General features: G+C 50.2%; 2 protein-coding genes across 4 annotated transcripts in view; one reads left to right on the top strand and one right to left on the bottom strand.

Annotated features, from left to right (window-relative positions):
- Positions 1-23,112, top strand: part of CNTRL (centriolin) — a 171,328-nt gene extending 148,216 nt beyond the window's left edge. For 2 of the 3 annotated variants that reach the window (XM_068249053.1, XM_068249055.1), the window contains 7 exons: positions 5,314-5,519; positions 7,789-7,929; positions 10,292-10,570; positions 17,195-17,257; positions 18,945-19,208; positions 21,359-21,463; positions 22,756-23,112. In XM_068249053.1, the coding sequence (XP_068105154.1) occupies positions 5,314-5,519; positions 7,789-7,929; positions 10,292-10,570; positions 17,195-17,257; positions 18,945-19,208; positions 21,359-21,463 (1,058 nt within the window). In that variant the 3' untranslated portion in view covers positions 22,756-23,112. The remainder of the gene's footprint in view (positions 1-5,313; positions 5,520-7,788; positions 7,930-10,291; positions 10,571-17,194; positions 17,258-18,944; positions 19,209-21,358; positions 21,464-22,755) is intronic. The other variant, XM_068249054.1, reaches the window with a different exon arrangement.
- Positions 23,113-34,383: 11,271 nt separating this feature from the next.
- RAB14 (RAB14, member RAS oncogene family) lies at positions 34,384-95,244 on the bottom strand. Its single transcript, XM_068249052.1, has 9 exons — positions 95,034-95,244; positions 62,990-63,046; positions 58,176-58,234; positions 56,366-56,419; positions 53,232-53,409; positions 52,154-52,220; positions 47,512-47,599; positions 47,394-47,424; positions 34,384-36,230 (listed from the first exon to the last, which is right to left on the bottom strand). The coding sequence occupies exons 3-9, from the start codon at positions 58,225-58,227 to the stop codon at positions 36,053-36,055; spliced, it is 648 nt and encodes a 215-aa protein (XP_068105153.1). The 5' UTR covers positions 58,228-58,234; positions 62,990-63,046; positions 95,034-95,244; the 3' UTR covers positions 34,384-36,052.
- Positions 95,245-144,179: the final 48,935 nt, after the last annotated feature.

Here is a 144,179-nt window from a genome sequence, read left to right as displayed (position 1 = left end):
AAGCCGGTAACTCAGAAGATATACCGTAAGGTTTGGAAGGTATATACAGCTTGATGTGAATCGCGTTCAAGAAGTCAGACTTTGACTAGTTCTGTCCTGGAGTTCCTCCAGGATGGATTCGATATGAAACTAGCACCTAGTACCCTTAAGGTTCAGTGTTCAGCCTTATCCATTCTTCTAGATAGACACCTTGCACAGGAAGAATTAGTAAAGAATTTCTTTAAAGCCCTACAGAGATCTTCTCCACTTCCACATAAGATTTTTCCCCAATGGGACTTATCTTTAGTTCTCAACGGCCTAATCAAAGCTCCTTTCGAACCAATTCAGGAAATCGATATAAAGTTTTTAACGTACAAATTAGCATTTCTGATCGCCATAACGTCGGCTAGACGTTTAAGCGATCTACAAGCCTTATCTATCAAGGACCCGTTTTTGGTAATTTGTCCGGATAGCGTAAGGCTTAGATTAGATCCTGCTTATCTGCCGAAGGTAGCTTCTACCTTTCACAGATCGCAGGAAATTGTCCTTCCTTCCTTCTGTTCCAAACCTTCGGGACCAAAGGAAGAAAGTTATCACTGTCTAGATGTCAGAAGAATCATATTAGTCTATCTCTCTAGAACTAGGGAATTCAGGAAATCAAATAATCTGTTAGTATTATTTGCAGGAAAGAATAGGGGGCAGCAAGCTTCCAGACATACTATTGCTAGATGGATCAGATTAACCATAGGGACAGCTTATGAGGGGAGTAACTGTACGGTACCATCTAACATCACGGCTCATTCTACCCGTTCCTTATCGACTTCTTGGGCAGAGAGAGCGGGAGCCACCATTCAGCAAATTTGTCAAGCGGCAACTTGGTCCAGCGCATCTACCTTTATCAAACACTACAGAGTGGATGTATTATCACAGCAGGATCAGTCGTTTGGCAGAAAGGTGCTTCAGGCAGTGGTCCCTCCCTAGGTGAGTCTTTTTTGGTTCAAAAAGACTTCTTGACTATCTCTCAGGTTGTCCCGGATGATAATTAGAGAAAGACTCCTATTAGACCTACCGGTAATGGAGTTTCTGATTGTCATCCGGGACAACGCCTATAACCCTTTCCCTTCGCCTGTTGCGCACCTATCTTGTAATATACAGGTCACTGGGGGTTTTTTTTTATTAGTCACAAGGACGTTCCTCTCTACATCTTGGTGTTTCTGGGCTTGTTTACTTTCAGACGCACTGAGGAGTATGGGAGGGCGGGGGCTTTTAATCTTCTTGGTTGATTGTGTTTCCACAGATCCAGGGCGGGACCGGATCTCAGGTTGTCCCGGATGACAATCAGAAACTCCATTACCGGTAGGTCTAATAGGAGTCTTTTCTGTTTGAAGTACAATGGGGGTTTGTTTGTGGTCAATTAAGTCTAATGAGGTGATTTCTTATCTGTGTTCCACCATCTCCTGCTCAGCAACTGCAGGTTGTCCTTTACGGAAGGACAAAGTGGCTATTTTAACCCTTAGATGTAAAAAAATGAGGTAAAATGAAAGTTTTTTTAAATAATAAACTACATTTTTAGAATGCATTTTTAATTTGCTATAGAGCTGCCCTGGGTGTTAAAAATGATGCTCTGTTCACTTTAAGCAGCTTCCGTCATGCTCCGATAGTCACCCCCTTGCATTCCCCCCCTCTTCCCACCCCAAATGTCCATTTATATTCCCCCCAGTGACATCACATGGGCGTTCCTCTCGGGTCCCCGATGTCTTCTGGGTAACTCATCACTAAGTTGCCTTCCCCACCTTTCTTCTCTTCTATCCAGCCATGTAAAAAGATCCTGCAGGTCACAGAAGCCTGCTAGTAACTCCAGTGTGATCCATACACAAACTTGCCTAATCCAGACAGCACGAGTCATCAGATGGGGGAGATGAGGCTGATAAGATGGCAAGTTCATCTTTCTATTCAGAATCTATTAAAGAGTTTTTGGGCAAGACTCCCTAACACTGCTAGTGCTCTAGTGGCTGCCTCGCCTTTGTGTGCTCTAGTGCCTGCCTTTGAGTCCTACAGGAGAAAATCGCTATACGAATATAGAAACTATTAGTCACTTTAAAATGCAGTTTTCACGCGGCTGGATATCACAGAAGAACATCTGATTTGGATAAGAAACAGCATTTGTGTTTGTATTTATAATGGCTGCATCTTTCGCCACTATGCTGCTATTATGCTGAGACGTTTGTACATAATTAAGCTACCTTGTTTGTGATACACTCTGTCTGCTCGATAGCACTTTATTTTGCACCCCTAACGAAGCCTCCATTTAGGAGACAAAACATGTAGGGATTTTCTTTGGTTGAGGGTTATAGTTATATAGCATGAGTAAGTGAAGGGTCCAGTCCTAATGTACCGTATATACTCGCAAGCAAGCCGACCCGCATGTAAGCCGACCCCCCCACTTTTACCCCAAAAAACAGGTAAAAATGATTGACCCTCATGTAAGCCGGGGGTAGGAAACGCTGGCCGCGTGATCCCCCCAGTATGTCCCAGTATAGCTAGTATAGTGCCCAGTATAGGTAGGCAGTGCTCAGTATAGCAAGTAAAATGCCCCAGTATAGCTAGTATAGTGCTCAGTATAGCTAGTATAGTGCTCATTATAGCTAGTATAGTGCTCATTATAGCTAGTGAAGTGCCCCAGTTTAGCTAGTATAGTGCTCAGTATAGGTAGGTAGTGCTCAGTATAGCTAGTAAAATGCCCCAGTATAGTGCTCAGTATAGCTAGTATAGTGCTCAGTATAGCTAGTGAAGTGCCCCAGTTTAGCTAGTATAGTGCTCAGTATAGTGCCCCATTATAGCTAGTATAGTGCCCCATTATAGCTAGTATAGTGCCCCCAGTATAGCTAGTATAGTGCCCCCAGTATAGCTAGTATAGTGCCCCATTATAGCTAGTATAGTGCCCCCAGTATAGCTAGTATAGTGCCCCCAGTATAGCTAGTATAGTGCCCCCAGTATAGCTAGTATAGTGCCCCCAGTATAGCTAGTATAGTGCCCCCAGTATAGCTAGTATAGTGCCCCCAGTATAGCTAGTATAGTGCCCCCAGTATAGCTAGTATAGTGCCCCATTATAGCTAGTATAGTGCCCCATATAGCTAGCATAATGCCCCAGTATGGGTGGGTAGGTGCTGTCCCTCCCCGCTCCCCCTGCGGCCGCCGCTGCTGCTATTACCTCAGGCGGCGCCGCTTCCTCTATCCCCGTCCTCCTCCGGTAGTAACTCATTCACAGCAGCGCGCCTCTCGCTGCTGTGATGACGAGGAAACCATAGAGAGCGGCTTCCTGTAGCGCGATGCCGTTACTATGGGAACCGCTCTCTATGGTTTCCTCCGTCATCACAGCAGCGAGCGGCGCGCTGCTGTGAATGAGTTACCGGAGGAGGACGGGGATAGAGGCAGCGGCGCCGCCTAAGGTAATAGCAGCGGTGGCCGCGGGGGGAGCGGGGAGGGACAGCACCTATCCACCCACCCACCCACACATGACTCGCAAGCAAGCCGACCCCCCAACTTTTGGCCCACTTTTGGGGGGTCAAAAATTCGGCTTGCTTGCGAGTATATACGGTAAGTTCCCTATAGGGCTCCTCTTCCATGCTAATTATATTGTGTGTCACTAGAATTGTCTGCCCCTACCTACTTTTTCCGAGATTTTTGATTACAAGTTACATTTTAGCTCTGTCCTCCTCTAAGGTTCCCTTTAGTGTGTCTCACTAACGTACTTCATTCCTATTCTGTTTACTTCCATTCAGGTTACTGTGTTTTTATATGGCTGGATAAAACAGAAGAAAATCTGTTTAGGTTAAAGAGAACCCGAGATGTATCTTCGGGGTGCAGATGGGGACACAGAGGCATGTTCTCTGCCTAATAACATGGCTCTGTGTCCCACAACTGCCTTACTCTGCCCCACCTCCCCCCACCCCCCACTGCCGTGCTATGATCCCCCGAGTTTAGCGACAAGATTTGTTGCTAACTCGGAGGTAAACACAGCGGAGAGATATTCCCTGTTCAAAACACCTGCGGGGGGCGTTCCTGCAGGGTTTCCAGAGCTGCCATTGGGCAGCTCTCTCTCTTTGGCCGCTCCCCCGCCTGCACGCTATGAGAAACACACAGTCTCTCCGTGCAGCGTCGTAACCCAGAAGTCACGGAACTGAAAGTGGGCCATTGCGGCCCACAGGAGCGGCGGTTTTTGTGGCTACCTGATCCGCTTAGCCCCGCAGATCAGGTAGCCTATTTTTTTTTTTTTTCATTTTTTGAACCCACCTCTTTAAAGTGACACTTAAGCCCCCCCCCCCCCCCCCCCAAAAAAAAAGAGTTTGACTCACCTGGGGCTTCCCTCAGCCCCCTGCAGCTGATCGGTGCCCTCGCCGTGTCCCTCCGATCCTCCTTACCCCGCCGGCGGCTACGTTCGGTTTCGCCTTCAGGACCCGTCAGGCTGGGAACACGAGTGATTCTTCGTGTTCCCAGCCACAGTGTCGCCCCCTATACTGCTATTGCGGCAAGGAAGGCCGCAATAGCAGCATAGGGGGCAATATTGTGGCTGGGAACGCGAAGAATCACTCACGTTCCCAGCCTGACGGTTGGTGACGGCGAAACCGGAAGTAGCCGCCGGCGGGGTAAGGAGGATCGGAGGGACACGGCGAAGGCACCGATCAGCTGCAGGGGGCTGAGGAAAGCCCCAGGTGAGTAAAACTTTTTTTTTTTTTTTTTTTTTTGGGATTAAGGTTCACTTTAAAGGACTCACGAGGCGACATGTGACATTATGAGATAGACATGGATATGTACAGTGCCAAGCACACAAATAACTATGCTGTGTTCCTTTTTTTCTTTCTCTGCCTGAAAAAGTTAAAAATCAGGTATGTAAGTGGCAGGTTCTGTCTGGGTCGGGACTGGGTCGGACTCTAGTGTAACCCTCACTGATGAGGAATTGCAGCCATAAAACACTTTTGTGGCAGTAAATGGCTTCTAAGAGCAGGAAAGAGATAAAAAGATCAATAGTTCATATATTTTAGCCCTGGCATACTTCAACTAATGTTTCATTGAGAAAAGGCCATGAAACAGTAAAAGCTTAAAAAGTTGATTTAAATATAAAATAAAACTGTGGGATGACTTTAAATGTCCTTTTTAGAAGGAGGAGGACAGATACAATTATTTATCTCAGTTTTTTTTTTCGCCTCGGATGTCCTTTAAGAAACATTATTTGAGCTTTTATTAAACACTTTTGTCTCTGGACATAGCGGTAGATTTGTAAACACGGACTGACTACACGTGGTCACGTTAGTGGATTTTGCTTTGTCTTTCCAGGACACCTCCTCTCAGAGCGGGAGGAGCAGTTACGGGATAAGACCAATGAGATTTTGGCGTTGCACAAAGAGGCGGAGCTTTATAAGGACGAGATGGGCAGCCTGAGAGATCAGCTCTCGTCAGAGAGGAAGAGGGACGAGAAGAGGATATCGATGCTGAAAGACGCCATCACCAACCAGCGGCTGCAGCTGGAGCGAGCGATTGAGGTATGATGGTCTCAGAAACCACAAGACGTACATTTGTTTGGCCAATTCCAAGCCGATAGAAGGGTGGGGAGACGGGGCCCAAAATATATGGGTGTTAAAGAGGAACTCCAGTGAAAATAACATAATAAAAAAAATGCTTCATGTTTACAATTATTATTTATAAATGGTTTAGTCAGTGTTCGCCAATTGTAAAATCTTTCCTCTCCCTGATTTACATTCTGACATTTACCACATGGTGACATCTTTACTGCTGGCAAGTGATGTCAGTGGAAGGAGATGCTGCTTGCTTTTTTAGCAGTTGGAAACAGCTGTTATTTCCCACAATGCAACAAGGCTCCCACAGTGTGATGTCAGGACCTTAGAGCTGGGAGGCGCTGACATCATACTGTGGGAGGGGTCTCACCACAAAATCAGCCATACAGCGCCCCCTGATGATCCGTTTGAGAAAAGGTAAAGATTTCCCATGGGAAAGGGGGTATCAGCTACTGATTGTGTTGAAGTTCAATCCTTGGCTACGGTTTTTCTTTAAAACAAAATGTGTAAACGGGAGGGAATCGCTTACCTCGCGAGAAGAGAAGATACAGACACCAGTTCAACGGGAAAAATATTTATTCAAACAATTGACAAGGCGTTTCGCAGGTCATGGCCTGCTTCCTCTGGTCAATACAGAAATTGCCTTAGCAGCATAAAGAGTGTAGGCATCCCTTCAAGAAACATCAAACCCCTTCTGCTCAGTAATCCCGGACATCCTCAATTCACATGCGTATGGAGAGGTGTAACGGGAAGGACTCAAGAGTGAGGAAAACAGGCCACATATGGGACAGTTTGTGTCATCTGCTGCACAGTTCTAGTGTTGCTTAGAGCTGAAACTTCTGCAATATGTAACAGTGCAGTCAGGTGACCTTTTCTTACACTGGTACAGCTATACAGTATCACTGGAACAAGGGGACATAAAAAGGCGCTCACAGTGTGTATGTAAAGTAGCCGCTAGGCAGGTGGACAGGTCTTACCCCGGTATTCATGGGCTTTTGGAGGAAGAAATCTCCAGTCTACGCATGTCCCACTTCAGGTCTGGAACCAGGCTCAAACAATCTGTGGATCGGGACAATATAGGATGTAGCTGCTGGCATCTTACAGCTCTAAAATGTCATTTCCTGTCACTGCACTTCTGCTTGTATACCAAGGATGTCAGCATGCAGGTGCTAATAAGCCACTAGGCAGTGGGGGATAATGTAGCTTGCGGTTTATTTATACGCATATCGCAACACGTTTCCCCGGGGCACTTTCCGGCTTCATCAGGACTGATATTGGTATACAAGCAGGAGTGCAGTAGCTGGAAACTCCATCTCAGAGCTGAAAGATGCAGAGAGCTAGATTCCATATCCCCCCAACCCCCCCCCCCCCCCCCTATCCCCTATCCCTTATAGCTTGAGCCTGGTCCCCGTCCTGAAGTGGGACAAGGTGCAGACTGGCTGTTTGTTACGCCACCAGCCCACGAATACCAGGTGAGATATGCGCCTAGTGGCAACTTTACACAGGAGCGGAATTACCACAAATCAGGTGGCAAAATCTATGGGGCGGAGTTTGAAGAAACCGTTTGGGCCACCCTGGCGCCTTCCTTCTGCTCTCCCGCCCGCCTTCTCGGTACACCACTACCCTCCTCATCCACGCAGCCCCGTGTCAATATATGCCTCTTATTGAGGCATGCTATGGTAAAAGCCTATCAACGCCAATACATTACCATGGCCAGACAGAGGGGAAGCTTTGGCACGCAACCAATCAGGCAGGGGTGCTGGCACCAGACCGGCCAATCACAGCCACCCGCTATTCGTTTTGCTAACTGGTGCCGATGGTCTCGCAGGTGGGAACACGGCACTGTCATTGATCAGTAGCAGTGAAATCTGATAGGTCACCTGTGATTAACCTGCCTGGTAACAGCACCCTGGTCTGATTGGCTGTGTGCCTCCTCCAAAGTTTGCTTCAGGCAACAGAAAGTCTAGAACCGGCCCTGACTTTACATACATGTACAGACAGGACTGGTAGGGGAAGGGCAATGAGACACTAATCATTTTCTGCTAATGTATGCAGCTTGAAAATGGACCAATCAGACGCAGCCTCCACCTCGTCATTCTATTGGTGCATTTCCAAGTTACTTGAAATGTGCAGCATTATTGGCATCTCCTTGAGGGCTTCTACTGATGGAGCTCTTATTCCTTATAGTATTTCCAAATGACGGATGCAAAATATTCACTTCCTGTTTGTAACGCAGGAGCTGCGGCTGGAGAACTGCGATGTGAAGAAACAGCTGCTGGCCGTGGAACAAGCTGCGTACGACAACCACGAGCGAGCGAAACGCCTCCTGAGAGAGCTGAAGAAACTGCAGGCGGAGCACGCCGTCCTCCGAACACAGGTGCGGCATCAACCGCCGGAATAAAGAAGCGTGATTCTGATGGGATCGCGGCATCTCTTAAAATAGGATTCCACTTCTCTCCTATAACCACTTCAGCCTACAGTGTTGTTTCACCTTATGCATCTGAGCAACTTTCACCTCCCATTCATTCGCCAATAACTTTATCACTACTTATCACACTGAAATGATCTATATCTTGTTTTTTTTCCCTACCATTTAGGCTTTCTTTGGGTGGTACATTTTGCTAAGAATTATTTTATTCTAAATCCATTTTAACAGGAAAGTTACGAAAGAAATGGAAAAAATCATTATTTCTTAGTTTTCGGCCATTATAGCTTTAAAATAATACATGCTACCTAATTAAAACCTATGTATTTTATTTGCCCAGTTGTCCCAGTTATTACACTATTTCAATTATGTACCTATCACAATGTATGGCGCTAATATTTTATTTGGAAATAAAGGTGCATTTTTTCAGTTTTGCATCCATCACTATGGACAAGCTTATAATTTAAAAAAAATTCGCAATATACCCTCTTCACATGCATATTAAACAAGTTCAGACCCTTAGGTAACTATTTATGGTTTTGTTTTTTTTTCATTAAAAATTTGGCAAATTTTTGGTGTGGGAGGTAAACAGTTAATTTTAAATGTATTAATGTGGGTTTATTTGATCAAAAGATGTATGTAGATGTAGTTTTACTATTTGGCCACAAGATGGCCACAGTGAATTTTTTTTTTTTTTTTTGCCCTGCTTGCTTCCAGGAAGCATATAGAGGACGGGAACCTTTTTGTTATCAAAAAGACCGTGGCCTCTGATAAGAAGCCGTCAGTTTTTCTGCCGCGGACTTAGAACAATGAATGGGAACAATGTACCCATTCATTGATCTCGGGGCTAACAGAAGGCGGCGGGAGCATGCGCTATCACGCACCCGGCGCAGCGGCAGCTGGGCAGGCTATCTGGACGGATACTGAATAGAGTACTGGTTAAGGGCTCTGCCTTTGACATTGGAGACCAGGGTTCGAATCCTGGCTAGGGTCAGTACCTATTCAGTAAGGAGTTCAAGGCAAGACTCCCTAACACTGCAGGGTGGCCTCCTGAGCGCGCCCTTAGTGGCTGCAGCTCTTGAGCGCTTTGAGTCCGACAGGAGAAAAGCGCTATATAAATGTTCGGATTATTATATTATTATTATTATTATAAATCCGTTCAGATAGACCAAAGTGGTTAAACGTAATCTTCTAGTTCAGAGCTTTTTATTACAGCAATTTTATCAAACAGTAAAGCACACCTGAAGTAAGAGGGATATGGAGGCCATATTTATTTCCTTTTAAAGAATGCAGATTGCCTGGCTCCCCTGCTGACTCTCTACCTCTAATACTTTTAGCCATAGACCCTGAATAAGTATGCAGGGCGGATGTTTGACTTAAAGAGACTCTGTAACAAAATGTTCAGCCTTATTTCTTCTATCCTATAAGTTCCTATACCTGTTCTAATGTGCACTGGCTTACTGCAGCTTTTCCTAGTTGCACAGTGGCTGTGTTATCTCTGTTATATAATCTTATCTTCTTTCCTCTGTTGGCTCTGTCTCAGGCTGGAATATGCTAGTCTGCTTGTGATAGGATAAAAGCTATACACACCCTCTCCAGGCCCCCTCCAAGCTCTGTATGACTCACACACTGAGCTACTCTCAGCCTATCACATGCTGTTAGCAGCCATGTCTTTTGTTTGTAAACACTGCCTAAAACTGGCAATTACAAGCCAGGATCCCAGCAGGGAGTAGCAGAAACAGCACAGAGGGGCCCAGGAGAACATAATGAATATAATGGTATGCTTTTTATTGTAAGAATTTTAGAGTACAGATTCTCTTTAAAGAGGGAATGTAGTAAAAAATTAAATGAATAAAATTGCTGATTTTTTTACAATGTTTATTTATAGATCCATTGTAAAATCTTTCCTCTCCCTGATTTACTTTCTGACATTTATTACTGGGTGGTGACATCTTTAGTCCTGCCAGGTGATCTGTACGGATTGTTCATTACTGAGAGTTCTATGCACAGAGGGAGATGCTGCTTGTTTGGCAGTTGGAAAAAGACGTTATTTTCCCACAATGCAACGAGGTTCACAGACAGCAAACTGTGAGGACCATGGTCATGACATCACACTGTGGGAGGGGTTTCACCACAATATCAGCCACACAGACCCCTTTAATGATCTATTAGAAAAAAGGGAAATATTTCTCCTGGGAAAGGGGGTATCAGCTACTGATTGGGATGAAGTTCAATCCTCGGTTTAAGTTCCTTTCGCCTGATACTCCTCCCACCCCGCACCTCCCATCTCACTGACACTTTCTTCTCCTTGTAGCTGAAGAGTCAGGAGGATCTGGACAGGCGGCAGCAGGACGTGAATGAGGCGGTGAAGGAACTGAAGGCACAAGTGAAGAGGGAGATCCAGACCACCCTGCAGGACCTGCACTTTACTGCGGAGGATGGGCTGGTGGAGGATGTGGAGGCCGTCCTGGAACACAACCCAAGTCTCCGGTCCCAGCTGGAGAGTCTGAGGGAGACCTTCCCCTTCACAGGAAACTCCGCCTCCCATCCGGCCCCCGGGGACAAGCTGGGCAGCAGCCAGAGTCACCTGACGGTGAGGAAACGGATACGTGGGGTACAAAGGGGGTTCCGGGGGAGGGGCTGCCAGTGACACTCCTACCCCTGATTGGGCATGTGTGGCTGAGTCACTGATGAAGATTCCCTCGGTTCTGCATCAGCTGATCAGGGGTGTATCAGGAGAATGATTCATTGTGTTGATAATTTAACCATTTCAGCCCACGGGTTGTTTTCACCTTATGGATGAGAGGAATTTTTACATTTCAGCGCTCCTCCCTTTCATTCTCCAATACCTTTATCATTACTTATCACAACGAAATGATCTATAACTTGTTTTTTCGCCACCAATTAGGCTTTCTTTGGGTGGAACTTTTTGCTTATAATTATTTTATCCTAAATGCATTTTAATAGGAAAAATAAGAAAAAAAAACTGGAAAAATCCTTATTTCTCAGCTTTCGGCCATTATAGTTTTAAAGTAAAATGTTCTACGGTGGATAAAAGCCACACGTTTTATTTGCCCATTTGTCCCGGTTATTGCAACATTTAAAATATATCCCTAGTACAATGTATGGCGACAATATTTTATTTTGAAAAAAAGATGCATTTTTTCAGTTTTACGTCCATCACTAATTACAAGAACATAATTTACCAGTAATATACCCTCTTGACATACATATTAAAAAAAAATGTCTGTTCCTAATGTATGTAGGTGTAATTGTACTATTTGGCCACAAGATGTCCTTGCGCATTATTTCCTATTAGTACGCAAATCGGAAGTAATGCGTGGCTGTCTAAGGATCAGCGGCGGGGGTGGCGCGGTGGTACGATCGTTCCTACACCTGAGATTGATCTTGGTTTTTGAACAAAAACAGTTATCATTCTCGGCGGCCATGCACGGAATGGCTCAGGGGACTTCTGTCCCTGTTACCAATCCCCCCTGTCTGTATGACCATTGTGATCGCAGCCTTCCGCCCGCACGATCGCGCATGCAGTCCCATCAGAAAGATCCCCTTCTGATTAAATATGATCCACCAATGTTTAAATGTCTTAGCGCTTCAGCCTGCTGGTCCTACAGATCTCAGATAGAGCTTACAGGAGATTATTATTTTCCTCCCTTCGTCCTCCAGGACGGCCCCTCTGAGATTGTGTAAGTCCCCCCTCCCAAATCGGAAACACCTTAAGAGAATTAAAATAATTAATTGATGCAGTATAAATCCCACCTCCTCACAATCTCCCACAGTTTTTTGTTTGTTTCCCAGACCTCACCACGGAAGCACCAGGGAAGGTTGTTCCTTTCAGTAGGGGAGCCTGTTGGCACCTGCTGCACCATTTTTATTGTTTTTTCTTTGTTTTTTTATTTTTTTTGTAAAGTATAATTTAGGCTTGTTACTGGTGTGCGGCCTAGAATAGGAAGCTAAGCAGGAGGTTACCTGTTTTTTTCCTATTTTGAATGAAGGGGACTGGAGAGGTTCCCTCTCTTCATTATACTTTCTGCTGGCATGGCGGCGGTAAGCAGAGATGCCGGATTTTCCGCATGCCCGAATATGACGCAAGTTTGCATGATAGGTCGCATGTATGCATCATTGGATACGCGTGAGCGCGTGGTGCGTACTGCGTCATGCATAAAACGTCATGCGTACTGATCGTGTTAGACGGCTGAAAGTGCGAGTTTTGTAAACCGCCATGGCCACGCTATACACGCAGACGCTACAGCTCTGAGGGGGTCATGGTGCAGTCAAGTGGGCCCACCACAGAAGCTCAGGAGAGTGCTGCAACTGGTGAGACTGAGCAGTCAGGTCACATCCACCGGTAAGCAAACACATTGCAGTGTTTATTGCAGACTCCTGTCATATTGTTAATGGGTACATGTTAGTAAGACTCTTGGTGTTTGAGTTGTTTTGTACTACAGAAACTCAAAAGCACTTCAAAGTCTAGCTGATGTACTAAATGTGGTTGCAAGTTGCCTGAAGGAACCTCTAAGACTTTGTTTGGTCTGTTATATCAAGTCTAAGTCTTATGCTCCTGGACCTGAAAGTACCACAGTAGCTTTATTTGACCTGATGAAACCCATGAAACAGGAAATGGCTACAACTTTCTCAGCTTTCAGGGCAGCTTTACCCTCTTGCCCTATGCAGGCTACACCTTTTTGTGCTGGCAATTCCCTCAAATTCAAGCGTTCATACCACAGGGGAGCAGCCATATACATAATCAATTGCTTGATTGTTGGAATCATTTAAATCTGGGTCTCAAAGTAGATTTTTCCACAATCAGGATTTGTGCATTTTGATTGAAGCATGGCTGATTACAATGAATGGCTGTGGTGCGGATTATGCAAATACATGCATACATATTTTGGTTGGCCATAATATTCTGAAAGCAGTTATACTTTCATGTAATGATTTGTGCACAAATGTTATAACAAGTTTGGGTTTTCTGTTAATGATTTGTGTGCATACATTTTCAGACAATTATATGCATGCTTACTTTATCTGCCAGCAGGTGTGCTTTACAGATCCTGAATGCAATGCTACTTATCAGATAAGAATTATGTTCAGGGTTTAGCACATGGATATTCTGAATGCAATGGTGCATTTCAGATAGGAGTTATGTTCAGGGATTGGCAAATGTTCTGAATGCAATGCAGAATTACATGCAAAAAATATGCACAGAAACCTTCAGTTTGCAAAGCTAATTTTCAGATAACAATGGTGTGTAATAATTATACACAGACATTCTGTTTGCAATAGCAAGTGCTCTTTTCAGATAGTGATGCTGGTAGCAGGTGTGCTTTCAGAAGATAATTTTGTGCAGGGAATATGCACAGGAGTCAAGCTATTAGCAGATGTGTTTTTACTTATGTGCAGGGATTCTGCACATAGACATTTGAATTGCAACACTGTTTTTTTTGCATATAAATAGATGCAAGGTTGATGCATAAGTTATTCTGATGGCAAGTTTGTTTAAAAAAAAAAAAAAAAATTAAAGGGACAGTGGCTAGTGTGGTGGTTAAGGGCTCTACCTCTGACACTGGGGACTGGGATTAGTACCTTAGCTCTCCCTGTTCAGAAAGCCTACACCTGTTCGGTAAGGAGTCCTTGGGCGAGGCTCTTTGGAACTGCTACTGCCTACTGAGCGTACCTTAATGGCTGCAGCTCAGACGCCTTCCGTCCGTCGGGACAGAAGCGCAACATAAATGCTGAGGCAGCAATTCAGGATTCAATCCCAAGTCTTTTTCATTGCAGTCCTGAGTACTTCCTTGATGGGTTACAAGTGTTCCCAGGATCTTTATGAAAGAACATGATTTTAATAGCAGCAATCTGAGTATACAGAAGATATTTTCTAGCTTTACCTAGCTGTGAAAATGAAGGAAGACCTAAGATAATATGCAGGTTATTTTACAACTGTAGAGTATTTAGGATGGATCTGCAGAAAGGATTGGATCAAAAACACTCTGATAGTTTTTCAGAGCAAAGGTGGTCACAGACAAGCTATGTCTTTCATTTTGCCTGTATTCCAGTTGTTGCTTATGCACAAACTGTCTACAAAATATTTAAAACAGCAATTCTATGTTAGTGGTTGGATAGAGAAATCGATCTGGATGTCAGATCCAGTGACTCTCCCTAAAAATGGACTTCTCAACCAAATCTGCAATTGAATGGATTATAAAATCCATTCGTTATTACGACAGATGCAAGACTATGGAGTTGTACAGGGCATCGGAATCTCAATTAAATGCATGACAGGTATGCTTCACTGGAGAAAATATTCTCTTTAATCTACTGGCAGTCTGGAGTACTCTGCAGAAATGAGAGAATCGGTTGGAAAACAGATTCGTGAATCTTCACACTGGGAATTACACTTGTGACTCAATTTAAACTAACAAGTGGGACTTATAGTCCACCCATAATCTTAAACTTTCTATGCTCAGACATTCTGCTGGGCAGTGAACAAGGTGCTTCCTTGAGATCAGCTTATCTCAAAGGAAGGGATATTATTCTAGCATGTAGGTTGAGTTGCAAACAACCATCTCAGAACTGGCATCCGAACAAATATGTTTGACAATTTGCAGCTACCTGGTTTCTGCTTGGAACAATGTTGTTCGTTTTTTCTCCAGAGAGTGTGAACACTTTTGTTGCGGCACTGGGGGGAGCATACGTTTGTTTTTTCCCCCTTGAAGGGTACTTCGAAAAGGGATGTAGGATCAGACCACAGGTATTCTTTTTGCATCAGACTGACCAAAACAGGTTTGGCACCTGCTGTAGCCCTACCTTTGGTAAAGGTGCCATTGTTCTTGCAGATCTTGGATGATCTTTGTGAGCATGGTCAGGCCATTTTATAGTGGCCTCTCGATATCTGAAGGCATGGTCTGTGTAAGAATTTATATGCTGGTTGCCATTGGCAACAGCACCACACACCTTTTGCTCCGGCACCAGAAACTCATCAGCATACAGGGGATAGAGCGGAGACGGCCTTCTTCACCTTTCAAAGGGCTTTATTAAGCATTCTTGTGTTGGCATGGGCATGTGACCCACCTCATTAATAAGCCATTGCTTTATAACCTAGTTACAAAGAATGCAATGTTTTGTAAATATAGGCTTTGTTTATGGTGTCCGTCTAACTGTCGGGGGGCAGTTAGACCTGATAACCCATTATGTGGCCTTCCAAGAGGGACATGTTCCTGGTACATGACTGTATCATTTCTCTCCGAGAAACTCTGCTTAAAGAGACCCTGTATCTCAAGTCTTTACTAGACTTCAGTACCTGAGACTAGAATGCAAGTATACTTACATTCCAACAGTCTGCTCATCCTAAAGTGAGGCTGCCATTCGTCTGAATTAGTAAGGCTATCACTATACAGACTTAGTCCTTAGATGTTTGTTGGTGGTGACAGCGGTGGCCAGGTGTATTGGAGAAATACAGGCCCTATACATTTAACCACCATCCATGTCTGTCCTGAAGAATAGAATTGATTTCAGGTTACCGCTCTTATTTCTACGAAACTTAGGTCTGATTTCCACAAGGATCAGAGAATCTTTATCTTTTCCTTAAGTGCTAATTTCTCAATTAAAATAGAGGTAAATTAAGCTCACTGGATATGAGGGTGAAGCTACCGCATGGGCCTCTTATGTCACATTCATAAAGCTCTATCGTTTTGGATCTACCAAGAAATCAATCCTTGGAGTGGTCCTATCCTGAGAAGAGGTTCTATTCTAACTCTCATTGGTCACCTATGGTGGAGGCAAGCAGAAGCCAAAAAGTATGGTTACCGGTAATTAGTTTTCCACGTAGCCTCCACAACAAATGGATATACCCACCTAAATCCATTGCTAAATCTCCTACTGATTCAAGGTAATATTCAATGCACTCAGGATAGGTAGAATGAGGTGGTACTTATATTGCATCTTAGACTTCATGTCCCATTGGGAAGAACCAAGGACTGGAGAAATTCAGCTAACCTTCTGATAGCTTTCGGAGGTTCTAGAACAGGAGTTCAGGTTTCTAGAGCTACGGTGTCTAGATGGATTAAGGAGGTTATTACTCTTGCTTACTCAGAAGCTCAGGTAATAGCACCTGCTCATATTACAGCACACTCGACCAGATCTTTATCGACGTCATGGGCAGAAAGGTCAGGAGTCTCTTTGGAACAGATTGTCGGGCTGCGACATGGTCCAGGCATTCGACATTCGTTAAGCATTACGGAGTTAAACTCCTCTCCATTCAAGACCAATCTTTTGGTCGTAAAGTTCTGCAAGCAGTCATCCCACCCTAGGGTAAATTTCTCGCTAAATCTCAGAGGGGCCGTCCTGGAGGACGAAGGGAGGAAGTGCCGGCTGCTTACCTGGTAGCAGTGTTCCGGCGAGTCCTCCAGGACGGCCGCCTAGTTCCCAACCCTGACTTTTAACTTTTATTTATAAGGGGAGTGTGGTTCGTTATTCTTCTCTTTGCATAAACTGTGGGAGATTGTGAGGAGGTGGGATTTATACTGCATCAATTAATTATTTTAATTCTCTTAAGGTGTTTTCGATTTGGGAGGGGGGACTTACACAATCTCAGGGGGGCCGTCCTGGAGGACTCGCCGGAACACTGCTACCAGGTAAGCAGCCGGCACTATTGTATTTATAAAGTGTATTTATAAACATATTACCCAGCACTGGACAATAAATACATCCAATGATACAAAGGATGACAGACATAGGACAAAGCTATACAAGGCAAGCCGGGTACAATATACATGATCATGTGATTTGGGCTGGTTAGGTAGGTCCAGTAATACAAGTACGAGGCTGTCATAGGAAAGGAGCACACAATCATGTAGAATACAATGGGGAAGGGAGGACCCTGCCAAAGGATTACAATCTAAGAAGGGAGATGGACACATTAGGTAGGGCTGCAGAATTCAGTAGAGTTATTGTGTGGTAGGGGGTGGGTAGGCTATATGAAAGAGGTGGGTTTTGAGGGCTTGCTTTAATGTGTTGAAGGAGGGGGCAGGTCTGATGGGCGGGGGAAGGGAATTCCAGAGGGGGAGGGCGGCTCTTGAGAAATCCTGGAGGCACAAATGGGAATGGAAAATGCACAGGGCAGTTAGGCAAAGGTCGTTGGAGGACCGGAGGAGATGAATTGGGTATATCGTTCACAGTGGTGTTTCTGTGTCTTTTGCAGGATGAACATCTGCGTGGGGAGGCTCTGAGGGAGAAGCTCCGGCAGCAGGAGGATCGGCTGAAGGTGAGTTTATGTAACAGGAGCTGCAGCAGTAAGCGAGCCTCTGGGCCCATCTCTGCTGGTGCTTCTATCATGTGCTCACCTGCATCTCTAATGGCGTCAATTCACCAGAGGTTACCAACCTATTTATCTCTTGGGAGGTAATTTACCTCCTGTGATATCTCCAAATAGCAATTCTCCAGAAGTATAGGGGAAAATATCGACAGAGAGAAATGCAAGAGATAAATGTGAGATAAGTATGAGATAAATAAGTGATAGTTAGTAGTTAGTTTTTCTCCAAATCACAATTCACCAGGGAAGAAAGGGGGTGTGGCCATTCGTTATTTTTTCATCTCTTTATCCCCTGAATGAACCTGGAGATATCGTGGTTTTCACACAGCAACTGCTGCTGTGGAAGATGGAGCCTTTTGAGCTTACTCTGTTAGGCCTGGGGCACACCAAAAACCGCTAGCAGATCCGCAAAATGCTAGCAGATTTTGAAACGCTTTTTCTTCTTTTTCTGTAGCGTTTCAGCTAGCATTTTGCGGTTTTGTGAAGCGGTTTTGGTGTAGTAGATTTTATGTATTGTTACAGTAAAGCTGTTACTGAACAGCTACTGTAACAAAAAACGCCTGGCAAACCGCTCTGAAGTGCTGTTTTTCAGAGTGGTTTGCGTTTTTCCTATACTTAACATTGAGGCAGAAACACCTCCGCAATCCAAAATCTGCAGCAGCCCGGGAGTAAGCGTTTCTGCAAAACGCCTCCTGCTCTGGTGTGCACCAGCCCATTGAAATACATTACCCAAGCGTATCCGCAGCCGCAAGCGGATCGCAAAACGCAGCCGAACTGCTCTGGTGTGCACTAGGCATTAGAGCTTGCTTCTATTATGAGGAGACGAAGGCGCAGGAGGAGGGTCTGTTTAATCGCTCCTCGTATTTTTCGTGAGAGAACAGTTCTTGATAATTTTACTGAGACAGAGGTGGTGAAGTAGTTCAGACTCACTCGTGATATGATTTATGATATGATCCAGCAGTAAAAGGCGGGAATACTCTGGTCAGGTAGTGGTAAAACTCCGCCTCCTACCCACAATGCTTCACTTTCAAGCTTACAGAGAGGAAAAGTATCCCATGTAAATCATTAATACCGATTACCTAACTCTCTGCTTTCTCACACTTTCCTCATGCATATCTCTCCATTATCCCCTGCTATCTAACATTTTTCTCTCTGTCCTCTCACACTGGTGAATTGACTCCAGAGTGTTAAAATACCTCATGAGATAAACTACCTACCTTTTTTCTCTTAGTAAATCCTCTCTGGTGAATTGACGCCAAAGTGATCGGCAGAGAGGCAATAGGTCCAGTAAATGGGATATGATCGTTATCTGTCAGTTATAGAGTCTTATTAGGCAGAGAGCACACTTTTGTTCTGTGTTCTGATTGGTTGGCGGAGCTGATGTTCTGATTGGTGGCTGTGATGCTCTGTGCTCGGATTGGTGGCTGTGATGCTCTGTGCTTAGATTGATGGTTGTGATGTTCTGTGCTCTGATTGGTTGTTGTGATGTTTTAATTGGCTGGTGGATCTGATCTGATTAGTGGCTGTGATGCTCTGTGTTGTGATTGGTGTTTGCATTGTTCTGTGTTCTGATTGGTAGGCGGAGCTCTACCAGTGAAGCTGATGTTCTGATTGGTAGCTGCAATGTTTTGTTTTCTAGAGCTCCACTAGCGGATCTGAGGTTCTGATTGGTGGTTGCGATGTTCTGTGTTCTGATTGGCAGGCGGAGCTCCACCAGCGGATGTGCTCTCAGGCAGACGTGCTCAGCAGGGGCCGGCAGCAGACGGAGGGGAGTTTGCATAGTCTCCGCAGACAGGTGGATGCTCTGGACGAGCTGGTCAGTAATATATCAGCAGATTCTCCATTCCACTCCCAGAATTCCTCTGGTGCGGCTCCTTCACTCAGCGCAGAGAGCGGCAGCCTGGTGAGTGCAGCACGAGGTACACTGGCAGCTCAGCTGTGTCTAATGGCAACACTGAATGTAGGGAAAGAGCTAATCAAGCAGTAATAGCCTTCATCGGTATCTGTTACTCACAGACCCTCTCCTACTCCCATCAACTCTTCCTTGGCTCCAATGTGTGCCAGACACGGCCACTTCCCTGCCCCCGCTGTGTGCCAGACACGGCCACTTCCCTGCCCCCGCTGTGTGCCAGACACGGCCACTTCCCTGCCCCCGCTGTGTGCCAGACACGGCCACTTCCCTGCCCCCGCTGTGTGCCAGACACGGCCACTTCCCTGCCCCCGCTGTGTGCCAGACACGCCTCTTCCCTGCCCCCGCTGTGTGCCAGACACGCCTCTTCCCTGCCCCCGCTGTGTGCCAGACACGCCTCTTCCCTGCCCCCGCTGTGTGCCAGACACGCCTCTTCCCTGCCCCCGCTGTGTGCCAGACACGCCTCTTCCCTGCCCCCGCTGTGTGCCAGACACGCCTCTTCCCTGCCCCCGCTGTGTGCCAGACACGCCTCTTCCCTGCCCCCGCTGTGTGCCAGACCGAGCCTCTTCCCTGCCCCCGCTGTGTGCCAGACCGAGCCTCTTCCCTGCCCCCGCTGTGTGCCAGACCGAGCCTCTTCCCTGCCCCCGCTGTGTGCCAGACCGAGCCTCTTCCCTGCCCCCGCTGTGTGCCAGACCGACCCTCTTCCCTGCCCCCGCTGTGTGCCAGACCGAGCCTCTTCCCTGCCCCCGCTGTGTGCCAGACCGAGCCTCTTACCTGCCCCCGCCATATTGGTCAGTTAAAGTCTACCAGAGATGTTGAAAAGTAACGATTTCACACTTACCTGTGGCTTCCTCCCGTCCCATAAACACATTTATGTCTCACGCCGTCCTCCCGCGGTCTGCTGTTCAGCCGTGATCAGCCCCAGTAACTGGCTCAGTCGGGTCCAGTCTGGGTCTCCTGCGCATGCGTGGACCTCCCTCATACCTTCCCCACAGAAGCAAAAGACCCAGACTGACTGGACTGAAGCAATTACTGGAGCTGATCGTGGCTAAATGGCAGGAGGACGGCGTGGGGCTCAGACGTGTTTATGGAGCGGGAGGAAGCCCCGGGTAAGTATCAAATCTTTACTCTTCAACATCTCTTTAAGCCATCAGTCAAATCAGAGGCCCAGTAGAGAACCTTCAAGGGTTGGGGCTCAATAGGGGGTGGACAATGAGATGTTCAGAATTCCTAGCTTGATGGTTTTATGTGGCTTAGAAATGGTAGGTCTGTTTCCAAGGTACGTAAATGTGCATATTATTTCCACCAACTTGTAGTTATCTCATTGTGACCTTCCCTAGTTGGGACACACCTGAGCATACTGGAGATTTCCATCTGAGATGATCATGACTAATTGCGGAGCGACAAAGATCTTCCATGTGTACATAACTTAAGATACCTCAACTGGCATGTGACATAAGGAGATAAACCTATACTGTAGTATTAGTCCTGCTAAGAATTTGTCTAAAGTCCCTTTTTGGTGTTAAATTTCACCTATCCAGTCAAACAGAAAGTGGAATTAAGCCAGACGTTCTGAAATGTAAATAAAAGGCAAAACACATTCATCTAGCTAAGGAAACGTTGCTGATAAGGTTTTAGTGATGACAAATTGAAAGGCTCAATACTTCGGTTTGTTTTGGCTTGAAAATTCAAATCTTAAACTGAAAATTGAAATAACTCTTTGCTACTAATGTTCTATTTACTATTCATACTACTCATACACAGTTAATTATCTCGTGAGTGTATTTTTAGTTCAGGTTTGTTTTAGGTACAGTATATGTATTTGAGGAATGATAAATGTAGGGCTATGTTTATACTTTCCAGAGGCCATACAATCTGTGGTGCCATCTTGTTTTGGGGAAGTCTGTCACATGACTGTAATTAACTTAACATGTATAGAATTCATGGAGAAGCATGTGATCAGTTTAGTCAGGTGATAGATATGCAAGTCTCAGAACTTTGATCAGCTGATTAATTTGAAAACAAATCACATGCTTCTCCAGGAATTCTCCTAGACCACCACTACTGAGAGATAAAATAACACCTTTACCCTCATCAGATGTTTCTCGCATGGATGTTGCTCATGGTATGTTTGTTCTTTTCAGAATTTCAGAGCGAATGGTACCCTGTCCCCTGTGACCAATCCTGCTGGGGCTCAGCGGCCGTTCACTAGTGGGTATACAGCAGCAGTCTGCTCTGCCAGGAAATAGGTAAATGGCACCCTGTCAAATGTGTTTAATGCCCTGCTTTCAGTCAATGCAGAAAAAATGCATTTTGCATGAAAGAAATTGCAATTTTATTCAATTAATTGGATACATTTTCAAGTAAATTAAATTCATTGATGTTTATGGTCTGTACACAGTTTAGTTATTTGTTTCCTATAAAAATAACCGAATAATCGCTAACAGAAATGTGTGCGTGCGGTAAAATTGCATGTTTAAAGGAATTGTCAGGCAAAAAAAAAAGTTTCACTTACCTGGGGCTTCTACCAGCCCCCTGCAGCCATCATGTGCCCTCGTAGTCACTCACTGCTGCTCCAGTCCCCCGCCGCCAGCTAGTTCTGCTTCTACCAGCCCCATGTAGCCATCCTGTGCCCTCGTAGTCACTCAGTGCTGCTCCAGTCCCCCGCCACCAGCTAGTTCTGCTTTTACCAGCCCCATGCAGCCATCCTGTGCCCTCGTAGTCACTCAGTACTGCTCCAGTCCCCCGCCGCCAGCTAGTTCTGCTTCTACCAGCCCCATGTAGCCATCCTGTGCCCTCGTAGTCACTCACTGCTGCTCCAGTCCCCCGCCGCCAGCTAGTGTCGTTTTTGCCGACCTCGGGGTCGGCGGGCCGCATGGCGTACAATTTTACGCATTCCCGCTGGTGCAGGAATATTAACACATACATTTTTTAGCAGTGCAACGGCACAAAAAATTTTGAAGCGAAAAAAAAATTATAAGATTTGTATAGTATAGCTAAGAAATATAACATTAGGAGCAGAGATTTTAGTCTAATATTGTTTCCAGTACAGGAAGTTAAGAAACTCCAGTTATCTATACAACAAGCCATAGAGCTCCATGACTTTCAAAGTCACAGAGAGCTCTGTCTTCTGAAGCTTGTTATCTCAACTGTCAGTTACTGTATTTTCTTTTTCTCTCCAGAGGATAGGCTAATAGTTCACTGGCCTGCTCTGTAAAAACCATTTAGAATGCTTAGTAGTGTGTAATTAGAGAATGATGCAATGTTATAAAAAAAAAATCATTATATAACTGAAAATAAAAATGAGAATATTTTCTTTACCACTAATGTTCTAGTAATTATCCGTACTACACAACCAATTCATTATATTTGTTTCGCTTTAGTGCCTCTTTAAATCGCTGTGACAACTGTAAACTGCCCCAATAAACCTCTTTATTGACCAGCCCCAAACTACAGAATATCTGTGCCTGGCCTGAAACTTGTGCGCATGCTACAATCCTGTTTCTCCTCTAATGCGTTTAATATTTCATTTGGATTCTAGGAGGAAGACTGGAAGCAGTGAGGATCTCTTTCTGTGGCCTGGACATGTAGGGTCAGACAAACTGGGGAAAAGTTACCGTGTTGTTTGTGGCAGTCTCGGTCATGTGACTGACTTGTTGCCGCCTCCTGCACTAAGTCATGTGACTAATCACTTTCTACCTCTCCTGCTCAGGACCAAATCCTAGAAGTGCCATTATGAGCCGTATTGCCTTGCTATGTCTCCCAACACTCCCTTCGTCATCCTGCACTGATGTCTATAGAATAAGTTATGTTTTTGATTCGCACAAATGATTATTTTTATACATGGAGACTGAATGTACAGCTTTATACAAATTTTTAATAAATCCTTTGTACAGTGTTTCTCTCTCTGCTACTTATGACAAAAAAGTGTCTCAGAGGGGATGGGAAAGAGTTATGGCTGAGGGGAGGCATGTATGTATGTTTAATTTCACGCCCTGATCTGATTTACTTTGCACGCTATTAATCACACCTGCTCTCAGGATGAACGATCGCCTGAAGCTCTGTTCAATGGGGAGAGTGTTGAAAGGGGGTGTTTTGCTGTCCTATGTGGTGTTCCATCACTTCCTGCCCAGACAGGAAGTGCATACATTTGGAAACCACAAGTAGATCCCCAGAGGCTTTCCATGTCCTCCTCCACACCACCGCTTGACACTGGGACCCGCTTTAAGTTTGTGTCAGTGCGCCCGTCCGTAAACAAGTGTAGCACTGCACAGCATACCTCGCAGCTGGAGCATGGAGCTTCTTGGGCTCTGCTTATTCTGCTGAGCAGCTCCATGCTATTGCACAGGCATAAGGCCCACACTTGTCAATGACCGCACGCACTATCTCACAAGGAATATAGCAAAAAAAAGTGGGGGATGGGTTCTAGCCCTGGATAGAGCAGGGATGTCACACTCAAATACAAAGTGGGCCTACCTTAATGTCTATTGGCCACCTGATAAAGTTCTCTGGTGTCTAATGGCCCACCTCCAACCCCTATACAGTTCCTTAGTGTTTATTGCTTTACCCAACCTCCCCCATGTGGCTTCCCTGGTGGTCTAGGGCTTCACCTCCAATATGACTTCCCTGGTGATCTATAGTGGGCCAAACATAATGCTAAGTGGGGAAACCACTTGGCCAAATGTAATAGCCCTGAGGGCCGGAGTTTGACACACATGATCTAGAGGTTTCCCTCTGAGGTTTGCACCCACTTAGTGCACTTTTTTTTCTTCTTCAGGTTTCCTTTAATACAGTTTTGCTTTAGGCATAAACTATGAAGCCGAGGTTTGAGGCCCATGTAGGGTTTCTCTATCATGGCAAATAGGAGTCAAAAGACAAATCTGTCAGCAGAGGGTGAGAAGCATCTGAAGAACACTCGGTAGACAGCCACGTGCGGAGGGTGAGAAGCACCTGAAGAACACTCCGCAGACAGCCACGTGCGGAGGGTGAGAAGCACCTGAAGGACACTCCGTATACAGCCACGTGCGGAGGGTGAGAAGCACCTGAAGGACACTCCGTATACAGCCACGTGCGGAGGGTGAGAAGCACCTGAAGGACACTCTGTATACAGCCACGTGCGGAGGGTGAGAAGCACCTGAAGGACACTCCGTATACAGCCACGTGCGGAGGGTGAGAAGCACCTGAAGGACACTCCGTATACAGCCACGTGCGGAGGGTGAGAAGCACCTGAAGGACACTCCGTATACAGCCACGTGCGGAGGGTGAGAAGCACCTGAAGAACACTCCGTATACAGCCACGTGCGGAGGGTGAGAAGCACCTGAAGAACACTCCGTATACAGCCACGTGCGGAGGGCGAGAAGCACCTGAAGAACACTCCGTATACAGCCACGTGCGGAGGGCGAGAAGCACCTGAAGAACACTCCGTATACAGCCACGTGCGGAGGGCGAGAAGCACCTGAAGAACACTCCGTATACAGCCACGTGCGGAGGGCGAGAAGCACCTGAAGAACACTCCGTATACAGCCACGTGCGGAGGGCGAGAAGCACCTGAAGAACACTCCGTATACAGCCACGTGCGGAGGGCGAGAAGCACCTGAAGAACACTCCGTATACAGCCACGTGCGGAGGGCGAGAAGCACCTGAAGAACACTCCGTATACAGCCACGTGCGGAGGTGAGAAGCACCTGAAGAACACTCCGTATACAGCCACGTGCGGAGGTGAGAAGCACCTGAAGAACACTCCGTATACAGCCACGTGCGGAGGTGAGAAGCACCTGAAGAACACTCCGTATACAGCCACGTGCGGAGGTGAGAAGCACCTGAAGAACACTCCGTATACAGCCACGTGCGGAGGGCGAGAAGCACCTGAAGAACACTCCGTATACAGCCACGTGCGGAGGGCGAGAAGCACCTGAAGAACACTCCGTATACAGCCACGTGCGGAGGGTGAGAAGCACCTGAAGAAAACTCCGTATACAGCCCCGTGCGGAGGGTGAGAAGCACCTGAAGAACACTCCGTATACAGCCACGTGCGGAGGGTGAGAAGCACCTGAAGAACACTCCGTATACAGCCACGTGCGGAGGGTGAGAAGCACCTGAAGAACACTCCGTATACAGCCATGTGCAGAGGGCGAGCTACCGCTGCAGAATGAGATAATAGTCCAATCGTGCAGAAACTACCTCTGGATCATCATAAGATCTGCAGCAATTATTTTTTATCTTATATTGCCCTCCCGATCAATGACACGCTTAATTCCAAAATGCTTATTTTAGTTTAATTGGATTACTTAATTTTTTTCCTTATTTGTTTGGCCCGTTTTCTATCTAACAGGATAACAGTGCCATATGGCTCCAATCCAGTCCTGTATCAATGCTGCAAGAACGTGTACAAATATTGCAGAGAAATCTTGTACAGTTAGTCAGGTATCACCTCAACAACTTTCCCTGTTAGGTCTCTGCATGTGCTCAGGTGTAATTTATGGAGAGAATCCAATTGGCTTTTCCATTTGCAAAGTGCATACAATTTACATGAGCCAGAATTATTTGCATGTCACTGACCATCTCCACTGGTAAACAGATCAGAAAAAACCACCAGGCGGAAGAACACCTTCTTTCCCCAGGCCGTTCGGTCACTGAACTCTGACTTTCCCCAGTCCGGCCTGCACTCATAATTGCCGGGTCGACAGCTGGTCCCCGTCGCTGCCTCCTCTGTATATCTGATTACTGCATTTCAAATTGTATGTGCTGTTGTATCTGTCTATGCCATGTGTACCACAAATAATTCCGATTATGGCTCTTGCTGTACTTGGCGAAATAAAACTGATTCTGATTCTGATAATCCCAACTGATGTGAAAATTCTGGTTGAAGAGGCATTTGAGATACAACTCCCCGGCAGGACTAGTCAATAGGGAGAGGCTTTCAAATTTGGACTGACATTCAGAATTCAGCACAGAACCTTTACATGTGTGGACTGCGGTAGGTGAGGTTACACACCTTTTTGCCACCTCTGTGTTCCATCCATCTAATACTTCCTCCTCAGAACACCGGCTACAAGCCAGCCTTACAAACTCCCTATGCAAATTACCTCAATCAGTGATGCAAGATCTGGACTCTAAAGGCTCATACACACATCAGACTATGGTCTTTGGAAAATGAAAGATCACAGACCAATCTTACCACCCTTCATGTAGTATGAGAGCCATACTCTACACAGTCTTTTCTATGGAGCTGAACTCCACATAAGAAAAAAAGCTTTGCAAGATGCTGCACACACAGATGCTGTACAGACACAAAAGATCAGTATCTGCAAAAGATCTGTTCCGGATAAAAAATCCATTCCTGCAAATTGCAATGATAGTATATGAGATCTGCAGATCATCATACACACATGATTTAACTGACATGCAGCATATTGCGAGGATTTTTTTCTGATGTGGAGTTCAGCTCCATAGAATAGACTGTGTAGGTGTGGCTCTCATACTACATGGAAGGGGGTAAGATTTCTGTCTGATGGGGAGTGCAGCTCCATAGAATAGACTGTGTAGGTGTGGCTCTCATACTACATGGAAGGGGGTAAGATTTCTATCTGATGGGGAGTGCAGCTCCATAGAATAGACTGTGTAGGTGTGGCTCTCATACTACATGGAAGGAGGTAAGATTTCTGTCTGATGGGGAGTGCAGCTCCATAGAATAGACTGTGTAGGTATGGCTCTCATACTACATGGAAGGGGGTAAGATTTCTGTCTGATGGGGAGTGCAGCTCCATAGAATAGACTGTGTAGGTGTGGCTCTCATACTACATGGAAGGGGGTAAGATTTCTGTCTGATGGGGAGTGCAGCTCCATAGAATAGACTGTGTAGGTGTGGCTCTCATACTACATGGAAGGGGGTAAGATTTCTGTCTGATGGGGAGTGCAGCTCCATAGAATAGACTGTGTAGAGTATGGCTCTCATACTACATGGAAGGGGGTAAGATTTCTGTCTGACGGGGAGTGCAGCTCCATAGAATAGACTGTGTAGGTGTGGCTCTCATACTACATGGAAGGGGGTAAGATTTCTGTCTGATGGGGAGTGCAGCTCCATAGAATAGACTGTGTAGGTGTGGCTCTCATACTACATGGAAGGGGGTAAGATTTCTGTCTGATGTGGAGTTCAGCTCTATAGAATAGACTGTGTAGGTGTGGCTCTCATACTACATGGAAGGGGGTAAGATTTCTGTCTGATGGGGAGTGCAGCTCCATAGAATAGACTGTGTAGAGTATGGCTCTCATACTACATGGAAGGGGGTAAGATTTCTGTCTGACGGGGAGTGCAGCTCCATAGAATAGACTGTGTAGGTGTGGCTCTCATACTACATGGAAGGGGGTAAGATTTCTGTCTGATGGGGAGTGCAGCTCCATAGAATAGACTGTGTAGGTGTGGCTCTCATACTACATGGAAGGGGGTAAGATTTCTGTCTGATGTGGAGTTCAGCTCTATAGAATAGACTGTGTAGAGTATGGCTCTCATACTACATGGAAGGGGGTAAGATTTCTGTCTGATGGGGAGTTCAGCTCTATAGAATAGACTGTGTAGAGTATGGCTCTCATACTACATGGAAGGGGGTAAGATTTCTTTCTGATGGGGAGTGCAGCTCCATAGAATAGACTGTGTAGGCGTGGCTCTCATACTACATGGAAGGAGGTAAGATTTCTATCTGATGGGGAGTTCAGCTCCATAGAATAGACTGTGTAGAGTAGGGCTCTCATACTACATGGAAGGGGGTAAGATTGGTCTGTGATCTTTAATTTTCAAAAGACTATGGTCTGATGTGTGGCCTAAGTGCCACCCATGATAAATATATAGGTGCCCACTAACAGAACGATTGACCATGCATTCAATCTAACACCTTTAATGGTACCGATTGAATAACAGTGGATTGGATCTTCTATCAGCCATTTCTATGTTGTTTTATTTGTTTAAATCACCTTTTCCCTCCATTGTTGGTCATTTTCAAATGATTGCAATAACTGGATCAGTCATTTGGGAAATTGGATAGTTAATGGGCACCTTTTAGATGTGGGTGAACAGATAACTATAGTGATTGCTAGCCCTGCATCCCATTCCTAAACGTGTGAAGGAGAGCGGTTTGTATCACACTATTACTAATCAGAGATTACAACTTCCCTACTCTTGCAATGATCCTGTGCTGGGATACAGCAGACTCCATCTTCCTCAAGATGCTAACAGCAGAGGCTGCATAGTGACCAAGGCTCAGAGGAGATCATAGCTAACCTGACTAGAAACATCAATACAGGCATCGTTTGTACCCAGGTCTCTCTATATTTACAGAGTTCCCCAACTCTGTCCTCAAGGCCCACCAACAGTACATGTTTTGCAGAAATCCACAAACAATCACAGGTGGGGTAATTAGTGTCTCAGCAGAGCTGATTAACTACCTCTGGATTTTCACAAAACATGCACTGTTGGTGGGCCTTGAGGACAGGGTTGGGGAACACTGCTCTATAAGGGAGAAATACACCATACTGCTTAAAGAGACTCTGTAACAAATTGTTTATCTTTATTTCTTCTATGCTATAAGTTCCTATGCCTTTTCTAATGTGGTCTGGCTTACTGCAGCTTTTCCTAATTGCACAGTAGCTGTGTTATCTCTGTTATATGATCTAATCTTCTCTCTATAGTCGGCACAGTCAGGCTGAGGCAGTCAGACTGGAATGTGCAGGGCTGCTTGTGATTAGCTAGAAGCTGTACACACCCCCTGCAGGCTCTGTGTGACTAACACACTCTGCTTAGCTGAGCCTATTAGAAGCTGGTTAGTTTGTTTGTAAACACTGCCTAAAACTGGCAATTACAAGCCAGGTTTGCAGCAGAGAATGGCAGAAACAGCACAGAGGGGACCAGGAGCACATAATGAATAGAATGGTATGCTTTTTATTGTAAGAATTTCAGAGTACAGATTCTCTTTAAGTAAATGTTTGCAGAGACTCCTAAGGGCACTGCCTCTGACACAGGAGACCAGGTTCAAATCTTTGCTCTTCCTATTTAGTAAGAAGTCCTTGGGCAAGACTAACTCTGCAAGTTAAAGAGACTGAAGTTTTTTTTACCTTCTTTGGTTTAACTATCTACTTCAGCTTTAATGACAGAGTTAAATTCCCACAGCCGAGGAGTGATTTATTATTAGAGATAAGCCCTGCAGGGCTTCACTTCCTAGAAGAGGCAGAGCTTTGCGCTGTAGCTCTGCCTTCTCCACAGTCAATCTCTGCAGAACTCCGCCTCTCCCCACCCCTCTTTCACTGAGAGGGGCGTGGAGGAGGCAGAGAACTGCAGAGATTGATTGCGGAGAGGCTGAGCTACAGCTCAAAGCTCTGCCTCTCCAGGAAGAGAAGCCCTGCGTGTCAGGGCAGCATGATCTGCGACCTGCAAAGTCATACAACTTTGCAGTTCCTTTACTAGGTCATAAATCACTCCTCTGCCGTGGGGATGCGGCTATTTAACTCTGGCATTAAAGCTGAAGAGGAATGTTAAACAAAAGAAGGTAAAAAAAAGACTTTAGAGTCTCTAATTCCAAATGTTGGAATTATAACAACCAGATTCACCAATGGAATCGGGTTGATAGCTAATAAAATGTAACTACAGCCTACTAGTAGCAGCCAATGAGAGGTCTGCTCTAAAGTGCTATGGCAAACCAGAATACATTATAGGGATAGTCAAGGATATGCAAATAGCTTTAAGTTCACACAGGATTATGCAAATATAAGCCGCTTAAGAATTGAGAGATATGGAGGCTGCTATATTTTTTTCCTTTTTGGACAATACCAGTTGCCTGGCAGCCCTGACTATTTGGCTGCGGGACTGTAAAAGTGGAAGCTAAAGAGGTTAAAAAAATTCACTGACCTGGGGCTTCTGTCAGCCCCCTGCAGCTGACCTGTCAACCCTAGTCATGTGCCCACGAAGCTGACAGGATTCCCCCGCCACTGCTCACTTTTGCCAGTCGATGGCCACTGCGCCTGTGTGAGCCTGGCCGCGCACAACCTCACGTCACCTGGAGGGTACTGTGCAGGACGCTTTTGGCTACAGAAGGATGTGTGAGGATGTGTCTGGCCAGGGCCATGCAGGCGCAGTGGACCTCGGCGGTTCCGAAAGTCAGCCGCAGCAGGATAGTTTGGAGACAACGTGGGCACAGGAAGACTACGGGGGGCTGGCAGAAGCCCCAGGTAAGTGAAACTTTTCTTTTACAATCTTCAGGTACCCTTTAAGACTTACTTGATTAGCTGTAGGCTTGTTTCAAGTGTGCGATTCAGTCAGAAACTTCTAATCGGCATGCTTGTTCAGGGTCTATGGCTAAAAGTATCAGAGGCAGAGGATCAGCAGGACAGCAAGGCATGGTTTAACCTCCTAAGCGTTACGCCGCTCAGGAGGTTTTGTTACTTTTTGCCCTATTGTTTAAAGAGACTCCGTAACAAAAATTGCATCCTGTTTTTTATCATCCTACAAGTTCCAAAAGCTATTCTAATGTGTTCTGGCTTACTGCAGCACGTTCTACTATCACCATCTCTGTAATAAATCAATGTATCTTTCCCTTGTCAGACTTGTCAGCCTGTGGAAGGAAGGCTGCCAAGTTCTTCAGTGTTGTGGTTCTGCTAAGCACTCCCCCCTCAGGGGGGAAAGAAACACACAAATGATCTCTTGAGATTCAAAAGGAATGCTGTATACAGCCTGCTTGTGTATGGATGTATTTTCTATGTGTGGACATACAGTACATCAACCTACTTCCTGTTTTGGTGGCCATTTTGTTTGTTTATAAACAAACTTTTTAAAACTGTTTTTAACCACTTTTAATGCGGCGGGGAGCGGCGAAATTGTGACAGAGGGTAATAGGAGATGTCCCCTAACGCACTGGTATGTTTACTTTTGTGCGATTTTAACAATACAGATTCTCTTTAAGTGCCAAATGTCTGTAAATCCTCTAGCTATCACTAGGCTAGCTAGAAGAAATCTCCGACACCCCCTGATCGCTGCCGCTCCCATTTATACATTACCCAGCATGGATCCAGCTATCGGCGCAGCCTCCCAGGACAGCTCCGGTCTTCACTGTGGGGAGGATCACAGATGACGTCATGAGCAAACCCAATCCTCCCCACAGAGAGAACGGAGCTGTGCCGGGACGCTGCACAATCGCTGGATCCAGGGGGGGGGGGGGGGGGGGTCCAAGGGTGCCGGACACTCTTACCAGCTAGCCTAGTGCTAGCTAGAGGATTTACAGACATTTGGCACTTATTTATGGGGGACTCCTGGGGCCACAGAGCAGTATGCCAGACCACTTTGCATCCAGACCTTGTTTCCTACTTATGGACCAGAGCAGTTTTTACATTTTAGCTATGTCCTTATTTAATCAATTTTTATCCCTACTTATGACACAGAAATTGAATGTATATAATTTTTATCAAGACAAACTAGACTTATTGTATGGCATTTTTTCCCCTTGAACAATTTTGTTTTCTATGTATTTTAAAGGAAAAAGAGGGGAAAAAAAATAGAACTCAATTTTACCAATTCTAGTTTAAAAATAAGAGCTACTGTAGATAAATTGTTTGGCTTTTTCTACTGTTTATCATAAAAAACGTTTGTGATATGGTCCTGTCACAATTTATGTTGAAGATATTTGATTTTGGAATAATGCTACAGGGTTCATTTTCACTATGATTTGAGAAAATGAATATTTTTAATAGTAAAGATCAATCTTATTGGTTAAGGGAACATATATTCCCTTTCACCTATTAGTGCTGTATCAGTGCCAGAGGTGTGCACAGGAGCAAGCCCAATCGTGCACAACTGAGCTTCTGCTACAAAACGTACAGTGATGTGAAAAACTATTTGCCCCCTTCCTGATTTCTTATTCTTTTGCATGTTTGTCACACTTAAATGTTTCTGCTCATCAAAAACCATTAACTTTTAGTCAAAGATAACATAATTGAACACAAAATGCAGTTTTAAATTATGGTTTTTATTATTTAGTGAGAAAAAAAAAAAAGACTCAATCTACATGGCCCTGTGTGAAAAAGTGATTGCCCCCCTTGTTAAAAAAAATAACGTAACTGTGGTTTATTACACCTGAGTTCAATTTCTGTAGTCACCCCCAGGCCTGATTACTGCAACACCTGTTTCAATCAAGAAACCACTTAAATAGGAGCTATCTGACACAGAGACGTAGACCAAAAGCACCTCAAAAGCTAGACACCATGCCAAGATCCAAAGAAATTCAGGAACAAATGAGAACAAAGTACTGTAATTGAGATCTATCAGTCTGGTAAAGGTTATAAAGCCATTTCTAAAGCTTTGGGACTCCAGCGAACCACAGTGAGAGCCATTATCCACAAATGGCAAAAACATGGAACAGTGATGAACCTCCCCAGGAGTGGCCGGCCGACCAAACTTACCCCAAGAGCGCAGAGAAAACACATCCGAGAGGCCACAAAAGACCCCAGGACAACATCTAAAGAACTGCAGGCCTCTTGCCTCAATTAAGGTCAGTGTTCACGACTCCACCATAAGAAAGACTGGGCAAAAACGGCCTGCATGGCAGATATCCAAGGCACAAACCACTTTTAAGCAAAAAGAACATTAAGGCTCGTCTCAATTTTGCTAAAAAACATCTCAATGATTGCTAAGACTTTTGGGAAAATACCTTGTGGACCAACGAGACAAAAGTTGAACTTTTTGGAAGGTGCGTGTCCCGTTACACCTGACGTAGAAGTAACACAGCATTTCAGAAAAAGAACATCATACCAACTGTAAAATATGGTGATGGTAGTGTGATGGTCTGGGGTTGTTTTGCTACTTCAGGACCTGGAAGGCATGCTGTGATAGATGGAACCATGAATTCTACTGTCTGCCAAAAAATCCTGAAGGAGAATGTCCGACCATCTGTTCGTCAACTCAAGCTGAAGCGATCTTGGGTGCTGCAGCAGGACAATGACCCAAAACACACCAGCAAATCCACATTTGAATGGCTGAAGAAAAACAAAATGAAGACTTTGGAGTGGCCTAGTCAAAGTCCTGACCTGAATCCTATTGAGATGTTGTGGCATGACCTTAAAAAGGTGGTTTATGCTAGAAAACCCTCAAATAAAGCTGAATTACAACAATTCTGCAAAGATGAGTGGGCCAAAATTCCTCCAGAGCGCTGTAAAAGACTCATTGCAAGTTATCACAAACGCTTGATTGCAGTTATTGCTGCTAAGGGTGGCTCAACCAGTTATTAGGTTCAGGGGGCAATTTCTTTTTCACACAGGACCATGTAGGTTTTGAGGGTGTTTTTCTCACTAAATAAAAACCATCATTTAAAACTGCATTTTGTGTTCAATTATGTTATCTTTGACTAATAGTTAACAGTTTTTGATGAGCAGAAACATTTAAGTGTGACAAACATGCAAAAGAATAAGAAATCAGGAAGGGGGCAAATAGTTTTTCACATCACTGTACATCTTCATCCTTGTGGCTCAGATGAAGTCACAGAGGAAGTAGATATACTGTAGTGGTGGATAAAGTGGTTAAAGGGAAGGTTCAGGGAGGGTGGGTAAAAAATCAAAATCAATTTCCACTTACCTGGGGCTTCCTCCAGCCCGTGGCAGGCAGGAGGTGCCCTCGCCGCCGCTCCGCAGGCTCCCGGTGGTCTCTGGTGGCGCGCCCGACCTGGCCGGGCTCTTCTGCGCTCCAAGGCCCGGAACTTCTGCGCCCCACACCGGCGCTCTGACGTCACCGGACGTCCTCCGGGCTCTACTGCGCATGCGCAGTAGTTCTGCGCCTGCGCAGTAGAGCCCGGAGGACGTCCGATGACGTCAGAGCGCCGGCGTGGGACGCAGAAGTTCCGGGCCTTGGAGCGCAGAAGAGCCCGACCTGGCAGCCGGCCTGGCCAGGTCGGGTCAGCCACCGGAGACCACCGGGAGCCTGCGGAGCGGCGACGAGGGCACCTCCTGCCTGCCACGGGCTGGAGGAAGCCCCAGGTAAGTGGAAATTGATTTTGATTTTTTACCCACCCTCCCTGAACCTTTCCTTTAAAGGGTATATAAGTATGGCTGCCTCTATTCTTCTCACTTAAAGTTCCCTTTAAAAAAAACCAAGGTGATCAAAAATACTACATAAGCTGAAATAAGGAGGCCACATATAAATTATCTAGATACAGGAACTTTATTTACAAATATTTAGATTAATAGCATTTAGTTACATCAAGGGAGAAGTACAGCAGTCCAGAGTGCTCCTTCAGTCACAGAACCCGGCAGACGACATCCTGGAACAGGAGGAGAGATTGGGGGAGGGGTTTGGGGGGCGGGGCGGACGTGGCGCTGTGTTGCAATGATAAATTTGTGGTCCCTGCACAGTGATCTGCTTCTCTGATGGCAAAAAAAGCACCCACCCTCCAGAGCGGCAAACGCTTCAAAAACCATCCCAGGGGTAGAAAGGGGGGGGGGGGGGGGGAACAAAAACCCATTATTGTATAGATTTATATCAGATTATTATGCAAGCAAAGGTGACATTCCAGTTCTCGCCTCTCCGATTGTGGCTGATCGTCTAGGATTGACACAGGAGGGACGCTGGTGCCACCCTCCCCTCTGTGCGCGAGGACGGGATGGGCGGCCCCTAACCATAGCTTTCGTAATGTAGCAGGCGAATGTTCAGAAATCTCACATGAAGCCGTCGATCGCGGCGGAAGTAATGCTAAAAAAAATGGAGAATTTATTTACCTCTTAAAAACCGTCCCACTGTAGTGTTAAAAACGCACAAAAAAGTTAATCCTAAAAAGCAGCAAAAAAAAAACTTTAATCCAGACTTCGAAACAAAAAAATTAAAAAGAAAAAAATAACGCATTGTAATATGTGCAATAGATAACCAGCCTTCTCTTTTTTAAATCTCTATACATCGTAAGGCAGGCGTTACAGAGCGGTTACGCAAAAGATCGACAGAGAAGAAGAAAAAAAAAACACATCAGCACACTGCTCATTCCACAACGGGGGGTTTAAAATCGCTTTGTATAAGCCACAGTGCAAAAATGGGAGTCAAAAAAGAGGGAGGAGCCAAGCGTCGTCTAAAGAGAATTTACATCTACTGCGCTACGAGGAGGGGGGGAGGGAGAAGGTTATGTGGTCGCATTATGTACAAACTGATATCTTCCCGGCAGACGACCGCCAGGATCCAGACGTATAATCTTCATTATACACAGAATGCATCTCATTTATATATTTTTTTTTTCCCGTTTTTTGTTTTGTTTTTTTTAGTTTTGTTTTTTCTAAATTTATTACGCATTAAACGTGATAAGGGAAGAAGAAAAAAAACCACGAAGAAAGCTATCGACAATCGGGGACAGCAGACAGAAACACGAAGTTAAGACGGAATTTGATGTAAAAAAAAATACACGAACGGTTAAGACAATGAGAGGTTGCCCTGACAAGATGTTTTGCACAGAAGACGATGAGCCTATTCTCTACTGGAAGGACGGCAGAGCTCGGTCTACACAAAACCAGAGATTGCCAAAATCACAAAGACGACTTAGGAGCAGAAGAAGAAAAAAAAAAAAGTTCTCTATTTTTTAGACCATGCAGGAGATCGGGTTTTGTTTTCGTGTGTTTATTACTCGACTTGCCTCGGATAACCTGAATACATCTAGAATTACGTAGCTGTTTAGTATTGTGTTAAACTGTCGCCTCAGCGGCGTCCCCCACCTTTTCGTGACACCGGAATGATGGACAGAAGATATCGATTTGGGGCAGCAAAAAAAATACTGCTTGAGACAGACAAGGAGGGGGAGGGTCAGAACGACGGCGGCCCTGGCAGACGAGGTCACTAGCAGCCGCAGCCTTCTCTCTGAGGTTGGGGTTCGCTGGTTAGCCGGCCTCCTTGGGGCGCCGACGGTTTGTGCTGTACCCCGGACTCTGCGGCGTTCAGGTCTAGGCTTCCATCTTGGATATTTTGGTAGATTTTCTTGGCGGCCTCCAGAAAGGCATCTTCCACGTTTTCTCCCCTGTGTAGGAAACAGAGGGGGACATTTAACAACAGTGTCGGAGATAAATTAGGTTTTTAGAAATTGGTGCAGAACTGTCTCAGGCATCTTAAATCACTAGATAGTGCAGATTCCTTCTTAAAGTGTATCTGAGGCGACATGTGACATGATGAGATAAACAGGTGTATGTATAGTACTAAACCTGTTAAAAATTAACCTCTTTCAGGCAACAAAACAAAACACCCTGGTTATTAAAGGGAAGGTTCAGGGAGGGTGGTTAAAAAATAAAAATCAATTTCCACTTACCTGGGGCTTCCTCCAGCCCGTGGCAGGCAGGAGGTGCCCTCGCCGCCGCTCCGTCATCGGACGTCCGCCGGGCTGTACTGCGCAGGCTCAGAACTACTGCGCCTGCGCAGTACAGCCCGGAGGACGTCCGATGACGTCAGCGCGCCGGCATGGGACGCAGAAGTGCCGGGCCTTGGAGCGCAGAAGAGCCCGACCTGGCAGCCGGCCTGGCCAGGTCGGCCACCGGGAGCCTGCGGAGCAGCGGCGAGGGCACCTCCTGCCTGCCACGGGCTGGAGGAAGCCCCAGGTAAGTGGAAATTGATTTTTATTTTTTTAACCACCCTCCCTGAACCTTCCCTTTAAGGATGGAAATGACAGCTTCTGTCTTGTCAGTACCTTGTCAGGAACATATAAATAATCACTGATAAGCAAATTACAGCCATAAAAGTTTTCCTGGCAGAATACATTTTTCTACATATTTCTGAGAGCAGAGGGACAGAGAAAAAGGATCAATATAGTTCATGTATTTTCATTTAGGGACACTTAATAGACTGAAACTGAGCAGAGACAAAAAAAACACTCAATCTACTTTCTAAATGTTTAACCACCCTGGCGTTCTATTAACTGCACCAGGGTGGCGGCGCAGCAGTTTGAAAAAAAAAAAAGTTTTTAAAATCATGTAGCTAGCCTAGCGCTAGCTACATGATGCCCCCCCTCCCTGCGGCGTCTGGCGCGTACCTTCGATTGCCGCCGGCGCATACCCTCCTACGGAAATCCCGTTCTGAACGGGATTTCCTTTAGGGCTTCCCCCATCGCCACGACGATCGCGATGGCGTCATCGATGTTGTGACGTCAGACGGAGTCCCAATCCACCCCTCAGTGCTCCCTGGCACTGATTGGCCAGGCTGTGCACGGGTCTCGGTGTGGGGGGGGGGGGTTCGTTACGTGGCGGGTAGCGGAGCATCAGCGGCGATCGGGACCAGCACGCAGCAAGCAAAGTGCTTGCTGTGTGGTTTTTTTTAAAAAAAATTGTGAAAATCGGCCCAGCGTGGCCTGAGCAGCGCCCTTCGGCGGTCATGGACGAGCTGAGCTCATCCATACCGCCAAGGAGGTTAAATATAAAATAAAAACCTGGGATGTCTCATTTTTAGGAGTAGGAGGATAAATATAATGGTTTATCTCAGTTTATTTTCACATCGGTTTCACTTTAAACTGTAGTAAAATAAGGAGTTAGGAAGGTCTCTCAGACAGTGCAGTGTGAGGGGGGAATTGCTGTTGCTGAGGTAACCAATACATCTGCTGTATTGATAGCAGCAGGCTCTGAGGAGGAATTCAGCAGGGGGGAGGAGCACAACACAAATCATGTCTAGTTTGCCCTCTGCACTATAGTACGGCTATGAAGCACTTAATCTGCAGCAGTTTAGGGATGAATTTGCACTTTTCTTAACTGTAGTGAAGCTCTTGAAATTCACACTAAACTACCACTATTACGTAGGAGTTAAGAAGGATCTTATCATGCAGAACAGTTTCTCTGCTGGTTAGAACAATTTAACCTCCCTGGCGGTAAGCCCGTGCTGAGCACGGGCTATGCCGCCGGGAGGCACCGCTCAGGCCCCGCTGGGCCGATTTGCATAATTTTTTTTTTGCTGCACGCAGCTAGCACTTTGCTAGCTGCGTGCAGTGCCCGATCGCCGCCGCTACCCGCCGATCCGCCGCTATACGCGTCGCCGCAGCCGCCCCCCCCCAGACCCCGTGCGCTGCCTGGCCAATCAGTGCCAGGCAGCGCCGTGGGGTGGATCGGAGTCCCCTTTGACGTCACGACGTCGATGACGTCCGTGACGTCATCCCGCCCCGTCGCCATGGCGACGGAGGAAGCCCTCCAGGAGATCCCGTTCTTTGAACGGGATCTCCTGATCTCCGATCGCCAGCGGCTGAACAGCGGCTATCATGTAGCGAGACCTCGTCTCGCTACATGAAAAAAAAAAAAAATTTAAAAAAAAAAATGTATTTGCTGCCCCCTGGCGGATTTTGCCAAACCGCCAGGAGGGTTAAGAAAAAAACTGTCGGTAAAGCTTTGATAAATCTGGCCCACAGATAGTCAGTTGTACAAGGGGCGGGCCAATGACACACGCCTTTATACTAACCATTAGGGATGGTCAATGACATGCAAATAATTTTAAGTTGATGCAGGATTATGCAAATTTATGCATCTTGAAAATATACCAAATTTTACCTCAGCAGTATTTGATTGGTTTGTTTTCAAGCTGCATAATTTTGCATACAAAATTTGCATACTGCTGTATCAACTTGAAATTATTTGCATCTTACTGACCATCCCTGCTAAGTGCTAACCATAAGGTCATAAACGCTGAACAAGCATGCTTTCTGACTGAAGTGACACTGGATTAGCAGCATGCTTGTTTCAGGTGTGTGATTCAGACAATACTGATGCATGAAAGATCAGCAGGGCTGCCAGGCAACTGGCATTGTTTAAAAGAAAAACGAGGGACCACCAGGGCAGGCTGCAGCCACCCTAGTCTACACCCAAGCACACTGATTCCCCCCCCCCACCCCCTGATCGCCCACAGCACCCCTCAGACGTCCCCCCACCCCCACCCCCCAGACCACTGTTTACACTCAGTCACCCCCCTAATCACCCATCATTCACTCCCTGTCGCTATCTGTCAACGCTATTTTTTTTTATGCCCTAAACTGCCCCCTGCTCCCTCCTGATCACCCCCCCCTCCCCCCCCACCCCTCAGATTCTCCCCAGAACCCCCCCCCCCCCATGTACTGTATGCATCTATCCCCCTGATCACCCATCAATCACCCCCTGTCACTGCCACCCATCAATCAGCCCCTAACCTGCCCCTTGCGGGCAATCTGATCACCCACCCACACCAATAGATCGCCCGCAGATCCGACGTCAGATCACCTCCCAAGTGAATTGTTTACATCTGTTCTCTACCCTAAACACCCACTAATTACCCATCAATCACCCCCTGTCACTGCTACCCATCAGATCAGACCCTAATCTGCCCCTTGCGGGCACCCAATCACCCGCCTACACACTCAGATTGCCCTCAGACACCCCCCCCTTATCAATTCGCCAGTACAATATTTACATCTGTTCTTCCCTGTAATAACCCACTGATCACCTGTCAATCACCCATCAATCACCGCCTGTCACTGCCACCCATCAATCACCCCCTGTCACTGCCACCCATCAATCAATCAGCCCCTAACCTGCCACTTGCGGGCAATCTGATCACCCACACCAATAGATCGCCCGCAGATCCGACATCAGATCACCTCCCAAGTGCATTGTTTACATCTGTTCTCTACCCTAAACACCCACTAATTACCAATCAATCACCCCCTGTCACTGCTACCCATCAGATTAGACCCCTATCTGCCCCTAGGGCACTCAATCACTAGCCCACACCCTCAGAACGCCCTCAGACCCCAGCCCTGATCACCTCGCCAGTGCATTGCTTGCATCTATTCCCCCCTCTAACCACCCCGAGACACCTATCAATCGCCTCCTGTCACCTCCCTAGCACTCCTATCCATCAGATCAGGCCCAATACAACCTGTCATCTAAAAGGCCACCCTGCTTATGGTTCCACAAAATTCGCCCCCTCATAGACCACCTGTCATCAAAATTTGCAGATGCTTATACCACTGAACAGTCATTTTGAGACATTTGGTTTCCAGACTACTCCTCACGGTTTAGGGCCCCTAAAATGCCAGGGCAGTATAGGAACCCCACAAGTGACCCCATTTTAGAAAAAAAGACACCCCAAGGTATTCTGTTAGGTGTATGACGAGTTCATAGAAGATTTTATTTTTTGTCAAAAGTTAGCGGAAATTGATTTGTATTGTTTTTTCACAAAGTGTCATTTTTCACTAACTTGTGACAAAAAATAAAATCTATGAACTCACCATACACCTAACGGAATACCTTTGAGTGTCTTCTTTCTAAAATGGGGTCACTTGTGGGGTTCCTATACTGCCCTGGCATTTTACGGGCCCAAAACCGTGAGTAGTCTAGAAAACAAATGCCTCAAAATGACCCGTGAATAGGACGTTGGGCCCCTTAGCGCACCTAGGCTGCAAAAAAGTGTCACATGTAGTATCGCTGTACTCAGGAGAAGTAGTATAATGTGTTTTGGGGTGTATTTTTACACATAGCCATGCTGGGTGGGAGAAATCTCTCTGTAAATGGACAATTGTGTGTAAAAAAAAAAAAAAAAAAAAATCAAACAATTGTCATTTAGGGTACGTTTCCACTTGTGCGGCGCGATTTACTCGCGGAAAACGCGCCAACGAATCCGCATACGGTTGCGGATTCGTTGACGTTTTCATGCGGATTTTCACGTGGAATCGTTCGCGATTTTAGCAACGCGATTTTAACCATATCAATGCCGGAAAGCATTGACATGGGTTTTTTCACGATATCGCGCGCGGAACCGCCGGGAAAACCGCGTGACTCAAGTGCTTGCGGTTTTCCTATTTAGTTACATGACCGACGATTCGCGTGCGGGTGTGCGGCGTGCGAATTCTGACGGCTCTGCTGTGCATATTTTTTCTGCAGAGCGAGCCGCACAGAATTCCTGACAAGTGGAAACGGAGCCATCCACTTGTATTGGTTGAGCGAATCTGCATGCAGGAAACGCATGCAGATTCGCTGTAGTGGAAACGAGCCCTAACAGAGAGATTTCTCCCACCCAGCATGGGTATGTGTAAAAATACACCCCAAATCACATTATACTACTTCTTCTAAGTACGGCGGTACCACATGTGTGGCACTTTTTTACACCCTAACTGCACTAAGGGGCCCAAAGTCCAATGAGTACCTTTAGGATTTCACAGGTCATTTTGCGACATTTGGTTTCAAGACGACTACTCACGGTTTAGGGCCCCTAAAATGCCAGGGCAGTATAGGAACCCCACAAATGACCACATTCTAGAAAGAAGACACCCAAAGGTATTCCGTTAGGAGTATGGTGAGTTCATAGAAGATTTTATTTTTTGTCACAAGTTAGTGGAAAATGACACTTTGTGAAAAAAAAATAAAAAAATCAATTTCCGCTAACTTGTGATAAAAAATAAAATCTATGAACTCACCATACTCCTAACGGAACACCTTGGGGTGTCTTCTTTCTAAAATGGGGTAATTAGTGGGGTTCCTATACTGCCCTGGCATTTTAGGGGCCCTAAACCGTGAGGAGTAGTCTTGAAACTCCTCACGGTTTAGGGCCTCCCCAGTGCATTGATTGCATCTATTTTCCCCTCTAACTGCCCCCTGAGACACCCATCAATCACCTCCTGTCACCCCCCTAGCACTCCTATCCATCAGATCAGGCCCAATACATCCTGTCATCTAAGAGGCCACCCTGCTTATGACCGGTTCCACAAAATTTGCCCCCTCATAGACCACCTGTCATCAAAATTTGCAGATGCTTATACCCCTGAACAATCATTTTGAGAAATTTGGTTTCCAGACTACTCACAGTTTTGGGCCCGTAAAATGCCAGGGCGGTATAGGAACCCCACAAGTGACCCCATTTTAGAAAGAAGACACCCCAAGGTATTCTGTTAGGTGTATGATGAGTTCATAGAAGATTTTATTTTTTGTCACAAGTTAGCGGAAATTGATATGTATTGTTTTTTTTTTCACAAAGTGTCATTTTCCGCCAACTTGTGACAAAAGAAAAAATCTATGAACTCACCATACTCCTAACAGAATACCTTGGGGTGTCTTCTTTCTAAAATGGGGTCACTTGTGGGGTTCCTATACTGCCCTGGCATTTTAGGGGCCCTAAACCGTGAGTAGTCTAGAAAACAAATGCCTTAAAATGACCTGTGAATAGGACGTTGGGCCCCTTAGCGCACCTAGGCTGCAAAAAAGTGTCACACATGTGGTATCGCCGTACTCAGAAGAAGTAGTATAATGTGTTTTGAGGTGTATTTTTATACATACCCATGCTGGGTGGGAGAAATCTCTCTGTAAATGGACAATTGTGTGTAAAAAAAAAAAATCAAATAATTGTCATTTACAGAGATATTTCTCCCACCCAGCATCTGTATGTGTAAAAATACACCCCAAAACACATTATACTACTTCTCCTGAGTACGGCGATACCACATGTGTGGCACTTTTTTGCACCCTAACTGCGCTAAGGGGCCCAAAGTCCAATGAGTACCTTTAGGATTTCACAGGTCATTTTGCGACATTTGGTTTCAAGACTACTCCTCACGGTTTTGGGCCCGTAAAATGCCAGGGCAGTATAGGAACCCCACAAATGATCCCATTTTAGAAAGAAGACACCCCAGGGTATTCCGTTAGTAGTACGGTGAGTTCATAGAAGATTTTATTTTTTGTCACAAGTTAGCGGAAAATGACACTTTGTGAAAAAAAACAATTAAAATCAATTTCCGCTAACTTGTGACAAAAAAAAATAAAAAATCTTCTATGAACTCACCATACTCCTAACAGAATACCTTGGGGGGTCTTCTTTCTAAAATGGGGTAATTTGTGGGGTTCCTATACTGTCCTGGCATTTTAGGGGCCCTAAACCGTGAGGAGTAGTCTTGAAACCAAATTTCTCAAAATGACCTGTGAAATCCTAAAGGTACTCATTGGACTTTGGGCCCCTTAGCGCAGTTAGGGTGCAAAAAAGTGCCACACATGTGGTATCGCCGTACTCAGGAGAAGTAGTATAATGTGTTTTGGGGTGTATTTTTACACATACCCATGCTGAGTGGGAGAAATATCTCTGTAAATGGACAATTGTGTGTGTAAAAAAATAAAAAAATAAATTAATAATAAAAAAAAAAAATTGTCATTTGCAGAGATTTCTCCCACCCAGCATGTGTATGTGTAAAAATACACCCCAAAACACATTATACTACTTCTCCTGAGTACGGCAATACCACATGTGTGGCACTTTTTTGCAGCCTAACTGCGCTAAGGGGCCCAAAGTCCAATGAGCACCTTTAGGCTTTACAAGGGTGCTTACAATTAGGCACCCCCCAAAATGCCAGGACAGTAAACACACCCCACAAATTACCCCATTTTGGAAATTAGACACTTCAAGGTATTCAGAGAGGAGCATAGTGAGTCCGTGGCAGATTTCATTTTTTTTTTTTTACGCAAGTTAGATGAAATGGAAACCTTTTTTTTGTCACAAAGTGTCATTTTCTGCTAACTTGTGACAAAAAAATAATATCTTCTATGAACTCACAATGCCTCTCAGTGAATACTTTGGGATGTCTTCTTTCCAAAATGGGGTCATTTGGGGGGTATTTATACTATCCTGGAATTTTAGCCCCTCATGAAACATGACAGGTGCGCAGAAAAGTCAGAGATAGTTTGTAAACACTATAACTTTTACCCAAACCAATCAATATAGGCTGAATTGACAACTAAAGGACAACTGAAGCAAGAGGGATATGGAGGCTGCCATATTTAATTTTAACTTGTCGGCGACCACATCATGCCGATGGGCGTGGACACGGCGCCAGCCCCGCCCAACGCAGATCGTCGTAAAGCCCTGGGGGCGTGTGTTGCAAGAGATTGCACGGCCAATGCGCGCGCATCTCGGCTTAGATGACGGAGCTCTGCTCCGCCATCAGTCTCCCAGCGGCGTCTATTCACTAGATACAGCGCTGCGATCTATGGAAGCGCTGTACTAGGGACAGCAGAGTGATCTGCACTCACAGGCTGAAGCTTATGACAGCCGATCACGCTGATTGGCTGGCTTTGGGGGGGAATAAAATATTTAAAAAATACAATAAATGTGTAAAAAAAATTCCTGGCAGCAATCAAAGCCCACCAACAGAACAGAGAGCTCTGTTGGTGGGCAGAAAAGGAGAGGGGGGGGGGGGAATCAATTGTGTGCCGAGTTGTGCGGCCCTGCAGTGAGGCCTTAAAGCTGCAGTGGCCTATTTTGTTAAAATTAGCCTGGTCTTTAGGAGGGTTTAACCACTTAAGGACCAGGGGATTTTCTTCTGATCGGTGCTGCGTGGACTCTCCAGCCCGCAGCACCGATCATGAAATAGCCAGGGCGATCAGACTTCCCCACTTTTTTTCCCACTTGCTGCTCTTTGCGGGGACGGGGGGGGGGGGCTCTTCAAAGCCCCCCTTCGCAGCGTTTTCTGCGCTCCCTCCCTCTCCCCCCCTACCTCTTCCTCCATGTATTGCGCAGGACGGATATCCGTCCTGCGCATTGTAGGATAGGCTTCAGCCTATCATATGCCGGCGATCCCCGGCCAATCAGAGGCAGGGGATCGCCGATCAGCGGATTTCTTCCCCGCGTGTTTACATTACGTGTGCGAACCGCGATCGGCGGCTCGCACACTGTTCACGGAGACACCCTCCGTAAACTGGCATGGAAAGGCCGCTCTAAAGTTTCCATGCTATACCACTAACAACCTGCCGACTCCTATCGGCGTTAGGCGGTCGTTAAGTGGTTAAGCCCATGGTCCTTAAGTGGTTAACCACTTCACCCCCAAGGGTTTTTACCCTAATGCAGAGTTCCCCAACCTTGTCCCGAAGGCCCACCAACAGTACATGTTTTGCAGGAAACCACAAGCATGCACAGGTGAGGTAATTAGTGTCTCAGCAGAGCTGATTAACTGCCTCTGTGGATTTCCACAAAACATGCTCTGTTGGTGGGCCCTGAAGACAGGGTTGGGAACACTGCAAAAGGGACCAGAACAATTTTCACTTGAACTGGAAAAATGCCTCAATTACAACCCCATATATGCAAATATAGTTATATACCCTCTCATGTGTTTTTTTTTTTTTTTTAAATGCCGTCTTTTTTACAAGTGTTTTTGGCAACTATGCAGAGCGGGTTCAGGTAGGAGGAGGATGTATTAATTTATTTTTCTTTAATTTCATAAATGTAAAATGTAGTGTGAATTTTTTTACATGTATTTTTGTTTGACCACTAGATGTCCTCACATTCTGTCTGAGACAGAGGGTGTTGTAAGAGCAAATCTCATTGGCTTCTTGTTGAAGCCATATTTTTGGTTACTAGCACTCGGATTAGTTCAGGACTCTTCCCTTTCTCCAACCACAGCCCTGCGGGTCCTGGCGGTAAGCATACGCGGTCGCGAATAGTATCAAGGGCGACCAACAGGATGTTTTAAAACAGCGGGTGGGCGGTAGTGGTTGAAGGAAACCCGAGATGACCCCTATTTATACTTACCTCTGGCTTCCTCCAACACAGTTCGTTTACAATCTTCACTGGTAAAACGGCTCTGGTAACATCAGCCCAGCTGCAGTGCGCATGTGCGACCTGGCCAAGCGCCCCATCATGAGTGTTCTGCCCCGCGCAGTAGTAACCGCGAAGGAACAGACCACTCCTGCCAACGGGAGGGTGATGGGCACTGCAGTCTAACTGATGCGACAAGCCCTTTTACCAGTAAAGATTGTAAACTAACAGAGTAGCTGCAGAGGACAGCGAGGAAGCCCCAGGTAAGTATAAAATCTACCATAGGGATCGTCTCAGATACACTTTAAAAGGAAATACAAATTTCAGCTTTCAGTCATTTAAAATATGCCCTCAGTTGAAGTTCTCTTTTATTTTAAACAATACCAGAGTCTGTGCATAAAGGTCATTGCATAAAAAAGTCCTGGCAACTCCAGTCCTACCCAACCACTATCTTCATCACCCTCAGCACTTGGGAAAGATGCTTCTGCACTGCAGCTGCTGCATAAGCCACCAGCACAAGGTACATCTGGTGTGACAGGTGGTGTGAAGGGGGTACTGCCTGGGCTTCCTTATCTACTGGCACAGCCATTACCTACCCTCATCTGCCTCCCCTCACTTTTACCCCTCATTCCACCCCACAGCCCCTTTACCCTCCTCTCCACACTCACTTCACCCTTTCCTCCTCTCTACACCCACTTCACACTAACCTTCTCCCCACACTCACTTTTACCCTTCCATTCTAGCTCACCTCCAGACTAAACTCCGTGGCTGGCAAGAGATCAGAGCATCCCAGTCATCCTCACTGCTGCCACCTGGTGTCCGTGCAGACAGAAAGCATGACGCATTACAGTGACACTTCTCTCTGCACTGTGATGACAGAGGGCACTGCCCAGCTCAGAGCAGCCTGCGTCTGGCAGTGGGCCATGGCGCGGGGGTTGGGGACCCCTGCCATACAGCATACAATGAAGGTTAGAGCAACACAATCCTCCAGCTTGTGAAAGTAGGTGGCCCCTCGCAAAAACGGGTGGGCGGCCCGCCCCCCCCCCCCCCCCCCACGACGCCGCCACACGAGTAGGCGGCCCACCCCACGACGCCATCACACATGGCTGGTGATCACTGGATTTCCTTTTCTAAAGACATCATCTGCTTCCATTCTATTCTCCAGTCTTATCCAGCTATACTCTATGCCTCCCTCACCTGTCTTACACTCTCTATTACAATCTCATTGACAAGACCTGCAGTTACTAGTACAGTGCCATTCTTGTAAGCACCTATACTGTCTACACTGGCAACTGTTCCCAAGAAACAGCAGCTACTCTCTCATGGTGACAGCACCAGGGCTGTGGAGTTGAAGTCAGAGTAATTTTGGGTACCCGGAGTTGGAGGTTTCATAAACTGAGGAGTCGGATGATTTGTGTACAAAATCCACAGCCCTGGTAAGTATTATACTAAGGAGTCGGAGCCATTTGAGGTACCCGGAGTCGGAGTGGGCGATTTCATAAACTGAGTTGTCGGAAGATTTTTGTACCGACTCCACAGCCCTGGACAGCACCCAACACTAGCGCAGAGCTCACAGGCCAGCCCAGCAGGCAAAAAACACTCTGCAATAATGCAGCAGGGGGCGCTGTTTTGGAATGGACACAAGAGACACACGTTTCTTCCAGCCACTTACGTCTTAGCGCTTGCTTCCAGGAACAGGAGGCCTGAGGGAGACGAGAGACATTGGGTTATTAGCGGATCACAGTATGGCCACACAGGCATGACAGGCGGGGGATCATGTGATCACTTACCGTTCTCCTCGGCAAACTGCTTAGCCTCCTCATATGTGACATCACGCTGTGCCTCCAAGTCTGCTTTATTGCCTATTAGAATGATGACCTGCAGAGGGCGACATAACAGAGCATTGCTGATAGCAGCATACAGAGAAACACAACCAGTCACACTTCAAGCATGTCTGAAGCGATTTTTACAATAAAAAAAACAGAAACTCACCTAAGGAAAGGGAAGGCTCTGGGTCCTATAAAGCCTTCCGTCTCCTTGTTCCCTTCACAGGTTCCTCCATTTCACACTCCCGCCACGGGAGACTTCGGAAACACTCGGGCTCCAGAAGACTGGCGTCACTGTACTGCGCGTGTGCGCGAGAGGGCGCTCGCGTATAGTACAGAGCAGCCAGTCTTCAGAAGCCCAAGTGCTTCCGAAGCCTTAGGGCTGCACGGTTTTGCGGTTTAAAACCGAAACCGTGATTCACATGCAGACGATCTTGAGATAGTCAGTAGCTTCGGGTTTTTGTGCTACTAGCTGCTCAGCTACCTTCCGCCGGCCGCCGCTAATCCCTGGCTTCTATGCCGCCCCACTCTGTCTGCACTGCATCTCCCAGAGATAGCGTATCTGCGACCTCACAGCCCCTGCGACGGGGGAGGGGCGCTGTGCACAACTTATGTTGGGAGACTCAGGAGAGTGTGGCCCCTCAAGCAGAGCTGTTTCTGCTGCATCCGCTGCTTTCTCCCTCCCTGAAAAGGATGACAGGGAACAGCTCTATGGAGAGAACAGGCAGCTCCAGCCGAGAGAGTGTGGGATGCTCTCCCCCCTCCTTCTTCCAGGAAACTTCAAAGGCTGCCCGTGAAGTAACTTTTTTTTTTCAGCTGTGTGATTGCAGGGAGGTGGGGGTGGGGAGATGAGTGTACAGTGTTTGCCTGTGTGTGTACCAGTGCGTGCGTCCGTCTGTCAGAGCGTGCGCCTGTCAGAGCGTGCGCCTGTCAGAGCGTGCGCCTGTCAGAGCGTGCGCCTGTGTGTCAGAGCGTGTGTTAGGGCTGCACGGTTTTGCGGTTTAAAACCGAAACCGCTGCCCGGCTCAAGCACTCAGCAATACGCTGCACATTGTTAACCGCCCCCAGCCCAGCGTCCTCACAGAAGGCCCCACCTGCATATATGTGCAAGTTTGTGCTAAAGCTTGCTTTGAAAAAAAAAAAAAAAAAAAAAAATCGTGAAAAAAAAAATCGAAATCACAATTTGAGTGAAAAATCGCAATTTCAATTTTTCCCTAAAATCGTGCAGCTCTACGAAGCCTACACAACGCAGAAGAGAGCAGTCCACAACTGCTCGCACTGTTTCCCCTCTGTTCCTCTCTCTCTGCTCCCTCTGTGTCCCCCCTCTCCGGGGCTGTGGAGTCGGAGTCGGGCAATTTTGGGTGCCTGGAGTCGGAGTCGAGAAAAAATGCACTGACTCCTAATGAATTTGTAACTAATTAAAATAGAAAATATGATAAAATGTTCTATTTCTCAAATAATAGTCATTAAAAATAATGTATATATACAGTATATATACAGTAATAGCTGTGCTTAGTCCACAAAAATGAAATAAACCAATAAAAATTAGTTACTTGTGCTGCTTCAATAAAGCAGTCACCGTATTTTTAAGGTCAGATATACACATCTGATTGTGACTGTATATATGATGTGTGCACAGGAATCTCTTATATATGTTACGGCCAGAACCCGAAGTTTGGCCAGAACTAGAAGTGGCCGGCCACTTCGGGTTCTGGCCGGCCAATGCGCGAACTGGCCGCTGCGCTGCGGCCAATGTGAGAAATGAAACAATTCCTGTAAGGTTTAATGTGATGTTGTGGCCGCAGCGCAGCGGGGGGCAAAAAATGTATCACACATCTTTACTTTATTCAATGGCATTAAGCCGCCCGGCTTTTTCCTCTGCCTCTCTCTCCTCCCCCCCCCCCCGCCTCTCTCTCCCCCCTTCTCTTATGGGCACAGCCGGGCGGGGACACGCGTGTCCAGGAGAGTCGTTCCTCGCGGCAGGAGAGCAGAGCGGGGAGGCTGCAGACATTGCTTCTGCCAGCACCCGCTCTGCAAGAACGGCAGGATTCCCCTGCCGCGACGAACGACTCCGGAGGGACACGCGTGTCCCCGCCCGGCTGTGCCCATAAAGAGAAGGAGAGAGAGAGGCGGGGGGGGGGGGGGGGAGGAGAGAGAGGCAGAGGAAAAAGCCGGGCGGCTTAATGCCATTGAATAAAGTAAAGATGTGTGATACATTTTTTGCCCCCCGCTGCGCTGCGGCCACAACATCACATTAAACCTTACAGGAATTGTTTCATTTCTCACATTGGCCGCAGCGCAGCGGCCAGTTCGCGCATTGGCCGGCCAGAACCCGAAGTGGCCGGCCACTTCTAGTTCTGGCCAAACTTCGGGTTCTGGCCGTAACATATATACTAAATAACATCTATGCTGTAAGAATAAAGCCTGATGTGTAGCTGTGTCACTAATAGAGATGGTCAACGAGATGGAAATAATTCTGCATTGATGCTGATTTATGTAAATGTATGCACTCCCTTTGCTGATGAAATCAAATAATTTGATATGTTAAAATTTGGTTTGGTGACTACAAATTAAAGGGTAACTGAGATGGATGAAAAGTAAAGTTTTATACATACCTGGGGCTTCCTCCAGCCCCCCTCAGGCTAATCAGTCCCTCGCTGTCCTCCACCACCCGGATCTTCTGCTATGAGTCCTGGTAATTCAGCCAGTCAGCGCTGTCCGGCTGCATGCCGCTCCCACAGCCAGGAACATTCTGCACCTGCGCAATAGTGCTGCACAGGTGTACTATGCTCCTGGCGGCGGAGTGTGTGCATGCGCACTATGCCCGACTGGCTCAAGTACCTGGACTCATAGCAGAAGATCCAGGTGGTGGAGGAGGACAACGAGGGACTGAATTTCCTGAAGGCGGCTGGAGGAAGCCCCAGGTATGTATAAAACTTTAATTTCATCTGTCTCAGGTTTACTTTGTTACACAGTAGTACTGTACTCTACATATGCACTCCCCACAGAGCTGCAGGGAATCCACTGAGAATGCTGTGCACATTGAACACAGAGGTGTTGTCTGTTTACAATCTCCTCATTCCCCTGCAGAGTACCTGCACATGATTCTTACATGTACCCACACTTACATTGCCTAGGGCCTGATAGATGTTCTTTGTTCCGGTTTGTATCTTTTACAAGTACTCTTACCAAGGACTAGTTTTAGTCTAAAGGGAATAAATATAGCATTCTCCATATCCTTCTCACTTCAATTGTCTTGTAAAATTCCTAAGCGTTGGCAGTTAAGAGACGAATTTCATGTTACATACTTTTAATCAACAAAATTGTAATATGCAAATTAGAGGAGTCGGAGGAATCCTAAACTGAGGAGTTGAAGTCGGTGGATTTTTGGACCGACTCCACAGCCCTGCCCCTCTCTGCTCCCTCTGTGTCCCCCTCTCTGCTCCCTCTCTCGGCTCCCTCTGTCTCTGTGCCCCCATGCTGCAGCAGTGCTGGACATACATTCCAGCATGAGTCTAGCGATGCCCATCTATCCACTTCTCCTCCTGCAGGCTCAGATGCACGGCATACTTCCTGCATATCATGTGACTAACAGGAACCAGGAAGTATGCCGATCACAAGAGCCGATAAAGGACGGACAACACTGGACTCGTGCGGAAGGTATGTCCAACGCTGCGAGCTGCATGCGACAGGACTTGAGGGGAAGTTTGGAGCCGCTTCTCCAAACTTCCTCCATTGCAGAAATGAAATTGCCACTTTGAGGACTCCAAAATCGTGATCTTGCTGATAACGATTTTGGTTTAAATTCGATTTATCTTTCAGGCCTACTTCAGACCCCCTTTAAGCCATCTGCATGCATGTTCAGTGGCTATAGCTTAAAGTATTAGAGGCGGAGGATCAGCAGGACAGCCAGGCAATGTGTATGGTTTAACAGGAAATAAATATTTCAGCCTCCATAAGCCTCTCACTTCAGGACAGGTGTGCTTTAAGGAACCTGGCCTGAAACTAGTAAGGAAGAACTCAGAAGGTGGATTGATAAAAGATCCCAGTTGTCAAACGTTTCCACATTACTAAAGATAACATTTTATCAATCCACCCCACCCATTTTAGAGGTTCCCTTTAGTTTCTCATTCCCGACAATTCAAGAAACAGTACATTTTTCTGGAAGTAACAGAAATAAAATCCAAATACTTTAAAAGGAACCAAAACTGAGGAGGATATGGATTTTTCCTTTTAAAATAATACCAGTTGCCTGACTCTCCTACTGATCCTGTGTCTCTAATACTTTCAGCCACAGCCCCTCAACAAGCATGCAGATCAGGTGCTCTGACTGAAGTCAGACTGGATTAGCTGCATGCTTGTTTCAGGTGTGTGATTCAGCCACTACTGCAGCCAAAGAGATCAGCATGACTGCCAGGCAACTGGTATTGTTTAAAAGGAAACATCCATCTCCCTCTCAGTTTAGGTTCCCTTTAAGCCCTCCCCCTCACCCAAAACTAAAATTAGCCCCATTTGTGTAAATTCCCACTTTGAGGAGAGCTAGTTTGTGTGACCTCTGAGGCCGCCCCACCCCTGACGACATCATGCAGCCCCCGGGACAACTTACTGTGTTGGGATTGGTGAGGTTCCGCGCATCGGTCAGCCAGCTGCTTAGATGGTTGTACGTGCTTCTCCTGGAAGAGATGGAAAGAAGCTGTGACTGTGCAGCTACAGGTCCTCTTCTCTCCAAAACACTCCAATCATTAGAAGCTATAACATAAGCCCAGAAGCCAACGGGGTCATAGAATGGGGTATACAGGCCTACTGCTGCCTCTCACACACGCAGCCTAAACCCAATGGCATGACGTGTACACTGGCACTGAGGAAAAAGTTATATAAACGTAAGATTTCAGTATTTAGATGGGACCTGTGAACCTGAGGGGACAGACAAGTGGCAAGCATACAAACAACTAGGCTGTGTTCCTTTTCTTCTTTTTCTGCCTGAAAGAGTTAACATTTAGATATGCAACTGACCACTTCTCTCGTACTATAAGTAAACCCTCAATAATAAAGGATTAAAGTCATAAATCTCTGTCCTGGAAGAGAACAGCTTCTGAGTGCAGAGGATAGATAAGTAAGGTCATTAGTTCATGTATTTTAGCTGTGGGATGTAGACTGTCATTAAGCAGAGAAAATAAAAACATTAAATCTACTTAAGTTTTTAAAATAAAACCATAGGATACCTAAAAGCCATTTTCAGGAGTAGGAGGAAACTTTCTCCATTGGGCGCACACACCTGTGTCTTTTGTGCAATATGCATTCCTCTCCTCCCTCCCTACTGAGTTGCAAGCGGTGCGTAATGACAGGTTACTCACCCAATCACAGCTTCCAGTGCAGATCTCCATGGCCACAGTGGCATCATGTGATACGCTGGGACAGAAGCATGACCGGTCACATGACCACACTGTGTCCATGTAGATCGGCGCTAAAAGCTGCACCTGGGTGAGTAACCTGTCATTAATCAACCCTTGCAACTCTGCAGGGAGCCCTCCATGGGAAGGTCGGATTCAAAGTAACACGGGCCGGGCACGTCGCAGTTTGCTCAGCTCTGCTCTAGATTGTAAGCTGTAAGGGCAGGGACCTCCTCCTAGTGTTTCTCATACTGCTGTAGTATATCAAATGAACATGAATCAGGCAGCACTTACCTAGTGATATCATAGACCATAAGTGCCCCGGCGGCACCTCTGTAGTAACTTCTAGTAACGGCTCGGAATCGCTCCTGTCCTGCTGTGTCCCAAATCTGCAGTTTGATTTTCTGGCCGCTGACTTCAATAATTCGGGTACCAAACTCCACGCCGATTGTATGAGGACAGTCCGCCATAACTGGGGAGAGAAGAGCGTGATGAGCGTGAGAGAACCCAGCACAGGAAGTGGCCATCGGATCACAGGAACAAGAGAAAAGCACCGGACGAGAGGAAGCGCACAGGAAGTGGCCATCAGATCACAGGAACAAGAGAAAAGCACCGGACGAGAGGAAGCGCACAGGAAGTGGCCATCAGATCACAGGAACAAGAGAAAAGCGCAGGACGAGAGGAAGCGCACAGGAAGTGGCCATCAGATCACAGGAACAAGAGAAAAGCGCAGGACGAGAGGAAGCGCACAGGAAGTGGCCATCAGATCACAGGAACAAGAGAAAAGCGCAGGACAAGAGGAAGAGCACAGGAAGTGGCCATCAGATCACAGGAACACAAAAGCACAGGACAAGAGGAAATGCACAGGAAGTGGTCATCAGCTCACAGTGACTTCCACATATCTGTCATCAACGTTTTCCACCTGCACCTCTCTCCACTCCTTACAGAAGGGGGAAATTAGCTGAGGAAGGCATCCACTGCCCTCTACAGGGAAGTGAAGCTTGCTATACAAGTATGGCAGCTGCCTCAATGTCCTTCCGGTCTGATCCGCTATGCTTCTATGATGCCCGCGATCCAGCGAGGTTGCAGCCACTTCGCATGCACTGTTCCAGGCCGCATGCTTCCTCCATTGTGCTTTTAGCCTGGGTAGTTTTGCACAAGCGCAGTTACAGGTCTTACGAACTGTACATGCACTGAAGGCTCCCAGCTGCAGTAGTGTGATCAGGGAGGCACACGGCATGGACTGCGCATGTGAAGTAGTCCTCAACTGAGCCGAGATTTTGCTTTTAATGGATTTGACAGCAGCACAACATGGGGTCCGGGAGGACATCGAAGGAGCTGGAAGAAGTCCCAAGTAAAAATGTTCTTATGCCCATCTCAGGTTTAATTTAACTACTTAAAGAGAACCAGAGCTAATGGAAACAAAAGCGATTATACATACCTGGGGCTTCCTCCAGCCCCAAACGCACGGATCGCTCCCACGCCGCCATCCACCGCTGCCCGCATCTAGGAGAACCGGGACCCCGCTCTGCCGCCAGTCGGAGCCAGTCTAGCTTAGCAGAAGTGCGCTCTTTGCGTATCTCTGCAGCAGTGTATGGAGAGATATGTAAAGGGCGCACTTCTCCTGCGTAGCGGGGCTCCGATGACGTCAGCGACGGGAGCCAGTTCTCCTAGATGCGGGCAGCGGTGGATGGCGGTGTGGGAGCGATCCGTGCGTATGGGGCTGGAGGAAGCCTCAGGTATGTATAATAGCTTTTGTTTCCATTAGCTCTGGTTCCCTTTAAGTACCGCAGTGATTGAAATCTACGTCATGTTTTGGTGGGCTCCTGGCTGGCCCGGGTATACACAGCGATTCGTCGGGAGTCAGTCGTTCTTGTACCAGCGGTCTCTGGTCCTTAAGGGGGCAGAGACCGCTGGTACTTAAGTGGTTAAAGAAAACCTGTAACAAAAAAAAAAAAAAAAAAAAAAAAAAACCCCCTTCGATACAGCCGTCGAAACCCGATCAACATGTCGGAAATAATTGTATCGAATCCATCCCGATCGATCCCGCGGATCGAGCTGGAAAACGCAACGTGTGTATCCAGAATTACAGAGCTTATAGCTTTTTTTCCCTCAATGGATATTTAACCTAGGGAGGACTTTCTAATACCCTGAACCTCAAATGACTCCTGTTTATTCTAAACTACACACATTGGGCTGCCCGGTATTAACAGGACAACCCTTGCTTATTTGTTTTAAAATATTACACTATTTCTCTATATATTTTAATTGTTTCTAATAAAGGTTATGTTTTTAGTGCGCTAGGGGTCTGTCCCAGTAGAGAACACGTAATAAGTTTGTTTCCCTGTGTGCTTTATCTTGCATTGTGAATTTCCCACCATGCTCAGTCAACACATTTTTATAATATTTTCTACAAAATAGATCACGATTTGTTCATCAAGAGAAAAATTTGATTTGATTTTTAACCGCTTCCGGACCAGGATAACTGAAATCTAGGCCCGGTTATTCCTGCCAGGGCGTAGATACTAATTACCCCGCCAATTGTCCCTCTGCAGCCCCCTCGCCCTGCTGTTGCTATAACAGCAGAGCTGTGTGTGCCAGTCAGGAGTGGGTTTCATTGACTCCTGACCCTGTGATCACTGTGAGCCAATGACAGCTAATCACAGTGGTGACCGTCAGGAGTCAATGAACTCCGCTCCTGACTGGCTCACAGAGCTCTGCAGTACCAGCGGCGGCAGAGCGAGGGGGCTTCAGAGACGACAGAGCGGCGCGGACTGCGTGACGTTTATTGTACCAGCTGTCTCCGGTCCTTAAAGAGGAACTCCAGTGAAAATGTAGTAAAAAAAGTGCTTCATTTTTACAATAATTATGTATAAATGATTTAGTCAGTGTTTGCCCATTGTCAAATCTTTTAAATCCCAGATTTGCATTCTGCCATTACATGGTGACATTTTTACTGCTGGCAGGTGATGTAGCTGCTGCATGCTTTTTTGGCAGTTGGAAACAGCTGTAAAAAGCTATTTCCCACAATGCAACAAGGTTCACAGACTGGAAACTGCCAGAAGTACCACGGTCCTCAGAGTTTCTTGTGGGAGGGGTTTCACCACAATATCAGTCATACAGCGCCCCCTGATGGTCTGTTTGTGAAAAGGAATAGATTCCTCACGTAAAAGGGGGTATCAGCTACTGATTGGGATAAAGTTCAATTCTTGGTCGGAGTTTCTCTTTAAGGGGCCAGGAGACTGCTGGTAGTCAAGTAGATAAACAAAAATAAAAAAAATAAAAATTTGTCATTATGTATGAATACATCTACAGATCTTAAACTGAGAGGATTTGTAGGTGACTGGCACAGTGTGACCCGGCAGGCAATACTAGGAGCAGTTGCAGCGAGTGGTACAGAAAACACGGAGGTAGCCGAAGACACTCACATTTCTTCTCTGTGAACTGATGCAGCAGGCAGGACTTCCCCACTCCCATGTCACCTGCAATACAAGAGAGGGTTACACACGTCACACACACGATGCCTGAGATGTCCCTGTAAATAATGTATGAGCAGCGCGCAGCCCACAATAGCGGTAATTACACAGCTACGTCTGTCAGCAGCAGCCAGGCTGCACTGCAGAGACCCTGCTCTATACACACACTGCCCTCCCGAATGCCTGCCTAGGCATCCCCCACCAGTGCTAGATGCCAGCACATAGTATAACCCCCCAGTGACCCCACTCAGTACACCCACTGCCCCCCCCCCCCCCCCCCCCCACCAGAGACCCCACTCTATACACCCACTGCCTCCCAAATGTCTGCCAAGGTTTCCCCCACCATTGCTAAATACCAGCACATATTATAACCCCCGCTCCCAGCAGTGACCACACTCAGTACACCCACTGCCCCCCCCCCCCCCCCGCCCCAGCCAGAGACCCCGCTCTATACACACACTGCCCTCCCGAATGCCCGCCTAGGCATCCCCCACCAGTGCTAGATGCCAGTGACCCCACTCAGTACACCCACTGCCCCCCCCCCCCCCACCAGAGACCCCACTCTATACACCTACTGCCTCCCAAATGTCTGCAAAGGCATCCCCCACCATTGCTAAATACCAGCACATATTATAACCCCCCCCCCCGCCCCCACCAGAGACCCCACTCTATACACCTACTGCCTCCCAAATGTCTGCCAAGGCATCCCCCACCATTGCTAAATACCAGCACATATTATAACCCCCCCCACACACACACACACACACCAGAGACCCCACTCTATACACCTACTGCCTCCCAAATGTCTGCCAAGGCATCCCCCACCATTGCTAAATACCAGCACATATTATAACCCCCCCCCACGCCCCCAGCAGTGACCCCACTCAGTACACCCACTGCCCCCCCCCCCCCACCAGAGACCCCACTCTATACACCTACTGCCTCCCAAATGTCTGCAAAGGCATCCCCCACCATTGCTAAATACCAGCACATATTATAACCCCCCCCCCCCCGCCCCCACCAGAGACCCCACTCTATACACCTACTGCCTCCCAAATGTCTGCCAAGGCATCCCCCACCATTGCTAAATACCAGCACATATTATAACCCCCCCCCCCACACACACACACACCAGAGACCCCACTCTATACACCTACTGCCTCCCAAATGTCTGCCAAGGCATCCCCCACCATTGCTAAATACCAGCACATATTATCAACCCCCCCCCCCCCCCCCCCGCCGCCCCCAGCAGTGACCCCACTCAGTACACCCACTGCCCTCCCAGCAGCCAGAGACCCCGCTCTATACACCCACTGTCCTCCCAAATGTCTGCCAAGGCATCCCCCACCAGTGCTAAATTCCAGCACATGTTATAACCCCCCCCCCCCACCAGTGACCCCACTCAGTACACCCACAGCCCCCCCAGCAGCCAGAGACCCCGCTGTATACACCCACTGCCCTCCCAAATGTCTGCCAAGGCATCCCCCACCAGTGCTAGATGCCAGCACATATTATAACCCTCTCAGCACACCCACTGCCCCCCCCCCCAAGCAGCCAGAGACCCCACTCTATACTACTGCTGCCCTCCAAATGTCTGCCAAGGCATCACCCATCAGCACTAGACACCAGCACATATTATAACACCCTCCCCCACCCACTAGTCATGGCATCCTGAGTTGGGTGGAGCCCCGAGCCTTTCCCAGCAACCCTTCCGGCAGTGTTACAGCAACCAAGGAGTGCTGCGATTGGATGGTGCACTTACCAATAATGATGTACTTGAAGATATATGAGTAGTTGTACGGTGCGGTGGCCATGATGGTGCTGCAAGGAAACAGGAAGAGAAATGACTGACAGGAAACAGCCACAGGGTGGCAGATATAGGAAACAGAGCAGCTCTACACAACACAAAACTATCACATAGTGTGTAATCATAGAGAGTTCAGGAAGCAGTCAGCCAACACTGGCAGGGGGACTGATCAGAGTTTGGAGAAGTTACATCCCTCTAGAACGCCCTGGTGGCTGCTTTTGTAATTACCAGGATCTGCCTATACAGCCCAGCCTCTGTTGCTATCCCAAACCCCACTAAGGTCCCCCTGCACTCTGCAATCCCTCATAAAATAGGCAGATCCAGCCTCTGTATGCAGATAATATTCTTCAAACCCACCTCGGGTTCTCTTTAAGTACCAGCTGTCTCTGGCCCCTTAAAGAATACTGATGTGAAAATAAACTAATGAAACAAACAGTTGTATCTAGCCTCCTTCTCCTAAACCTGACTTTAAGATATTCCACAGTTTTATATTTAAATCTACTTTAAGTTTTTACTGTTTTTGCTCAAGGACACATTCAAGTATGCCAGAGCTAAAATCTATAAACTATTGACCTTTTTATCGCTTTCCTGCTCTCAGAAGCCATTTTCTGCTAGGAAAAGGTTTTAGATTTGTAATTTCTCATCAGTGAGAGTCACACTGTAGTCTGACCCAGTCCTGACTCAGAAAGATACTGCCACTTACATGATGTTTAACCCTCTCAGGCAGAGAAAGATAAAAAGGAACACAGCATAGTTATTTGTGTGCTAGGCACTGTACATACACGTCTATCATCATGTCACATGTCACCTCAGGTATCCTTTAACCACTTGCCGACCGCGCACTCATACCGCGCGTCGGCAAAGTGGCAGCTGCAGGACCAGCGACGCAGTTCTGCGTCGCCGGCTGCAGGCTAATTAATCAGGAAGCAGCCGCTCGCGCGAGCAGCTGCTTCCTGTCAATTCACGGCGGGGAGCTCCGTGAATAGCCTGCGGGCCGCCGATCGCGGCTCGCAGGCTAAATTTAAACACAAGCGGAAATAATCGGCTTTGTTTACATTGTACGGCGCTGCTGCGCAGCAGCGCCGTAAGGCAGATCGGCGATCCCCAGCCAATCAGCGGCCGGGGATCGCCGCCATGTGACAGGGGACAGCCTGTCACAGGCTGCACAGGACGGATAGCATCCTGTGCAGCCCAGATTGCCAGGGGGGACAGGGATGAGAGGAAGGGGGGGAATTTCGCCGCGGAGGGGGGCTTTGAGGTGCCCCCCCCCCCGCAACACCCAGGCAGGCAGAAGCGATCAGACCCCCCCAGCACATCATCCCCCTAGTGGGGAAAAAGGGGGGGGGGGGGCGATCTGGTCACTCTGCCTGCACCCTGATCTGTGCTGGGGGCTGTAGAGCCCACCCAGCACAGATCAGCTAAAACAGCGCTGGTCCTTAAGGGGGGGGTAAAGGGTGGGTCCTCAAGTGGTTAAGGACCAATGACTTTCTGGTACATAAATGGGGCTCACCGATGTCACCCTGCAGGGACTTGTCACTCTCCCGTCCTTGCAGCCCACTTGCTCTGCCATCGCTAAGACAGCAGAACTCCGTGAGCCGGTCAAAAGCCGATTCTATTGGCTCCTGAACCTGGCTCAGTGATGACAGGGTCACAAGCCAAGGATATCACCTCCTGACCGGCTCATGGAGTTCTGCTGTCATAGCAACGGCAAAGCGAATGGACTGCATAGATGCGATTGGTGGTAGCAGCGACACAGTAATTTAAATCTATGCCCTGGAAGGGATAACAGGCCCCAAAACAGGGTGTAGATTTCAATTACCAACGTCTGAAAGCGGTTAAAGGAGACTTGAAAGGGCTATGGAGGCTGCCATGTTTATGACTTTTTAAACAATACCAGTTGCCTGGCAGTCCTGCTAATCCTCATACTTTTAGCCATTGACCTCGAACAAGCACGCAGTAGATCAGGTGTTTCTGACTAAAGTGCGAGTGGATTTGATGCACGCTTATTTCAGGTGTGTGAGATTCAGACACTACTGAGCCAAAAAGAAAAGCAGGGCTGCCAGGCAATTGGTATCATTTAAAAAGGAAACAAATATGGCAGCCTCCATATCTCTCTCACTTTAGGTGGCCCTTTAAAGGAATTTAAATTACGCAACTCCTGTTTCCATGACAATATTTTGTGAGTCACTGTCATGCTAGTGTCACAAGGACAAGAAAGTGAGAGAGAGATCTTATCAGTAGGGACAAACACAAACCATGGCCTACTGGTCACTTACTCCTGTGAAAACAAACTAAACCTTTAGCCGGAGTACCACTTAAAACTTCATTAAGCTGAACTACGATTGGCTGTTGTTCTCCGGCCTCACCCCTCAGAGCATTTATAGAGTGACTGCTCACCACAGCTCACCGGCAACATCCGCCAACAGCCAGAGACACAAACAGGTTAAACTGGTTACACTCACAGCGCCACGCTCAGCCATACATAGCCATCTGCTGATTAACCCCTACATGACCGCAACATCTACCCTCCCCCAGTCCCAGTCCTCAGGCACAGAGCACAGAAAGGAGAAATAATCCCCAGCAATTATATCTGAACACACTCCAAGCCAGAGTCAGGCAAAACTGGTGCTGAGAATTTTGGCACACGCAGCACCGCCATAGGCCGTAATGTGAACTAAAGAGTCTGAAGTCATTTGTAGGGGAAAAAAAATAAAAAAAATACTCCCCTAAGGAGAGGGAAGGCTCTTGGTCCTATAGAGCCTTCCTGTTCATCTCACGGTCTGCTCGTTCCAGTGCTGGAACCCCCCCTGGCCCCTGGGGGGGGGATCCAGTGTTCCCAGCCTGTATACCAGCTGGCCGCAATAGCAGCATAGGGGGCGATATACAGGCTGGGAACGCGAAGAATCACTCGCGTTCCCATGCCTGTCGGCCGGTGACTGCCAAACCGGAAGTGTTCGCCCGCGGGTCATGGAGCGTCAGAGCGGGGCTGCGAGGGCACTGATCGGCTGCTGGGGGCTGAGGGAAGCCCCAGGTGAGTAAATCTAATTTTTTATAGTTCACTTAAGTTTTCCTTTAAGGTGCCCAAACATCGACTTGACGGCCAATCGACCATCAGTTTAAAAAATTATCAAATCAGATGAAAATCTGTGCCACCAAGAGGATTCCCGATCGACAGACCAATTTCGCATTGTTAAGGGTGCCGGTAATTATCGTGGGTATTACCGTATGTTGTAGGCTTTATGAATTGACATTTACTGACATGTGTCGAGGTAATTACCGCACAAGTCGGTAATTTACCTCACTGCTCGGGAATCTCAGCATTTCATGCGCTAAAAGCCTTTATGAATTGACATTTTGCTAAGTGCTCTGTAAACTCAGTTGTTTTCTGGATTACCGTATGTGGTAATGCTTTATGAATAGAGGCCAATATGTGCCCTCTCCGAAATGTCGTGAGCCCAAGATTTATTAACCCCTTGCGTACCAGCAGTCTCTGGCCAGACACTGCTGGTACCACCAAACGGCAGTAACCGACGAATCGTTGCACATACATACTCGCCGCTCTCTAATCGCCACAGGATACACTCGCTCTGCCGTCGCTATGACAGCAAAGCTCTGTGTCCAAGTCAGGAGCCCGCTTTCATTAGCTCCTGACCATCAATGTAAGCCAATAGGATTGGCTCACAGTGATCACACGGTCCGGAGCAAATGAAAGTGGCTTCTGACCTGCTCACAGAGCTCTGCTGTCATACAGACGGCAGGGCGAGTGTACTGCAGCGTGTGCAAAGCAACGAGATCTGCAGGAGTGTGCGGTGTGGAAGCTGAAATCTACGTCCTGTCAGACCCGCACAGCCACCTGCAATACGCAGATTTTAACCGATGCGGTCCAGAAGAAGTTAAACAGGTAAACTTGACAAGGGCCGTATCGCCTCTACAATCTCTAGGATTACATTCACTTCTACAGGAAACTTGGCGAGTTGTCCTTCTGGTCCCCTCGTTGCTACCGCTGGGAAGTTCTCGAAAAAGCTGGGTTATCGGCCACTGTGCATGTGCAAGTCCAGGCCTCACCCACAGCACTCCCATAGCCAGGAGCATTCTGGGATATCGGCCACTGCGCTTGCGCAGTTCCAGGCCTCACCCACAGCACTACCATAGCCAGGAGCATTCTGGGATATCGGCCACTGTGTATGCGCAGTTCCAGGCCTCACCCACAGCACTCCCATGGCCAGGAGCATTCTGGGATATCGGCCACTGCGCTTGCGCAGTTCCAGGCCTCCTCCGTCGCTCTCCCATAGCCAGGAGCGTTCGGGGTTATCGGTGACTGCACATGCGTAGTTCCATGCCTCCTCCATCGCACTCCTGTAGCCAGGAACAAACGTTGCAAGCGCAATTAGTCATAAGCTACGCATGCGCAGAACACTCAGGTACAGGAAGGTGATCGGGTGCTGCCAGCCACCAGAACAGCGCATGCACAACAGTCCTTGACTCAGCCGGGTCGTGGACTTTACTGGAGCTAACCAGGAGGACAGCGAGAAGTTAAAAACTAAATAAGCAACAGATATTTGAAGTATTGCGACTCAGCCGCCCTGTTACACTGCACAGCCCCAAGCTTGGCAACACTGTAAAATGCTGCGTAATACTATAGTGCAGAAAGTGGCACGAATGAGGAACACTGCAGAGCTCAGTAACAACTGCTGAGACGACCGAACCAGCCCCCTCCATGCACACACACGCCTCGTCTCCGCACAGGAAGTGATCATGTGTTTTATTACCTTTTATATGACGTACAGCGAAGACGGTGAGAGGTCAGAGATGTCCACTACGAATCCCTGCAGGAAAAACAAACAGAAAAACATCAATAATGCTCAATATTTCCTGATAATAGACACATTACCCTGTGCTTTCACCTGAGTCCAACTGCTGTATCACCCAGCCACAGGAAATCAACGGCACCCCTCTTCCTATATATTCTACAGATAACTAAACAATATAAATAAGGGTGACTATGTACTCTGAAGTGCTGCAGAAGATGTCAGTACTATATAAATACATAATATGTAGGACATTAGGCTATGACTATGGTAGGATTAGACTGAGCTCCTCTGAGGACAGTCAGTGACATGACTGTGTACCCTGTAATGTGCTGCAGAAGATGCCAGTGCTATATAAATACATAATAATATGGTAGGACATTAGACTAGGACTATGGTAGGATTAGTGTGTGAGCTCCTCTGGGGACAGTCAGTGACAGGACTATGTGCTCTGTAATGTGCTGCAGAAGATGCCAGTGCTATATAAATACATAATAATATGGTAGGACATTAGACTATGACTATGGTAGGATTAGAGTGTGAGCTCCTCTGAGGACAGTCAGTGACATGACTATGTACTCTGTACAGTGCTGCAGGAGATGTCAGCGCTGTATAAATACATAATAATAATAATAATAATAATATGGTAGGACATTAGACTATGATAGGATTAGATTGTGAGCTCCTCTGAGGACAATCAGTGACATGACTATGTACTCTGTAATGTGCTGCAGAACATGTCAGTGCTATATAAATACATAATAATAATGTGGTAGGACATTAGACTATGACTATGGTAGGATTAGACTGAGCTCCTCTGAGGACAGTCAGTGACATGTCTATGTACTCTGTAATGTGCTGCAGAAGATGTCAGTGCTATGCAAATATTATTATTATTATTATTATTATTATTATTAAGGTAGGACATTAGAGTGTTTCTATGAGTGTGAGCTCCACTGAGGACAGTCAGTGACAGGACTATGTACTATGTGCAGCAGAATAGGTTACTGCTATATAAATACAGATGAAAATGCTCACAGAAACAGAACAAGCAGGTTACTAAAAAAAGAGTCACATAGGAGCAATGGGTTTCTAAACAGGATGGAGCGGCACATGCAGTAATCGTGTGCTGTAAAGATGCATAGCCAGAAATCATGCTGCAAGTCTGATATTGGAATATTTTTTCTGACTGGCGAACAGTGTAGCAGCTACAATAAATGGCCACATGTAAATCAAGTGCCACTGTTTGGGCACCACAGCAGTACACACACCATACACAACCTGCAGCCTGAATAATCTAATCTGCCCAGTGAGCCCCTCCCAACATTCCGGGGCTGGCTGGTCATGTGACAATCCGCCATGTGACACAGCGGCCAGATGTGCGTCTGCTGACGCCAGGCACCTTGTCTGATAACGGCGTTTCCTCTACTTGCTGCACACTCTGCTTCCACTTGCAGCAAAGGGCAGAGATTTAAATAGTAAAACTGCTGAGTAATCCACAATACAACAGGTTCACCACTAAGCACAGACAATGACTGCTGTCTGTCTGCACAGATTCCACATTTTTACTGTAAATTACATTAGGATTTGGTTGGATTACTGGTGGTGGAGAAAGGTTTATGGAACGCAGCCGCTGCATCAGAGGCACACACAAGGCACACAGCCGCTGCATCAGAGGCACACAGCCGCTGCATCAGAGGCACACAGCCGCTGCATCAGAGGCACACAGAAGGCACGCAGCCGCTGCATCACAGGCACACAGAAGGCGCGCAGCCGCTGCATCACAGGCACACAGAAGGCACGCAGCCCCTGCACCAGAGGCATACAGAAGGCACGCAGCCTCGGCATCAGAGGCACACAGAAGGCACGCAGCCGCTGCATCAGAGGCACACAGAAGGCACGCAGCCGCTGCATCAGAGGCACACAGAAGGCACGCAGCCGCTGCATCAGAGGCACACAGAAGGCACGCAGCCGCTGCATCAGAGGCACACAGAAGGCACGCAGCCGCTGCATCAGAGGCACACAGAAGGCACGCAGCCGCTGCATCAGAGGCACACAGAAGGCACGCAGCCTCGGCATCAGAGGCACACAGAAGGCACGCAGCCTCGGCATCAGAGGCACACAGAAGACACGCAGCCAATGCATCAGAGGCACACAGAAGGCACGCAGCCGCTGCATCAGAGGCACACAGAAGGCACGCAGCCGCTGCATCAGAGGCACACAGAAGGCACGCAGCCGCTGCATCAGAGGCACACAGAAGGCACGCAGCCGCTGCATCAGAGGCACACAGAAGGCACGCAGCCGCTGCATCAGAGGCACACAGAAGGCACGCAGCCGCTGCATCAGAGGCACACAGAAGGCACGCAGCCGCTGCATCAGAGGCACACAGAAGGCACGCAGCCGCTGCATCAGAGGCACACAGAAGGCACGCAGCCGCTGCATCAGAGGCACACAGAAGGCACGCAGCCGCTGCACCAGAGGCACACAGAAGGCACGCAGCCGCTGCACCAGAGGCACACAGAAGGCACGCAGCCGCTGCACCAGAGGCACACAGAAGGCACGCAGCCGCTGCATCAGAGGCACACAGAAGGCACGCAGCCGCTGCATCAGGCACACAGAAGGCACGCAGCCGCTGCACCAGAGGCACACAGAAGGCACGCAGCCGCTGTATCAGGCACACAGAAGGCACGCAGCCGCTGCATCACAGGCACACAGAAGGCGCGCAGCCGCTGCATCACAGGCATATAGAAGGCACGCAGCCGCTGCATCAGAGGCACACAGAAGGCACGCAGCCTCTGCATCAGAGGCACACAGAAGGCACGCAGCCGCTGCACCAGAGGCACACAGAAGGCACACAACCGCTGCATCAGAGGCACACAGAAGGCACGCAGCCACTGTATCAGGCACACAGAAGGCACGCAGCCACTGTATCAGGCACACAGAAGGCACGCAGCCGCTGCATCAGAGGCACACAGAAGGCACGCAGCCGCTGCATCAGAGGCACACAGAAGACACGCAGCCGCTGCATCAGAGGCACACAGAAGACACGCAGCTGCTGCATCAGAGGCACACAGAAGGCACGCAGCCGCTGCACCACAGGCACACAGAAGGCACGCAGCCGCTGCATCAGAGGCACACAGAAGGCACGCAGCCGCTGCAGAGGCACACAGAAGACACGCAGCCGCTGCATCAGAGGCACACAGAAGGCACGCAGCCGCCGCATCAGAGGCACACAGAAGGCACGCAGCCGCCGCATCAGAGGCACACAGAAGGCACGCAGCCTCTGCATCAGAGGCACACAGAAGGCACGCAGTCGCTGCATCAGAGGCACACAGAAGGCACGCAGCCGCTGCATCAGAAGCACACAGAAGGCACGCAGCCGCTGCATCAGAGGCACACAGAAGGCACGCAGCCGCTGCATCAGAGGCACACAGAAGGCACGCAGCCGCTGCACCAGAGGCACACAGAAGGCACGCAGCCGCTGCATCAGAGGCACACAGAAGACACGCAGCCGCTGTATCAGGCACACAGAAGGCACGCAGCCGCTGCATCAGAGGCACACAGAAGGCACGCAGCCGCCGCACCAGAGGCACACAGAAGGCACGCAGCCGATGCATCAGAGGCATATAGAAGGCACGCAGCCGCTGCACCAGAGGCACACAGAAGGCACGCAGCCGCTGCATCAGAGGCACACAGAAGGCACGCAGCCGCTGCACCAGAGGCACACAGAAGGCACGCAGCCGCTGCACCAGAGGCACACAGAAGGCACGCAGCCACTGTATCAGGCACACAGAAGGCACGCAGCCGCTGCATCAGAGGCACACAGAAGGCACACAGCCGCTGCATCAGAGGCACACAGAAGGCACGCAGCCACTGTATCAGGCACACAGAAGGCACGCAGCCGCTGTATCAGGCACACAGAAGGCACGCAGCCGCTGCATCAGAAGCACACAGAAGGCACGCAGCCGCTGCATCAGAGGCACACAGAAGGCACGCAGCCGCCGCACCAGAGGCACACAGAAGGCACGCAGCCGATGCATCAGAGGCATATAGAAGGCACGCAGCCGCTGCACCAGAGGCACACAGAAGGCACGCAGCCGCTGCACCAGAGGCACACAGAAGGCACGCAGCCGCTGCATCAGAGGCACACAGAAGGCACGCAGCCGCTGCATCAGAGGCACACAGAAGGCACGCAGCCGCTGCATCAGAGGCATTCTGATCCCAGGGGTGTGCAGAGCCAGACATGTTTCCTGCAACTGCTGAGTCTCTGATATCCGGTCACCATGCTGTGTGGGCAGGTCAGTAATGACAGCCCTGATCCCATTGCAGAGCCAGGGCTGGAAGAATCCTGACTGAACTATCTATATGAGCCATTAGCAGTCGACCTGCACACCATGGAAACAAGGAGGAATCACCAACTAGCAGGAACCTAAACTACCCATCAGCTGCTGATGCTGCGCAGATCGCACAACGACAGATGGATACATTAACCCTTTATCATCACACCTGCCTCAAAATACAGAGAAACTCCGCATTCCAACGCCAAGGTATGCTCAATATTCTGCACGGAAACAGTCTGCACTATCCAAATCTGTTCCTTACTAGAATAACCACTATCTCTGACGTCCTCCTGCCACAACCTGTCCGGTGTCCCACCATCCAAAGCGTCCGGCATCCCCCTACCCAACATGTCCGATGTCAGTGGCATGTTTGGCGTTTCAGGGGTCATTACATACCTTATCGTCTGCAATTCATTGATATTGGTTAACGTTCAGGAAACACCCCCTTCCATTACTGGAAATGTGGCTGTGCGGTAGGCCTGAACGATTTTAGGAAAAGATTGAATTGCACGATTTCTGTCAGAAATTGAGATTTCGATTCACAGTTTTCAATACACAATGATAGATCAGCACACTGCTGGTGAGTATGAGCTCCCCCAGTACAGGTAGCCACATGTAGGTGCCCCCAGTATAGTTTGGCCAGCTATATGTGCCACAGGACAGGTTAGGCAGTGTGTCGGGGCCACAGGACAGGTAGGTTAGGCAGTGTGTCGGGGCCACAGGACAGGTAGGTTAGGCAGTGTGTCGGGGCCACAGGACAGGTAGGTTAGGCAGTGTGTCGGGGCCACAGGACAGGTAGGTTAGGCAGTGTGTCGGGGCCACAGGACAGGTAGGTTAGGCAGTGTGTCGGGGCCACAGGACAGGTAGGTTAGGCAGTGTGTCGGGGCCACAGGACAGGTAGGTTAGGCAGTGTGTCGGGGCCACAGGACAGGTAGGTTAGGCAGTGTGTCGGGGCCACAGGACAGGTAGGTTAGGCAGTGTGTCGGGGCCACAGGACAGGTAGGTTAGGCAGTGTGGAGGGGCCACAGGACAGGTTAGGCAGTGTGGAGGGGCCACAGGACAGGTTAGGCAGTGTGGAGGGGCCACAGGACAGGTTAGGCAGTGTGGAGGGGCTTCAGCCTCCAGATCCCCCTCCCCTCTGAATTTACCTGCTTTGCTCCCTTCCTTGCTCGCGGCCCCCTCCTCCAGTAAGTTCCCATTACAGTCGGGCTCACCGCGTTGCACGCTGCGCGGTGAGTCGCATGGAAGAGGCAACGAGTGTTGCCTAGTATAGGTGGCCGCCAGGAAGTGACGTCACACTTCCTGGAACACTCGCCGGCTCTTTCCTGCGGCTCACATGCGGTAGTGCAATGTGGTGAGCCCGACTAATGGGAACTGACTGGAGGAGGGGGCCGTAAGCAGGGGAAGAGAGCAAAGCAGAGAAAACCAGGTCGTCGGCGGAGAAAACTGCTGCAAACCGCCGCTTTGACGATCCCAAGATCGTCATTGCGCTGATCGCAATTTTTGGTTTTAAACCGAAAATCAATCAGCCCTACTGCAGGTATTTTTTGTTTCTTTTTTCTATTATAGGTATATCAGTGGATGTAGATCAGTGAACGGAGGAGGCTGTATGCACAGTCAGCACAGCATGGTATGCGGGTATGACAGTTTGTGGAGTCAGTATGGATATACAGTCAGACAGCATGTTATATAAGTATGTCAGTGTATGGAAGAGGCTGTATGCACAGTCAGCACAGCATGTTATGCAGGATTGACAGTATTTTGGGGAGTCAGTATGGACATATAGTCAGATTAACATGTTATATAGGTGCAGTGTTCTCCCAAGAAATTTTTTCCAGCCGGTTGCATGAAAAAGTAGCCAGGTGGGGCGAGATGAGAGAATGGGAGGCCGATGCTTCTGTGTGCAACTCTGCTTACGGCATAGGAGGAGGTGAGCCGATGTCAGCCAGGTGCCTGCCAAAACTAAGAGCCCGGGGAGAACACTGTAGGTGTATCAGTGAATGGAGAAGGCATTATGAACATACAGTGCTGCCCATAATTATTCATACCCCTGGCACATTTTGATTTAAAGTTACATTTATTCAACCAGCAAGTAATTTTTTTACAGCAAATGACACAGATGTCTCCCAAAAGATAATTAGACAATGTACAAGAGACATTATTGTAGGGAATAAACATTTCTCAGCTTTTATTTACATTTGAGCAAAAAGTGTCCAGTCCAAAATTATTCATATACTTCACAAACTGTCAGTCTGTGGGAGAATCTAAAGTTCCATACGATTCCAAGCTGTTCTAAGGGCCCGTTCACACTACACGCGTTTCCAGCCGCGTTTTGGAAACGCGTGCGGGTGGCCCGACACGCAGGACATCAGACAGTGCATAGAGTGCACTGTCTGATGTTCACACTGCATGCGTTCCAGACCTGTGCGGTCCGGGAACGCATGCTGCACGCAGATTTAGCAAAAACGCGCGGCTGTCCCATTCACTTTTCAGTGATGGGATCAGCCACGCAACGCATATGAACGCGGATGGCGTGCGTTCGTACGCGTTGCGTTCTGCATGCGTGGCAGTCCGGGTTTTGCAGTCTGAATTACCCTGATTAATTAGGAACAGCTGTTTTAATCAATTTAACAGGTGAAAAACAGAAGGTCTCTGCAGTTGGTTTGTGGACAGTCATGACTTCAGGCCCGTTTCAACTACAAAATGATGCGAATGCGGCTACCTAGCCGCATCGCATCACTTCCGCCGCTGGCTGCATCACTTCCGTATCTCCGATGCAGAAGTCAATTGAGGCGATGGGACGCGGCTGCGGGCGGATGTGGCCGGGCGAGAATCTGCAGCATGCTGCAGATTCTAAGATCGCTCTGCTCAACATGCACGCAGTGGAAACTCTTCCATTGCCGTGCATGTGTGTCAGCAAACCTGGGGCACCGCTCCTAGAGGAAACGGATGCGCATTGTGGCTGCTCACAAGTCAGGGCTACAAGGTCCTTTCTAAATGTTTTTAAGTTACAGTGGCTACAGTGAAAAGTATTATTAAAAAAAGCTGTTCTGCACTGTGGGAAATCTCAGAGGACGTGGTTGAAAGAAAAAAGCGACACCTGTGCTGGCCAGGAGGATAGTGAGAGGTGAAAAACAAGCCAAGGATCACCACTAAGCTCATCCTGGTGAATCTGGGCTCTGCTGGTGGCAATGTCCCAAGGCAGACAATCCAACAGACACTGCACACTGCTGGGTTCCATGGATGCAGACCAAGGAGGACACCACTTCTCCAGATAAGGCACACAAAAGCTTGCTTGGCCTTTGCAAATGCTTATCTGCACAAAGAAGAAGAAGACTTCTGGTCTTCTGTGTTATGGTCAGATGAAACACAAATGGAACTGTTTGGTCACAATGATGTTTCCTTCATTTGGCGTAAAAAAGGAGAAGCCTTCAACCCAAAGAACACAATCCCCACTGTCATACATGGTGGTGGGAATCTCATGCTTTGGGGGTGTTTTCAGCCAATGAACCAGGGAATCTAATCACAGTAACCGGCACCATGAAAAAGAGCAATACATGAGGATTCTCAACGACAACATCAGGCAGTCTGCAGAGAAACTTGGCATTGGGCACCAGTGGACATTTCATCAAGCCAATGGCCCAAAACACACAGCAAAAGTGGTGAAGAAATGGTTAGTAGACAACAACATTAATGTTTGGAGAGGCCCAGCCACAGTCCTGACTTGAATCAAATCGAGAATCTGTGGAGGGAGCTAAAGATCAGGGTGATGGCAAGAAGACCCTCCAACCTGAACGATTTGGAGCTCATTGCTAAAGATGAATGGGCAAAAATACCTGTGGAGACATGCAAAAAGCTGGTCTGCAATTATAAGAAGTGCTTGATTGCTGTAATAGCCAATAAAGGTTTTTCTATTGATTACTGAGAAGGATATGAATAATTTTGGACTGGACAACCTTTGCTCAAATGTAAATAGAACCTGAGAATTTTTTTTTCCTCAATAATGCCTCTTGTAAATCACCTTATCTTTTGGAAGACACCTATGTCATTTCCCATCAAAAAAATTACTTACTGGTTGAATAAAAGTAACTAAGTCAAAATTTGCCAGTGGTATCAATTATGGGCAGCGCTGTATACAGTCAGCAACGTATATTATGTGGGGGTCGCGGTGGTTTGGGAAGTTAGCATATACAGTGAGCACAGTAGGTTATATAGGTATGAATAGGGGAGGCTGTATGACCATATACAGCCAGCACAGTAGGTTATATAGGTATATCAGTGGATGGGGGAGGCTGTATGACCCTATACAGCCAGCACAGTAGGTTATATAGGTATATCAGTGGATGGGGGAGGCTGTATGACCCTATACAGCCAGCACAGTAGGTTATATAGGTATATCAGTGGATGGGGAGGCTGTATGACCATATACAGCCAGCACAGTAGGTTATATAGGTATATCAGTGGATGGGGGAGGCTGTATGACCCTATACAGCCAGCACAGTAGGTTATATAGGTATATCAGTGGACGGGGGAGGCTGTATGACCCTATACAGCCAGCATAGTAGGTTATATAGGTATATCAGTGGACGGGGGAGGCTGTATGACCATATACAGCCAGCACAGTAGGTTATATAGGTATATCAGTGGATGGGGGAGGCTGTATGACCCTATACAGCCAGCACAGTAGGTTATATAGGTATATCAGTGGACGGGGGAGGCTGTATGACCATATACAGCCAGCACAGTAGGTTATATAGGTATATCAGTGGACGGGGGAGGCTGTATGACCATATACAGCCAGCACAGTAGGTTATATAGGTAAATCAGTGGATGGGGAGGCTGTATGACCCTATACAGCCAGCACAGTAGGTTATATAGGTATATCAGTGGACGGGGGAGGCTGTATGACCATATACAGCCAGCACAGTAGGTTATATAGGTATATCAGTGGATGGGAGAGGCTGCATGACTATATGCAGTCAGCACAGTATGTTATATAGGTAGATCAGTGGATGGGGGAGGCTGTATGACCCTATACAGCCAGCACAGTAGGTTATATAGGTATATCAGTGGATGGGAGAGGCTGCATGACTATATGCAGTCAGCACAGTATGTTATATAGGTATATCAGTGGATAGGGGAGGCTGTATGACCATATACAGCCAGCACAGTAGGTTATATAGGTAAATCAGTGGATGGGGAGGCTGTATGACCCTATACAGCCAGCACAGTAGGTTATATAGGTATATCAGTGGACGGGGGAGGCTGTATGACCATATACAGCCAGCACAGTAGGTTATATAGGTATATCAGTGGATGGGAGAGGCTGCATGACTATATGCAGTCAGCACAGTATGTTATATAGGTATATCAGTGGATGGGGGAGGCTGTATGACCCTATACAGCCAGCACAGTAGGTTATATAGGTATATCAGTGGATGGGGAGGCTGTATGACCATATACAGCCAGCACAGTAGGTTATATAGGTATATCAGTGGATGGGAGAGGCTGCATGACTATATGCAGTCAGCACAGTATGTTATATAGGTATATCAGTGGATGGGGGAGGCTGTATGACCATATACAGCTAGCACAGTAGGTTATATAGGTATATCAGTGGATGGGGAGGCTGTATGACTATATACAGCCAGCACAGTAGGTTATATAGGTATATCAGTGGATGGGAGAGGCTGTATGACTATATGCAGCCAGCACAGTAGGTTATATAGGTATATCAGTGGATGGGGGAGGCTGTATGACCCTATACAGCAAGCACAGTAGGTTATATAGGTATATCAGTGGATGGGAGAGGCTGCATGACCATATACAGGCAGCACAGTATGTTATATAGGTATATCAGTGAATGGAGAAGTCGTTATGAACATATACAGTCAGCACAGTAGGTTATATAGGTAATCAGTGGATGGGGAGGCTGTATGACCACATACAGCCAGCACAGTAGGTTATATAGGTATATCAGTGGACGGGGAGGCTGTATGACCATATACAGCCAGCACAGTAGGTTATATAGGTATATCAGTGGATAGGGGAGGCTGTATGACCATATACAGCCAGCACAGTAGGTTATATAGGTATATCAGTGGATGGGAGAGGCTGCATGACCCTATACAGCCAGCACAGTAGGTTATATAGGTATATCAGTGGATGGGAGAGGGTGCATGACCCTATACAGCCAGCACAGTATGTTATATAGGTATATCAGTGGATGGGGAGGCTGCATGACCCTATACAGCCAGCACAGTATGTTATATAGGTATATCAGTGGATGGGGAGGCTGCATGACCCTATACAGCCAGCACAGTATGTTATATAGGTATATCAGTGGATGGGAGAGGCTGCATGACCCTATACAGCTAGCACAGTAGGTTATATAGGTATATCAGTGGATGGGGAGGCTGTATGACCATATACAGCAAGCACAGTAGGTTATATAGGTATATCAGTGGATGGGAGAGGCTGCATGACTATATGCAGTCAGCACAGTATGTTATATAGGTATATCAGTGGACGGGGAGGCTGTATGACCATATACAGCTAGCACAGTAGGTTATATAGGTATATCAGTGGATGGGAGAGGCTGTATGACCCTATACAGCTAGCACAGTAGGTTATATAGGTATATCAGTGGATGGGAGAGGCTGTATGACCATATACAGCCAGCACAGTATGTTATATAGGTATATCAGTGAATGGAGAAGTCGTTATGAACATATACAGTCAGCACAGTATGATATCGGTATCTCAGTGTTCAGGAAAGCCGGTACGCACATTATCAGAACTGCAGAACCACATTTACTGGAAGAGACCAGATTGTCCCCACAGGCTACATGTGACTGATTCACAGATCAATCTGCTCATCCCTAATGACTGTATAAAGTAATGGCGGGCCAGAGCCTGTCGCAGCAGAATCTGGTATCCTCCGCTAACGAGAAGTCATGGAGGTTTATTCACACAGCGGCGGGGAAATGATATCAACCAAAAGCAAAGGGTGGCGTTCATTTTGCGGGGAGGAAAAAATCCTACAAACACAGGGGGGAGCAACTGTAGTGAGAGTGATATAGAGGCTGCCATATTTCCTGTTAAACAATACCAGTTGCCTGCCTGCCCTGATGAGCTATTTGGCTGCAGTAGTGTCTATGTTACACCAGAAACATGCATGCAGCTAATCTTGTCAGATCTGACAATGTCAAAAACTCCTGATCTGCTGCATGCTTGTTCAGGGGCTATGGATAAAAGTATTAGAGGCAGAGGTTCAGCAGGAGTGCCAGGCAACTGGTATTGCTTAAAGGGATACTGTAGGGGGGGTCAGGGGAAAATGAGTTGAACTTACCCGGGCTTCTAACGGTCCCCCGCAGACATCCTGTGTTGGCGCAGCCGCTCACCGATGCTCCGGCCCTGCCTGCGGTTCACTTCTGGAATTTCAGACTAAGTCTGAAAACCACTGCGCCTGCGTTGCCGTGTCCTCGATCCCGCTGATGTCATCAAGAGCGCACAACGCAGGCCCAGTATGGTCTGTGTCTGCGCAGTACACTCCTGGTGACATCCGCGGGAGCGAGGACACGGGCATGCAGGCGCAGTGGTTTTCTGACTTTAAAGTCAGAAATTCCAGAAGTGAACTGGAGGCGGGGCCGGAGCATCGGTGAGTGGTTGCGCCAACACAGGATGTCTGCGGGGGACCATTAGAAGCCCCGGGTAAGTTCAGCTCATTTTCCCCCGACCCCCCTACAGTATCCCTTTAAAAGTAAATATGGCAGCCTTCATATCCCTCTAACTACAGTTGTCCTTTAAGGGCTCTGTCTGACCTGGGATCAAATCTCAGCTTTTCTTGTTCAGTAAGCCAGCACCTATTTAACAAGGAGTCCCTGGGCAAGACACCTTACTACTGCCAATAGAGCACCTCTAGCGCTTTGAGTCCGCCAGTTAAAAAGCAAAATATAAAATGTTATTTGACTTGTATGGAATACTGGAGCGATACCTCCCATCTCAGTAAAGGAGGCCATACTACACTTGACGATTTTTACCATTGATGTCCATCCGATTAGATTACTATGATCATATGCGCTAGAAATCAATGCCTCAAGCGATGCCCAATCAATTTCCAGCTGAAATCAATCGATTCGGTCGATCGCACAGGAAGGAAAAATTTTGCTAGATCAGCAACAGTTCAGTTTGATTTGGCAACAACCGATGCAGTGTTGGCTACAGAGCTCTCACCTGTCCCGCGTCCTATGGTGGATTTTCTCCATGTCGTGGGGCTCCTCCCTCCCATCATGTGACAAAAGCTTAAGTTCACACACTTGAGGTCCCGCAGCATACAGGCCGGCAGCACAAACTCCGAACCTCTAGTGTTTGAGCTCCAGCTTTTGTCATGTGACTCAGGAAGAGAAGACACTGCGAGGCTGTGGCATGGAGAACAGCCACCAGAGGATGGGGGGCCGGTTGGGCGGGTTAGAGCCCTGCTGCAAACATCCGAGGGGAGCACAGATACCTGAGGGCCTGGCGGGTGGCAACGGCTCCACAGATTTTTAATCGACTTCTCTGAAATCAATTGTAAATTTGTGTACCGTACACTGTGAGGGCAGCCAACACATCCCACTGTGATCACATTCAAACAAAAAGGGATCTGATAGTCGATCTGGTGGCCACCTACAATCGTATGGCCACCTTAAAGGATAGCAGAGTCGGGAAAAAAAAATAGGAAAACCCGGGGGGGGATTAGAGCAGGCATATGTCACCTGTGCCAATGCCCATTGCTCCCCCCATTCTCCTGTCTGCATTTTACCTGGATGCACCCCACTATCGGGCTTCCGCACAAGCACTGACCAGGAGCACACTGCGCATGCGTATGACGTCACGTATGAGGTCATACGCATGTGCAGTGCGCTCCTGGCCACGGGCGGCCCAGCCTGAAAAAATTAAAAGTGCGACTGTAAATCTAGCTACACACGTGTAATCACTGTTGCCTGGCATGGTTTGGGAGTGGATCCCTCGGGCGACAATTCGCGACCACCAGTGTTGTACAGATGCATCACTAGCCTCCAAGCTAGCGACATATTCTGTGACTATATAGGTGAGAAAGTGCTGCATAACAGAGGGAAGAAAAAAAAAACTAGCGTGGCATCGACCCAACAGGCCGGATTTCTTGCTACTTGTGGACAGGCTACTTTGGCCTAGTATCTGTAAAATCCTGGGCTCCTGGGTTTTGGCGCCCAGGATTTTAGATACCTATTGAGCACCCTGTTGGTGACCTGAGGAAGCGGTTTGAGCCGCGAAACGCGTTGTCATCTGAGGTGCTTTATGAAAATAAATATCATAAATTCATTAGGAGTCGATGTCTTCCTATACAAGGTAGGCAAGAATCTTGTTTTTTGGAGTTAATCTAAGAGGAAATAACATATACCCAAATATATACTACACGAATACGGGTGCCTCCTAACCCTACTGTATCCAACCAACGAACCAACCCACTATGTGGGGCTCTCACTACGCCTTGGTATGGCGAGTCTTTCTTTTTGGAAGGAGCAGCGACCAACTATTACAAGACCGAGTGGAGATGGGATTTCTCCACATGCCTATATGAGTGGTTGCCTCTGCTAGCAACCTACACTTGTGAGTATAATATACTCAGATTCTCCTTTCTTTAATACCCGACAATATTACGCCAGAAGGGCTCCCGGTGTCCCTGTTTTCTTTTTTCTCTATCCAGCCTTAAATCTCTCTATGTGTGCTGCTGCACTGCGCAGATTGCCAGTGGGTTCGCACCTGCGCAGCAGCACGGAGAAAAAAAAAAACATGGCTCCATGCTACTGCGCAGGCCAATCGTGCACGACCGGCAGTGCAGGCAATATCCAACACTAATGCTGAATATTGCAAAGAGGGCCCCCGCTCAGGAACGGAGGGGGCAGCGGAGGATCAGGGGACTGTCCAGGTGTATCCCCCTACTGACATAAGTAACGTTTATGCCGACTACAGGCACCTGTTAATTGTGTGCTGTGTTTTATCCCTAAGGGGCCGGAACACAAGAGGCAATAGTTACTCTCAAAAGGTCCAGTTAACATGTTTGGAGCTACAGTTCATTAGAAGTGAATTCATTCTTCTAACAGTTCAAATACAAACGAAAGTCGTTAGACGATTAAACGCTATGGAAAATACCGATCCTTCATAAAACATACGGTGTGTTTGACCAAACCACAGAGGGATAATAAGATTATTATAATAGAGAGTTGATGCCAAATTACAGAGGAACTTTAACCCAGCATTGCATTTCTTCCCAATCAGTAGCAGATACCACCATTCCTATGAGAAATATTTACCTTTCCTTGAATTGATCCAGGGGAGGGGGGGCGGGTCATCTGTATGGCTGATATTCTGGTAAACCCCCTCCCACAGTGTGATGTCATGACCATGGTCCAGACTGTTTGCTGTCTGTGAACCTTGTTACATTGTGGGGAATAACTGCTGTTTTCAACTGCCAAGCAACCAGTGCATAGAACTCTCAGTAATGAACATTCCGTACAGATCACCTGGCAGAACTAAAGAGGTCGTCACTAGTGATACATTTCTAAATGTAAATCGGGGAGGGGAAAGATTGTACAATGGGCAAACACTAAATCTTTCAATGAATATTGTTGAAAAAAAGCAATTTCATTCATTATGTTCTTTTCACTACAGGTTCTCTTTAAGCAGAGTAAACGCTATATTGATGAAAATGTCTTCATTGAATTCTTCTGAATCAAGCAATAAGCGATCAACTTTAGTGCCTAGGCTTTCAGAAGCGGCGGTAAATATTGATCGGATCTGCGTGGTGCTGTGTGTAAGGCCTTTTTCACATCTAAAAGTGGCAATAACTGACGCCAGCGTTTTGCAATTTTGTGAATTTTTTTTTTTAGCTCCTCCCAAGGCTTACCTACGTGCTACAATTTTTTGTAAAGCGCTTTTCTAAGTGCTTTTGCAGAGTGATTTGTTTTTTCACTTCCTCATGCAAGTCAGGAAGGGAACTCTTTGACCCGGAAATGAATAAATACAATGTATTCTTTTCAAATGATTTCCCTATACCTTCCATTGAGGCAAATCGCCCCCCAAAAAAATGGTACAGGCAGCGCTTTGGTGAGCGGATCGGAACCGAACCGCTCATACGTGAACACTCTCATAGGGAATCATTGCACAAACGCTTTTAGGAAGATTTTTTGTACGCAAAAAAAAAAAACAAAAAAAAAAAAAAAAAAAAAGGAAAAAACGCCCTTAGGGCTGGTGCACACCGAGCGGCTTTTTCAGCGTTTCTGCAGCCGCTTGCGGCTGCGGATACGCTTGGTCAATGTATCTCAATGGGGTGGTGCACACCAGAGCGGGAGGCGTTTTGCAGAAACGCATACTCCCGGGGTGAGGCATTTTTTGGATTGCGGAGGCGTTTCTGCCTCAATGTTAAGTATAGGAAAAACGCAAACCACTCTGAAAAACGCCTGTTCAGAGCGGTTTGCCAGGCGGTTTTGTTACAGAAGCTGTTCAGTAACAGCTTTACTGTAACAATATATGAAATCTACTACACCAAAACGCTTCACAAAACCGCAAAACGCTAGCTGAAACGCTACAGAAAAAGAAGAAAAAGCGTTTCAAAATCTGCTAGCATTTTGCGGATCTGCTAGAGGGTTTTGGTGTGCACCAGGCCTAAGTGTGAACAAGCCCTAAAGGAGTCTGTGGGAACTTGCCTGGTGTAAAAAAGGCTGTGCCTCCCATGCAACCCCTGCTATACGCAAGATTGGGGTTGATTCACTATAATAGCGAGTGTTACCTCCTGTAAGGCTCGCTATCTTTTTGCTCCCCTTACTTCACGCTTAGCATGCCTTATCAGAGATAGTGTGCCTTATCAGAGTAGCATAGCGAGCGCTATGAGCTTATGCCTGCTAATTGGCAATGACGAGAGCTCCACTCGTCCTACCCTGAGCCAATCACTTTACAGGACATTACCCCCACACTGATTGGCCCAGCAGCCTGTCAAGTTTCCTGCCAAGTGCGTTCTAATCGGGCATGGCTCCACAAGTGATATGCGGAAGTTTGCATGCGTTTCACAGCGAAAGCAATAAAGACGGAAATTGTCCAATATGCATAAAGCTCCATTTTCCCCGCTTTCCATGTGAAAATGTGCTTGGGAATTCTCACAGGCAATGCACAGGCGGAAACGTAAGCCTTGTACTAACGCTAGATTATATTAGGCCGAGGTAGCAGATAAGGACCGCCTCTGCTGAGAACCCAACGTGTGAACAGCAGCCCTAGATGAGCGGCAACGCCCCAGCCAGCGATTAGCCTGGCGGATCATGTCAGCCGAGCGCCGTCAGAGCATTGGTCTCCCCACCCACCCTACATAACATCACCTCCACACCACTTTCATCGGCCCTCTGCCTCTTCCCCCACCCCCATAGTAACTGAACAGGTCTCTAGCCTATGGACTATTGATGAGTCTTGTAAAGCCTTGGCCCTGCAATGTCACCCGAGGGATCTGCTACCGATCTGCCTTAGGCCTCATAAATGCGCAGGAGGCTTTACTCTTAGCACATACATTCAATTACACTCAGGGCTGGCTCACAAGAGACATTACAATACACCACCAGGCAGCTACAATATGCTGAGAATAGGAGCACTTTCACCCACATCAGAGCAGTGATGAAACCCAAAGGAATAAAAGGATAAAAAAAACAACGCTTCAAAATTTTTGCCAAATCTGTGCAAGGCTTTTTGGATCATTTTAAAATTGCTTATTCAACAAAACTAAAATGGCATTTTTTTTAATACTTATAGGACAACTGTAGTGAGACGTATATGGAGGCTGCCATGTTTATTTCCTTTTAAGCAATACAAGTTGCCTGGCAGCCCTGCTGGTCCATTTAGCTGCAGTAGTGTCCAAATCACACCAGAAACAAGCATGCAGTTAATCTTGTCAGATTTGACAGAAATGTCAGAAACCCCTTATCTGCTGCATGCTTGTTCATAGTCTTAAAGGGAACCTAAACTGAGAGGGATATGGATGTTTCCTTTTAAACTACTAGTTGCCTGCCGTTCTGCTGATCTCTGTGGCTGCAGTAGTGGCTGAATCACAGACCTGAAACAAGCATGCAGCTAATCCAGTCTGACTTCAGTCAGAGCATCTGATCTGCATGCTTGTTGAGGGGCTGTGGCTGAAAGCATTAGAGACACAGGATCACCAGGAGAGTCAGGCAACTGATATTATTTTAACACGAAAAATCCATATCCTCAGTTTAGGATCCCTTTAAAGGGTACCAGAGATGTACCCTAGCTGAAAAAAAAAAAAAATTAATCATACCTGGGGCTTCCTCCAGCCCCATACGCAATGATCGATCCCACGCCGCCATCCACCGCTGCCCGCATCTATGAGAACCGGCTCCTGTCGCGGACGTCATTGGAGTCGGCCTACGCAGGAGAAGTGCGCCCTCTACGTATCTCTCCATACACTCCTGCAGAGATACGCAAAGAGTGCACCTCTGCTGCGCTTAGACTGGCTCCGACTGACGGATCAGCGCAGAGCCGGTTCTCGTAGCTGCGGGCAGAGGAGGACGGCGGCGTGGGTTCGGTCAGCCCGTATGGGGCTGGAGGAAGCATCAGGTATGTATAACTTCTTTATATTTTCAGCTCTGGTTCCCTTTAAGCTTAAAGTATTAGAGACAGAGGCTCAGCAGGGCTGCCAGGCAACTGGTATTGCTTAACCATTTCCGCCGCCCGGACGTGAAGCTCACGTCCGGGCGGCAGCTCTGCAGCGCTCCCGCGCTTGGGCGCGCTCCCGCCCGCGATCGCGGGCGCGCCCCCACATCCCCATTGTGCCGCCCGGTAGCCCTGGGATCAGTGAAAGGGAACATGGTTCCCGATCACCGATCCCTTTCCCCCGCAAAAAAACCGAAGCGCTCACCTGTGAGGCTTCAGTTCTTCTGCCCGGAGAGAGTTCCGCATCGCCCTTGTACTTCCGCTTAGCAGGAAGTACAAGGACGGAAAACAAATATGAAGGTGGCCATCTTGTGGCCAAATAGTAAAACTACAGCTACACATTTTGCACATTCAATTTACACAGATAAACAACATTAAAAAAATAACTGTTTATGCCCCACATCAAAATATTCCCCAAATAAAAATTTTAATGGAAAAAAAAAAAAAATTACAATAAAAAAAAAAAAAAAAAAAAAAAAGACATAAATAGTTACCTAAGGGTCTGAACTTTTTAAATATGAATTTGAAGGGGGTATACTACAAACATTTTTTACATTATAAGCTTGTAAATAGTGATGAACGCAAAACGGAAACAATGCACCTTTATTTCCAAATAAAATATTGGCGCCATACATTGTGATAGGGACAAAATTTAAATGGTGTCATAACCGAGACATACGAGCAAATAAAATACATAGGTTTTAATTATGGTAGCGTGGATTATTTTAAAGCTATAAAGGCCGAAAACTGAGAAATAATGAATTTTTTCAATTTTTTTCTTATTAATCCTGTTAAAATGCATTTACGGTAAAGTGGCTCTTAGCAAAATGTACCACCCACAGAAAGCCTAATTAGTGGCGGAAAAAACAAGATATAGATCAATAAATTGTGATAAGTAGTGATAAAGTTATTAGCGAATGAATGGGAGGTGAAAATTGCTCCGATGCATAAGGCGAAAAATCCCCGCGTGCTGAAATGGTTAAAAGGAAACAAACATGGCAGCCTCCATATACCTCTCACTACAGTTGTCCTTTATGTAAACTACGATTGCTCTTACCAAGTAGCTATGAGTATGTAGCTACTCGAAATCAAAAATTTTATTAGCCAACGCATGCCCGAGGGAGGGATTAACTTGCCCATGGCTCCCCTATTGGACGATGCACTCCATGTGTCCCACGTCACTCCTCTGATCCTCCTCCTCCAACCCGGAAGAAGGAAACAGGGGCGTGACGTAGAGCGCACCTGCTAACAGCGGTGGCATGGGTAAGTTAACCCCTTCTCTCCCGCTGGAAGCGTTGGCTAATTTAAAATTTTGATTCCAAGTAGCGGCCCTAGCGTGAACTGGCAATATGGCCCACTAGAGCGCTTTTAGCTGCATTTCAGAATTGCTGGCGATTCCAAACCGCTAGGCTAGTGAACATTAATGAAGGTCACAGAGGTGCCTGGCTCTTCTACTGACCACATATGCTATTGCTCCGTTGTTGTTGCCTGATGAAGCGGGATCAAACCTGCGAAACGCGTTGCATATTTGGAGTTCATAAATAAAATATATTGACTGTGTTTACTACAGTCGTTGTGTGTCTACTTGGAGGAGGTAAGTCCACCACTACCTCTATTTACCAAGAATTTGGTTTTTAAGCTCATTTAGCTTCCTTTTATCCTTTTGGCGCCTCTGTTCTCCTGCATAATATTAAGTCCACCCTGGGTGGAGGGTTGAACCCCCTTTTTCTCATCTACAGAGAGCGACTTCTTATTCCTGAGTGGGGTCAGGAAAATCTCCCCACCTGCCTTTACAGTGGTTGCCTAATGGTAACCCTGGTTTGTGAGTATTAATATTTACTCTATCTAGTAACCATTTACCAGTACATATTACACTATTGGGGCTCTTGGTGTTCCTTGTTTTTTATTAATGAAGGTGAGTCCACAGAAGCGATTGTGATTTGCCATAATTGCAATCACCCAGCATGCAGCATTTTCGGAGCGATTTAAAATCGGATCCGAGCTGAAAAACTAAGTAACTGGTCTATATATCTTATCTAAAGTTTAGATAGTTTACACAGCATATCTAGCTGCAAACAGCTTCAAACGTTTATCATTTATTCCTGTGATACAAATGAGGGCAGCCATGTTCTGATTGTCACCGGCTGAGGGCTGGAGATGCTATCAGCTTGCCTGTGTGTAAATTCAGTCCCCTCTCCTCCTCCCCTCTGCCTCTGAAATCTCTCTCTTGCTAGTAACCTCCTCCTCCTGCCCAGACTGAGCTCCCATAAGCCCCTGCTACAGTGCCAAGGCACAAAAGGAGCTGTGGGAGAGGCTTGTTCCGTTTATAGGGAATTAGAGTATTAAAATAAAAACAGTATTTGGCTTGAGGAATGCCCTATAAACTAAATGAAAGGAACACAATTATGCAATGAGTAAAAGTTTATCTCGGATCCACTTTAACCACTTGACACCTGAGGCATTTTTCCTCTTGTGGACCAGAGCAATTTTCACCTGTCAGCGCTCCTCCCTTTCTTTTACCAATAACTTAATCACTACTAATCACAGCGTAATGATCTATATCTTGTTTTTCTTGCCACCAATTAGGCTTTCTTTGGGAGGTACAGTATGCCAAGAATTATTTTATCCTAAATGCATTTTAACATGAATAATAAGAAAAAAAAATTATAAAATGCATTATTTTTCAGTTTTTGACCATTATAGTGTTAAAATAAAACATTCTACTGTGGATAAAAGCCACACATTGTATGTGCCCTTTTGTCCCGGTTATTGCAACGTTCAAAAAATTTCCCTAGTACAATGTATGGCGCCAATATTTCATTTGGAAATAAAGGTGCATTTTTTCAATTTTGCGTCCATCACTAATTACAAGCCCATAAATTAAAAATTAATAGTAATATACTGCCTTGACATAAATTTTTAAAAAGTTCAGTCCCTAAGGTAACTACTTATATATTTTTTTTTTTTGATGACATTTTTTTTCCCCCTTTTATAAATAAAAAAAAAAGTTTGGGTATTATGGGAGGGTGTGGGAGGGAAATAGTTAATTATATCAGTCAGTGTGGGGATTTTTATTAAATAAAATGCAATTTTGGTGCAATATACTATTTGGCCACAAGATGTCCTCAGTCGTCATTTCCGATTCACGTACGTAAGCACGTGAATCGGAAGTAATCCGTGGCTGTGTAACACAGGAAGATACAATGAATGCCGGCGTCTCGTAGACGCTGGTATTCATTGAATCGGGGACTTAGATTTATGAATGGGACCTGCAGTCCCATTCATTAACTTCCCCTGTAAGCGGCGGTAACGGCGGTGCGCGCGCACGCGCGAACGGGAGCGAGCGGCGGCTGCATGCCGCTGCAGACTTGTTTTCACGGCCCTGCTGCATCCTGTCTTTTTTAAAGGGCCGTGAATATACTGCACGGCATGCAGCAAGTAGTTAAAGCGGTATCGTCACCATAAAAATCAAATTTCAACAGCAACTGGTCTGAGCGTATTAAGTGATAAAGATGCTAATCCTGCATTCAAAACTTTCAAAAAGTTTTCTGCTGTTATGATTTGGAGTTATCATAAACCTTAGGAGCACTGGCTCTTTAGTAGTCGGTGCCAAAGAATTGCATGCTGGGGGTTCTTTTTATCTATAATCTATTCCTCCTCTTCCCTTTATTTCCCTGCCTGCTGCTTATCTGAAACCTAATCCCCTAATCACTTGTGTTTACAAGCAAGGCTGAGGTGACAAGAAAAAAAGTAAAGGGCAGAAATGACATCACGAGTTAGCCTTTACTGTGGGCAAAAGACATGGCCCCCACCAGGAACAGAATTCTTGTCATTTACTATCTAACATTCACGGAAATCAAAACGTGGACAGTACAATACATGTGTTATGTAAGTAGATCAAGTATTTATCAACTTATATATGTGTTTTTTTTTCCCCTGGAATAGTATGGCTGATCCTACTGCTTTAATAGGGGAAAGCAGGACTCAAAAATCGCTTTCCTATAAATCGATCCACTTTTAAGTTGCAAAATCGCTCACAGCATTTTGAGAGCAATTGACAATTGCGCACCCGACCTAACTGATTTACCAGCATTTACTTCTGCTTGTATTACGGTTGTTGCCATTAGTGATGCTGATCCTGGCAGGCTCCTGACAGTGAGTGTACAAACTTTAGTAGGGATTAGATTGTGAGCTCCTCTGAGGAGAGTTAGCCACATGACTATGCACTCTGTAATGTGCTGCAGAAGATGTCAGTGATATAAAAATACATAATAATATGGTAGGACATTAGACTGACTATGGTAGGATTCGATTTTGAGCTCCTCCGAGGACAGTCAGTGACATGACTATGCACTCTGTAAAGTGCTGCAGAAGTGATTAGTGCTATATAAATACATAATACGGTAGGATATTCGATTGTAATTGACATGACTATGTACTGTGTAATGTGCTGCAGAAGATGTCAGTACTATATACTGTAAATACATCATTTTAACATTGTAGGGACATTAAGTTATGGCAATGGAAGGAATTAGATTGTGAGCTCCTCTGAGTACAGTGTGACAAGAAGTTTGTAAAGCGCTGCAGATGTCCGTCCCATTAATTAACCAATAGCAACACAAAATTTGTTACACTTATATAAAAGCATCCCACGTACCCCTGACCCCAGCCACACGTTGGGGAACACCACATAGGACCTGAAAGGCTCCCCAGGGACAGTCAGTGAAAGCAGGAGTGTCAGTGGCAGCAAGACAGTCAGAACATTGCTTGCAGGCCACAACATGGCAGCCTTCTGCTGTGTGTATGCATTCAGCAGCTATTGAATTACATCACAAGCGGTGACCCTGGATACCCCCGTCTAATGCTCCGTACAAACTTCACCAGTCACCCAACAGCGTCCGCAGGCCCGACTCATCACAAAGCATCCCGAGGAAGGCCCGGCGGCAGCGACAACAACACAAAGCACCAGCAACACCAAACACCAACATAATCAAACTCACAATAACCAGACAAGCCGTTTACAAAGAGAGAGGAGATCACATGACACAAAGGCAGCAGGAAAAATACTGAATGCACAGCGCAGCTGAAAATATCTATATAATAAGTCACATAAACAGCACCCCCTCCCAGATCACACCACCAATGCAAAATCACTCTCCTGAGAATTTCCTGCACAGTCTGCTGCCAATGCCCCCGAGCAGCAGGAGACGCAGCCTAATCTGCAATCACCCCACACAAGGCGGATACAATAGAGACGTCAGCGGAGCAGCTTGAAGGATGAGATTCCTAGGTGGTGCTTCTCAGCATTGTCTAGGAGGGGCCGGGGATCGCTCGCCCAGGAGAGGGTTAATACACACAGGATGCTGGAAAAATCACACATACCCCTGGCCTGCCGGCAACGCTGGAGCATAAATATGAGAGAGAGATCACGAGACCAGACTTCCGGATCTGTCACCCCCTCCCTTCCCCAGCCACAAACACCCCGGACCCTTCAACGGGGGAGGGAGCACCAGGGACAGCACACAATAAAAGGACACGTTTAACCCACAGCCTGCCAGGAAGAAGGAGGAGATCAATGCATGGAAGGCTGTCACAGGAATGGGTGTCCAGAAGGCCACTGTCAGCAAACCCCTCCCACCCTGGGGTGAAGTGTCATTCATGTCCCCACACAATGGCTGGGTTAGTTTGGGTGACAGGAAGGCTGTGATACCAATAACTCCCAGGAGAGGAGTAGAGGGGAGATCTAGGCCAGATATCAGCTGTTTCGATTTACTAAGACTTCTACTGGAGAGTCAGGGCTGCAGCCTAATCCGAGGGGCATATGAAGGCCTCAGCTATAGGACAGGAAGACAGATACATACAGGGCATGCCAAGGGCGGAGGATGCTGGCAGGGGTGTGAAAAGCCAGGAGAGGTAACATGGTGGTTCCAGGTAGAGCAGCAGACATTGGGGGTGAAAGAAGAGATTACTATTTACTATTGGGGTCTGGCAAATGGTAGGAAAGAAGGAAGTAATGCACTGAGGATGTTGGGGGGTGGGGGGGGGGTAGGAAGGGGGCAAGCAATAGACTGGGATGGTGGAGGAGGGCACTCAGATTGGCAGGAAGATTCTGGTACTGGGAGAGGGGGCTTCCAGCTGGAAGTGGATTATACTGGGGGGATATAAACAGATAGGTGGGTGATAGACTGCTACATTTTAAAGGGAACCCGAGGTGAAAGGGTTATGGAAGTTGATATGTTTGTTTTCCTTTAAACAATACCAGTTGCCTGGCAGCCCTGCTGGTCTATTAGGCTGCAGTAGTGTCTGAATAACACCAGAAACAAGCATGCAGCTAATCTTGTCAGATCTGACAATGTCAGAAACATCTGATCTGCTGCATGCTTGTTCAGGGTCTATAGCTAAAAATATTATGCTGGGTACACTTGTTGCGATTTCCCGCTCGATCCGTGGGATCGATTTGATTATTTCCAACATGTTCAATCGGGTTTCGATGGATACAGCCGTCTATTTTGCATACTTAATATGCAAAAACGACGGATGTATCCATTGAAACACGATCGAACATGTTGGAAATCGCAACGTGTGTACCCAGCATTAGAGGCAGAGGCTCAGCAGGGCTGCCAGGTAACTGGTATTGTTGTAAAGGAAATAAAAACGGCAGCCTCCATATACCTCGTTACTGTTGTCCTGTGGTTCTAGGGCTGGACATGAAGGTGACAAGTGTAATACCTGGAGTTAGGCAGTGATTGTGGTATCAGGAAAAGAGGGTCACACCTGGTATGGGGGATTCCCCAGGATGAGTCATGTGATAAAGAGGCGGAGAAAGGACAAGAAGGGGGGGGGGGGGGAGTGAAGAAAACAATAAGGCAATGCATGGGTGACCTGGGGCCAGTATATTGGTGGGGTGCATGACACAGGGGTGGAATTAAATGCAAGACCAGGGTGTAGCGGAATGAGGAGGGGTGACAGGAAGGAGCAAGTGACTGTGAGGAAAGGTGGGTTATTTGTTTAAGGGCCACTAGGATCAGGGTGGGCATGAGGTGCAGGGCAGTCAAGGATGACAGGGAGAGGGAATACATTTATCAGGATAAAGTGGATGTGAGCCATGAGAGGCAGTTGTATATGGGGAGGGAAGCAGGCCACTCAGTCTGACAGGAAGCACCTAGATGCAGGGGGTGACATGGAGAACAGATGGCATCAGGACATAGCAAATATGATACATAAGAAAGCTGGTGAAGGTGCCTAAGGAACGCTTTATGCTGGGAACACACGTTTTTCACAGGGCTTTGGAGTCGGGGCAATTTTGGGCACCCGGAGTCGGAGTCATGGTTTCAGAAACTGAGGAGTCAGAGTCGGGAGCCGCATGATTTTTGTACAAAATCCATAGCCCAGTTAAGTATTAGACTAAGGAGTCGGAGTCTGAGCAATTTTGGGTACCCGGAGTTGGAGTCGTGGTTTCAGAAACTGAGGTGTTGGAGTCGGAAGATTTTTGTACCGACTCCAGAGCCCTGGTTTTTCGATTCGCCGCACGAACTAGTAGCCATTTGATTCTCTGCTCAATTCTCTTATCTTCCGCTCGTTTTTCTTTTTCCATTCACTTCTAGAAGAAATCGAGCAGGAGAGAATCAAGCGGAAAATCGGACATGTCGGAATTTTATAATCGAAGGCATCTATCGGAACTATTCTTCGCAAAAAACGTAACATGTATTCCCAGCATAAGAGCAAGCTAGATAACAGGCCTCAGTGGAAGAATGTAATGAGCAACAGCAAAGGATGATGGGGGCACAGACTGGGAGAGGACGGTGAGATTGAGGCATGGTCACCAGCTCGGAAGGGGTGGTACATGGTAGTGTGTGGGCCTGTAGCAGAGTGATGCTGGGGAGGGGGGGGGGGTGCCCAGGCCAGATGTGAAGTGGTGTCAGGGTACGGCACAGGTGTGGGCCACATAGCCGGTGTGACAAAAAGGACTTGTCAACAAGTCAGAAAGTCGGGAGGTGGAGGAAGAGGTCACCAGGTGATATGTGGTGGAGGGACAGGGATGAGGAGTGGCAGGAAGAAGTTACCACCAGGTCAGAGCAGACAATACTCAGGGGAGAACTGTGACAGGCCAGGCGGGGTGAATGGGTGGGGGGCAGGAATGAGGAGTGGCAGGGAACTGGTGTCACCAGGTAACAGTAAGTGTTACATGTGGGGGGTGCAGGCTAGAGTTGGGATGACAGGCCTGGGGTGTGATGTGGTGGGGGATGAAAAGTGGCAGGCAGGTGCTTGTAGTGGGGTAACATGGAGATGGTGTCAGCAGGTTGGAGTAGTTATTATACAGTGCTTTGCAAAAGTATTCGGCCCCCTTGAAGTTTTCCACATTTTGTCACATTTCTGCCACAAACATGAATCAATTTTATTGGAATTCCACGTGAAAGACCAATACAAAGGGTTGTACACATGAGAAGTGGAACGAAAATCATACATGATTCCAAACATTTTTTACAAATAAATAACTGCAAAGTGGGGTGTGCGTAATTATTCAGCCCACTGAGTCAGCCAGCTACATTTTCATGCCACCCGGCTGAAAAAAAAAAATTCAAGGGAGAACACTGAAGAGGTTATCTTCCAAGATTGCCCTGTATTTGGCTCCATCCATCTTCCCATCAACTCTGACCAGCTTCCCTGTCCCTGCTGAAGAGATGCACCGCCCGAGCATGATGCTGCCACCACCATATTTGACAGTGGGGAAGGTGTTCAGAGTGATGTGAGGGTTAGTTTTCCGCCACACATAGCGTTTTGCATTTTGGCCAAACAGTCCCATTTTGGTCTCATCTGACCAGAGCACCTTCTTCCACATGTTTGCTGTGTCCCCCACATGGCTTTTGGCAAATTGCAAACGGGACTTCTTATGCTTTCTGTTAACAATGGCTTTCTTCTTGCCACTTTTCCATAAAGGCCATCTTTGTACAGTGCATGACTAATAGTTGTCCTATGGACAGAGTGTCCCACCTGAGCTGTAGATCTCTGCAGCTCGTCCAGAGTCACCATGGGCCTCTTGACTGCATTTCTGATCAGCGCTCTCCTTGTTCGGCCTGTGAGTTTAGGTGGACGGCCTTGTCTTGGTAGGTTTACAGTTGTGCCATACTCCTTCAATTTCTGAATGATCGCTTGAACAGTGCTCCGTGGGATGTTCAAGGCTTTGGAAATCGTTTTGTAGCCTTAGGGCCCATTCACACTAGAGCGTTTTGCCACGATTTTGGCAAACCACTCAAACGCTAGCGCTTTTTAAAAGCGCTAGTGTAATGAACCCCTATGGGCCCGTTCTTACTTGGGCGATTTGCGCTAATCGCCAAAAACGTGAAACGCAAACGTGTCACCTGCACCATTTTCAGGCGATCGCGTTTCAGTGCTATAGAAGCGCTAAACGCAATCGCGGCAAAATCGCTGCAGTGTTCAGTGATTTTTCTGCGTGATATCGCGGAAAAAAATCACTCCTGCAAACCGCCTAGGCCGTCACAGAGCAGCTGTATTTGGACTGACATTAGATTACACACAGGTACACTATTTAGTCATTAGCACTCATCAGGAAATGTCTATGGGCAGCGGACTGCACTCAGACCGAAGGGGGCTGAATAATTACACACACCCCACTTTGCAGTTATTTATTTATACAAAATGTTTGGAATCACGTATGATTTTTGTTCCACTTCTCACGTGTACACCACTTTGTATTGGTCTTTCACGTGGAATTCCAATAAAATTGATTCCTATTTGTGGCAATAATATGCCAAAATGTGGAAAACTTCAAGGGGGCCGAATACTTTTGCAACCCACTGTATATGGGGGAGGGCTGGCATTGGGGTGGTAGGCCAGGGTGAAGGTGGGTGGTGACGTTGGTGGTTTGGGGGGGGGGGGGGGGGAAGATGTGAAGGACTGGCCATTAGAGGAATGAGAAGTGGCAGAAAGGAGCTGGTAATGAGATGGTGTCAGCAGATGATACATAGGGGAGGGGTGCAGGTCAGTGTTGAGGGGGGAGCAACTCAGCAAGCTGTGTGGGAATGATGTGGGGGTCAGGTAAAGGGATGTGGGGGTGTCAGGGTGGAGGGACAGGTATAAGGAGTGGCAGGCAGGAGCTGGTAGAGGAGTGGCAGGGAGATGTGTCACCAGCTCAGAGCAGGTGATATATGTGGGTGCAGGCCAGTGACAGAGGGGAAGGCATGATGTGTGGTGGGGATAGTGGAGGAAGCTGTGATGTGGGGGTGTCAGGGTATGGGACAGGGATGAGGAGTGGCAGGGAGATGGAAGGTCAGAGCAGGTGATATATGTGGGTGCAGGCCAGTGACAGAGGGGAAGGCATGATGTGTGGTGGGGATAGTGGAGGAAGCTGTGATGTGGGGGTGTCAGGGTAAGGGACAGGGATGAGGAGTGGCAGGGAGATGGTGTCACCAGGTCAGAGCAGGTGATATATGTGGGTGCAGGCCAGTGAACAGAGGGGAAGGCATGATGTGTGGTGGGGATAGTGGAGGAAGCTGTGATGTGGGGGTGTCAGGGTAAGGGACAGGGATGAGGAGTGGCAGGGAGATGGTGTCACCAGGTCAGAGCAGGTGATATATGTGGGTGCAGGCCAGTGACAGAGGGGAAGGCATGATGTGTGGTGGGGATAGTAGAGGAAGCTGTGATGTGGGGGTGTCAGGGTAAGGGACAGGGATGAGGAGTGGCAGGGAGATGTGTCACCAGGTCAGAGCAGGTGATATATGTGGGTGCAGGCCAGTGACAGAGGGGAAGGCATGATGTGTGGTGGGGATAGTGGAGGAAGCTGTGATGTGGGGGTGTCAGAATATGGGACAGGGATGAGGAGTGGTAGGGAGATGGTGTCACCAGGTCAGAGCAGGTGATATATGTGGGTGCAGGCCAGTGACAGAGGGGAAGGCATGATGTGTGGTGGGGATAGTGGAGGAAGCTGTGATGTGGGGGTGTCAGGGTAAGGGACAGGGATGAGGAGTGGCAGGGAGATGGTGTCACCAGGTCAGAGCAGGTGATATATGTGGGTGCAGGCCAGTGAACAGAGGGGAAGACATGATGTGTGGTGGGGATAGTGGAGGAAGCTGTGATGTGGGGGTGTCAGGGTATGGGACAGGGATGAGGAGTGGCAGGGAGATGGTGTCACCAGGTCAGAGCAGGTGATATATGTGGGTGCAGGCCAGTGACAGAGGGGAAGGCATGATGTGTGGTGGGGATAGTGGAGGAAGCTGTGATGTGGGGGTGTCAGAATATGGGACAGGGATGAGGAGTGGTAGGGAGATGGTGTCACCAGGTCAGAGCAGGTGATATATGTGGGTGCAGGCCAGTGACAGAGGGGAAGGCATGATGTGTGGTGGGGATAGTGGAGGAAGCTGTGATGTGGGGGTGTCAGGGTAAGGGACAGGGATGAGGAGTGGCAGGGAGATGGTGTCACCAGGTCAGAGCAGGTGATATATGTGGGTGCAGGCCAGTGACAGAGGGGAAGGCATGATGTGTGGTGGGGATAGTGGAGGAAGCTGTGATGTGGGGGTGTCAGGGTATGGGACAGGGATGAGGAGTGGTAGGGAGATGGAAGGTCAGAGCAGGTGATATATGTGGGTGCAGGCCAGTGACAGAGGGGAAGGCATGATGTGTGGTGGGGATAGTAGAGGAAGCTGTGATGTGGGGGTGTCAGGGTAAGGGACAGGGATGAGGAGTGGCAGGGAGATGGTGTCACCAGGTCAGAGCAGGTGATATATGTGGGTGCAGGCCAGTGACAGAGGGGAAGGCATGATGTGTGGTGGGGATAGTGGAGGAAGCTGTGATGTGGGGGTGTCAGGGTAAGGGACAGGGATGAGGAGTGGCAGGGAGATGGTGTCACCAGGTCAGAGCAGGTGATATATGTGGGTGCAGGCCAGTGAACAGAGGGGAAGGCATGATGTGTGGTGGGGATAGTGGAGGAAGCTGTGATGTGGGGGTGTCAGGGTAAGGGACAGGGATGAGGAGTGGCAGGGAGATGGAAGGTCAGAGCAGGTGATATTTATGAGGGAAGTGTGCAGGCCGGTATTGGGATGACAGGGGGTGGGATGTGGGGTCAGGTGGTGGTAAGGTATTGGGATGTGGGGGACAGGGTGGTGGAGGAGGGATGTAGAGTGGCAGGAGCTGGCAGTGTGGTAGAAGGGAGATGGTGTCAGCAGGTAATATAGATGGGGAGGATTGCAGCTCAGCATGCCAGGGCTGTGGAGGCATAGTGTGGGAGTCAGTTGGTGGTGGTGGGGGGGGGGGGGGTTAGGAGTAGACCAGTAGTAGGGTGACAGGGAGATGTTATGAGGGGAAGTGGTGCAGGCCAGTGTTATGAGTGTGTCAGGGTGGAGGGACAGGGATGAGGAGTGGCAGGCAGGTGATATATGGGGTGGTGCAGGCCAGTGTTGGGGTAACTGGGTGGAGGTGTGATGTGCAGGTCAGGGGGTGGCGGGGAAGGTGTAATGTGGATGAGGAGTGGCAGGTAGTGGGGTAGCAGGGATGGTGTCAGCAGGTGCAGGCAGGTGCTGGGGTGACTGGGTGGAGGTGTGATGTGGGGGTCATGTAGTTAAATATGGAGGTGTCAGGCTAAAGGTGGAGGGGTGAGGAGTGGCAGGTAGGCAGTGGGGTGGAGGAGGGGTGAAGGTAGTGGGGTGGCAGGGATGGTGTCAGCAGGTGATATATGGGGAAGGGGTGCAGGCCATTGTTGGGGTGGAGGTGTGATGTGGGGGGTCATGTAGTGAGGTACAGGGGTGTCAGGCTAGTGGAGGAGGAGTGGCAGGGATGGTGTCAGCAGGTGATCTATGGGGGGAGGGGTGCAGGTCGGTGTTGAGGTGGAGGTGCGATGTAGGTGGTGGGGATGAGGCGTGTCAGGGATGGTGTCAGCAGGTGATATGGGGGTGAGGGGTGCAGGCCGGTGTTGGGGTGGAGGTGGGATGAAGCGTGTCAGGGATGGTGTCAGCAGGTGATATATGGGGAAGGGGTGCAGGCCAGTGTTGAGCCGGAGGTGTGATGTGGAGGGTTATGTAGTGAGGTACGGGGGTGTCAGGCTAGTGGAGGAGGAGTGGCAGGGATGGTGTCAGCAGGTGATATGGGGGTGAGGGGTGCAGGCCGGTGTTGGGGTGGAGGTGTGATGTAGGTGTCAGGGAGGTGGTGGGGGATGAGGCGTGTCAGGGATGGTGTCAGCAGGTGAGGGGTGCAGGCCGGTAACAGGGAGGAGGTGTGATGTAGGTGTCAGGGGGGTGAGGAGTGGCAGGTAGTGGGGTGTCAGCAGGTGATATGGGGGTGAGGAGTGGCAGGCCGGTAACAGGGTGGAGGTGTGATGAAGGTGTCAGGGGGGTGAGGAGTGGCAGGTAGTGTGGTGTCAGCAGGTGATATGGGCAGGGGCGTAGCAATAGGGGGTGCAGAGGTAGCGACCGCATCGGGGCCCTTGGGCCAGAGGGGCCCCGAAGGGCCCTCCCTCAACTACAGTATTAGCTCTCTGTTGGTCCTGTGCTCATAATTATCACTTCTATAGATACTGTGAATGGTGGTAATCACTAACAAGCTGTTCCCCATCCCCTTCTTGCACCTCTGACACTGTAGTTGCCATTGGCAGGTTTTGGTGCACAGTGGACATTGTTATGTATAGAGTGCTTGGGGGGCCCCACTGTAAAACTTGCATCAGGGCCCACAGCACCTTAGCTACGCCACTGGATATGGGGGGTGAGGGGTGTTGGGGTGGAGGTGTAATGAAGGTGTCAGGGAGGTGGGGGGGGGAATGAGGCGTGTCAGGGATGGTGTCAGCAGGTGATATATGGAGGGTGACAGGACAGGCCGGGGATGTGATGAGGGGAAGGCGGAGGGAGCAGGGCGCGGGTGACAGGAAGGTCCTGGCTCCGGGACGGGAGCCGATAGTGCGGTGCACGGGGCCGGAAGTGCGGCGCTCTCACCTGGGATCCCCCTTCCTCCTCCTCCTCAGGCCGGTGTGTGGCGGGTGGATATCGGGGGGTTCCGCTCTCTCTCTCACCAAGATGGCGGCGGCGCTTGCACGGGGTTTCCCGGCGCGTTCTCAGGGGTGGGCGGGGCAGTCGGAGTCGCGCAGTCACTGCAGCGGGAGGAGCCTAGAGCGCGAGCACGAGTCCACGTGAGCAAGGATAGGCCGACCGCCCGTCACCTTCCGCCTATGCCTACTGCGGGGCGTGGCCTCAGGGAACTAGAGGGGCGAGCACGGAAGTGGCTGTCATGGGGACTGGCAGCAGAGGGGGCAGCAATGTGGTTGCTATGGGCGGGCGCCCTCTGCTGGAACTCCGGAGTTAATGCACCACATGGTCAAAAATTGTCTGATTGAAGGTGTAACCAGGGGTGTGGCAATAGGGGTTGCAGAGGTAGCGACCGCATCGGGGCCCTTGGGCCAGAGGGGCCCTCCCTCAACTACAGTATTAGCTCTCTATTGGTCCTGTGCTCATAATAATCACTTCTATTAACAAACTGTTCCCCATCCCCTGCTTGCTCCTCTGATACTGTATTTGCTAGTGGCAGGTTTTGGTGCACCGTATCAATTGTTATGTATAGAGTGCTTGGGGGGCCCCAATGTAAAACTTACAAAAGAGCCCACAGCTCCTTAGCTACACCCTGGGTGTAACCCAAGCAAAAAAAAAATAGCTAGTATAGCTGAGGTGAACCAGCTGAAAATTCTATCCATTAACCTTTTGGGGACCGTGTGTAATAAATCCTACGCAGCACTTGTGGCTGCCTAAGCCTGAAGCGGCCTAGGATTTACGGCACCTGCCATTTCCACTCCCGAGTTGATAGTGCGCACCCGAGAGGGGAGGTTAAAGAGGAACTCCAGTGAAAATGTGATAAAAAAAGTGCTTCATTTTTACAATAATTATGTATAAATGATTTAGTCAGTGTTTGCCCATTGTAAAATCTTTCCTCTCGCTAATTTACATTCTGACATTTATCACATGGTGACATTTTTACTGCTGGCAGGTGATGTCAGTGGAAGGAGATGCTGCTTGCTTTTTTTGGCAGTTGGAAACAGGTGTTATTTCCCACAATGCAACAAGGCTCCCACAGTGTGATGACAGAACCATGGTCCTGGCATCACACTGTGGGAGGGTTTCACCACAATATCAACCATACAGAGGCCCCTGATGATCTGTTTGTGAAAAGGTAAAGATTTCTCGTGGGAAAGGGGGTTCAATCCTTGGTTACGGTTTCTCTTTAACATGGAAAGTAGGCAAATGCTTACACAGCTACTTAGACATAATGGCTGTCCAGAGCCGGGACAAGGTCCTTCAGCACCCAAGGCTGAGACTGCAAAGTGCGCCCCTCCATCCCTCCCACCCCAGCCTTCACACACTGATTGCTATTAGACTAATAGGTGCCCCAGGGCCCCCAACCTCCCCAACACCTTAATCTCTAGTTATCTGGCTTGCAGTCACTGCTATGTATGTCCTTTTCTTATTTATTTGTGCTTTAAACACAATTGGGAATGACAGCTGAATGAATTGTACGCCCCCTCCTACACTGCGCCCTGAGGCTGGAGCCTCTTCAGCCTCTGCCTCGGCCCGGCCCTGTGGCTGTCATTCGTAAAGCATTCCCGCATGCAAAAATACTGAAAACAGCTGAATTTACCGAGCACATAGCAAAATGTCTATTCATAAAGGCTGTTTCCGCACGAAAAGCTGACATACCATAGCGAAAAATTACCGCCTTGTGCGGTGATTATCTTAACAAATGTTACTAAATGTCAATTCATAAAGATTAGAGCAAGCGGTATGAGGACGGGGAATACCGCTCCCTTGGAAGTAGCGATAAGCATGCGGATTACAGCTAAGTCAATGGAGACAGACCTCCCAAGCAGCAGCAGAGAGAGCAGCGCACAGAGGGACTTAGGCAGCTTCTCCTGTTACGCCAGCCTACCGACAGCCTATAGAGCCAGCCTAGTGCGGGAAATCACCGCAGTGCTATCGCAACTGTAAACATTTTTATGAATGAGCACACTGAAGTCTAAAATATCGAATGCGGTGTTTTCCCGCACTGATTTTCTTTACCGAACACACTTTTATGAATGATAGCCATTGTGTACATTGTAATTTTAGAACACTTGGTTATTGATCGTTGTTCTTTAAGAGGGATTGTCAGTTCTTCTCTGGGCAGTTATATATGGACCCCTGATAGCTGCAGTACTGAGAAGGAGAGGAGCACCCTTTACACTTATCATTACCCTGCACGGATAAAGCACTTCCGTTATTTGTAGCTGGGCTGGAAGAGGCGGCTTCCGCCATCTGTGCTGAGGAATCCCCTCCACTTGTGAAATTCCTCTGTGCTGACATTTCTCATCAGCAGCGCAGAACTGCCAAGTATGTGGCATCCCAGCCCCAGAGACGGCACACAGCATGGCAGCGCAGAATGGGGGAGGGGAATATAGACCTGCCAGGTATGTGGCATCCCAGCCCCAGAGACGGCACACTGCATGGCAGCGCATAATGGGGGAGGGGAATATAGACCTGCCAGGTATGTGGCATCCCGGCCCCAGAGACGGCACACAGCATGGCAGCGCAGAATGGGGGAGGGGAATATAGACCTGCCAGGTATGTGGCATCCCAGCCTCAGAGACAGCACACAGCATGGCAGCACAGAATGGGGGAGGGGAGTATAGACCTGCCAGGTATGTGGCATCCCAGCCCCAGAGACGGCACACAGCATGGCAGCGCAGAATGGGGGAGGGGAGTATAGACCTGCCAGGTATGTGGCATCCCAGCCTCAGAGACGGCACACAGCATGGCAGCACAGAATGGGGGAGGGGAGTATAGACCTGCCAGGTATGTGGCATCCCAGCCCCAGAGACGGCACACAGCATGGCAGCGCAGAATGGGGGAGGGGAATATAGACCTGCCAGGTATGTGGCATCCCAGCCCCAGAGACGGCACACAGCATGGCAGCACATAATGGGGGAGGGGAGTATAGACCTGCCAGGTATGTGGCATCCCAGCCCCAGAGACGGCACACTGCATGGCAGCGCAGAATGGGGGAGGGGAATATAGACCTGCCAGGTATGTGGCATCCCGGCCCCAGAGACGGCACACTGCATGGCAGCGCAGAATGGGGGAGGGGAGTATAGACCTGCCAGGTATGTGGCATCCCAGCCCCAGAGACGGCACACTGCATGGCAGCGCAGAATGGGGGAGGGGAATATAGACCTGCCAGGTATGTGGCATCCCAGAGACGGCACACAGCATGGCAGCACATAATGGGGGAGGGGAGTATAGACCTGCCAGGTATGTGGCATCCAAGCCCCAGAGACGGCACACTGCATGGCAGCGCAGAATGGGGGAGGGGAATATAGACCTGCCAGGTATGTGGCATCCCGGCCCCAGAGACGGCACACTGCATGGCAGCGCAGAATGGGGGAGGGGAGTATAGACCTGCCAGGTATGTGGCATCCCAGCCCCAGAGACGGCACACTGCATGGCAGCGCAGAATGGGGGAGGGGAATATAGACCTGCCAGGTATGTGGCATCCCGGCCCCAGAGACGGCACACTGCATGGCAGCGCAGAATGGGGGAGGGGAGTATAGACCTACCAGGTATGTGGCATCCCAGCCCCAGAGACGGCACACAGCATGGCAGCACAGAATGGGGGAGGGGAGTATAGACCAGCCAGGTATGTGGTATCCCAGCCCCAGAGATGTCACACAGCATGGCAGCGCAGAATGGGGGAGGGGAGTATAGACCTGCCAGGTATGTGGCATCCCAGCCCCAGAGACAGCACACAGCATGGCAGCGCAGAATGGGGGAGGGGAGTATAGACCTGCCAGGTATGTGGCATCCCAGCCCCAGAGACAGCACACAGCATGGCAGCGCAGAATGGGGGAGGGGAGTATAGACCTGCCAGGTATGTGGCATCCCAGCCCCAGAGACGGCACACAGCATGGCAGCACAGAATGGGGGAGGGGAATATAGACCTGCCAGGTATGTGGCATCCCAGCCCCAGAGACGGCACACAGCATGGCAGCGCAGAATGGGGGAGGGGAGTATAGACCTGCCAGGTATGTGGCATCCCAGCCCCAGAGACAGCACACAGCATGGCAGCGCAGAATGGGGGAGGGGAGTATAGACCTGCCAGGTATGTGGCATCCCAGAGACGGCACACAGCATGGCAGCACAGAATGGGGGAGGGGAGTATAGACCTGCCAGGTATGTGGCATCCCAGCCCCAGAGACGGCACACTGCATGGCAGCGCAGAATGTGGGAGGGGAGTATAGACCTGCCAGGTATGTGGCATCCCAGCCCCAGAGACGGCACACAGCATGGCAGCGCAGAATGGGGGAGGGGAATATAGACCTGCCAGGTATGTGGCATCCCATCCCCAGAGATGCCACACAGCATGGCAGCGCAGAATGGGGGAGGGGAATATAGACCTGCCAGGTATGTGGCATCCCAGCCCCAGAGACGTCACACAGCATGGCAGCGCAGAATGGGGGAGGGGAATATAGACCTGCCAGGTATGTGGCATCCCAGCCCCAGAGATGTCACACAGCATGGCAGCGCAGAATGGGGGAGGGGAGTATAGACCTGCCAGGTATGTGGCATCCCAGAGACGGCACACAGCATGGCAGCGCAGAATGGGGGAGGGGAGTATAGACCTGCCAGGTATGTGGCATCCCAGCCCCAGAGACGTCACACAGCATGGCAGCGCAGAATGGGGGAGGGGAGTATAGACCTGCCAGGTATGTGGCATCCCAGCCCCAGAGACGGCACACAGCATGGCAGCGCAGAATGGGGGAGGGGAGTATAGACCTGCCAGGTATGTGGCATCCCAGCCCCAGAGACGGCACACAGCATGGCAGCGCAGAATGGGGGAGGGGAGTATAGACCTGCCAGGTATGTGGCATCCAGGCCCAAGAGATGTCACACAGCATGGCAGCGCAGAATGGGGGAGGGGAATATAGACCTGCCAGGTATGTGGCATCCAGGCCCAGAGACGGCACACAGCATGGCAGCGCAGAATGGGGGAGGGGAATATAGACCTGCCAGGTATGTGGCATCCAGGCCCAGAGACGGCACACAGCATGGCAGCGCAGAATGCAGGAGGGGAGTATAGACCTGCCAGGTATGTGGCATCCCAGAGACGGCACACAGCATGGCAGCACATAATGGGGGAGGGGAGTATAGACCTGCCAGGTATGTGGCATCCCAGCCCCAGAGACGGCACACAGCATGGCAGCGCAGAATGGGGGAGGGGAATATAGACCTGCCAGGTATGTGGCATCCCAGCCCCAGAGACGGCACACTGCATGGCAGCGCATAATGGGGGAGGGGAATATAGACCTGCCAGGTATGTGGCATCCCGGCCCCAGAGACGGCACACAGCATGGCAGCGCAGAATGGGGGAGGGGAGTATAGACCTGCCAGGTATGTGGCATCCCAGCCCCAGAGACAGCACACAGCATGGCAGCGCAGAATGGGGGAGGGGAGTATAGACCTGCCAGGTATGTGGCATCCCAGAGACGGCACACAGCATGGCAGCACAGAATGGGGGAGGGGAGTATAGACCTGCCAGGTATGTGGCATCCCAGCCCCAGAGACGGCACACTGCATGGCAGCGCAGAATGTGGGAGGGGAGTATAGACCTGCCAGGTATGTGGCATCCCAGCCCCAGAGACGGCACACAGCATGGCAGCGCAGAATGGGGGAGGGGAATATAGACCTGCCAGGTATGTGGCATCCCATCCCCAGAGATGCCACACAGCATGGCAGCGCAGAATGGGGGAGGGGAATATAGACCTGCCAGGTATGTGGCATCCCAGCCCCAGAGACGTCACACAGCATGGCAGCGCAGAATGGGGGAGGGGAATATAGACCTGCCAGGTATGTGGCATCCCAGCCCCAGAGATGTCACACAGCATGGCAGCGCAGAATGGGGGAGGGGAGTATAGACCTGCCAGGTATGTGGCATCCCAGAGACGGCACACAGCATGGCAGCGCAGAATGGGGGAGGGGAGTATAGACCTGCCAGGTATGTGGCATCCCAGCCCCAGAGACGTCACACAGCATGGCAGCGCAGAATGGGGGAGGGGAGTATAGACCTGCCAGGTATGTGGCATCCCAGCCCCAGAGACGGCACACAGCATGGCAGCGCAGAATGGGGGAGGGGAGTATAGACCTGCCAGGTATGTGGCATCCCAGCCCCAGAGACGGCACACAGCATGGCAGCGCAGAATGGGGGAGGGGAGTATAGACCTGCCAGGTATGTGGCATCCAGGCCCAAGAGATGTCACACAGCATGGCAGCGCAGAATGGGGGAGGGGAATATAGACCTGCCAGGTATGTGGCATCCAGGCCCAGAGACGGCACACAGCATGGCAGCGCAGAATGGGGGAGGGGAATATAGACCTGCCAGGTATGTGGCATCCAGGCCCAGAGACGGCACACAGCATGGCAGCGCAGAATGCAGGAGGGGAGTATAGACCTGCCAGGTATGTGGCATCCCAGAGACGGCACACAGCATGGCAGCACATAATGGGGGAGGGGAGTATAGACCTGCCAGGTATGTGGCATCCCAGCCCCAGAGACGGCACACAGCATGGCAGCGCAGAATGGGGGAGGGGAATATAGACCTGCCAGGTATGTGGCATCCCAGCCCCAGAGACGGCACACTGCATGGCAGCGCATAATGGGGGAGGGGAATATAGACCTGCCAGGTATGTGGCATCCCGGCCCCAGAGACGGCACACAGCATGGCAGCGCAGAATGGGGGAGGGGAATATAGACCTGCCAGGTATGTGGCATCCCAGCCTCAGAGACGGCACACAGCATGGCAGCACAGAATGGGGGAGGGGAGTATAGACCTGCCAGGTATGTGGCATCCCAGCCCCAGAGACGGCACACTGCATGGCAGCGCATAATGGGGGAGGGGAATATAGACCTGCCAGGTATGTGGCATCCCGGCCCCAGAGACGGCACACAGCATGGCAGCGCAGAATGGGGGAGGGGAATATAGACCTGCCAGGTATGTGGCATCCCAGCCTCAGAGACGGCACACAGCATGGCAGCACAGAATGGGGGAGGGGAGTATAGACCTGCCAGGTATGTGGCATCCCAGCCCCAGAGACGGCACACAGCATGGCAGCGCAGAATGGGGGAGGGGAGTATAGACCTGCCAGGTATGTGGCATCCCATCCCCAGAGACGGCACACAGCATGGCAGCGCAGAATGGGGGAGGGGAATATAGACCTGCCAGGTATGTGGCATCCAGGCCCAGAGACGGCACACAGCATGGCAGCGCAGAATGGGGGAGGGGAATATAGACCTGCCAGGTATGTGGCATCCAGGCCCAGAGACGGCACACAGCATGGCAGCGCAGAATGGGGGAGGGGAGTATAGACCTGCCAGGTATGTGGCATCCCAGAGATGGCACACAGCATGGCAGCGCAGAATGGGGGAGGAGAATATAGACCTGCCAGGTATGTGGCATCCAGGCCCAGAGACGGCACACAGCATGGCAGCGCAGAATGGGGGAGGGGAATATAGACCTGCCAGGTATGTGGCATCCAGGCCCAGAGACGGCACACAGCATGGCAGCGCAGAATGGGGGAGGGGAATATAGACCTGCCAGGTATGTGGCATCCCAGCCCCAGAGACGGCACACAGCATGGCAGCACATAATGGGGGAGGGGAGTATAGACCTGCCAGGTATGTGGCATCCCAGCCCCAGAGACGGCACACTGCATGGCAGCGCAGAATGGGGGAGGGGAATATAGACCTGCCAGGTATGTGGCATCCCGGCCCCAGAGACGGCACACTGCATGGCAGCGCAGAATGGGGGAGGGGAGTATAGACCTGCCAGGTATGTGGCATCCCAGCCCCAGAGACGGCACACTGCATGGCAGCACAGAATGGGGGAGGGGAATATAGACCTGCCAGGTATGTGGCATCCCAGAGACGGCACACAGCATGGCAGCACATAATGGGGGAGGGGAGTATAGACCTGCCAGGTATGTGGCATCCCAGCCCCAGAGACGGCACACTGCATGGCAGCGCAGAATGGGGGAGGGGAATATAGACCTGCCAGGTATGTGGCATCCCGGCCCCAGAGACGGCACACTGCATGGCAGCGCAGGATGGGGGAGGGGAGTATAGACCTGCCAGGTATGTGGCATCCCAGCCCCAGAGACGGCACACTGCATGGCAGCGCAGAATGGGGGAGGGGAATATAGACCTGCCAGGTATGTGGCATCCCGGCCCCAGAGACGGCACACTGCATGGCAGCGCAGAATGGGGGAGGGGAGTATAGACCTGCCAGGTATGTGGCATCCCAGCCCCAGAGACGGCACACAGCATGGCAGCACAGAATGGGGGAGGGGAGTATAGACCTGCCAGGTATGTGGTATCCCAGCCCCAGAGATGTCACACAGCATGGCAGCGCAGAATGGGGGAGGGGAGTATAGACCTGCCAGGTATGTGGCATCCCAGCCCCAGAGACAGCACACAGCATGGCAGCGCAGAATGGGGGAGGGGAGTATAGACCTGCCAGGTATGTGGCATCCCAGCCCCAGAGACGGCACACAGCATGGCAGCACAGAATGGGGGAGGGGAATATAGACCTGCCAGGTATGTGGCATCCCAGCCCCAGAGACGGCACACAGCATGGCAGCGCAGAATGGGGGAGGGGAGTATAGACCTGCCAGGTATGTGGCATCCCAGCCCCAGAGACAGCACACAGCATGGCAGCGCAGAATGGGGGAGGGGAGTATAAACCTGCCAGGTATGTGGCATCCCAGAGACGGCACACAGCATGGCAGCACAGAATGGGGGAGGGGAGTATAGACCTGCCAGGTATGTGGCATCCCAGCCCCAGAGACGGCACACTGCATGGCAGCGCAGAATGTGGGAGGGGAGTATAGACCTGCCAGGTATGTGGCATCCCAGCCCCAGAGACGGCACACAGCATGGCAGCGCAGAATGGGGGAGGGGAATATAGACCTGCCAGGTATGTGGCATCCCATCCCCAGAGATGCCACACAGCATGGCAGCGCAGAATGGGGGAGGGGAATATAGACCTGCCAGGTATGTGGCATCCCAGCCCCAGAGACGTCACACAGCATGGCAGCGCAGAATGGGGGAGGGGAATATAGACCTGCCAGGTATGTGGCATCCCAGCCCCAGAGATGTCACACAGCATGGCAGCGCAGAATGGGGGAGGGGAGTATAGACCTGCCAGGTATGTGGCATCCCAGAGACGGCACACAGCATGGCAGCGCAGAATGGGGGAGGGGAGTATAGACCTGCCAGGTATGTGGCATCCCAGCCCCAGAGACGTCACACAGCATGGCAGCGCAGAATGGGGGAGGGGAGTATAGACCTGCCAGGTATGTGGCATCCCAGCCCCAGAGACGGCACACAGCATGGCAGCGCAGAATGGGGGAGGGGAGTATAGACCTGCCAGGTATGTGGCACCCCAGCCCCAGAGACGGCACACAGCATGGCAGCGCAGAATGGGGGAGGGGAGTATAGACCTGCCAGGTATGTGGCATCCAGGCCCAAGAGATGTCACACAGCATGGCAGCGCAGAATGGGGGAGGGGAATATAGACCTGCCAGGTATGTGGCATCCAGGCCCAGAGACGGCACACAGCATGGCAGCGCAGAATGGGGGAGGGGAATATAGACCTGCCAGGTATGTGGCATCCAGGCCCAGAGACGGCACACAGCATGGCAGCGCAGAATGGGGGAGGGGAGTATAGACCTGCCAGGTATGTGGCATCCCAGAGACGGCACACAGCATGGCAGCACATAATGGGGGAGGGGAGTATAGACCTGCCAGGTATGTGGCATCCCAGCCCCAGAGATGTCACACAGCATGGCAGCGCAGAATGGGGGAGGGGAGTATAGACCTGCCAGGTATGTGGCATCCCAGCCCCAGAGACGGCACACAGCATGGCAGCGCAGAATGGGGGAGGGGAGTATAGACCTGCCAGGTATGTGGCATCCCAGCCCCAGAGATGTCACACAGCATGGCAGCGCAGAATGGGGGAGGGGAGTATAGACCTGCCAGGTATGTGGCATCCCAGCCCCAGAGACGGCACACAGCATGGCAGCGCAGAATGGAGGAGGGGAGTATAGACCTGCCAGGTATGTGGCATCCCAGCCCCAGAGACGGCACACAGCATGGCAGCACAGAATGGGGGAGGGGAGTATAGACCTGCCAGGTATGTGGCATCCCAGAGACGGCACACAGCATGGCAGCGCAGAATGGGGGAGGGGAGTATAGACCTGCCAGGTATGTGGCATCCCAGCCCCAGAGACGGCACACTGCATGGCAGCGCATAATGGGGGAGGGGAATATAGACCTGCCAGGTATGTGGCATCCCAGCCCCAGAGACGTCACACAGCATGGCAGCGCAGAATGGGGGAGGGGAATATAGACCTGCCAGGTATGTGGCATCCCAGCCCCAGAGACGTCACACAGCATGGCAGCGCAGAATGGGGGAGGGGAATATAGACCTGCCAGGTATGTGGCATCCCAGAGACGGCACACAGCATGGCAGCGCAGAATGGGGGAGGGGAGTATAGACCTGCCAGGTATGTGGCATCCAGGCCCAAGAGAAGGCACACAGCATGGCAGCGCAGAATGGGGGAGGGGAGTATAGACCTGTCAGGTATGTGGCATCCCAGCCTCAGAGACGGCACACAGCATGGCAGCGCAGAATGGGGGAGGGGAGTATAGACCTCCCAGGAATGTGGCATCCCAGCCCCAGAGACGGCACACAGCATGGCAGCGCAGAATGGGGGAGGGGAGTATAGACCTCCCAGGAATGTGGCATCCCAGCCCCAGAGACGGCACACAGCATGGCAGCGCAGAATGGGGGAGGGGAGTATAGACCTGCCAGGTATGTGGCATCCCGGCCCCAGAGACGGCACACAGCATGGCAGCGCAGAATGGGGGAGGAGAATATAGACCTGCCAGGTATGTGGCATCCAGGCCCAGAGACGGCACACAGCATGGCAGCGCAGAATGGGGGAGGGGAATATAGACCTGCCAGGTATGTGGCATCCAGGCCCAGAGACGGCACACAGCATGGCAGCGCAGAATGGGGGAGGGGAATATAGACCTGCCAGGTATGTGGCATCCCAGCCCCAGAGACGGCACACAGCATGGCAGCACATAATGGGGGAGGGGAGTATAGACCTGCCAGGTATGTGGCATCCCAGCCCCAGAGACGGCACACTGCATGGCAGCGCAGAATGGGGGAGGGGAATATAGACCTGCCAGGTATGTGGCATCCCGGCCCCAGAGACGGCACACTGCATGGCAGCGCAGAATGGGGGAGGGGAGTATAGACCTGCCAGGTATGTGGCATCCCAGCCCCAGAGACGGCACACTGCATGGCAGCGCAGAATGGGGGAGGGGAATATAGACCTGCCAGGTATGTGGCATCCCAGAGACGGCACACAGCATGGCAGCACATAATGGGGGAGGGGAGTATAGACCTGCCAGGTATGTGGCATCCCAGCCCCAGAGACGGCACACTGCATGGCAGCGCAGAATGGGGGAGGGGAATATAGACCTGCCAGGTATGTGGCATCCCGGCCCCAGAGACGGCACACTGCATGGCAGCGCAGGATGGGGGAGGGGAGTATAGACCTGCCAGGTATGTGGCATCCCAGCCCCAGAGACGGCACACTGCATGGCAGCGCAGAATGGGGGAGGGGAATATAGACCTGCCAGGTATGTGGCATCCCGGCCCCAGAGACGGCACACTGCATGGCAGCGCAGAATGGGGGAGGGGAGTATAGACCTGCCAGGTATGTGGCATCCCAGCCCCAGAGACGGCACACAGCATGGCAGCACAGAATGGGGGAGGGGAGTATAGACCTGCCAGGTATGTGGTATCCCAGCCCCAGAGATGTCACACAGCATGGCAGCGCAGAATGGGGGAGGGGAGTATAGACCTGCCAGGTATGTGGCATCCCAGCCCCAGAGACAGCACACAGCATGGCAGCGCAGAATGGGGGAGGGGAGTATAGACCTGCCAGGTATGTGGCATCCCAGCCCCAGAGACGGCACACAGCATGGCAGCACAGAATGGGGGAGGGGAATATAGACCTGCCAGGTATGTGGCATCCCAGCCCCAGAGACGGCACACAGCATGGCAGCGCAGAATGGGGGAGGGGAGTATAGACCTGCCAGGTATGTGGCATCCCAGCCCCAGAGACAGCACACAGCATGGCAGCGCAGAATGGGGGAGGGGAGTATAAACCTGCCAGGTATGTGGCATCCCAGAGACGGCACACAGCATGGCAGCACAGAATGGGGGAGGGGAGTATAGACCTGCCAGGTATGTGGCATCCCAGCCCCAGAGACGGCACACTGCATGGCAGCGCAGAATGTGGGAGGGGAGTATAGACCTGCCAGGTATGTGGCATCCCAGCCCCAGAGACGGCACACAGCATGGCAGCGCAGAATGGGGGAGGGGAATATAGACCTGCCAGGTATGTGGCATCCCATCCCCAGAGATGCCACACAGCATGGCAGCGCAGAATGGGGGAGGGGAATATAGACCTGCCAGGTATGTGGCATCCCAGCCCCAGAGACGTCACACAGCATGGCAGCGCAGAATGGGGGAGGGGAATATAGACCTGCCAGGTATGTGGCATCCCAGCCCCAGAGATGTCACACAGCATGGCAGCGCAGAATGGGGGAGGGGAGTATAGACCTGCCAGGTATGTGGCATCCCAGAGACGGCACACAGCATGGCAGCGCAGAATGGGGGAGGGGAGTATAGACCTGCCAGGTATGTGGCATCCCAGCCCCAGAGACGTCACACAGCATGGCAGCGCAGAATGGGGGAGGGGAGTATAGACCTGCCAGGTATGTGGCATCCCAGCCCCAGAGACGGCACACAGCATGGCAGCGCAGAATGGGGGAGGGGAGTATAGACCTGCCAGGTATGTGGCACCCCAGCCCCAGAGACGGCACACAGCATGGCAGCGCAGAATGGGGGAGGGGAGTATAGACCTGCCAGGTATGTGGCATCCAGGCCCAAGAGATGTCACACAGCATGGCAGCGCAGAATGGGGGAGGGGAATATAGACCTGCCAGGTATGTGGCATCCAGGCCCAGAGACGGCACACAGCATGGTAGCAGCGCAGAATGGGGGAGGGGAATATAGACCTGCCAGGTATGTGGCATCCAGGCCCAGAGACGGCACACAGCATGGCAGCGCAGAATGGGGGAGGGGAGTATAGACCTGCCAGGTATGTGGCATCCCAGAGACGGCACACAGCATGGCAGCACATAATGGGGGAGGGGAGTATAGACCTGCCAGGTATGTGGCATCCCAGCCCCAGAGATGTCACACAGCATGGCAGCGCAGAATGGGGGAGGGGAGTATAGACCTGCCAGGTATGTGGCATCCCAGCCCCAGAGACGGCACACAGCATGGCAGCGCAGAATGGGGGAGGGGAGTATAGACCTGCCAGGTATGTGGCATCCCAGCCCCAGAGATGTCACACAGCATGGCAGCGCAGAATGGGGGAGGGGAGTATAGACCTGCCAGGTATGTGGCATCCCAGCCCCAGAGACGGCACACAGCATGGCAGCGCAGAATGGAGGAGGGGAGTATAGACCTGCCAGGTATGTGGCATCCCAGCCCCAGAGACGGCACACAGCATGGCAGCACAGAATGGGGGAGGGGAGTATAGACCTGCCAGGTATGTGGCATCCCAGAGACGGCACACAGCATGGCAGCGCAGAATGGGGGAGGGGAGTATAGACCTGCCAGGTATGTGGCATCCCAGCCCCAGAGACGGCACACTGCATGGCAGCGCATAATGGGGGAGGGGAATATAGACCTGCCAGGTATGTGGCATCCCAGCCCCAGAGACGTCACACAGCATGGCAGCGCAGAATGGGGGAGGGGAATATAGACCTGCCAGGTATGTGGCATCCCAGCCCCAGAGACGTCACACAGCATGGCAGCGCAGAATGGGGGAGGGGAATATAGACCTGCCAGGTATGTGGCATCCCAGAGACGGCACACAGCATGGCAGCGCAGAATGGGGGAGGGGAGTATAGACCTGCCAGGTATGTGGCATCCAGGCCCAAGAGAAGGCACACAGCATGGCAGCGCAGAATGGGGGAGGGGAGTATAGACCTGTCAGGTATGTGGCATCCCAGCCTCAGAGACGGCACACAGCATGGCAGCGCAGAATGGGGGAGGGGAGTATAGACCTCCCAGGAATGTGGCATCCCAGCCCCAGAGACGGCACACAGCATGGCAGCGCAGAATGGGGGAGGGGAGTATAGACCTCCCAGGAATGTGGCATCCCAGCCCCAGAGACGGCACACAGCATGGCAGCGCAGAATGGGGGAGGGGAGTATAGACCTGCCAGGTATGTGGCATCCCGGCCCCAGAGACGGCACACAGCATGGCAGCACAGAATGGGGGAGGGGAGTATAGACCTGCCAGGTATGTGGCATCCCAGCCCCAGAGACGGCACACAGCATGGCAGCGCAGAATGGGGGAGGGGAGTATAGACCTGCCAGGTATGTAGCATCCCAGCCCCAGAGACGGCACACAGCATGGCAGCACAGAATGGGGGAGGGGAGTATAGACCTGCCAGGTATGTGGCATCCCAGCCCCAGAGACGGCACACAGCATGGCAGCGCAGAATGTGGGAGGGGAGTATAGACCTGCCAGGTATGTGGCATCCCAGCCCCAGAGACGGCACACAGCATGGCAGCGCAGAATGGGGGAGGGGAGTATAGACCTGCCAGGTATGTGGCATCCCAGAGACGGCACACAGCATGGCAGCGCAGAATGGGGGAGGGGAATATAGACCTGCCAGGTATGTGGCATCCCAGCCCCAGAGACGGCACACAGCATGGCAGCGCAGAATGGGGGAGGGGAATATAGACCTGCCAGGTATGTGGCATCCCAGCCTCAGAGACGGCACACAGCATGGCAGCGCAGAATGGGGGAGGGGAGTATAGACCTGCCAGGTATGTGGCATCCCAGCCCCAGAGACGGCACACAGCATGGCAGCGCAGAATGGGGGAGGGGAGTATAGACCTGCCACGTATGTGGCATCCCATCCCCAGAGACGGCACACAGCATGGCAGCGCAGAATGGGGGAGGGGAGTATAGACCTGCCAGGTATGTGGCATCCCATCCCCAGAGACGGCACACAGCATGGCAGCGCAGAATGGGGGAGGGGAGTATAGACCTGCCAGGTATGTGGCATCCCGGCCCCAGAGACGGCACACAGCATGGCAGCGCAGAATGGGGGAGGGGAGTATAGACCTGCCAGGTATGTGGCATCCCATCCCCAGAGACGGCACACAGCATGGCAGCGCAGAATGGGGGAGGGGAGTATAGACCTGCCAGGTATGTGGCATCCCAGCCCCAGAGACGGCACACAGCATGGCAGCACAGAATGGGGGAGGGGAGTATAGACCTGCCAGGTATGTGGCATCCCAGCCCCAGAGATGCCACACAGCATGGCAGCACAGAATGGGGGAGGGGAATATAGACCTGCCAGGTATGTGGCATCCCAGCCCCAGAGATGTCACACAGCATGGCAGCGCAGAATGGGGGAGGGGAGTATAGACCTGCCAGGTATGTGGCATCCCAGCCCCAGAGACGGCACACAGCATGGCAGCGCAGAATGGGGGAGGGGAGTATAGACCTGCCAGGTATGTGGCATCCTAGCCCCAGAGACGGCACACAGCATGGCAGCGCAGAATGGGGGAGGGGAGTATAGACCTGCCAGGTATGTGGCATCCCAGCCCCAGAGACGGCACACAGCATGGCAGCGCAGAATGGGGGAGGGGAATATAGACCTGCCAGGTATGTGGCATCCCATCCCCAGAGACGGCACACAGCATGGCAGCGCAGAATGGGGGAGGGGAATATAGACCTGCCAGATATGTGGCATCCCAGCCCCAGAGACGGCACACAGCATGGCAGCGCAGAATGGGGGAGGGGAATATAGACCTGCCAGGTATGTGGCATCCCGGCCCCAGAGACGGCACACAGCATGGCAGCGCAGAATAGGGGAGGGGAGTATAGACCTCCCAGGTATGTGGCATCCCGGCCCCAGAGACGGCACACAGCATGGCAGCGCAGAATGGGGGAGGGGAGTATAGACCTGCCAGGTATGTGGCATCCCAGCCCCAGAGACAGCACACAGCATGGCAGCGCAGAATGGGGGAGGGGAGTATAGACCTGCCAGGTATGTGGCATCCAGGCCCCAGAGACAGCACACAGCATGGCAGCGCAGAATGGGGGAGGGGAGTATAGACCTGCCAGGTATGTGGCATCCCAGCCCCGGAGACGGCACACAGCATGGCAGCGCAGAATGGGGGAGGGGAGTATAGACCTGCCAGGTATGTGGCATCCCAGCCCCAGAGACGGCACACAGCATGGCAGCGCAGAATGGGGGAGGGGAGTATAGACCTGCCAGGTATGTGGCATCCCAGCCCCAGAGACGGCACACAGCATGGCAGCGCAGAATGGGGGAGGGGAGTATAGACCTGCCAGGTATGTGGCATCCAGGCCCAGAGACGGCACACAGCATGGCAGCGCAGAATGTGGGAGGGGAGTATAGACCTGCCAGGTATGTGGCATCCCAGCCCCAGAGACAGCACACAGCATGGCAGCGCAGAATGGGGGAGGGGAGTATAGACCTGCCAGGTATGTGGCATCCAGGCCCCAGAGACAGCACACAGCATGGCAGCGCAGAATGGGGGAGGGGAGTATAGACCTGCCAGGTATGTGGCATCCCAGCCCCGGAGACGGCACACAGCATGGCAGCGCAGAATGGGGGAGGGGAGTATAGACCTGCCAGGTATGTGGCATCCCAGCCCCAGAGACGGCACACAGCATGGCAGCGCAGAATGGGGGAGGGGAGTATAGACCTGCCAGGTATGTGGCATCCCAGCCCCAGAGACGGCACACAGCATGGCAGCGCAGAATGTGGGAGGGGAGTATAGACCTGCCAGGTATGTGGCATCCAGGCCCCAGAGACAGCACACAGCATGGCAGCGCAGAATGGGGGAGGGGAGTATAGACCTGCCAGGTATGTGGCATCCCAGCCCCAGAGACGGCACACACCATGGCAGCGCAGAATGGGGGAGGGGAGTATAGACCTGCCAGGTATGTGGCATCCCAGCCCCAGAGACGGCACACAGCATGGCAGCGCAGAATGGGGGAGGGGAGTATAGAACTGCCAGGTATGTGGCATCCCAGCCCCAGAGATGTCACACAGCATGGCAGCGCAGAATGGGCGAGGGGAGTATAGACCTGCCAGGTATGTGGCATCCCATCCCCAGAGATGCCACACAGCATGGCAGCGCAGAATGGGGGAGGGGAATATAGACCTGCCAGGTATGTGGCATCCCAGCCCCAGAGACGGCACACAGCATGGCAGCGCAGAATGGGGGAGGGGAGTATAGACCTGCCAGGTATGTGGCATCCCATCCCCAGAGACGGCACACAGCATGGCAGCGCAGAATGGGGGAGGGGAATATAGACCTGCCAGGTATGTGGCATCCCAGCCCCAGAGACGGCACACAGCATGGCAGCGCAGAATGGGGGAGGGGAGTATAGACCTGCCAGGTATGTGGCATCCCATCCCCAGAGACGGCACACAGCATGGCAGCGCAGAATGGGGGAGGGGAGTATTGACCTGCCAGGTATGTGGCATCCCAGCCCCAGAGATGCCACACAGCATGGCAGCGCAGAATGGGGGAGGGGAATATAGACCTGCCAGGTATGTGGCATCCCATCCCCAGAGACGTCACACAGCATGGCAGCGCAGAATGGGGGAGGGGAGTATAGACCTGCCAGGTATGTGGCATCCCAGCCCCAGAGACGGCACACAGCATGGCAGCGCAGAATGGGGGAGGGGAGTATAGACCTGCCAGGTATGTGGCATCCCAGCCCCAGAGACGGCACACAGCATGGCAGCGCAGAATGGGGGAGGGGAGTATAGACCTGCCAGGTATGTGGCATCCCAGCCCCAGAGACGGCACACAGCATGGCAGCGCAGAATGGGGGAGGGGAGTATAGACCTGCCAGGTATGTGGCATCCCAGCCCCAGAGATGTCACACAGCATGGCAGCGCAGAATGGGGGAGGGGAATATAGACCTGCCAGGTATGTGGCATCCCATCCCCAGAGATGTCACACAGCATGGCAGCGCAGAATGGGGGAGGGGAATATAGACCTGCCAGGTATGTGGCATCCCAGCCCCAGAGACGGCACACTGCATGGCAGCGCAGAATGGGGGAGGGGAATATAGACCTGCCAGGTATGTGGCATCCCAGCCCCAGAGACGGCACACAGCATGGCAGCGCAGAATGGGGGAGGGGAGTATAGACCTGCCAGGTATGTGGCATCCCAGCCCCAGAGACGGCACACTGCATGGCAGCGCAGAATGGGGGAGGGGAATATAGACCTGCCAGGTATGTGGCATCCCATCCCCAGAGATGTCACACAGCATGGCAGCGCAGAATGGGGGAGGGGAATATAGACCTGCCAGGTATGTGGCATCCCAGCCCCAGAGACGGCACACTGCATGGCAGCGCAGAATGGGGGAGGGGAATATAGACCTGCCAGGTATGTGGCATCCCAGCCCCAGAGACGTCACACAGCATGGCAGCGCAGAATGGGGGAGGGGAGTATAGACCTGCCAGGTATGTGGCATCCCATCCCCAGAGATGCCACACAGCATGGCAGCGCAGAATGGGGGAGGGGAGTATAGACCTGCCAGGTATGTGGCATCCAGGCCCAGAGACGGCACACAGCATGGCAGCGCAGAATGGGGGAGGGGAGTATAGACCTGCCAGGTATGTGGTATCCCAGCCCCAGAGACGGCACACAGCATGGCAGCGCAGAATGGGGGAGGGGAATATAGACCTGCCAGGTATGTGGCATCCCAGCCCCAGAGACGGCACACAGCATGGCAGCGCAGAATGAGGGAGGGGAGTATAGACCTGCCAGGTATGTGGCATCCCAGCCCCAGAGACGGCACACAGCATGGCAGCGCAGAATGGGGGAGGGGAGTATAGACCTGCCAGGTATGTGGCATCCAGGCCCCAGAGACGGCACACAGCATGGCAGCACAGAATGGGGGAGGGGAGTATAGAACTGCCAGGTATGTGGCATCCCAGCCCCAGAGACGGCACACAGCATGGCAGCGCAGAATGGGGGAGGGGAGTATAGACCTGCCAGGTATGTGGCATCCCATCCCCAGAGACGGCACACAGCATGGCAGCGCAGAATGGGGGAGGGGAGTATAGAACTGCCAGGTATGTGGCATCCCAGCCCCAGAGACAGCACACAGCATGGCAGCGCAGAATGGGGGAGGGGAGTATAGACCTGCCAGGTATGTGGCATCCCATCCCCAGAGACGGCACACAGCATGGCAGCGCAGAATGGGGGAGGGGAGTATAGACCTGCCAGGTATGTGGCATCCCAGAGACGGCACACAGCATGGCAGCACAGAATGGGGGAGGGGAGTATAGACCTGCCAGGTATGTGGCATCCCAGCCCCAGAGATGTCACACAGCATGGCAGCGCAGAATGGGGGAGGGGAATATAGACCTCCCAGGTATGTGACATCCCAGCCCCAGAGACGGCACACAGCATGGCAGCGCAGAATGGGGGAGGGGAGTATAGACCTGCCAGGTATGTGGCATCCAGGCCCAGAGACGGCACACAGCATGGCAGCGCAGAATGGGGGAGGGGAGTATAGACCTGCCAGGTATGTGGCATCCAGGCCCCAGAGACAGCACACAGCATGGCAGCGCAGAATGGGGGAGGGGAGTATAGACCTGCCAGGTATGTGGCATCCCAGCCCCGGAGACGGCACACAGCATGGCAGCGCAGAATGGGGGAGGGGAGTATAGACCTGCCAGGTATGTGGCATCCCAGCCCCAGAGACGGCACACAGCATGGCAGCGCAGAATGGGGGAGGGGAGTATAGACCTGCCAGGTATGTGGCATCCCAGCCCCAGAGACGGCACACAGCATGGCAGCGCAGAATGTGGGAGGGGAGTATAGACCTGCCAGGTATGTGGCATCCAGGCCCCAGAGACAGCACACAGCATGGCAGCGCAGAATGGGGGAGGGGAGTATAGACCTGCCAGGTATGTGGCATCCCAGCCCCAGAGACGGCACACACCATGGCAGCGCAGAATGGGGGAGGGGAGTATAGACCTGCCAGGTATGTGGCATCCCAGCCCCAGAGACGGCACACAGCATGGCAGCGCAGAATGGGGGAGGGGAGTATAGAACTGCCAGGTATGTGGCATCCCAGCCCCAGAGATGTCACACAGCATGGCAGCGCAGAATGGGCGAGGGGAGTATAGACCTGCCAGGTATGTGGCATCCCATCCCCAGAGATGCCACACAGCATGGCAGCGCAGAATGGGGGAGGGGAATATAGACCTGCCAGGTATGTGGCATCCCAGCCCCAGAGACGGCACACAGCATGGCAGCGCAGAATGGGGGAGGGGAGTATAGACCTGCCAGGTATGTGGCATCCCATCCCCAGAGACGGCACACAGCATGGCAGCGCAGAATGGGGGAGGGGAATATAGACCTGCCAGGTATGTGGCATCCCAGCCCCAGAGACGGCACACAGCATGGCAGCGCAGAATGGGGGAGGGGAGTATAGACCTGCCAGGTATGTGGCATCCCATCCCCAGAGACGGCACACAGCATGGCAGCGCAGAATGGGGGAGGGGAGTATTGACCTGCCAGGTATGTGGCATCCCAGCCCCAGAGATGCCACACAGCATGGCAGCGCAGAATGGGGGAGGGGAATATAGACCTGCCAGGTATGTGGCATCCCATCCCCAGAGACGTCACACAGCATGGCAGCGCAGAATGGGGGAGGGGAGTATAGACCTGCCAGGTATGTGGCATCCCAGCCCCAGAGACGGCACACAGCATGGCAGCGCAGAATGGGGGAGGGGAGTATAGACCTGCCAGGTATGTGGCATCCCAGCCCCAGAGACGGCACACAGCATGGCAGCGCAGAATGGGGGAGGGGAGTATAGACCTGCCAGGTATGTGGCATCCCAGCCCCAGAGACGGCACACAGCATGGCAGCGCAGAATGGGGGAGGGGAGTATAGACCTGCCAGGTATGTGGCATCCCAGCCCCAGAGATGTCACACAGCATGGCAGCGCAGAATGGGGGAGAGAATATAGACCTGCCAGGTATGTGGCATCCCATCCCCAGAGATGTCACACAGCATGGCAGCGCAGAATGGGGGAGGGGAATATAGACCTGCCAGGTATGTGGCATCCCAGCCCCAGAGACGGCACACTGCATGGCAGCGCAGAATGGGGGAGGGGAATATAGACCTGCCAGGTATGTGGCATCCCAGCCCCAGAGACGGCACACAGCATGGCAGCGCAGAATGGGGGAGGGGAGTATAGACCTGCCAGGTATGTGGCATCCCAGCCCCAGAGACGGCACACTGCATGGCAGCGCAGAATGGGGGAGGGGAATATAGACCTGCCAGGTATGTGGCATCCCATCCCCAGAGATGTCACACAGCATGGCAGCGCAGAATGGGGGAGGGGAATATAGACCTGCCAGGTATGTGGCATCCCAGCCCCAGAGACGGCACACTGCATGGCAGCGCAGAATGGGGGAGGGGAATATAGACCTGCCAGGTATGTGGCATCCCAGCCCCAGAGACGTCACACAGCATGGCAGCGCAGAATGGGGGAGGGGAGTATAGACCTGCCAGGTATGTGGCATCCCATCCCCAGAGATGCCACACAGCATGGCAGCGCAGAATGGGGGAGGGGAGTATAGACCTGCCAGGTATGTGGCATCCAGGCCCAGAGACGGCACACAGCATGGCAGCGCAGAATGGGGGAGGGGAGTATAGACCTGCCAGGTATGTGGTATCCCAGCCCCAGAGACGGCACACAGCATGGCAGCGCAGAATGGGGGAGGGGAATATAGACCTGCCAGGTATGTGGCATCCCAGCCCCAGAGACGGCACACAGCATGGCAGCGCAGAATGGGGGAGGGGAGTATAGACCTGCCAGGTATGTGGCATCCCAGCCCCAGAGACGGCACACAGCATGGCAGCGCAGAATGGGGGAGGGGAGTATAGACCTGCCAGGTATGTGGCATCCAGGCCCCAGAGACGGCACACAGCATGGCAGCACAGAATGGGGGAGGGGAGTATAGAACTGCCAGGTATGTGGCATCCCAGCCCCAGAGACGGCACACAGCATGGCAGCGCAGAATGGGGGAGGGGAGTATAGACCTGCCAGGTATGTGGCATCCCATCCCCAGAGACGGCACACAGCATGGCAGCGCAGAATGGGGGAGGGGAGTATAGAACTGCCAGGTATGTGGCATCCCAGCCCCAGAGACAGCACACAGCATGGCAGCGCAGAATGGGGGAGGGGAGTATAGACCTGCCAGGTATGTGGCATCCCATCCCCAGAGACGGCACACAGCATGGCAGCGCAGAATGGGGGAGGGGAGTATAGACCTGCCAGGTATGTGGCATCCCAGAGACGGCACACAGCATGGCAGCACAGAATGGGGGAGGGGAGTATAGACCTGCCAGGTATGTGGCATCCCAGCCCCAGAGATGTCACACAGCATGGCAGCGCAGAATGGGGGAGGGGAATATAGACCTCCCAGGTATGTGGCATCCCAGCCCCAGAGACGGCACACAGCATGGCAGCGCAGAATGGGGGAGGGGAATATAGACCTGCCAGGTATGTGGCATCCCGGCCCCAGAGACGGCACACAGCATGGCAGCGCAGAATGGGGGAGGGGAATATAGACCTGCCAGGTATGTGGCATCCCGGCCCCAGAGACGGCACACAGCATGGCAGCGCAGAATGGGGGAGGGGAATATAGACCTGCCAGGTATGTGGCATCCCGGCCCCAGAGATGCCACACAGCATGGCAGCACAGAATGGGGGAGGGGAGTATAGACCTGCCAGGTATGTGGCATCCAGGCCCAGAGACGGCACACAGCATGGCAGCGCAGAATGGGGGAGGGGAGTATAGACCTGACAGGTATGTGGCATCCCAGCCCCAGAGACGGCACACAGCATGGCAGCACAGAATGGGGGAGGGGAGTATAGACCTGCCAGGTATGTGGCATCCCGGCCCCAGAGACGGCACACAGCATGGCAGCGCAGAATGGGGGAGGGGAGTATAGACCTGCCAGGTATGTGGCATCCCAGCCCCAGAGATGCCACACAGCATGGCAGCGCAGAATGGGGGAGGGGAGTATAGACCTGCCAGGTATGTGGCATCCCGGCCCCAGAGACGGCACACAGCATGGCAGCGCAGAATGGGGGAGGGGAGTATAGACCTGCCAGGTATGTGGCATCCCAGCCCCAGAGACGGCACACAGCATGGCAGCACAGAATGGGGGAGGGGAATATAGACCTGCCAGGTATGTGGCATCCCAGCCCCAGAGATGCCACACAGCATGGCAGCGCAGAATGGGGGAGGGGTATATAGACCTGCCAGGTATGTGGCATCCCATCCCCAGAGACGGCACACAGCATGGCAGCGCAGAATGGGGGAGGGGAGTATAGACCTGCCAGGTATGTGGCATCCCAGCCCCAGAGACGGCACACAGCATGGCAGCGCAGAATGGGGGAGGGGAGTATAGACCTGCCAGGTATGTGGCATCCCAGCCCCAGAGACGGCACACAGCATGGCAGCGCAGAATGGGGGAGGGGAGTATAGACCTGCCAGGTATGTGGTATCCCAGCCCCAGAGACGGCACACAGCATGGCAGCGCAGAATGGGGGAGGGGAGTATAGACCTGCCAGGTATGTGGCATCCCAGCCCCAGAGACGGCACACAGCATGGCAGCGCAGAATGGGGGAGGGGAGTATAGACCTGCCAGATATGTGGCATCCCGGCCCCAGAGACGGCACACAGCATGGCAGCGCAGAATGGGGGAGGGGAGTATAGACCTGCCAGGTATGTGGCATCCCGGCCCCAGAGACGGCACACAGCATGGCAGCGCAGAATGGGGGAGGGGAGTATAGACCTGCCAGGTATGTGGCATCCCAGCCCCAAAGACGGCACACAGCATGGCAGCACAGAAAGTGGGAGGGGAATATAGACCTGCCAGGTATGTGGCATCCCAGCCCCAGAGACGGCACACAGCATGGCAGCGCAGAAAGTGGGAGGGGAATATAGACCTGCCAGGTATGTGGCATCCCGGCCCCAGAGACGGCACACAGCATGGCAGCGCAGAATGGGGGAGGGGAATATAGACCTGCCAGGTATGTGGCATCCCAGCCCCAGAGACGGCACACAGCATGGCAGCGCAGAATGGGGGAGGGGAGTATAGACCTGCCAGGTATGTGGCATCCCAGCCCCAGAGACGGCACACAGCATGGCAGCACAGAAAGTGGGAGGGGAATATAGACCTGCCAGGTATGTGGCATCCCAGCCCCAGAGACGGCACACAGCATGGCAGCGCAGAAAGTGGGAGGGGAGTATAGACCTGCCAGGTATGTGGCATCCCGGCCCCAGAGACGGCACACAGCATGGCAGCGCAGAAAGTGGCAGGGGAATATAGACCTGCCAGGTATGTGGCATCCCAGCCCCAGAGACGGCACACAGCATGGCAGCGCAGAATGGGGGAGGGGAGTATAGACCTGCCAGGTATGTGGCATCCCAGCCCCAGAGACGGCACACAGCATGGCAGCGCAGAATGGGGGAGGGGAGTATAGACCTGCCAGGTATGTGGCATCCCAGCCCCAGAGACTGCACACAGCATGGCAGCGCAGAATGGGGGAGGGGAGTATAGACCTGCCAGGTATGTGGCATCCCAGCCCCAGAGACGGCACACAGCATGGCAGCGCAGAATGGGGGAGGGGAGTATAGACCTGCCAGGTATGTGGCATCCCAGCCCCAGAGACGGCACACAGCATGGCAGCGCAGAATGGGGGAGGGGAGTATAGACCTGCCAGGTATGTGGCATCCCATCCCCAGAGACGGCACACAGCATGGCAGCGCAGAATGGGGGAGGGGAGTATAGACCTCCCAGGTATGTGGCATCCAGGCCCCAGACACGGCACACAGCATGGCAGCGCAGAATGGGGGAGGGGAGTATAGACCTGCCAGGTATGTGGCATCCAGGCCCAAGAGAAGGCACACAGCATGGCAGCGCAGAATGGGGGAGGGGAGTATAGACCTCCCAGGTATGTGGCATCCAGGCCCCAGAGACGGCACACAACATGGCAGCGCAGAATGAGGGAGGGGAGTATAGACCTGCCAGGTATGTGGCATCCCAGCCCCAGAGACGGCACACAGCATGGCAGCGCAGAATGGGGGAGGGGAGTATAGACCTGCCAGGTATGTGGCATCCCAGCCCCAGAGACAGCACACAGCATGGCAGCGCAGAATGGGGGAGGGGAGTATAGACCTGCCAGGTATGTGGCATCCCGGCCCCAGAGACAGCACACAGCATGGCAGCGCAGAATGGGGGAGGGGAGTATAGACCTGCCAGGTATGTGGCATCCCAGCCCCAGAGATGCCACACAGCATGGCAGCGCAGAATGGGGGAGGGGAATATAGACCTGCCAGGTATGTGGCATCCCGGCCCCAGAGACGGCACACAGCATGGCAGCGCAGAATGGGGGAGGGGAGTATAGACCTGCCAGGTATGTGGCATCCCAGCCCCAGAGACGGCACACAGCATGGCAGCGCAGAATGGGGGAGGGGAGTATAGACCTGCCAGGTATGTGGCATCCCAGCCCCAGAGACGGCACACAGCATGGCAGCGCAGAATGGGGGAGGGGAGTATAGACCTGCCAGGTATGTGGCATCCCAGCCCCAGAGACGGCACACAGCATGGCAGCGCAGAATGGGGGAGGGGAATATAGACCTGCCAGGTATGTGGCATCCCAGCCCCAGAGATGCCACACAGCATGGCAGCGCAGAATGGGGCAGGGGAGTATAGACCTGCCAGGTATGTGGCATCCCATCCCCAGAGACGTCACACAGCATGGCAGCGCAGAATGGGGGAGGGGAGTATAGACCTGCCAGGTATGTGGCATCCCAGCCCCAGAGACGGCACACAGCATGGCAGCGCAGAATGGGGGAGGGGAGTATAGACCTGCCAGGTATGTGGCATCCCATCCCCAGAGACAGCACACAGCATGGCAGCGCAGAATGGGGGAGGGGAGTATAGACCTGCCAGGTATGTGGCATCCCAGCCCCAGAGACGGCACACAGCATGGCAGCGCAGAATGGGGGAGGGGAGTATAGACCTGCCAGGTATGTGGCATCCCAGCCCCAGAGACGGCACACAGCATGGCAGCGCAGAATGGGGGAGGGGAGTATAGACCTGCCAGGTATGTGGCATCCCAGCCCCAGAGACGGCACACAGCATGGCAGCGCAGAATGGGGGAGGGGAGTATAGACCTGCCAGGTATGTGGCATCCCAGCCCCAGAGACGGCACACAGCATGGCAGCGCAGAATGGGGGAGGGGAGTATAGACCTGCCAGGTATGTGGCATCCCAGCCCCAGAGACGGCACACAGCATGGCAGCGCAGAATGGGGGAGGGGAGTATAGACCTGCCAGGTATGTGGCATCCCAGCCCCAGAGACGGCACACAGCATGGCAGCGCAGAATGGGGGAGGGGAGTATAGACCTGCCAGGTATGGGGCATCCAGGCCCAGAGACGGCACACAGCATGGCAGCGCAGAATGGGGGAGGGGAGTATAGACCTGCCAGGTATGTGGCATCCCGGCCCCAGAGACGGCACACAGCATGGCAGCGCAGAATGGGGGAGGGGAGTATAGACCTGCCAGGTATGTGGCATCCCAGCCCCAGAGATGGCACACAGCATGGCAGCGCAGAATGGGGGAGGGGAGTATAGACCTGCCAGGTATGTGGCATCCCAGCCCCAGAGACGGCACACAGCATGGCAGCGCAGAATGGGGGAGGGGAGTATAGAACTGCCAGGTATGTGGCATCCCAGCCCCAGAGACGTCACACAGCATGGCAGCGCAGAATGGGGGAGGGGAGTATAGACCTGCCAGGTATGTGGCATCCCGGCCCCAGAGACGGCACACAGCATGGCAGCGCAGAATGGGGGAGGGGAGTATAGACCTGCCAGGTATGTGGCATCCCAGCCTCAGAGACGGCACACAGCATGGCAGCGCAGAATAGGGGAGGGGAGTATAGACCTGCCAGGTATGTGGCATCCCGGCCCCAGAGATGTCACACAGCATGGCAGCGCAGAATGGGGGAGGGGAATATAGACCTGCCAGGTATGTGGCATCCCATCCCCAGAGACGGCACACAGCATGGCAGCGCAGAATGGGAGAGGGGAATATAGACCTGCCAGGTATGTGGCATCCCAGAGACGGCACACAGCATGGCAGCACAGAATGGGGCAGGGGAGTATAGACCTGCCAGGTATGTGGCATCCCAGCCCCAGAGACGGCACACAGCATGGCAGCGCAGAATGGGGGAGGGGAGTATAGACCTGCCAGGTATGTGGCATCCCAGCCCCAGAGACGGCACACAGCATGGCAGCGCAGAATGGGGGAGGGGAGTATAGACCTGCCAGGTATGTGGCATCCCGGCCCCAGAGACGGCACACTGCATGGCAGCGCAGAATGGGGGAGGGGAGTATAGACCTGCCAGGTATGTGGCATCCCATCCCCAGAGACGACACACAGCATGGCAGCGCAGAATGGGGGAGGGGAGTATAGAACTGCCAGGTATGTGGCATCCAGGCCCAGAGACGGCACACAGCATGGCAGCGCAGAATGGGGGAGGGGAGTATAGACCTGCCAGGTATGTGGCATCCCAGCCCCAGAGACGGCACACAGCATGGCAGCGCAGAATGGGGGAGGGGAGTATAGACCTGCCAGGTATGTGGCATCCCAGCCCCAGAGATGCCACACAGCATGGCAGCGCAGAATGGGGGAGGGGAATATAGACCTGCCAGGTATGTGGCATCCCAGCCCCAGAGACGGCACACAGCATGGCAGCGCAGAATGGGGGAGGGGAGTATAGACCTGCCAGGTATGTGGCATCCCAGCCCCAGAGATGCCACACAGCATGGCAGCGCAGAATGGGGGAGGGGAATATAGACCTGCCAGGTATGTGGCATCCCATCCCCAGAGACGGCACACAGCATGGCAGCGCAGAATGGGGGAGGGGTATATAGACCTGCCAGGTATGTGGCATCCCATCCCCAGAGACGGCACACAGCATGGCAGCGCAGAATGGGGGAGGGGAGTATAGACCTGCCAGGTATGTGGCATCCCAGCCCCAGAGATGCCACACAGCATGGCAGCGCAGAATGGGGGAGGGGAATATAGACCTGCCAAGTATGTGGCATCCCAGCCCCAGAGACGGCACACAGCATGGCAGCGCAGAATGGGGGAGGGGAATATAGACCTGCCAGGTATGTGGCATCCCAGCCCCAGAGACGCCACACAGCATGGCAGCGCAGAATGGGGGAGGGGAATATAGACCTGCCAGGTATGTGGCATCCCAGCCCCAGAGATGGCACACAGCATGGCAGCGCAGAATGGGGGAGGGGAGTATAGACCTGCCAGGTATGTGGCATCCCAGCCCCAGAGACGGCACACTGCATGGCAGCGCAGAATGGGGGAGGGGAATATAGACATGCCAGGTATGTGGCATCCCATCCCCAGAGACGGCACACAGCATGGCAGCGCAGAATGGGGGAGGGGAGTATAGACCTGCCAGGTATGTGGCATCCCAGCCCCAGAGACGGCACACAGCATGGCAGCGCAGAATGGGGGAGGGGAGTATAGACCTGCCAGGTATGTGGCATCCCATCCCCAGAGACGGCACACAGCATGGCAGCGCAGAATGGGGGAGGGGAGTATAGAACTGCCAGGTATGTGGCATCCCAGCCCCAGAGACGGCACACAGCATGGCAGCGCAGAATGGGGGAGGGGAGTATAGACCTGCCAGGTATGTGGCATCCCAGCCCCAGAGACGGCACACAGCATGGCAGCGCAGAATGGGGGAGGGGAATATAGACCTGCCAGGTATGTGGCATCCCATCCCCAGAGACGGCACACAGCATGGCAGCGCAGAATGGGGGAGGGGAATATAGACCTGCCAGGTATGTGGCATCCCAGCCCCAGAGACGGCACACAGCATGGCAACGCAGAATGGGGGAGGGGAGTATAGACCTGCCAGGTATGGGGCATCCAGGCCCAGAGACGGCACACAGCATGGCAGCGCAGAATGGGGGAGGGGAGTATAGACCTGCCAGGTATGTGGCATCCCGGCCCCAGAGACAGCACACAGCATGGCAGCGCAGAATGGGGGAGGGGTATATAGACCTGCCAGGTATGTGGCATCCCATCCCCAGAGACGGCACACAGCATGGCAGCGCAGAATGGGGGAGGGGAGTATAGACCTGCCAGGTATGTGGCATTCAGGCCCAGAGACGGCACACAGCATGGCAGCGCAGAATGGGGGAGGGGAGTATAGACCTGCCAGGTATGTGGCATCCAGGCCCAGAGACGGCACACAGCATGGCAGCACAGAATGGGGGAGGGGAGTATAGACCTGCCAGGTATGTGGCATCCAGGCCCAGAGACGGCACACAGCATGGCAGCGCAGAATGGGGGAGGGGAGTATAGACCTGACAGGTATGTGGCATCCCATCCCCAGAGACGTCACACAGCATGGCAGCGCAGAATGGGGGAGGGGAGTATAGACCTGCCAGGTATGTGGCATCCCAGCCCCAGAGACGGCACACAGCATGGCAGCGCAGAATGGGGGAGGGGAATATAGACCTGCCAGGTATGTGGCATCCCATCCCCAGAGACGGCACACAGCATGGCAGCGCAGAATGGGGGAGGGGAGTATAGAACTGCCAGGTATGTGGCATCCCAGCCCCAGAGATGGCACACAGCATGGCAGCGCAGAATGGGGGAGGGGAATATAGACCTGCCAGGTATGTGGCATCCCAGCCCCAGAGACGGCACACAGCATGGCAGCGCAGAATGGGGGAGGGGAATATAGACCTGCCAGGTATGTGGCATCCCAGCCCCAGAGACGGCACACAGCATGGCAGCGCAGAATGGGGGAGGGGAATATAGACCTGCCAGGTATGTGGCATCCCATCCCCAGAGATGCCACACAGCATGGCAGCGCAGAATGGGGGAGGGGAGTATAGACCTCCCAGGTATGTGGTATCCCAGCCCCAGAGACGGCACACAGCATGGCAGCGCAGAATGGGGGAGGGGAATATAGACCTGCCAGGTATGTGGTATCCCAGCCCCAGAGACGGCACACAGCATGGCAGCGCAGAATGGGGGAGGGGAGTATAGACCTGCCAGGTATGTGGCATCCCATCCCCAGAGACGGCACACACCATGGCAGCGCAGAATGGGGGAGGGGAGTATAGACCTGCCAGGTATGTGGCATCCCATCCCCAGAGATGCCACACAGCATGGCAGCGCAGAATGGGGGAGGGGAGTATAGACCTCCCAGGTATGTGGTATCCCAGCCCCAGAGACGGCACACAGCATGGCAGCGCAGAATGGGGGAGGGGAATATAGACCTGCCAGGTATGTGGTATCCCAGCCCCAGAGACGGCACACAGCATGGCAGCGCAGAATGGGGGAGGGGAGTATAGACCTGCCAGGTATGTGGCATCCCATCCCCAGAGACGGCACACAGCATGGCAGCGCAGAAAGTGGCAGAGGAGTATGGGGTCCACCAGTCCTGATTCACATACAGAATGCTTCCCTCTAAAACAACATACTCACCAGAAGATGGATTGGGGAACTCACGGTGATGAGACCCGACGCATAAGCGCTCCACGGTCCATCTTCCTACCAGGGGAACGACGGGCGTAAGTGAAAGTTCAAACGTTCACGGCACTTTGTGCAGACGTCATCGGGGATCATAAAGGACAACCGAGGTGACATGATGAGATAGACGTGTATGTATAGTGCCTAGCACACAAATAACTAGGCTGTGTTTCTTTTTTTTCTTTCTATGTGTAATGGATTGCAGAGATGCCGCAGCGCGGTCTGGTGGCGGGGCGGCTGTCTCCGCGTTCAGACCGGCGGTTTCCGCACAGCAGCATGCGTCTGGTTTGTCTAAGCCTTCTAGTTCACACAGATGGAGAGCTACGCGTGCGCGCTGGGAGGCAGGACCTTTATGCCAGTAGGAGAGGGATCAGCTGATCAGGACGATCAGCTGATCCCAGCGCAGTGGGTGATTGGCTGAGTGGCGCTGGGCGGCGCTGAGGAGCGCTGCACTATATATAGATCTTGCTGGTCAGTCTCAGGTTGTCTGCCGTTGCGAATACTTACGTGTGAGCACTCAGACCATAGTCAGATCCCACAGTGTGTTAGAACCAGGAGGACCTGGGAATTCACACTAAGCCAGATTACGCATGTGTATACTTTAGACCAGTTCCGGGGTGTTGTGACCAAGGACCTCACACGCAAGTTTAGGATTACTGTGTCATTGCTGTGTTATACTTTAGACCAGTTCCGCGGTGTTGTGACCAAGGACCTCACACCCAAGCTTAGGAATACTGTGTCATTGCTGTGTTATACTCTAGACTAGTTCCTGGGTGTCGAGACCAAGGACCTCACACCTCAGGCTAGGACTCTGTTCTATATCTGTTATGACTATTTGCTCTGTCGACCTCCCTCTTGCTTACTGATTCGGTACCTCTGCATATCTGTCTACCTGTTGCCAAACCCTGCCTGTACCTGGTTACCGAATCAGCCTTCTGTCTCTGTACCTTATCTGCTCGTGTGTTGCCGACCTGGCCTGCCCGACCCTCCTGGCTGTCACTCATTCCTTGAGTGTTCAGTCTAGCTGTACTAGTTGTGACACTATTCCACCAAGTGTCAGTTAGCTGTTAGGACTCCTGCTCCTCAGAGAGTCTGGCCTGCTAGCAGCCAGTGGCCTCTACTCCTCTGGAGCCCCCTGGCTGCAGTACAGTCTATATCTGATATCACTGGTTGCCAGGTTCTCTCTATTCCCTCTCTCAAGGGGATAGTTCCTGCACAGCCGAGGGCCACCTGCTCCTCAGGTGGTTCTTGGCCGAGCTGCCTGTGTCTCCCGCCTCACGGGAGATAGCCTACAGTTACACCCAAACACTTACACTTATCAGGTGTCCAGAGGTTAGTCATACTTGTATTGTTGGTGATTCTGCAGATCATCCATGATCAAGTATACATCTGTATTGTTGATGATTCTGCAGATCATCAATAATCAGATTCTCTCTGTGTGCTGACACCAATCGTTACACTATGCATGAAAGGGTTAAACATCAGGTATGCAAGTGACAGTCTCTGTCTGGGTCGGACTGGGTCAGACTATAGCATAACCCTCACTGATAAGTAATTACAGCAATAAAACACTTTCTTGTCAGTAAATGGCTTCTGAGAGCAGGAAAGAGATAAAAAGGGCCAACAATTCATAGATTTGCGCTCTGGAATACTTCAATGCATGTGTCATTGAGCAGAGACAATGGCCTCAATTCACTAAGATTATCTCCTGTCTTTAATAACTCTTCTAGAGTTGTTACCATGGTGATAAGGCATGTAGTATTCAGGAAACATTTTACCTCAGGCAAGCCTAAAGTTAACTCTTCTGGGCTCTATTCATAAAACCTTCCCGCAAGTTTTCCGCTCAAAACAGCGGATTTTCCCGTCCATTTAGCAAAGTGGGCATTCAAAAAAGCTGTTCCCGCATGAAAATCTACAATCCCCCAGCAGAGCGAGAAATTTCCGCCTTCTCCAGTGTTTTTCTAGATTTATCTAGAAAAAAGTAACAAAATGGCCATTCATAAAGATTAGAGGAAGCGGTATGTGGACGGGAAATACCGCTTCCTCTGATTTTGCGGATTACATACAAGTGAATGGGACAGACCTCCCAGAGAGAGCAGTGCACGGAGGGACTCTGCCGGCTGAAGTGTTTCCGCATGCCTTCCGACAGCTTACCGCCAGCTTTCAGCGGGAGATCTCCGCTCTTGCATCGCAGCTTTCAAGATTTCTTTGAATGACCACCCAGAAGTGTGAAATACCGCTGCGGTATTTTCCCTCCAGGAGTTTTCTCGCAACAACTTTTTTATGAATAGAGCCCAGAGGAGGTAAATTAACTACAGAGGGCTCTATTCATAAAACCTTACCGCAAGTTTTCCACTCAAAACAGCTGATTTTCCCGTCCATTTAGCAAAGTCGGCATTTATAAAAGCTGTTCCCGCATGAAAATCTACAATCCCCCAGCAGAGCGAGAAATTTCCGCCTTCTCCAGTGTTTTTCTAGATTTATCTAGAAAAAAGTAACAAAATGGCCATTCATAAAGATTAGAGGAAGCGGTATGTGGACGGGAAATACCGCTTCCTCTGATTTTGCGGATTACATACAAGTGAATGGGACAGACCTCCCAGAGAGAGCAGTGCACGGAGGGACTCTGCCGGCTGAAGTGTTTCCGCATGCCTTCCGACAGCTTACCGCCAGCTTTCAGCGGGAGATCTCCGCTCTGCTATCGCAGCTTTCAAGATTTCTTTGAATGACCACCCAGAAGTGTAAAATACCGCTGCGGTATTTTCCCTCCAGGAGTTTTCTCGCAACAACTTTTTTATGAATAGAGCCCAGAGGAGGTAAATTAAGGAATGAAGAGATAAGATAACTCTCTCACGTGTGGAGGTAAATTTTCTCTTGCCTTATTATCTCTAGCATGATCTTAGTGAATTGAGGCCAATGTCTAAAAACTAGATGTTAAAAACTAGATTTAAATATAAGATAAAACTGTGGGATATCTTTAAAAAAAAGTCATTTTTAAGAGACTGAAGATAGATACAATTGTTTTTCTCATCAGTATATTTTCACCTCAGATGTCCTTTAAAGATTTGATCCGCTGTGAAGGTCGTGCATCACCAATCTCACCACCTCCATGTAGTAGTATGAGTTTCCACTTGATGGGCTAATCTGAAAAATCGTACCAATATACCATACATGTACAATCATTTTTTTTTTAAGATGTCAAAACGCTTAAATAAAATACTTAGTATTTATATTTTTCTATCTTAGTTTTCCAACACATCCAAGAATCAATCATTTTTTTTCAAAATAATATTTATTTTTTGTTTCCTATTGATCATTTTTATCAAAAGAAAAGGGAAATTGATCAATTTGATTGTATCCTGTAGGGTTACCTTTGGTTATGGATCCAGGATGTAGATTAAAGCCTGGTATACACATTTCAATTATTGTTGGATAATCCAATTATCCAAGTACGCTCCCAGTGACGTCAGCCGGAGCGAGGACGTGGCCACGCAGGCGCAGTGGTTTGCGACATTAAAGTCGCAAATTCTGGAAGTGAGCCGGCGGTGGGGACCGGAAGAGCGTTTTGTCCCGGCGCAGGCACAGGACGTCTGCAGGGGACTGTTAGAAGCCCCAGGAAAGTTCAACTCTTTTTACCCCCGATGCCCCTACAGGACTCCTTTTAAATGGCAGGAAAATGTCTTCCTAGTGATTTGCATACATTTCTATATAAAAACGCATACAAAATGCATATGCATTTTGCATTAGTGAACTGCAAACTCATTAAAACACACGTAAAAGGCATCTGCGTAAAAAAAAACCGCAAATACAAAAACACAATAAAAACGCAATAGAAAATCGCAAACGCACCATCTTAAAACGCTACTTTTTCACGCTATGTCATATATGAACCCAGCTTCATGGGTTACAGCGCTGGCTCCCCAGAAACTACAGCCGACAAGGATGTCAGCTGTGGTGCAGGGGCAATATTTACCTTCCCTGCCCCAGCACAGGTGCAGTAGCTGCTCTCCAGCAGTAATAGCTGAGCCCGATCGGGTCCGCTCTACTGCACAGGCCAATCAGGCTTGGCCATTTCCACCAGAGCCTGAGCAGAGAGCCGCTACTGCACCTGCGCCAGATCTCAGCAGGTAATTATCTACCTCACCAAGATCGCAGAGGCTTCAGCCTGGTACACACTTTCAATTATGATTGGCCAATCACTGACCAATATTACCACCTCCATGTAGTAGTATGAGGGCCAGCAGATATTGAATACTATGAGCAGATTGTGTTGGTAAACCCTCATACTACATGGAGTTGGTAAAATTGGACAATGATTGACCAATCAAAATTGAAAATGTGTAGCAGGCTTTAGGAGGACGGGGGAAGCCTCTTTAGGATACAGAGGTGAGAGGTATACTCCTCCTCCCTAGGTAAGTATCCCCCAGGCAGGGGCATAACTTCCATGTATGGGGCCCTCTGCAAAAAAGATTGCATGGACCCCTTAAAGAGAAACTCCAACCAAGAATTTAACTTTATCCCAATCAGTAGCTGATACCCCCTTTTACATGAGAAATCTATTCCTTTTCACAAACAGACCATCAGGGGGCGCTGTATGACTGATATTGTGGTGAAACCCCTCCCACAAGAAGCTCTGGGGACCGTGGTACTCCTGGCAGTTTCCTGTCTGTGAACCTTGTTGCATTGTGGAAAATAGCTGTTTGCAGCTGGGTCCAACTGCCAAAACAGCATGCAGCAGCTACATCACCTGCCAACAGTAAAAATGTCACCATGTAATAAATGTCAGAGTGTAAATCAGGGAGAGGAAAGATTTTACAATGGGCAAATACCGACTCAATCATTTATACATAATTATTGTAAAAATGAAGCACGTTTTTATTACATTATTTTCACTGGAGTTCCTCTTTAAGTCCATGGCCCCCTGCCCCCCTTACCCCAAGGGAGCAAGCAGGCAGAGGGTAAACAAACATCCCTGCCACCCCCTCCTGCCATACAGAGTAGCATGTGTAATATTATCTGCTTTGAGGCCTTATTCACATTATAGGTGTTTTTGTGAAAAATTCAAGCGCGGGCGATTTCCAAAATCGCTCTGAAAGCGATTGTGCAATGATTCTCTATGAGAGAGTTCACATCTGAGCGGTTCATTTGCGATCCGCTTTGAAAAGCGGTGCTTGGGCCATTTGAGATTTGCCTGAATGGAAGGTATAGGAAAAACGCAAAACGCTCACAAAATCACTTTATCAAGCGATTGCGTGAGCGTTTAAAAAAAAAATACATAGTATTTATTTTTTCCAGATTTTTTTCCGGATCAAAAGACTGAAGCGCTCTGCAAAAGCGCTTACAAAAATGCCCACAAAAACTAGCGAATGCGCAGGAAATCACCGGAAAACGCTTAAAAAAATGCGGGAAAAAAAGCCCATGGCAGACGGACACACAAGCCGAACGCGATGTGAACAAGGCCTCAGTGCTGCAGGTCTCCTCCGTGCATCACAGCAAACTCTCTGCTGCCATTCACCGCTACTATCACATGACCGTTGCAAGTCACGTGATCGGGAGCTCGTTGAAGGGCAGCTGCTGTGATGCACGGAGATTTGCAGCGCTGGAAGCAGATAAATATAACGCTCCCTGTGCTACTCTGCATGCACATGGGAGGAGCACCTGGGCCCCCCAAAGCACCTGGGTACCCCTGCAATCGCAGAAGTTGCAGGGGTTATTGCTACGCCCATGCCCAGAGGGTTTTTTTTTTCTTACCGATTTTCTTTAAATGACAACTGAAGTGAAAGGTATATGGAGGCTGCCATGCGTGGGTAGGGTGAAAAAAGGGAGGGAACACCCTGGATAAAAACTAAAAAGCACACAGAGACACCGGGCGTCCCCGATGGTGCGACAAGACACGACAATAATGCTGGGAATACACGGCTTGATTATGAGCCATATAGATGGCTCGATAGATAATTTCCGACACGTCCGATCTCCCACCTGATCGTTTCGCCGCTCGATTCCGCATTGAGGACAATGGGGAAAGATAAGAAAAACGAGCAGAAAATAAGAGAATCGCCTGCAGAATCGATCGAGTGGAAGAATCCAGCGGCAAAATCGAGCTGTGTATTCCCAGCATAAGAAAGTGTTGTAGAGTCAATGAAATGTACTCACAAAGGAAGGATGCAGACGGGCAACCAATCACTGTAGGCAGGTGGAGATGCACCAACCCGACTCCACTCGGGTGACCAGCCAGGCTGGATGCGGTCGCTCTCTTGTACAAAAAGCTCTAGATGGTTGCAGAGGTGGTGTTAGACCACCTGACCAAATAGAATACCCCTTCCGAAGGAGAATTAGCGACACAGAGGGGGAGAAAGAGGCGCCCAGGTTTGATAAAACTGTTAAAAACAATTGCTAACAAAAATGAATATGAGTGTCCTTCCTTGTTTATAATATCGCACCACTCTCTAAAGAGGAGCTGCACCGGTAAATCCTATCAGACCTTCAACAAAAATTATTAACCAGTCCTGCTGCTTGTGCATCAAAAAAAGTATCAAATTTTATTGTGTGACAGATTCCACATATTCCAAATACAGTCATTAGCAACACTATAAAATCATTTAAAAACATGGACCAGCCCAACCATATGGAGAGGCGTCCCTATAATCCGCGCTGCTCCCCTTTCCTTGCGTCCGCCGTCCGGCTAGTCGGGTCTCCCAGGATGGCGGTGCAATGAAGTGTGACCACGTGAGCGCTCACTCTGCTGGTCCCCGCCTCCCGCTTACGCGTTTCGCCCCGCCCACAGGGCTTTTTCAAAGCGTCTGATGTGCTGTTTCATCTCTCTTATGTCTCCTAATATCAGCTTATCAGGTGGGGGCACTGTTACGTCATACAACACTGGCCATATGTGCCAAAAATAATTCCGGGTACAACTCCCGTTGTACTTGGCGAAATAAAGATTTCTGATTCTGATTCTGATTTCTGATTCTGATTCTGATATGTGTATAGGAGAGAGAGAGAGAGAGAGAGAGAGAGATCTTCCTTTACTGTTAGTTCACATTAAACTTAATCATTTTAAACACGTTAATGTTAAAAACAACTAAAATGAAAAAAGTTTGAGGTGGCCTACCTCAATGATGACACGCTGAAATGATTTGTAACATACTTTTAATGTGCACTTGGCAACGCGTTTCGTACGTCTCAGCCCACTTCCTCAGGCTGAATATAGTGCCAGAAGAAAATCAAGCCAGCGTATGAGGCTGCCATATTTGTTTTCTTTTAAGGAATACCAGTTGCCTGGCAGCCCTGCTGATCTATTTGGCTGCAGTAGTGTCTGGATGGCACCAGAAACAATCATGCAGCTAATCTTGTCAGATCTGACAATAATGTCAGAAGCACCTGATCTGCTGCATGCTTGTTCAGGGGCTATGGCTAGAAGTATCAGAGGCAGAGGATCAGTAAAACAGCCAGGCAACTGGTATTGTTTAACAGGAAATAAATATGGCAGCTTCCAAAACCCTCTCACTTCAGTTTCAGTTGTCCTTTGTACCTGAGACGAGAAGCGTCTCAGGTACCATACTTATCTGGGGCTTCCTTAAGCCCCGTTAGGGCCGCTCGTCCCTTGCCGTCTCCCCGGGTGGCTCTGGTCCACGGCAATTCATCTCGAAAGCCTGGCCGAGTTGCGCTTTGTTGCACTCCCGTCCCTCGGAGCAATCTGTGCCTGCCCAGGGATGGGAGCGTGACATGGGAGCATGCCGGTCCACGACTCGGCCAGGTTTTCGGACTTAATTGTCGATGACACCCGGGGAGATGGCAAGAGACGAGCGGCCCTAACGGGGATTAAGGAAGCCCCAGGAAAGTATGGAGCCTGAGACGGTTCCCTTTCATTCGCCAAGATATGTGTGCGGGTGGCTTTTGCACATGCAGTGTTTTGTTGTTGTGCCACTAGGGGGCAGCCACACATCAGCCTGTACTGGCCACATGACACATCATGGTCAGGGAATGACAGGTCCCTCTGCAGTAGCCTCATTAGGGAATTGTGCAGCTGCATTGAGTCACATGAGTCATGCAGTGCAGGATGCTCCCAGTTCCCCTGTCCTCCCTCCACCCCCTCTACTGTTTTCCAGCTAGGCCAGCCAATAATTTCATCCTCTGTTTCCGGTCCCGGCTCTGCCTCTCAGTCTTCACAGTAAGACCAGATCTTCCAATTCTGCAAAGAACTGAACAATCTGCGTGATAAAGTGAGTCTGTATGGAAAAATGTCCTTACTGACTAAAGGCTCATACACACATCAGACCATAGTCTTTTGAAAATGAAAGATCACAGGGTAACAGTAAATTCGGGCGCCTGAGGCAAGTGGACAAATCGGGCGCCGCCATTCACTCCCATAATAAATATCGTTTAATGGGCGCCCGACAGGAAAAAAAGGCGCCGGAGAAAAATAACGTTTTAGAAGCGGCGCCCGGAGACTTTTACTGTTTTATAACTGCTTCTCATGATTACACATTATTTTATGATTTATAATTTTTTAAACATTATTTTTAAACGAAAAACAGCACAATATTTTTTTCACACCTTATTAATGCTTATCACAGGGGGGTCTTAGGTTTAGGCACCACCAGGGGGGTCTTAGGTTTAGGCACCACCAGGGGGGTCTTAGGGTTCGGCACCACCAGGGGGGTCTTAGGGTTAGGCACCAACAGGGGCATCTTAGGTTTAGGTACCACCAGGGGCATCTTAGGTTTAGGCACCACCAGGGGGGTCTTAGGTTTAGGCACCACCAGAGGGGTCTTAGGTTTAGGCACCACCAGGGGGGTCTTAGGTTTAGGCACCACCAGGGGGGTCTTAGGTTTAGGCACCAACAGGGGGGTCTTAGGTTTAGGCACCACCAGGGGAGTCTTAGGTTTAGGCACCAACAGGGGGGTCTTAGGTTTAGGCACCACCAGGGGAGTCTTAGGTTTAGGCACCAACAGGGGGTCTTAGGTTTAGGCACCACCAGGGGAGTCTTAGGTTTAGGCACCACCAGGGGGGTCTTAGGTTTAGGCACCAACAGGAGGGTCTTAGGTTTAGGCACCACCAGGGGGGTCTAGGGGTTAGGGGTAGGTACAGGGAGGGTTACTTACTAATTTTTTTTTAAACGTTATTATACGTTTCACTTTTTAAACGGAAGATTAACGTTTTCACAATTGACGATTTCATGAACATTATTTAATGATTTATAACTTTATAAAACATTATTTTTAAACGAAATATAGTACATTATATTTTTAAAAGTTTTCCATGTTTATCGTTTAAAACCCCGCGCCCTTTTTTCCCAGCGCCCCTTTTTAACGTACGCGATCACAGACCAATTTTACCCCCTTCCATGTAGTATGAGAGCCATACCTACACAGTCTATTCTATGGAGCTGCACTCCCCATCAGATAGAGATCTTACCCCCTTCCATGTAGTATGAGAGCCACGCCTACACAGTCTATTCTATGGAGCTGCACTCCCCATCAGACAGACATCTTACCCCCTTCCATGTAGTATGAGAGCCATACTCTACACAGTCTATTCTATTGAGCTGAACTCCCCATCAGATAGAAATCTTGGCAAGATGCTGCACACATAGATGCTGTACAGACACAAAAGATCAGTATCTGCAAAAGATCTGTTCCTGCCAAAGATCTGTTCCTGCAAAATGTGTTCATAGTCTATGATATCTGCAGATCCTCATACACACCTAGTTTAACAGACATTCATCTGCAGATCAGATCCACCAGGATGGATTTTCAGATCTGCAGATGATTGTCTGATCTGCAGATGAATGTCAGTTAAACAAGGTGTGTATGATGATCTGCAGATATCATAGACTATGAATGCAATTTGCAGGAACTGATCTTTGTCAGGAACAGATATTTTGCAGATACTGATCTTTTGTGTCTGTACAGCATCTGTGTGTGCAGCATCTTGCAAAGATTTCTGTCTGATGGGGAGTTCAGCTCCATAGAATAGACTGTGTAGAGTATGGCTCTCATACTACATGGAAGGGGGTAAGATCTCTGTCTGATGGGGAGTGCAGCTCCATAGAAAAGACTGTGTAGAGTATGGCTCTCATACTACATGGAAGGGGGTAAAATTGGTCTGTGATCTTTCATTTTCCAAAGACTATGGTCTGATGTGTGTATGTGGCCTAAGGCCTGGGACCCACTACTAGTCGCAAATCGCTATCACAATCACTAGTGTTTTTAATCAGCGTTTTGTAAGAAATTTTATAAGCGCTTGCCAGCAATTTGGGGAGCAATTTTAAAAAGTGTCAGCTTCTTGCCAGCGATTGTGATAGCCATTTACGATCAGCGATTTTAATTCTAATTGGTCGTTTCAAATTATTATTATTTTTTTACAGTTTGCAGTAATTCAAAATCACACACAAATCGCTATGTGTAACGATTCATGAGTGATTTGCCAGCGCTTCAAAACTTTACATAAGAGCGCAACGCTCCCAAAATGCTGCATGTCCTGCGATTGCGATTTGCCTAATCGCAATCACTCTAGTGAAATATGTACCATCCATTTACCTTGGCAGAGCTTTTAGGGAAATCGCTAGCGACTGAAAGCGATCCCTAAACGCTCAAAAGCCTAAGGCCTGGGACCCACTACAAACCGCTACCGCAATCACTTGCGATTTGTGATAGCGCTTTGCAAGAAATTTTGTAAACGATTTCCCTGCTCCTATACAATTCATTGGAATGGAAACCCTCCCAAAATTCTGCATAACTCCAGTGGGATCTGCTCCATCCACTTACATTTGAAGGAGGCACTCCACTGGTGAATTAAACTTGCGTTTAATAATAAAGTCGCTTAAAGAGGAACTCCAGTGAAAATAATGTAGTAAAAAAAGTGCTTCATTTTTTACCATAATTATGGATAAATGATTTAGTCAGTGTTTGCTCATTGTAAAATCTTTCCTCTCCCAGATTCACATTCTGACATGTATTACATGGTGACATTTTTACTGTGGGCAGGTTATGTAGCTGTTTCTAGCTGTTCTGGCTGTTACAGACAGCTGTAAACAGCCATTTCCTGTCTGTGAACATTGTTACATTGTGGCAGTTTGCCCAGAGTACCGCGGTACTCAGAGCTTCTTGTGGGAGGGGTTTCAGCACAAAATCAGTCATACAGCGCCCCCTGATGGTCTGTTTGTGAAAATCATTATATTTCTCATGTAAAAGGGGGTATCAGCTACTGATTGGGATAAAGTTCAATTCTAGGTTGGAGTTTCTCTTTAACACGACATGTTTCAGGGTTTCCCCTGAGGAAAGGGGAAACCCTGAAACATGTCGTGTTAAGCTACTTTATTATTAAACGCAAGTTTAAATTCACCAGTGGAGTGCCTCCTTCAAATCTGTGTTCTGGAATTCGGTTGTGGAATTAGTGACCCACAGAGGGTTTGTGCACCGGTGGACCAGGCTGCTAGCCCTGGGAGTGGGGTTGTCTGGGGACCTTTTGTTGTCGGGCCATCCACTTACATTGGCAAAGCATTTCGGGAAATCGCTAGCGATTGAAAGCGATCCCTAAATGCTGCCCAAAAACACTCTAGTGGGTCCCAGCCCTTAGGGCTTATTTCCACCAGGGCTGAATCTGCAGAATTTCCCCACAGGCAAGTCGGACGGGGAAACGCTGCCTATTCCTGCTATGGCTTGCAGTCCGAAACGGCAGTGCGGCAGTTTCCTGCATGAAACACCCGAATCCCCATAGCTGGGCATGGCATGGCTAAGCGATTTGGGCTGTGGCACCTCGTGGAAATAAACCAGTGAAGTGACAAAACAAAACAAAAAGAGGTGCTCACCTAAGGAGAGGGAAGGCTCTGGGTCCTATAGAGCCTTCCTGTTCCTCTACTGGTGCCCTCGTTCCACCGCTGTCACCCCTGTTTCAATCTGCCGCCAGCCCGCCACAACAGAAATGGGGCCCTAGGCAAGATAGCAGTTTTTGCTCACCGCTGGTGGTCATCTAGCTTTTTCTAAAGTAAGATTTGGTGGAGATTAGCATCCACAAGGCCCTAGGAAGCTGCCTAGAATTGACTTGTGGATGATCCTGCTCTGCACCATGGGCAGTTTGGGGAGCCCGAGTGCTCCCAAAGAAGGGTGGCTCTGTACTGTGCAGGCACAAGTGTAGAGCCGCCTCTCTTAAAGAGGAGCTGTTAGGTATAAGGTCTCAGAGAAAATAAACACATATATCAGTAGCTAAAGATTGGCTGTACTTACATTACATATGCATTTCACTGTCCACGTTTGGATTTCACAGAATTTGTATATAGTATATGCAGAGATAGATGCTCCTGACAGCTCATGGCACGCTCCATGTTTTTCTGTCAAATGTGTCGTCATGTCCTCCCTGCTTCCTGATCACAGAAAAGCTCGTACTGAATAACACAGTGTGCAGTGAATATTAATGAGCCATGTGGCTAGGAACAATAGCTGACTCCTGCAGTGTACTCTGCCCGGAGATTTATCAGTGCTACGCGCTGGACTGATTACAAGCTGCTGTAACCTAACGTCTCATTAGCAGCCGAGGGGAGAGCCCCAGAATGCTTTGCAGTATGGTATGCGGCTTGCGTCTTCTTAAGAATAACAGCTTTGCTGATAAGCACACATCAAAGGTAAGAGAGATTTTTATCTTCACTAATGCCTTTTTGGCTTCCTTCTAAACTGTTTAACACAGGAGAATAGAGGTTTAAATTAGCTTCTGCAGCCTGACAGTTACTCTTTAAGGAGCCTTCGGCCTTCCGTGGCGGCACACACCAGTATTAGACCCATTAGTCAAATACTGCTAACGGGGGGTGCTGCTGGAAAGAGCGGACCGTGAGAGGGACGGGAAGGCTCTATAGAACCCAGAGCCTTTCCTCTCCATAGGTAAGTATCTGGGGGGAGGGGGGTGGGGTTCAGGCTTGCTTTAAAGAGTACGTGAAGGGGAAAAAAAAGGATGCTCCAGATGCTTTCCCCATCGCCCTCCTCCTCGCCGCCCCAGCACTGAGACCCCCACAAGCGCCGACGGAGCTGCACAGCGCAGCAGACTGCACACTAGCACGTAGCCTACTGGCCTTGGCTTGTTCCACCCAGCCCGAGGGGTGGCTCCGTGCTTCTGAGCATACGCGAACCTTCCTGTGTCTGGACAGAGCAGATGACTGTTTGCGTGCGAACCTTCCTGTAACTGGACAGAGGAGATGACTGTTTGTGTGCGAACCTTCCTGTGCCTGGACAGAGCAGATGACTGTTTGCGTGCGAACCTTCCTGCGTCTGGACAGAGCAGATGACTGTTTGCGTGCGAACCTCCCTGTGCCTGGACAGAGCAGATGACTGTTTGCGTGCGAACCTCCCTGTGCCTGGACAGAGCAGATGACTGTTTGCGTGTGAACCTTCCTTTGCCTGGACAGAGCAGATTACTGTTTGCGTGTGAACCTTCCTGTGCCTGGAAAGAGCAGATGACTGTTTGCGTGTGAACCTTCCTGGGCCTGGACAGAGCAGATGACTGCGCGCGAACCTTCCTGTAACTGGACAGAGCAGATGACTGTTTGCGTGCGAACCTTCCTGCGTCTGGACAGAGCAGATGACTGTTTGCGTGCGAACCTTCCTGTGCCTGGACAGAGGAGATGACTGTTTGCATGCGAACCTTCCTGTGCCTGGACAGAGCAGATGACTGTTTGCGTGCGAACCTTCCTGCGTCTGGACAGAGCAGATGACTGTTTGCGTGCGAACCTTCCTGTGCCTGGACAGAGCAGATGACTGTTTGCGTGCGAACCTCCCTGTGCCTGGACAGAGCAGATGACTGTTTGCGTGTGAACCTTCCTTTGCCTGGACAGAGCAGATGACTGTTTGCGTGTGAACCTTCCTGTGCCTGGAAAGAGCAGATGACTGTTTGCGTGTGAACCTTCCTGGGCCTGGACAGAGCAGATGACTGCGCGCGAACCTTCCTGTAACTGGACAGAGCAGATGACTGTTTGCGTGCGAACCTTCCTGCGTCTGGACAGAGCAGATGACTGTTTGCATGCGAACCTTCCTGTGCCTGGACAGAGGAGATGACTGTTTGCATGCGAACCTTCCTGTGCCTGGACAGAGCAGATGACTGTTTGGGTGTAAACCTTTCTGTGCCTGAAAAGAGCAGATGACTGTTTACTTGTGAACCTTCCAGTGCCTGGACAGAGCATATGACTGTTTGCGCACTAACCTTCCTGTGCCTGGACAGAGCAGATGACTGTTTGCGCACTAACCTTCCTGTGCCTGGACAGAGCAGATGACTGTTTGCGTGCGAACCTCCCTGTGCCTGGACAGAGCAGATGACTGTTTGCGTGTGAACCTTCCTTTGCCTGGACAGAGCAGATGACTGTTTGCGTGTGAACCTTCCTGTGCCTGGAAAGAGCAGATGACTGTTTGCATGCGAACCTTCCTGTGCCTGGACAGAGCAGATGACTGTTTGCGTGTGAACCTTCCTGGGCCTGGACAGAGCAGATGACTGCGTGCGAACCTTCCTGTGCCTGGACAGAGGAGATGACTGTTTGCGCGCGAACCTTCCTGTACCTGGACAGAGCAGATGACTGTTTGCATGCGAACCTTCCTGTGCCTGGACAGAGCAGATGACTATTTGCGTGTGAACCTTTCTGTGCCTGGAAAGAGCAGATGACTATTTGCGTGCGAACCTTCCAGTGCCTGTACAGAGCAGATGACTGTTTGCGCACTAACCTTCCTGTGCCTGGACAGAGCAGATGACTGTTTGCGTGCGAACCTTCCTGTGCCTGGACAGAGCAGATGACTGTTTGCGCACTAACCTTCCTGTGCCTGGACAGAGCAGATGACTGTTTGCGCGCGAACCTTCCTGTGCCTGGACAGAGCAGATGACTGTTTGCGTGTGAACCTTCCTGTGCCTGGACAGAGCAGATGACTGTTTGTGTGTGAACCTTCCTGTGCCTGGAAAGAGCAGATGACTGTTTGCATGCGAACCTTCCAGTGCCTGGACAGAGCAGATGACTGTTTGCGTGTGAACCTTCCTGGGCCTGGACAGAGCAGATGACTGTTTGCGTGTGAACCTTCCTGTGCCTGGACAGAGCAGATGACTTTTTTCGTGCGAACCTTCCTGTGCCTGGATAGAGCAGATGACTTTGCGCGCGAACCTTCCTGTGCCTGGACAGAGCAGATGACTGTTTGCGCGCGAACCTCCCTGTTCCTGGACAGAGCAGATGACTGTTTGCGTGTGAACCTTCCTGTGCCTGGACAGAGCAGATGACTGTTTGTGCGAACCTTCCTGTGCCTGGACAGAGCAGATGACTGTTTGCACGCGAACCTTCCTGTCCCTGGAAAGAGCAGAGTTGACTGTTTGCGTGCGAACCTTCCTGTGCCTGGACTGAGCAGATAACTGTTTGCGCACGAACCTCCCTGTGCCTGGACAGAGCAGATGACTGTTTGCGCTGCAACCTTCCTGTGCCTGGACAGAGCAGATGACTGTTTGCGCAAGACCCATCCTGCGCCTGAACAGAGCAGATGACTGTTTGCGCATGACCCATTCTGCGCCTGGACAGAGCAGATGACTGTTTGCGCATGACCCATCCTGCCCCTGGACAGAGCAGATGACTGTTTGCGCGCGAACCTTTCTGTGCCTGGACAGAGCAGATGACTGTTTGCAGCACATCTACGAGGTCAGGCCGGATCGCGGTACTTGTAGTAAGATGCGCTTGCATTGTAATACAGTGACTGGCTGCTTTCACTGCTGCAGATCGCTGTGTCCCCGGCCGCCGCCCACACCAACATTAAGGTTTTTATTGCTATAAAGATCATAATTAAGCAGATGAGACCTGCTTTAGTGTTAATAGTGGGAATTCCCGGCAGCGACTTGCTTGAAAAGAGCCGGGTTATAATTGGTGAGTTATTATAATAACCAGCTATTTTACGCTCTTATTAAGTTCTGGAAGGTGACAGATTCTAGGCCTCAGCTGTAGTATTTTCTCAAAGCCATGAACTAAAAAAAAGATTCCAAGGGAACCAAAAGTTCATCTGCGTACACTGAGGAACTCATAATCAGGGACACGCTTCCTCTACAGCTAATGCCTAAGGACTCTTTTACACTTAATGCGCTCCTGTGTGTTGTGTTTTAAAGAAAACTTAAACTTAAAATTTAAAGTTACATAAACATACACGTCATACTTACCTCCTGTGTAGTCTGCTCATCAATCTCTTTCTCCTCTCCTGCGTCATGTTTGCCCACTGTGATCAATGGAATTCTCAGTTTTCCATTTTGAAAACGGCGATGACCCCATAACAGCTTCCGGGTCAGCACACTGTTAAACTGTAATAATGCCCACTTGAGCCATAGGGCCCATTACCTTGCACATCAGTTGTCCTTTCAGTTATAAGGGCCCTTTTCCACATGCGGCGATTGCGATGATGAATCGCAAAATCGCAATTCACTAGCGATTTTTAAATCGCTAGGATTTGCTAAATAACATAGGAATCACGGTAGGTGTTTTCCACTACGGCAATCCCATTTTTATGAAAGCGCAATTGCGCTGCGGAGCGATTTTTACAGCGATCTTGCTATGCATTGCATAGCAAAGTCACAATTGCAATCGTGGGAAAAAAATAGGGACTTGTGGAATCGCAATTGCTAGCATTTAGCGCAAGCACTAGCGATTGCTAGTGGAAAAGGGTCCTTACTGACAGCAACTGATATATTTCAGTTCTTACAAAATCTGGCCAGAACGGGAAGGAATCGTTGTTATAAGAAAATGGTGAGCTTCTGAGAGGAACTGACAGTGAGGTTAGTATGTAATATTCATTTGCAGGTACATCATGTGTTTATTTCAAATAATTTTACTCGGTTCAGGTTCACATTAACCTCTTTGCCGGTCTAATTCCCGCAGGAACGTTTCTTGTATTTTTTTTTATCATGTGGCTAGCCTAGCGCTAGCTACATGATGCCCCCCTCCCTGCGGTGTCCCTCCCACCCCTTCGCACTCGGCCATAAGGAAATTCCGTTCTGAACGGGATTTCCTTTAAGGCTTCCCCCGTTGCCATGGCGACAATCGCGATGATGTCATCGACGTCGTGACGTCAGCGGGAGTCCCGATCCACCACCCCTCAGCGCTGCCTGGCACTGATTGGCCAGGCTGCGCACAGGGTCTTGGCGGGGGGGGGGGGGGGGTACTAACGCGGCGGGTAGCGGCGAATCGGCGGCGAGCGGTGGCGATCGCAGGTGACACGCAGCAAGCGCTTGCTGCGTGATTTAAGAAAAAAATTATGTAAATCGGCCCAGCAGGGCCAGAGCAATCCTCCGCGGCAGGTTACCCCGAGCTGAGCTCAGGATAACCGGCAAGGAGGTTAAGACAGCTAGGGCTTGATTCACAAAGCCGTGCAAACTGTTTAGCACGGGTGTGCTAAACAGTTAGCACGTGAAGTGCCGTTCGCAGAGTTTTGCGCGCGAATCGCGGCAAATTGCGCACGCAAAAGTCCGCGAACGGCACTTCACGTGCTAACTGTTTAGCACACCCATGCTAAACAGTTTGCACAGCTTTGTGAATCAAGCCCCTAGTGTCCGTTATCAAAACAGTAGTGTACATGTTCGGCAATACAAGTATTAAAAAAAAAACCTGTAAATACCACCAATATGCAATACACACAACTTTGCGCATTGCAGACAGGAAATAGCGCAAGTATTTGCATTCATAAAAATAAACAAAAACAATCAGTGTGAAAAGATTCTAAGTGACCTGAAATGAGAGCTCAGAGGCAGGAAGATCACATCCAGGGACTTGTCGGTAAATAAGAAACGCTGTGACCTGATTGTACGTGGAGGGGGAGGGGAGGGAGTGCGCATAACACACAAGGAAGTTTGATCTCCTCTCCTCCCTGCCCCGGGGGAACAAGCATGAGATAATCACCCAGATCTCTCCACCCTGCACAGATCACCCCTAGGGGACAAAATACAAACATCATGTATACTATTAATAGAGCGAGGCATGATGACACACTGCTATATATAGACCCATCAGATGTGGAACTACAACTCCCAGCATGAGTGTGAGAAATAGGGAATCCACAATAAAGATGTCCATACGCTCATCTGTTTTTCCATTTGATGCAGATTTCATGTATCTGCTGGGAATCGATTCCTTAAAATATCAGATCGATCTGATATTTAACAGATTTAGTAAAAAATAATTCAACAACAGTGTTGATCCGACAGGAATCTATAGGACATTGATGTGCTGTGTGTGGTAGGAATAAATTCCT

This window comes from Hyperolius riggenbachi, chromosome 8 (assembly GCF_040937935.1).
Source record: "Hyperolius riggenbachi isolate aHypRig1 chromosome 8, aHypRig1.pri, whole genome shotgun sequence".
NCBI classification, from domain to species: domain Eukaryota; kingdom Metazoa; phylum Chordata; class Amphibia; order Anura; family Hyperoliidae; genus Hyperolius; species Hyperolius riggenbachi.
This window is presented reverse-complemented; position numbering and strand designations above follow the sequence as displayed.

Excerpts from the sequence above, each read along its gene's own strand:
- RAB14 (XM_068249052.1), bottom strand. The coding sequence starts at position 58,227 with ATGGCCACCGCACCGTACAACTACTCATATATCTTCAAGTACATCATT. Across the intron at positions 52,221-53,231 it reads ATGGTCTATGATATCACTAG|GAGAAGCACGTACAACCATC; the intron begins GTAAGTGCTGCC and ends CATCTCTTCCAG. Across the intron at positions 47,600-52,153 it reads ACCTCACCAATCCCAACACA|GTCATCATTCTAATAGGCAA; the intron begins GTAAGTTGTCCC and ends CGCCCTCTGCAG.